The sequence below is a fragment of the Polyodon spathula genome, chromosome 1 (genome assembly GCF_017654505.1).
Source record: "Polyodon spathula isolate WHYD16114869_AA chromosome 1, ASM1765450v1, whole genome shotgun sequence".
In the NCBI taxonomy this organism is placed as follows: Eukaryota; Metazoa; Chordata; class Actinopteri; order Acipenseriformes; family Polyodontidae; genus Polyodon; species Polyodon spathula.
The window spans coordinates 70,487,034-70,631,212 of NC_054534.1; the positions used below are offsets into that span (position 1 = coordinate 70,487,034).

Genomic DNA, 144,179 nt, shown 5'->3' on the forward strand with positions numbered 1-144,179 from the left:
GAAACAGAGACTAACAGAAGTAGATTGGAGTAAAATAGAGAAAACACCCACAGAAGAAGGATGGTTGTTCTTCAAAAATGTAGTACTAGAGGCGCAAAACAATTACATCCCTAAAGTAGACAAATCTAAATGTAAAACTAAATTGCCAAAATAGTTTAATAGATCAATTAAAAAAAATATTCAGCGAAAAAAGGCACTTTACAGAGCATTAAAAAAGGACCAAAAAGAAAGTACGCAGAAAGAGCACACAGAACTGCAAACGCAAGTCAAAAAGGAAGTTAGAAAGGCCAAGAGAGAAATAGAAATAAACATTGCTAAGGGAGCTAAAACCAATTCCAAAATGTTTTTCCAATATTACACAGCAAGAGAACATTCAAAGAGGAGATTAAATGTTTAAGAGATACAAATGGCAAAATCATAGAGGAAGAAAAAAAATAGCAAATATGTTAAATGGTTACTTTTCACAAGTTTTTACAAAGGAAGATACTGACAACATGCCCCACATGTCATCCAGTTCCTATCCAGTTTTAAATAACTTTAGCATAACTGAGGCAGAAGTGTTAAAGGGACTAGGAGCTCTTAAAATAAACAAATCCCCTGGGCCGGATGAGATCCTCCCAGTAGTAATCAAAGAAATGAAAGAAGTAATTTACAAACCGCTAACCAAGATCATGCAGCAGTCTCTTGACACAGGGGTGGTACCGACAGACTGGAAAATTGCAAACGTAATACCGATCCACAAAAAGGGAAACAAAACTGAACCAGGTAACTACAGACCAGTAAGCCTGACTTCTATTATATGCAAACTTATGGAAACTATAATAAGATCCAAAATGGAAAATTACCTATATGGTAACAGGGTACTGGGAGACAGTCAACATGGTTTTAGGAAAGGGAGATCGTGCCTAACTAACTTGCTTGATTTTTTTGAGGATGCAACATCCATAATGGATAATTGCAAAGCATATGACATGGTTTATTTAGATTTCCAGAAAGCTTTTGACAAAGTCCCGCACAAAAGATTAATTCTCAAACTGAACGCAGTTGGGATTCAAGGAAACACATGTACATGGATTAGGGAGTGGTTAACATGTAGAAAACAGAAAGTACTGATTAGAGGAAAAACCTCAGAATGGAGTGTGGTAACCAGCGGTGTACCACAGGGATCAGTATTAGGTCCTCTGCTATTCCTAATCTACATTAATGATTTAGATTCTGGTATAGTAAGCAAACTTGTTAAATTTGCAGACGACACAAAAGTAGGAGGAGTGGCAAACACTGTTGCAGCAGCAAAGGTCATTCAAAATGATCTAGACAAGATTCAGAACTGGGCAGACACATGGCAAATGACATTTAATAGAGAAAAGTGTAAGGTACTGCACGCAGGAAATAAAAATGTACATTATAAATATCATATGGGAGATACTGAAATTGGAGAAGGAATCTATGAAAAAGACCTAGGAGTTTTTGTTGACTCAGAAATGTCTTCATCTAGACAATGTGGGGAAGCTATAAAAAAGGCTAACAAGATGCTCGGATACATTGTGAAAAGTGTTGAATTTAAATCAAGGGAAGTAATGTTAAAACTGTACAATGCACTAGTAAGACCTCATCTTGAATATTGTGTTCAGTTCTGGTCACCTCGCTATAAAAAAGATATTGCTGCTCTAGAAAGAGTGCAAAGAAGAGCGACCAGAATTATTCCGGGCTTAAAAGGCATGTCATATGCAGACAGGCTAAAAGAATTGAATCTGTTCAGTCTTGAACAAAGAACACTACGTGGCGACCTAATTCAAGCATTCAAAATTCTAAAAGGTATTGACAGTGTCGACCCAAGGGACTTTTTCAGCCTGAAAAAAGAAACAAGGACCAGGGGTCACAAATGGAGTTTAGAAAAAGGGGCATTCAGAACAGAAAATAGGAGACACTTTTTTACACAGAGAATTGTGAGGGTCTGGAATCAACTCCCCAGTAATGTTGTTGAAGCTGACACCCTGGGATCTATCAAGAAGCTGCTTGATGAGATTTTGGGATCAATAAGCTACTAACAACCAAACGAGCAAGATGGGCTGAATGGTCTCCTCTCGTTTGTAAACTTTCTTATGTTCTTATGTTCTTATTTACCTATTGTATTTACTCACGGTGATAGCAATGGCAGGCTGCATGGATAGTTTTGAGACCTTCAACACACACACACACGCACACACACACATATATCCTTTATTATACCTTCTTCTTATCTAGTGCCAATAAAATAGACTATTGTCTAACATTGCAAATAGATAGCAATAAAAGTTAATATGCCCTTCATATAACTGGATTTAAAATTGGTTCTGTGGGAAAAATGTAGTCTCTGCTTGTGAAACAAAAACATCAATGGCTTTAAGTAAATACATTCACAGTGACAACTCAATTTAATGCTTCTCAATAATCTAGTAAAGTTACACATGAAGAATGATCCTGCATTTTGATCCACAACAGAAAGTGGGCTATGTATCCAATCATAGAATGAAAACCACAACGAAAGATCAAAGGGGGCATTTTATTTTTTTATTTTGGCTGACTTCCAAAACAAGGCCTATGAGTTCCAGATACTGTATTTAAAATAAAAATAACTGATTACTATAAGGTGTGTTTCTTTGACAGCTAAACATTTATATAATGAAAGGATGTGCACAACAGTGCCCAGCATATATGAGGAAACATTTTCAAGAAGCATGTAATCATTCCTGCTGAACGCTCCAAGAATGGAGTGTTGCTGCACTTATAATTGTAGAACCCTGGCGGTCTACTCCGGGAAACATGTTTCCTTTTTTCTGGAAACACAGAAACAACCAACGTTTCCTCAGGTATGCAAGGGTTCACACATCATGACCACCAGTTCTCATTCTGGACTACACTACACTTACTGTACCTGAATATCATTTGTTTAAACAACAAAGCACATGAACAGCTTGGGCGTGTGTGTGTTTATTGAGCACTAAACATACAATGAATGAGAAGGACCCGGCAAAAATACACAGCAGCCAGATTATTTCTTGCAAATCTATTAGAGTTCCTTGATGTGATAGCAAAGAAGGATTACAAAACATGCTGCATTTCAGTTCTGTGTGACCTCTGAACTGTCAAGGTCAATAAGAGCAAGAGTACAGCATGGGCATAGGATTACAATAAGGTCTAGTGGTATACAGGAAGGGAATAAGATCCAGGATGTCCTCCTGTGTTTAATTTCTACAGCTCAGCCAGCACAGCACTGTGACCTGTGAACGTCAATCGAGTCACACTCAGTTAAATGCAAAACAAGGTTCCTGGATATTAAGTAACCAGATATGCAAAACTCTACAATGTGACAAACTTACGTATATGTTTGAATGCCTATACTAAATCTTTGTTGCTGGGGTTGCCTGGAGAGTATATATATATACAGTTACTATATATATACAGTACTGTGCAAAAGTTTTAGGCAGGTGTGACAAAATGCTGTAAAGTAAGAATGCTTTCAAAAATAGACATGTTAATAGTTTATATTTATAAATTAACTAAATGCAAAGTGAGTGAACAGAAGAAAAATCTACTCAAATCCATATTTGGTGTGACCACCCTTTGCCTTCAAAATGGCATCAATTTTTTTAGGTACACTTGCACAAAGTCCGGGATTTTGTAGGCATATAGTCAGGTGTATGATTAAACAATTATACCAAACAGTTGTTAATAATCATCAATTCAATATGTAGGTTGAAACACAATCATTAACTGAAACAGAAACAGCTGTACAGGAGGAATAAAACTGGGTGAGGAACAGCCAAACTCAGCTAACAAGTTGAAGTTGCTGAAGACAGTTTACTGTCAGAAGTCATACACAATGGCAAGACTGAGCACAGCAACAAGACACAAGTTAGTTATACTGCATCAGCAAGGTCTTTCCCAGGCAGAAATTTCAAGGCAGACAGGGGTTTCCAGATGTGTTGTCCAAGCTCTTTTGAAGAAGTACAAAGACACGGGCAACGTTGATGACCGTAGACGCAGTGGTCAGCCAAGGAAACTTACTGCAGCAGATGAAAGACACATCATGCTTACTTCCCTTCGCAGTCGTAAGATGTCCAGCAATGCCATCAGTCCAGAATTGGCAGAAAACAGTGGGACCCTGGTACACCCATCTACTGTCCGGAGAAGTCTGGTCAGAAGTGGCCTTCGTGGAAAACTTGCGGCTAAAAAGCCATACCTCCGACATGGAAACAAGGCCAAGCGATTCAACTATGCACGAGAACACAGAAACTGGGGTGCAGAAAAATGGCAGCAGGTGCTCTGGACTGATGAGTCAAAATTTGAAATATTTAGCTGTAGCAGAAGGCAGTTTGTTCACCGAAGGGCTGGAGAGCGGTACACAGATGAGTGTCTGCAGGCAACAGTGAAGCATGGTGGAGGTTCCTTGCAAGTTTGGGGCTGCATTTCTGCAAATGGAGTTGGGGATTTGGTCAGAATTAATGGTCTCCTCAATGCTGAGAAGTACAGGCAGATACTTATCCATCATGTAATACCATCAGAGAGGCATCTGATTGGCCCCAAATTTATTCTGCAGCATGACAATGACCCCAAAGATACAGCGAAAGTCATTAAGAACTATCTTCAGCGTAAAGAAGAACAAGGAGTCCTGGAATTGTTAGTATGGCCCCCACAGAGCCCTGATCTCAACATCATTGAGTCTGTCTGGGATTACATGAAGAGAGAGAAGCAACTGAGGCTGCCTAAAACCACAGAAGAACTGTGATTAGTTCTCCAAGATGTCTGGGCCAACGTATCTGCCGTGTTTCTTCAAAAACTGTGTGCAAGTGAACCTAGAAGAATTGATTTTGTTTTGAAGGCAAAGGGTGGTCACATCAAATATTGATTTGATATAGATTTTTCTTCTGTTCACGCATGTCTATTTTTGAAAGCATTCTTACTTTACAGCATTTTTTCACATCTGCCTAAAACATTTGCACAGTACTGTATATATATATATATATATATATATATATATATATATATATATATATATATATATATATAGGCACCTCCAAAATAATAAACACAGGTAATAAGCTATATTTTATGCTCAAAAATATGGGAAAACTATGTTATTTTATACTAATACAATTACTCAGAGAAACCATTTATTTTTTACAAGTAATATTTTTTTTTTCTCAAAAAGATAGGTGTCAAAATTATTGACACACCTAAAGAGTCTTATAAATAATATCAAACAAATTTAAATTTGCATTAACATTCTACTTCTTAGGTAAAAAGGAAATGTATTGTGTCTTTCCATGGCTTCCTGTTTCACTGGGATATAAAAATGAGGTAACACGCATGTAAAATTCATTTCTCATCCATTACCATGGGGAAAGGCAAAGAACTCACAAATGAAAAGAGACAAATGGTTGTTAACCTTCATAAATCAGGCAATGGGTACAAAAAAATAGCTAAAAACCTAAATACACCACTTACCACTATGAGGGCAATAATTAAGAAGTTCAAAACCAGTGGAACAGTAGTAAATCTGCATGGTAGAGGACGCAAGTGCATCTTGCCCCCACGCACAGTGAGGAAGATGGTTAGGGAGGCAAAGAAGAATCCAAGGGCCACAGTTGGAGAATTATAGAACTTGGTTGCATCCTGGGGTCACCAAGTCTCCAAATCTACCATTAGATGTCACCTCCATGACAAAAGCCTATTTGGAAGGGTTGCCAGAAAAAAAAAAGCCTTTATTGAGAGCAACCAACAAATGTAAGTGCCTGGAGTTTGCTAAACGGCACTGGCACTTGGATTGGAATCCTGTGTTATGGTCAGATGAGATGAAAATAGAGCTCTTTGGCCACGCACACCAGCAGTGGGTTTTGCAACGAAAGAAGGATGCATATGCAGAAAACCTCATACCTACTGTAAAATATGGTGGTGGATCTTTGATGTTATGGGGCTGTTTTGCTTCCACTGGTTCTGGGGCCCTTGTTAAGGTCAATGGCATCATGAACTCTACCAAGTACCAGGACATTTTAGCCAAAAACCTGGTTGCCTCTGCCAGGAGGCTGAAACCTGGCCGCAAGTGGATCTTCCAGCAAGACAACGACCCCAAGCACACATCAAATTCTAAAATGAAATGGTTAATTGACCACAAAATCAACATTTTGCAGTGGCCATATCACTCTCCGGACTTGAATCCCATTGAAAACCTGGTTTGAATTGAAGCGGGCAGTCCATAAGTACAGACTGAAGGATGTCAAGGATCTGGAAAGATTTTGTATGGAGGAATGGTCTAAGATCCCTTCCAATGTGTTCTCCGATCTCATAAAAAATTATAGAAAAGGGCTCAGTGCCGTTATCCTTACAAGGGGAGGGTGCACATATTACTGAAAACAGGGTGCCAATAATTGTGACACTTAATTTTTTTGGAAATAAATTTATAGTTTGAAAAATGAGTAATTTTGGTTGATTCCCTTGAATCACACCGTGTAACAATTTTTAATTTTTTTTTTGGTTCCTGGGTAGTAAGTGTTATTTCCTAATTGCTTATGCCTCAAAAGTATAGAAAATGGCTATTATTCCCAACAAACTGTTTTTGTGACCAGGACAGTGATATTTTGAAATTTACCTATTTTCCAGAACATTCCAGATAGATTCAGTGCTGAGTAAACTTGGAGCAACGTCTAGAACTTTCTAGAACTTTCCAGTAATATAAACAGTAATATAAATACAGGTGCCTTATGCCCACCAGTTCAGTTTAGTTCCAGCTGCCTAAGTGGATACATATCTGCATTTTTCTGAGATGGCATCAAGAGGCTGCAAGCATCCGGCAGACACATTTTGCTATGTCTGCGGCCAATTTATCAAGACAAGAGCGAAAAAGTACTCCGTTGAAGCATCTGCTAAGATGTGTGAGGCCTACAAGGCATATTTCGGCATGCCTGTTGGGGATCAAGACAAACCCTGAGCACCTCATTTCACCTGCGAGCACTGCAAAAAATCTCTGGAAGGTAAGATGGACAATTGTTGCTAGGAATTTTATGTTACAAAATTTGTTAAAATTTTTAAAATTGTAAAAGTTTTTAATTTTAAAATGTTTTACAATTTTCAATGTTACTGAAAAAATATATCATATATGAAAAATGTTGCGAGAATCTCTTACACATTAGTCATGGGTGAAATAAATGTATTTTTGTAGGATGGTACAGAGGGGAAAAGAGAGCTATGAAGTTCGCTTTCCCAAGAATTTGACGGGAACCCACTGACCACTCAAGCAACTGTTACTTCTGCATGGTGGACCCTTCCAAATTTCGGACTGGCAAGAATGCACCTGCTATCACATATCCGGACCTTCCTTCATCCATCGCCCCGGTGCCACACTGCCATGAGCTCCCCGTACCCACTCCTCCAGAGAGAGAGCAGCTGTCTTTAGAAGAGAGCAGCAAGTCAGAGAGCGAGGAAGACGTTGTAGATCCAGATGACAATTTCAGAGGTGGAGCTGAGGAGAGAAACCCATACTACCCCAACCAAAAAGACCTCAACGACTTGATTAGAGATCTTGGTCTCACCAAGTCCAATGCCAAGCTTTTGACGTCTAGGCTCAAGCAGTGGAACTTGTTGGATGAAAGTGTGCAAATTGCAGATCAGAGGAAGCGTCACCAACCTTTTTCCAGCTTCTTCACCCATCAAGATGGGCTCTGCTTCTTCCACAATGTGACCAGTCTGTTCGAGGCAATCGGAATCGCTTGTAACCAGACAGCTCATCAAGAAGCCTCAAAGCCGTGCTGCTCCATAATGGTAACAAGTACCCGTCTCTTCCCCTGGCTCACTCGGCACCTCAAAGAGGATTACAACAGCATCAAGACCTTGCTGGACATCTTGAAGTATGATGAGTACCGCTGGGAGGTCATAGGAGACTTCAAAATGGTGGCATTCCTGATGGGTCTCCAAGGCGGTTTTACCAAGTTTCCCTGCTATCTTTGCCTTTGGGACAGCAGGGACACCAAGGCGCACTACCACAGGCGGGACTGGCCACAGCGGACCGAGTTCTCTGTGGGGAGGAACAACTTCAAGTGGGAGCCACTGGTGGACCCCCGGAAGGTGCTGATGCCACCACTGCACATCAAATTGGGCCTTATCAAACAATTTGTCAGAGCTCTAGATAAGGAGTCGGCAGCCTTCAAGTACCTTCAAGACTTCTTCCCTAAGCTGTCTGAGGCAAAGGTCAAAGCCGGTGTCTTCGTCGGACCACAGATAAAGAAGATCCTGGAGTGCAATGAATTCCCCAAGAAGCTCACTAGTAAGGAGAAAGCGGCTTGGAACAGCTTTGTCGCAGTGGTTCGGGGCTTCCTGGGCAATCACAAGGCCGAAAACTATGTGGAGCTGGTTGAGACTCTGGTGAAGAACTACGGCACAATGGGCTGTAGGATGTCCCTCAAAGTCCATATCCTTGATGCTCATCTTGATAAATTCAAGGAGAACATGGGAGCATACTCGGAGGAGCAAGGCGAGTGCTTCCACCAGGATATACTGGACTTTCAACGCCGCTACCAAAGACAGTATAACGAGAACATGATGGGAGACTACATTTGGGGGCTGACTCGTGAAAGTGATTTACAGTATTATCGTAAATCTCGAAAAAACTACTCACTTCTAAATCTTTTGTAGTCATTTTTGTATTACTTTAGTATAAATACATGTTAATTTGGATTCATATGTTGTTTTTTTCTGACTTTATGTGAACGAAAATACACAAATTTGCCCGTTTTCTCATTGGAAATAGGTAAATTTCAAAATATCACTGTCCTGGTCACAAAAGCAATGTTTGTGGGGAATAATAGCCATTTTCTATACTTTTGAGGCATAAGCAATTAGGAAATAACACTTACTACCCAGGAACAAAAATTGTGTTACATAGTGTCATTAATAAAGTACAATATACTCCACATGTTGGAAAATTACAATATCGCTCATTACCTGTGTTGTTTATTTTATACAGTCTTTTTTGCTCATCTTTAGCAAGGGTGCCAATAATTTTGGAGGTGCCTGTATATATAAAATATTTGTCTCATCTAAGAGATATTTAAAAATGAGAACAAACTACAAAGTATTTTTTTTACCAATAAACCTGACTAAATATTATTATTAGTGAAAACAGTTTAACTTTACTGACAGACTACTCTAGGATAACTAACTCAATACTTTCTAGTGGGGCTACCTTTTCCTACAGTACACTACTAGAGATTTCTACAGTTTTGAGAGGAGTTATCTTTACTTTACCTGTATACAGGTATGCTCTGTGAATAATAGCACCACCAGTTGGTGAAATATTTCAATTTCAATGTTTTTCAAATTTTGATAAATCAGATTAACTCCATGTACATGTAAATACACTAAAAAGAAACCCCTCACTTTTGATGTTAAGGAGGAAACTTTATCTAATGTACTATATCTGATCTGATAACACATTTCACATTTACAACAAAGAAAGACTAGTTGTCGTACAAAAACTCTGTCGAGGTACCTTTCAAAATCTCCCAACAGGTGATGAAGATTAGTTTCAGAACTCTGTTCAATAAACTTAATTTTGGGACTCGTGCAAGATGTATTTTCATAGAAATGTTATTTGAAATAAAAAGTGAAAAAAAGAAAAAAACTTGGCTTTTAAATTTCTCAAATATGTAGATTTAAATATTTAAACTGAAATTGACTTTGACAAAAAAAAAAAACTATAACACACCTAAAAATTCGAAACAGCGACCTTGGTTGTATTACAAAGTCTTGTACACTATAAAAAGAAATATATACAAAAATAAATAAATAAATAAATCAACATGACAAGAACATAATTTTTAATATCCCCCTAATTTTGGTGCAAAATAAAAATAATTTTATTCACTTTGTAAATTGTGCACTGGACATTTTATTAACACTTGTCATAAGACGTGATAGTGACAATCTGTAGGATATTTTACAGCATACTTATATACGGCCAGAAAGTGGTATATTGTCATGTGGTAAACACCAACATATCAAGACACGTGTGAGGTCAGAACATGGTACAATCAAAAAGTGGTACGTTTGTATTTCAACCACTTAATGCATGTAGCAGTTCTTTTTTTTTTTTTTTTTTTTTTTTTTTTTTTTGTTAAACATACACCCTTTGCTCTGGCTTTTCTGTTCCTTACCGCATCGTGGATTGTATATTACGGGTACCTGTTTGACATGCTGGCCAATAATCCTTACACTATCAGTGCAGTAGAGCGGATATTTTGAAAAAAAGCTTCGAAACAGACTTTAAAGATATACGTGTAAAAAGTTGTGAGGATGTTAACAATGAAAAGAAAAAAAAAAACTATACAGGCACATTATTTAACAGCTGTAGCAACACTTTGGGAAACGTTATATTTTTCAGAACTCAGCTACAGCTACTTACTCTTTAATATTGCCTTTAAACAATATGCAGATTTGAGCTTGTGTAATCTACATTATGTTCAAATGTTTACATGTGATTAGTCCCTAATTTAAACAGATGGATAGAATATATAATAATTGTATTAAATTAGGTGTATATGCATGCAGCCTGTGTGTACTGTATACTGTAAAGTTTGGAGACACAAAATAGGGTGTGCAGTATACCTATTTACTCTATTTAGGAATAGTACCTACCAAGTAAATGTAAGCAACGTTGATATGGGCAACTGACCCTGGCTCTAATGGTATACGAATGTTATTTAGTGCGACGAAGTGCCATGCGTTTTCATCAGGCAAGTCTGTTTAAACAAGGGAGACTGGAGTTGCGAAAGTAAAAAAGATATTTTCTTTTTTCTTATAAAACAAAAAAAAACAAAAACTATAAAAAACAAAATACAAAAAAAATATATATATATATATATATATATATATATATATATATATATATATATATATATATAAATATAACACGAATATATAGTTTTTCAAATATAGAGAGGAACCTAACCACAGGAATAATCTCTTATCTCTCCAAACCTAACCAGCTTAATTAGTTTCATGGTTATCAAACTCCCCCTTTCAAACTTAACGACTGAACTTGGTCATGCTCAAACTCGAGAGTAATGCTAATATTGATGTATGAAATGCGTAACAAAAAAGGGACACTACACAGAATATTAAAACGTCTGCACAACTACAGTATATTGTAGTGCATCTCTACTCTAAACAAAAACAAACAAATAAATTAGTTCTGTAAAAAACAATAAGGTAAACAGAATTTGTGGACTCCACTTGGGGAATTGCTGGGAACTACGCTATATGTGCAGTCTAAATAGGTTTAGGTGGTCACCTTATCGGAATAAAAACATAATGCCACACACACACACACACACACACATATATAAATAAGTACAAAAATAGTAATATTTTCGGCAGAAGTGTGTTTTTCTTTTCCCCAAGATTTGACTTTTGTTTAAACAACTTTCGTTTCAATACACTCAACAGAACAAGTAAAACAAATTTGCAATCAAAATAAACATCTTTGTGGACACCATGCAGAGAAGAAATAGTCTAGAAAATTGCATGAAAAACATTTATTAATTAGCTCTGTAAGCGAAAAGCACAAACTGACAAAAATACAGCTCAGTTATCGTTGTGATCTTAGTATAGCCAGTACGTTAAAATCCAATTGCACCTAAAATACACATCTCTTACGATAATAATTAAAAAAGCTATATTGACAGTTTTTAAAATGAGAGCTCCAGCCAAGGCTGTAAATAAAGGATACATTGATTCGGAAGTGCTGTGACGACTGTACAACTAGGAATCAGACAAACTGTACAATTCACCCACAAAACCGTATATACATGTTTATAATTTTAGATAACCCAATGTGTTAGTCATCAGTTAAAGTCCCATACATTTTACGAATTGTGATGGGGGGGGGGGGGGGGGGATATAAAAATAACTTTAAGAGCCAAACTGGAAGTACATCATACCACTTTCAAACGATCGTTTCCTTGTTTCTGAGCTAAATCATTTGCGCATGCCCGGGCAAGCCATAGTACACTGCAGGGAATTACACTGGTATTAACAATACCTAAAATGTATTTTTAGTATAAAGTGATTCACACTGCACTGTGAAGTAAGGAGCATTTCATTCTTAACCTTTAACACACAGACAGCTCACTTCAATATCCCTTCTGTATGTATTAGTTCAAACTCATGACAAGATGAAGCCTCTACGCCCCTGGAAATGTCAGCCATTTTATTTTGGCAGAAGTTGTCAAATGTCTACCATGTTCTACGTTGTACTACTATGAAAACTTCATTTCTAGGTCAGCAGTTAGATGGCGGTGTTGGATAGGGAGTTCAAAGAGGGAACAACATCTCCGAAGAGAAAATATATCTAGGGGTGCAGACTATATTTTGTCTGTACTTCAGAAGTTATGCGTATAATGCGTTTGCTTCTGAACTCCTGTTTCAGGTTTTCGACAACTTACGTGGGTTCACAGAAAAGCCTAAAAACCGGGTGCAGTTCGCAAATATTGTCATTTCACCAAAGAAAAATGGTGCATTACCAAATGGAAGAAAGGGGGAAACCGAACACTCTTGACTACAGGATATATTTTAGTAAGTTTGGGCTCCGAGAGGGTTGTAAAATACTGCATTGGATTGCTGGAAAAATGCATTTTCATTGCCACGTGTAGTCTCAAATTTTTCAGTAATTAAATGCATACGGCTGAAGCGAGGGCAGGAAAAAAAAAAAAAAAAACTTGGCTGTGCTTTCACAGTTGACCAGTTTAAACCTGAATCAAATTATATTGATAATCGCCGATTACGTGTCTCCAGTTGCAGATTGCTTAGTTGCCGTAAATTAGATAGCCGTGATTTGCCTAGGCAGTTGCTGTAGAACTGGTGTAATGTCTTGTTTACATTTCGAGATAATATTACCGTTTTTACAAACCCTTTGTGCTTTCGGATGTTTGTATATGGAATTATGAAACAGTTAAGCATATTTTTTTATTACCGGTATATTACAGTCGTGAGTTGGCCTTTAAAAATAATGAAAATAAATGGAAGAAGGCAAAAAATAATATAAATCATATTTTGCTTTATGTTAACATTGTTGTTGAAACTAGCAGCTAGACCATGAGGCAGTATTACTGTAGAGAGTGTGTATTATTGTGAATTTCTCATATATGAGTGCCTCAGTTTAATCAATATTTGAGTTGTGAAAAGTTGGTGTTTTGAATATTAGTGACCCCAGGAAAGAGAACATTTCTAAATGATATCAAAACAAACATGCCAGTCCAAATCCCAGAGGGAATCCATCATTATGGCAATGCTATTGCCCAGCCCAGGCAGTGGCTCCTCTGAGAAGGCTTCTGTTCAGTTTACAGGCAACAAACTACCATTATTTGGTGTATTTTGTTGTCGTTTGAAATAAGGCTTCCAGCTAAGCAGTTTGAAAATGGGAAAAATTATTACAAATAAAATGTGAAATGCTATATGCCTTTGATATGGTAGTCCAGCACACGTGGTTATAAAGTCACTTGAGCAGTGCATGACTATGGCATGGGAAGTAGTAGGTACAGCATGCCGCCCTAGAGCTGTGGAACCTGACAAGTACCCTGGCAGCAGTGGACCACATGGATGAGCATAGCATGGCTTAACACTTAACATTTCTCAAGGTCTTTACTCCAAAATGCAATTTTCACAGCGTTCTGCAATGTTAACCATTTTGTTTCTGTCACAAAAAATAGAACACATTGGACTTAATATATATTTTGCACTCCTATCACAAGGTGTGCTTTTCATGTTGTCGGCGAGGTGAATTTTCCCACGGTGGAATGCAAGTGTAGGCCTAACTAATATCTGTGGACTTTGTACATACACATGTGGAGAAACTCCTAGAACCGTAAGTTGCAAGTGGTCAAATCAGCTGTCATGACACATTATAAAATATCACATTACAGAATGTCATGTTACAGATAAGAGAAGTTATAAAGTACAGTAAAATAAGTAGAAAATAAGAGCAAATTCAGATAGGCGCAACATAAAGAATACAGTAGGTAATTACATTTAAGAGCGGGTTCGACTAGGAGCAGTTAACTTATGGTAAAAAATATTTGCTTATACAAGTAAATGGATTAGAACGATTTCAAATAAGAGCAATTACAAACATTTTGAATACGGATACCTGTAAGAGTAAAATCAAGTACAAGATACAGAAAATAGTTGTAATTAAGAACAGTGGTTAGAACACGGCAGGGTATGGAGCAGTTCAGTGCAAGTATAAGCTGATGCAAGTACTGGTACATTGAATTGATAGGCCGGTGCTTTTGTACTGCTCAAATTAAATGAGAATTATCTCAAAAGCAATGACTTTATGAGCCATTCTTGGGAACAGATTTTTCACACCAGTCTTCACTGCCCATAAAATAACATATTCCCAGCAAATGTCTTTAAACTAGAGAGCTAAACATTTTTAACCTATTTTTTCTAATACAAAGGTTAACCTTCAACACCCCTCTTTCTGTATAATCTGTTTTGTAATTAACCTGAGTGGATACCAGGCAGTCATGTGATGTGAGCAGCTCCAGTGACACAAAATTAGGAAATGCAAGGAAGACTTTATCATTGGGATTAGGGTTGCATGGCTGTGATGATTGTTGAGAAAATGTCTAATATGAAGCAGAAATGTGATGAGATTTGTTAATGTTGTATCTTGCAGAAACTTCAGATGGCAAATACATTTCACCATTCCATGATATTCCACTCTTTGCAGGAGAAGATCAGGTAAATTGCTGATTTCAGCATAGTAATTTAAATGTAATAGTTGCATTTTTCTTTTCTTGAGCCTGTAAGTATATGACATAGTCATTTCAAGCAGACACATTTACACTTGCTCTAAAAACCATTTTAAAGGCACTTCTTAAAAAGAGGAATACAAGAATTGTAATGGTATAAAACTATCAAGAAACTACCCAGAACAATAATTTAACTTATCCTTCCTGCAGAGAACAGTTTTTGCTAGTTGTATACTTGTGAAATGTTTTCATTCTTCTCAGAATGGAATTGTCAGTAAGGTATTTTTCTTGGCCCACTGCTGACTTCAGATATTTATGTCAAATGATCATTGACAATATGCTCTTCATGTACAATGATCATTGATCGACTATATACATACAGATGTTTCCACAGAGGATCTTACGTTAAATTTAGCTAGGCGACCTAATTTTAACATCAATTGCTTGCATTGAGATTTTGAAGATGTCCACAAATTATGTGTGTTTGTGTTGTTGTTGCCTAGTCCTCTTTTATCAGACATCAACACTTAAAAAAAAAAAAAAAAAAACAATTGTGTTATTCAAGGAAGATGTAGAAGTAGTGCTAGTCAGGTTGCCTACCAAGTTTCAAGTACAGTGCTGCAGGCAAGCATGAAATTATTGTTTTCTGCAAAGGACATGTTATCAAGTTTTAAGATAGCTGTGGATTTATTTACACTTATCTTTAGCTGCTTGTTCAGTGCCACTTGCTGTAAAAGAGTGCCCACCGTTTTTAGCCTATTATATGCTTGAATATAAGTACTCTAGTACTGGCGGTATAAATAACTCATGCAGTACGTACGTGAATGTATAGTTCTTGTAGTGCAGAATATGATCTGTTTTGTAAGCCCAGAGAAGATTAACCTAACATTGAGTGCTGTTTCTAATTTTACATTTAAGTATTGTAAATATATTATGTACATTTTCAGGAGTTCCATGGTTATGGCAACTGGTGCTTAAGGAAACAGAGATCCTGCAGTTTAGAAACACAGATGCAGTATAGACAAAATAAATGTGGAATAGTTCCATTTTAGTAAGGTTAACATACTGTATCTTGTTATACATCTTAGACCTGAGTGAAATACAGAAAAGTGTAGTCTCTTAATTGTTTATGCAAAAGCTGTAAGCAATACACTTTTAGGAATAAACCAGGCTGGTATTGCTTTGTTAACTCATATGTGTTAGCAGTAGTCATTTGGTTCTATTTGAATGATTTGAATACCACCAGTCATAAACCATTCCAAATCGGATTCTGATACAGAATAAACTCTTAAGAAGAATCATGGTCCAACAGGACACTTGCCAATTAATCAGTCATATATAAATTGCCTACAGAAAGTCTACAACCCCTTGAACTTTCACATTTAGTTGTGTCAGTGTCGCAGAGTTGCATGCATTTAAATGAGGATTTTTTTTCCACTTATCTAAACACCATACTTCACACTGTTAAGGGGAAAAAAGTTATATATTAAAAATACAAAACTGAAAGATCATAATTGGATAAGTCTCCACCCCCCTGAGTTAATACTTGGTGGAAGCACCTTTGGCAGCAATTACAACTGTGAGTATGTTGGGATAGGTCTGTACCAACTTTGCACACCTAGATTTGGCGATATTTGACCTTTCTTCTTTACAGAACTGTTCAAGCTCTGGCATGTTGCTTGCTTCAAGTCATGCCACAAATTTTCGATTGGATTTAGGTCGGGGCTCTGACTGGGCCACTCAAGGACATTTACCTTTTAGTTCCTTAGCCACTCCAGTGTAGCTTTGGCTGTGTGCTTTGGGTCGTTATCATGCTGAAACGTGAATTTCCATCCCAGTTTCTTGCAGAGGGCATCAGGTTTTCCTCAAGGATTTCTCTGTACTTTGCTCTTTTTATTTTCCCTTTTATCCTGACAAGTGCTACAGTCCCTCCCGATGAGAAACATCCCCATAACATGATGCTGCCACCACCATGCTTCACAGTGGGGATGGTGTTCTTTGGGTGATGTGCTGTGTTGGGTTTGCGCCAAACATAACTCTTTGCATTTTGGCCAGAAAGTTCCATTTTAGTTTTGTCAGACCACAAAACTTTTTGCCACATGGCTACAGAATCTCCTGAGTGTTTTTTTGCATACTTCAAACGTGATTCAAGGTGGGCTTCTTGCACCCTTCTATAGAGACCAGATTTGTGGAGTGCTTGGGATGTTGTTGTCACATGCACACTTTGACCAGTCTTGGCCATAAAAGCCTGTAGAGCACTTGCAATGTTGCCATTGGCCTCATGGTAGCTTCTCTGATCAGAGTCCTTCTTGCGCGGTCATCCAGTTTGGGGTGACGGCCTGATCTTGGCATGGTCTTGGTGGTGCCATACACCTTCCACTTCTTAATAATTGCCTCGACCGTGCTGCAAGGGATATTCAAGGCCTTTGATACTTTTTTTATACCAATCCCCTGATCTGTGCCTTTCAACAACTTTGTCCCGGAGTTCTTTTAAAAGCGCCTTGGTGCTTATGATTGAGTCTTTGCTTTGAAATGCAGCGTAACACAGATGGAGGCCACTTAACTTGGTGTGTAATTTTGAAGGCGATTAGTTACACCTGAGCTAATTTTGGATTACTATTACAAGGGGGGTGGACACTTATCCAACCAAGCTATTTCAGTTTTTATTTTTAATTAATTTTCTACAAATTTTATAGAATTTTTTTTTCCCTTGGAAGTTGTGGGGTAGGATGTGTAAATAAATGAAAAAAAAAAAAAAATCATGCATTTTTATTCCAACAAAAGGTGAAAATTTTGAAAGGGGGTTAACGGGAAATTTTGGCGATGAATTTATTTTGGCTTTATTGGCGGTTTTTGATTGGATCGCCAATAATTCTTCCACCAATCAGAGTGTAGCATATAGTGAGTGATCCTGGCCTCTGACAGACTGGTATGCAGCACAGGTTAAAGAAGCGCTGGGCAAGGGAAAGAATGTGTCGGATGTCAAAGTGAATATGAGAATGGCAGTGTGATGAATCCAGTTTGCTTGAAAAAATTAAAAGCAGACTGAACATTTCCATCAATGGACTTCGAAAATCTGGAATTTATGATGCGATCAGGAAGTCAGAGGCAGTGTAAACTGCTCCTGCTGCTGTGGTACCTGTACGACTGTTCTCTTTTATGTTAAGCAGTTTTGTGTTATGTTTTTTTTTTTACAAGGGGTTAATTAAGTACTGCAACAGCCAAATAGTTTATTCCAGACTTGTTAGAAAGTCTGTAACAAAAACTAATTTGCTTTGGATTGTTATTGTCAGTTCGTTGTGGATACTACTGTTGAGACGCCCACCGTATCACAACATCCCTATACAATATGTTAAAATAAATTATTTCTTCACCATATAAAAATGAGTTGATTTTGCCAGTGCTTGCTAGTCTATTGATTAGTTTTGAATGTAAAGCATTTTTGTTTCTGCTTTATTGTTAAAAGTTTTCACACTTGACAATACTGTCCTACAATTACTAAATGATATTGTGAACTTTCCACTGTTATGTCAATGAACCAGAGCTCCATTTTAAAACTGAGACAAATGCCTACCGTTAAAATGTACTGCAGCTACTAATCCTTTCCAATTACCTGTATCTTAAAATCAAGGACTATATAATGATAAATATTGTAACTTATTTTTAGAAAGCCTTCTTTGTTCTCCAAGCTGCCGCAGTGACATTGTAGATGCTATAGCGGGTTACTATAAATGATATACTGTTTTAGAAGACAGATTTCATTAAGTATTTGAATGTTTTTGAAATTAAAAGAAACACAAAACTGTGGCATTTTTCTTTGTGAATGAGCCAAGTGAAAAACGGCAATTCAACAACTGTCAAAATCTACCAAGATAGCAAATCCACCGAATTTAATACCAGCCAAAAATTCCTGTTATACTGTGTGTGTGTGTGTGTCTATATATATATAGACACACACACAGTATAACAGGATTTTTGGCTGGTATTAAATTAGACATGTTGCATTTTTCTACTCTGATGCATTATGGGCATCAACAAATTACTCAAAGCCTCCACTGGTGTTTTCTACTATTATAACAAGCTTGACTAATTGTTATAATACATGACAAGCCATTTTTAGTATGGTACATTTTATTCTGATCACTATTCCAAACAAAACAAACCCAACTGGCTAGGATTAGGGAGAGTTTACTGTGGACTATTTAATACAACCTGGAAATTATTAAAATGTAGTCTTTATAAAAGGGTAATGTAAAAAAAAACCTAGTGAGATTTACCTTTTTTATAGTGTTATTTAGTTAAAGTAGTGTAGGAAAATTACAAACATTAAACAGATATTGTGTATTATGCTAATGGAGGTAACCATGGAAAGGAAAAAAAAAAACATGTATGTTGTCTTTGGAAATTTAAAGGATGCAACCCATACTTGATGTCTGTTTTCATGTAAGCTCTGCACAAGATAAATACAAATATACAGTTAGGCACAGAGTTGCATTGATTTCTAAGCTCACAAACACACAAAGTCAATTGGAATGGATCATGTGATCCGACAAGGGAAAAAAAAAAAAAAACACCTTAAGTGAACAGAATGAAAGGTTAAGTGTTTCTGTAGAGATGATGTCAATACTAATCTGGCCTAGATAGAAATGTAGCTGTCTTTACTCAGAAGGCTGCAGACCATTTGCTTGGATAAGCAGAAGAAATAATTAGATTGTGCTAAAGCTTTTATTTGTCTCGAAAAAAATATTGAATAGTGCTGTACATTATCTGACCTTCAGTGCACATAAAAAAGGTCTGAAAAGGTTATTTAATATAATCACTGACTGAAGAGAGATATATGTTATTACTGGTTTAGCCTATGTTTTAATGTCTCTAGTAATAGCACAATACTAAAGACATTTAGAGTTCACAATTCTGTGTATTCAGGCTGGCCTTCACAAGACTGATTAACAAACAAATTGAATTATTGTATATAAAAGCTGCATCTCCTTGTTGCAAGACAGTTTCAGTGATAAAAGGTAGGGGCCTGAAAGATACTAATGGAGAGCTCATGGTAGGTACTTGGTTCACTGTTACTGCATCAAAAAAAAAAAAAAAAAAAATCCTGATTTGCCAGGAGCATTACTAGTAATTTCTCCTTCAAGTTTGTCTAAGACTGATATTGTAATTTTACCATGTTAAGCAGACAAGTAATTCTTAACTGATTTTCTCATGTCCATGATATATGAGGAAAGTATGCACTTATCATTGTATCATTTGTAGACCTGTCTTTTTCTGCACAGGAAAATGATGTCCCAACAAAGAAAAAGCAAAGAAAATGGAAATGAGGTACTGAGGTATATATATATATATATATATATATATATATATATATATATATATATATATATATATATATATATATATAAAGACTATGTATTGATGAATTAAACCCTTATATCTCGGCACAACCATGGTTTTAAACAACTGTGCTGCCGACTTCAACTATTGTACAACTGTCAATGTGGATTATGCTTTCAGTGTTTGTTTTTTGGTCCTTTTGTCGGGTGCAGAGGCAAAGTTTCAAAAAAATAAAATAATGTTTAGCTGTATTCTAATTTAAAAATGTCATGTCGAAAAGCCCTGAATGCGGAAAAATACAACCACAGCTTTTTATACTTTTATTTAATATCTGTTTATATTATTGCTCACAGCGGTTGTTAATTTTCAGTTTTCTTTTTATTACAGAACATCATAGTCTCATAATAAAAAATACCCCTTTGAACATGCTGATTCTTGTAATATGCCAGAGACATTGTTATCTTTCTTTCTTTTTTACCTTTCCTGTAGCTATTTTTCTTTAGTTCTTTCGCTTCATTATTAACATTTTAATTGTCTCAAACTAGCTTTCAGAAAAAAAATCAAATTGCATGTTGTCTTCAACTATGTTGGATCTACGTACTCTATTACTGTTAATTACATTTAGCTGAAAGCTAGTTGGACAGTATTGAGTAAATGTTTAAACTCTGAGATGAAAGCTAGTAATTTGTTATTTTTTTAAAAAAAATTGAAATTTACTGTGTCTTGTGTTCTGATTATAGATTTATTTTAGTTTACTGTTATAGGTATTTATCTAACAAGTAAAAGGCAATTATACCCACTGAATCCTCAAAATGCTTATCTATACTGAGTGTGTTCCATTTTACTGATAGAAACTGTGATGATACCTTTTTTAGACAGTGTTTAACATGGTTGTGGAAATACCTCGCTGGACAAATGCCAAAATGGAGGCAAGTTTTAATTTACTTACTTTTTAGTTTCCTAAACTAACGAACTGGACAGTTAAGCTGTTTACCAGTTTCAAAACATAACATAAATGCAAATAGTGATTTCCTCCTCCTGTTTATTATTTCCATTCAATATAAATTAGTCTCAAATATTTTGTATAAGCATGCAGTCCCAGTTTGTTGGTTCATTTTAAAGAAACAAGGAGGTAGTGGAAGAAAGCGATTAACTTCTCTCTTGAGGAACCAGTTTGGAGCCTGTAAATTATAACCAATGAAAAGTCGCTTCAGCACTGCATGCTTTTAACAGCGTTTATTTTTGTCCATTCTGCCAGTGGTTCTAGTGAAGGAGGCAGACACATATATCTTGGGTGATCTAAAGCCCCTTTTACTGCCACTTTACTGAAGAAAAGGAAGAAATTGTATAATGCAGTGGGAAGTTTTTCAAACAAATTACATTTAAAGCTGCAATGCCCACAGTCACAATGGACAGTGTACAGTATTAATATATACTGAGCATCAAAAGAAACTTTTCACTTTTATTTGAGCATCAAACGAAACTTGCTACTTATGTTTGAGCATCTAAAGTAAGTTTATATTTAGATAAAATTCACTAGATGTGATCAAAAAAGTTTAGTTGTTTCAGAACAGGTGTAGTGACTTTGTGCTCATTAACAGTTGACATCACAAAGGTGCTGCAAAATGATCTGTAGATCTTGGGCAGGTGTTGTGACTCTTGACCTCCCAGTTCGTGGCCTGTCATTGACAGAGTGTGTCTGATACCGTCTCGCCAGGTTTGAGATTGCTGGCTGTGAGCGCCCAAGACGAGGAGCCACAGTACACTGCCCTAGTCCAGCCTTCAACATGCCGATTACACGAAGGCGCTGCTCTCTTGACAGAAGTGGCATATTGTTTTTTTTTTTCTGTGATTTTCATTATTGCTTTTATTTAAGCTTGCAATTCAACAGCCGAAATCACCCCATATCCAGTGTCAAATCAATTGTCTGACTAATTAGGTGATTTAAGTGCATAGTCATAGTCACTCAAGCGTGTCATGGTCAAGGATGAATGATTGAGTGATTAAAAAGAAACCAAAAACATTTAGTCAATGTCCATCATTTATATACCTTATTTTTATTCGAAAATAAATGTGTTATAGTAGTGGTACGTTTCTTTTGATGCTCGTTTATATGATGGCTTTGCTATTATTGCGTGTGCTAACAGTCATTGTTGTCTATCCAGTTAGTCTGCATCCCATAATGGTGGCTTCATTTTTAGGCACACCTTGAACTTGCTCTGAACTAGACACTTTTTTCCTGCTATTATCTGTTGTATATGTGATCCACAAGAGCTACTGTTGCTTAGGGAAGAAAAATAATTATGTAACCAAAAGGATAGGGCGTTAGATCACGCAGAGTTTTGCAGAAGCGTGCAGTGAAGATGCAAGTCTACTAATCACTTCTGTATTGTTATAGTTTTTTTTTTTTTTATATATAAGAAACACTTTGACTTGTATTACAGAAATAAATGGAAAAAAACATTTAGCAGTGCATTTGTCTATATTTTCTTTATTTTTCATACAATATACTTGTAGTATTTTTAGTAAAATTACTCTGAGAACCACACATGTAAAGCCACAGCAGGAAACCAAGTTTTAAAACAAATTTCTTTCTTTGTGTGTGTTATGGCTTGAATGATTGTTTTTATTTTCTGTCTAGATTGCAACTAAAGACCCACTGAACCCCATTAGACAGGATGTAAAAAAGGGCAAGCTTCGATATGTAGCAAATGTCTTCCCTCACAAGGGTTACATTTGGAACTATGGAGCCCTTCCACAGGTAAGACTGAAAACCAACAACATGATATCACCCAAGTAAAACTGTTAATACAGAAAGGGTACACTTTTCACAGAAAGTAAGGATAGGGATTAATGTGTTACTGCAGAATGTCACTGAAAGAGTACGAACAATGTTAAATTTATCTAAATATACTAAAGAGACTCATGTATAACAAGAGTTGTTGGGTGTGCATGTTTGTTACCGATCGCTGAGGTTGAAAAGGGGGAATAGTGTTAAGGGCAGCATTGTGTAATGTACTTCCATTGAGGATCTGACCCCTGTCTGTGAGAGAAGGTTAAAAACTATACTAATAATGGCTCTTTAGGTTCATATTTAAGACACTTGCTTGTGTGCCGTGCCAGTCTTCGCCCTTTTAATCATCCAGTGTTAAACAGTATTGTTTGTGTTCAGACCTTGGTTGGGGCGATCAGTGCAATTATAGGTTGGCCCTTGGAAGCATGACTGCTGGAGGTCCATACAGGATTTCAAACCTGCCTTTCCTAGCAGCTGTTGGTCTTTAGGCTTATAGAGCAATTGGCTTTTATATATATATATATATATATATATATATATATATATATATATATATAATCAAGTCATGCCACAAATTTCCGATTGGATTTAGATCAGGGCTCTGACTGGGCCACTCAACGACATTTACGTTTTTGTTCCTTAGCCACTCCAGTGTAGCTTTGGCTGTGTGCTCTGGGTCGTTGTTATGGTGAAAGGTGAACTTCCGTCCCAGTTTCAGCTTTCTTGCAGAGGGCAGCAGGTTTTCCTCAAGGACTTCTCTATGCTTTGCTCCATTCATTTTCCCTTCTATCCTGACAAGTGCCCCAGTCCCTGCAGATGAGAAACATCGCCATAACATGATGCTGCCACCACCGTGCTTCACAGTAGGGATGGTATTCTTTGGGTAATGCACTGTGTTGGGTTTGCGCCAAACGTAACGCTTTGCATTTAGGCCAAAATGTTCTATTTTACTTTTGTCAGACCACAAAACTTTTTTGCCACATGGCTACAGAATCTCCTGTGTGTTTTTTTGCGTACTTCAAACGGGATTGAAGGTGAGCTTTCTTGAGTAATGGCTTCCTTCTTTCCACCCTACCATACAGGCCAGATTTGTGCCTCTTGGTAGCCTCTCTGATCAGTCTCCTTCTTGCTTGGTCATCCAGTTTGGAGGGACGGCCTGATCTCAGCATGGTCTTGGTGGTGCCATACACCTTCCACTTCCTAATAATTGTCTTGACCGTGCTCCAAGGGATATGCAAGGCATTTGATATTTTTTTAAACCCATCCCCTGATCTGTGCCTTTCAACAACTTTATCCCAGAGTTCTTTTAAAAGCGCCTTGGTGCTTATGGTCGAGTCTTTGCTTTGAAATGCACTACTCAGCAGAGGGAACCTACAGGAACTGCTGAATTTATCCTGAAATCATGTGAATCACTGCAGTGTAACACAGGTGAAGGCCACTTAACTTGGGGTGTGATTTTGAAGGTGATTCGTTGAGCAAATTTAGTATTGCTGTTACAAGGGGGGTGGACAGTTATCCCACCAAGCTATTTCAGTTTTTATTTTAAATTAATTTTCCACAAATTTCTAGAATGTTCTTTTTTGCTTGAAAGTTGTAGGGTAGGATGTGTAGATAAAAAAAAAAAAGATGCAATGAAAAAAATGTAATGCATATTTTATATATTTATATATATATATATATATATATATATATATATATATATGTGTGTGTGTGTGTGTGTGTGTGTGTGTGTGTATATATATATATATATATTCATTCAACAGACCTGGGAGGACCCAAGCCACGAGGATAATGACACAAAGGGCTGTGGCGACAATGACCCAATTGATGTGTGCGACATTGGTTCAAAGGTTGGTGGAGCAACTAAGAAGATAGAGAATCCATAATAGCCTACAAGTCACTCAAGATCAACGGGGAATTGCACGACTCTTGATGTCAATTCATTCTTTTGTTGAAATGCCCTTGAAGCATACTTTAAAATGATACTTACATGGAGAAAAAGTAGGTCAAAGGTTGTCAAAAAGTTATCAAAATGGGCATTCACATACGTCACAGGGCATAAGTTAAACATCTGTAACCCTTCACCATTATATGTGATTTATGCTTTATCAACCACAAATGGCCTCCTCTGAACTTGGTTCACTTGAAACGGCATGACCCCAGTTGCTATAAGATAAGGTTGGAAACAAGTTATCGGATTCTTGCAGCAAGTTGCAGACATAATCTCTCTTTCTTAACCCATAATGGGTTTTTTCCCTCATCTATCAAAGTGAAAAACAGTGTACGGTTCTCCATGAGTACTGTTTAAGGTTGGTGGGTGTTTTGGGGCAAGGGTTTGTTAAAATAATCTACAGCTGTGCCTGTTTTGTCTACCCCCCCCCCCCCCACCATTATGAATTCTTAACCACATTTTTCAACTCATCCAAAAAGACATTCACAAGATAAAAGAATTGCACATTTTCATGGAACTTGACAAACAAAAAATATAAAAGTGGTATAAGCTTTTGCACATGATAAAAGTGTAAGTATGTTTTTAACTGGGTCTTACTTGACCTGCATATCCTAGGTGTGTTCTCCAGGAGAGGTAATTCAAGTAAAAGTCTTGGGGATACTGGCAATGATTGATGAAGGAGAGACCGATTGGAAGATAATTGCTATCAATGTTGAAGACAAAGATGCTGCAAACATTAACAGTAGGTTCTTAATCCATATATGACTCTCCTGCATGCATTAACACAAACAAGATTAATCGCATTGTCTTCCTGTATACAACATGCCTTTTATAGTCATATTTAATAAAGGATGCGTTTTATGTCAAGTAAACCAAATCTGGTGAAACTGCAGGTTGTGTTTGCAGTTCCAACTGTAATATGCAATATATAGAAATGGGAAAATATGTTTTCTCAGCATATTAGGTACAACAGTGATAATTTGCTTTAGGATCTACAATGCTTTTGGAATGTACCTGTCATAGCCATACTGTTATAGGTATCTCTTATACAAAGGGACCAACCCCTGTTAGTTGATACAGTACTGCATTCAGTTTAATTAGTACATTGGTGAAGGCTCTAAATAAAATATTTGTCTCCTTTACTTGTAAAGTTGTTATCTTATGATCTCTGATCTTTAGGGCTGCACAAACCAATTATTCAAATTGAGTTATCTACATAAATTAAGTGTTGAGAATCGGGTGAGGGTCATTGGTGTTGACTGGGCTAATTTTTACCATTCAAATCGTAACAAGTGAGGAACCAGCTGCTTAGATTTGTGTGGATTGCTATTCTCCACAGAGTCCAAGAAAAGCAGCAATCATCACAAATCCAAGCCTCTATTTCAACACCAGTAACCCTCACCTGATTGTCAGCACATGGTTTATATGGATAGCTAAATCTGATTAATCGAATAATTGGTTTGTGCAGCACAACTGATTATAAAATGACAATTCACAATGACAGAAAAATAATTAGTTATGGTGAAAGAAATACCACATTATTTTGTTTGATTTATGTTATACATTGAAAATCACTTTTTTTTTTTTTTGCAGTAAAATGCTCATATTTTAATGTTTAAGAAAACTGGTGAGCAGCAAAGTTGCAAGGACTTCTATAAAGACACAAATGTTGCCTGTGTATTGTTGGTAGGACTTGCAAGACTTCAACACATACCAGTATCTATGGAAAGTATATCCAGTACTATACTATAACATTACATCACATTGCACCCTCTCTAATGTATTATACTTTTGTATCTCTTTTTTTTTCTGTTTCTGTTCATAATGTTAATGCACAGCAATAGATGATGTTCGAAAGCTCAAACCCGGGTATCTGGAGTCTACAGTTGATTGGTTCAAAAAGTATAAGGTCCCTGATGGAAAACCCGAAAACCAGTTTGCCTTTAATGGAGAATTCAAAGACAAGGTATGTCTGTGTCTGGTTTTCAGAAAAACATACCTGTATTTTCCCCAATTAGATTGTGTGGAAAATACCTCTTAATTTAAGTTAATTATCCCAGTCTAGTGACTGAAATGTGACTAAATTAAACAATTCACCATTACCATTAGAGCAGAGTAGAAAATAGGTACTATGAAACTAAAGTCCAAAATTAATATGATATAGTAGATAACGTCCTGGTTGTTTCTAGTTTTTATAGTGGTTCATTCCAGCTCAATAGGACCCAGTTTTGTGGTTGAGTATCCATCGTTTGTCCACTTGAGCTGACCAACGTCTGTTCCCAATATTGCAACACAAAAAAAAAAAAATGTACACATATCACTGTAGACGTGTTAATGTGGGGGAAAGAAGTAACCAGCTGAGCTTTATTATGCTCCACTGTTTTCTTACATACATTTAAAGTACATATAATAAGGAAAATACAGTATGTTGTAATAATATATACATACCCTATGTTTAGAAATTTGAGAAAGCTGTTAGAAATAACAGCTATATAGATATTATGTACCATAAAAATAGTTTTGTGGGTCACACTGATATAAAAGTCGCTCCCCCCTTTTTGAGACTTCAATTTTAGGAAAACACCTTTTTTGTATTTAAAATCCTTTTTTTACAATTGATTTGTCTCCTACATGCTCAACACTGATAATAACCCTTGTTTGCAACATTTTATTCCATTTAATGTTTTCAGTGTTTTTTTTTTTTAGTTAAATTGCTGATTTCAAAATTCTAAAATTTTAAAAATAATAATTAACAGAGCATAAAATCAAGTTATACATCCCACATCAGACCTGTACTAACCAGTTTTATTTTAGCTTATCAAGTACCCAAACAAGTTCAAGAAAATATGTTCTTTACTTTACTGAAAAGTTTATTTCCAAAACCAACAATAGTTCCCACTGCATTGGCTTTTACACATTTTGTTGTATTAAATCAAATTTAAAAGAAAAGTATTTTAAACAGTGCTGCTTGCATCAATTAAAAAAACAAAACAAAAAACAATAAACTAATAACCAGTAAACAAAACATTTTTGCGTTGCACACGGTGCAGTACAATTCAATATCCAACTGTACAAATACATTTGTTTTGTTAATCATAACCATAATCATACACATAGTTTACAAGTGTGCCACTGCATTGCACTGACATGTAGAACAAGTTACAATATGTATTAAAGTCATTCAAAGTAAAAAAAAATAAAAAAAAAAAAAAAAAAAAAAAAAAGTTTAATACATTGGACCATAAACACTTTCCTCCTATCAGCTTGTTTTTCTTTCACCATTTTAAGTTTGTCTTTTACAATATTGACATGTAGCCCTATTAAGTAAGATCATTAAAATCAGCAAATACTTCAGATGCATTCATGAAGGCTGCCTGCACACAACCTTATAGAAACAACATAAGTAAATTACCACATTCAAGCAACATCATTAAAGGTTGTGTCTGTGGGTAATAACAGTTTGTATTGTAATAATAATAAAAACAGTAAAATCCACTAGACAGCCCAGTAAATATCGGAACACAAGCATGTATTAAGGTAGTGTTGCAGCACAATAATAAAAAAAAAACAAAAAAAAAACATGGTTTTAAAATTAATAAAAGCAACAAGTATCATCTTTATTAACATGTTATATTTGTTGTTCACTCTCAAAACGTGTACATTGGTAAGCATGGACAATCAATGAAAAATTAACCAGCAACGAATCCTCATTGCAAAACTAACACATGCAATATTGTGTTAATGTGAAAAATAAGTTTATACTGTTGGCCCACAACACACTCAAAAATACTTGAAACTGTTTAAAAATTAACAATAAAATCAATACAAGTACCAGTGTTATCACAAAATCAAAGCAAAAGTGAGTAATTTGTTTTTATAACGTGTACATTGATAAATAAGAATGCTGGAAAAGGAGCAAAATATGAATATTCATTGCAAGACTCAAATGCGCAAGAAATACTGTTAATACAAAAACAAAACACACACAAGTACAAATACACTAAAAGACAACCCTGTTAATATCAGAAAACAAGTTTGCATTTTACTTACTTTCAGCACGCTCAAAAAAGCTTCACAACTGGTTTTAAAATGAATAATGTCACAAAAAAAAACTTTGTGTACCTTAAAATAAGTTAAATTCAGTTTTCTTGTCATTCATCCTGAGCCTCAGGGTCTCTTCATCGCTGTTGAAAAACAAATTGGTAAGCTCGCTGTACAGCCATGTGTGTGTATTAGCTGGAACATTCAGTATGACTATTATATTATTAGCATTATATGTTCATAACCTGGTGTTTAAAAGAGACCTGGCGTCTATTTACCATATTTCCAGGAAGCCCCAGCGCTTATTAGAGACCCAGCGAGTATTGGAGCCTGGCGATTATTTGAAGTTTTACGGTACCGAAGAACTTTACATCCTTACGTGGTACACCACACCCAAGTGCAATATGTCTGTGCCGTCTCTGGCAGAATTCTTATCTTTAGTAGAAAAGTTACAATAAATTGCAAAAAAAACTGTTGTTAGCTGACACCTAATTATTTTGATCTCATGACTTCCTTAAGTATACATAAAGGAAAATTAACAATGAAGCTAGTCTGAGTGCAGCAGTCTTCATCTTGGAGCAACAACCATAGAAGGAGCACATGCTTGTTATGTATTGCTGCATGCTGTACTGTTAAGCATTTGAGTAAACTATTGCTTGCACCTACACTTCAGTAAATGGTCACAGCTAAAAGAAATCCACTGACATTCAGTATAACATGGTCATTTATGTAACAGAATTTGTGTGGTGTGTTGTCCTGATCAATCCTGATTTTAAGTTTAAAAGACAATTCCTAGTCGTTGGCATTCATGTTTTATTATTTTTCTGGTGAAGCCTGTTTGTCCTTCCTTAACATTAAGTTCACTTCCTGTGTTGCAAGTAATAGGACCCACCTGACGCCACATTTCCTGTGGGTATATTATTACCTGTAACAAAGAAAGTTAACACAGTGTTGTAGCAAGACAAATTGGTATGCATAGAATCACAACCCTAAAAACTTGAATAGGTCGATGAGGTTTTTAAACTTCAATAAGTGATTCCTACTATTATCACAACGGTGGTTCTGTGGAGTGGGAAACGTTTATTACTATTGTCGGTACGTTTACTGTATTGCAGAATTACCAGTAACTGATGTTTCTTGCTGCCCCTAGGATTTTGCAATAGAGGTCATTAAATCTACACACCAGTTCTGGAAGGCACTGACACTGAAACAGACTGATGGAGGTGCAATAAACTGGTAAGTCAAATCACATTCTTGCACTATAGTTCTCTTAACAGTATTTTGGAAAATCAGTAGTTTAGCTCTTTTGAATTTACTGTTACTAGTTTATAAAATATATTATTAGCTTTCATTGGCAGTGCATAGTTTGTAATCATTAGTCCAAAATAATGTTTTGGAAAAAGAAGTGGGTCTAGATGTACTGGGGGCAATATTCCCAAATCATACATTTATTATTATTATTATTATTATTATTATTATTATTATTTAGTAATTTAGCAGTTTAAACTGAAAGACCATATGGCTTGGTTTGGTTTAGTTGATGTACAATGCTTTATCCACTTCAAGTAAACACTTTACTCTCCTGTTTTGTATGTGTTTTTTTTTTTTAATAAACCAAATCAGGGGCTTGGTTCTATATAAAAGAAAATGCAATTCCATTTGAATTACTTGAATTAATCATATTACTTACATTTGAAGAATTTAGACCACTTGCCTTATATTTTAATTTACTTACCCAAGGTTAACTAATTCAGTGGTTTCAATGTCTTTAAATAAAAAAAAAAAAAAAAAAAAAAAAAAAAAAAAGCAGAAATACATTTATTAGGGTTGTCACTAAAAAGTTTGATCGGTTAATTTATGGGCATTAGTTGATTAATCAGTAGATTGTGCACAGATTACATTTTTAAGAAAGGGAACAAGCAGCTGCCCTGCATAGTAATACTTAAAAAATTAATAATCTAAAAAAAAAAGAAAGAAAGAAGCCCAGTGGGAATTTGGTCTGTTTGTAAAAACTTTTTTATTTATGTTTTTATTTTAGTAAATGTAACAAATGTTACTTTTGCGTCCTATTACCCTAATAAAACAGATTTAGGGACCCAATATTAATTCAGTCACACAAGCTCCAAAGGAGCAGTTATGTGTACTGTTCAACTACTCTGGGGTAACCTCTAAACAGCAAAATTATTAGCAATGCACAAACATGGAAACAAAAAACACTCAGGTTTATAGCTAAATCAACAGTTTATTATGTTGGTCAGGATAAATGCGCCACGCTGGAGTTTACCACAGCTGGTTACAATGCACACGAGTAACTTTGCAGGCACATGTTTGGCAATCATTTAAATCAACGTAGATAAACATTCCAGTTCCAAATACGCATGTGCATCTGTAGCACAGCCACACTATCAGCAATCCTTGTACAAAACAAGACAAGAGTTATGATTTTTACACAGCTTTAACACCTTTTCATATGAGCTTGTAACCAGTGTCCTACCACTTCTGGGGAGAGAGAGCGCTTCAAATCAGCACTTCCCTAAATATCAGCACACATTTCTCTGTCTACCTAGAATGCAGTTTGAATGCACGATTAAACTGTAAAAGACCATTAAACTAATTTCATTTCAACTGCATTTGAACAAGGTCTCCAGACTTTATAAAGTTAATGTTAAAGATTGGTAGGACAGGTGGAACAGGAAGGTGTTAAATGACATATATTTTGTTTAGTTATTTGTATTCCAAAGCATTCTTTAACTGTTACCTCTCAAACGGTGCTCACTCAGACTGTTTTGAAATGGACACCCCATCACTTGCAGCTCAGCTGAAGTTGAATTACCAAAGCTTTTTATTTTCTCACAATACCATAATTATAGCAAGCACTGGTCTTCTAACTTTTTTTTTTTTTTTTTTTTTTTTTTATAACAGTAAAAATGTGTCGGTGTGTAACAGCCCTTTTCAATGCAGCAAGGAGGACGCCTGCTCAATAGTCCAGTCTGTAAGTTGCAGTGTGTTTGTTGCAATTATTATTTTATATATTTGCTGTAGTGTTTCTGTTTTGGCCTTTGGTTGTTTGCAGCTGTCCCCCATATGCTAATTGTTTTCTATAGTGATGGGTATAGTGTATGTAGGTAGGACACTTTTAGATTTTTGGTTTAGCTTAAGGGGCCTTGCCCAGTTGTGATTAAACTTCATATGGACATTCAGCCTTCTCATTTCCAGCCAGCGGCCAAATTGCCATCTACTAGTTTTTGCAGTGCTTGCATGTTCCAATGAATAGTATTCAAAATGTCTATTTCCAGTAAAATAGCGTAAATTTGCACAATTCATTACGTATGTAAGTCGAGTAAAATATTTCTTCTGAGGGCATTTTGTTATCGAACTTATGTTTCCATGGACTCCGTGAATCACGATGGACCATTACGTTTTGAGCTTACAAGCGATGTTGGTGATGAAGGCCGAACGATGAAGCGGTTATCATGTCAATCACTGATTTTTTTGTTGAGAACCAGTTTGCTGTTTTGATTATAAACGAAGCGCTGTTTCCTTGTAGTATTTCTGTATATACCAGTCAACTTTTACCCTTTTTACCCTACAAAAACATTAATGTGATTTCTACAAGAAGTACATTTTTTACATTGGTTGAACTATATATCTATATCTATCTATCTATCTATCTATCTATCTATCTATCTATCTATATATATATATATATATATATATATATATATATATATATATATATATATATATGTATAAAGTGTGTGTGTGTGTGTGTGTGTGTGTGTGTGTGTGTGTGTGTGTATATATATATATATATATATATATATATATATATATATTGATAATATTAACGTAATTTAAATTTTTATTAAACAAGTCATGTTAAAATTTAAGAGAATATTTGTGTATATTTGGACATTTGTATAGAAACCCCTATTAGATGATCCATTAGTTTAGCGTGATGTATGTCCATGACATCACTGCTTGACTCAGTGGGAAAGAAGGAGTCTATGGAGCAGCACAGTTTTTGACTGTGTAAACTCTATTTCTTTGTATTGTTTTTATTTTTCAAGTAAACAGTCAAGCAAGAACCTTCTGGATATGTTTTTATTCGTGTCAGACTCATTGCTTTACACAGACAACTGTGGGTGCATTTTTTAAGAAAGCTGCGCCACTACAATTTTCATTGCAGCCGTAGAGCCTGCCAACCACAGCTTGCGTTCTTTCTCAGAAAGAGGAAACCTGGAGTCATCATTCAAGAGAAAGAGGTAGGGTCCTGTGGGAAGTGCCTACCAATAAGAGAGGCAAAGGTGTCAGCTACCTTTCCCCACCTGTCCGAACAGTCCCACGGCACATGTATCAAGGTTCAGGGTATCCCCAGGTGTGACAGAAATATGAGCTGATCTGTGAGGGCACTAAGTAGCGAAAGGGGAAGTCTTTGGACGGGCTGGCCTGACAGTTCATTTCCTGGGTCAGGAAGTCGATCAGCCTGGAAGAAGGTGAGACTCCGTTGCAGGAACGTATTGACCCAGAAGGTAAACGAGGTAGTAGCTGCAGGCAATAGAGACAGTTGCAATTGTTTACCAAGAATAAAAAGAATATTTCTGAGTGTTTTGTTTGTTTGTTTTGTCTGTTAGTAACTGTCTGTGTTTGTAAACCACCAGACATCTAACACGTAACCGGAGCTGTCGCCTTGTGCGAGCACAGGCTGGATCAGCACTGCGCTACAGTCACCAAATAACCTGTTCATCACCCACCACGAGCACGGCTGCATGCAACCAGGATTGGTGACCATGTCCAGTATTATTGTGGGGCAGATAATTTGTATTTGTTTGGGCTGTAACCCTTGTCTCCTCTGTGCATTACATATCATTGTGTATTGCCAGGCTCTATTATTTGGTCAGCAGACCTGGATTAAAAATTATAAAACCACTTTCCAAACCGGATTACAGTGGGATTATTATAGTCTGGGATTATTCCTGCACTGCATCACCTCTGCACCTGTTTACAATCAGCAGCCGCTTTGCCACACCAGCTTACACAGATCGTTATGTCTCTTGCGAGGCGTCTTATAGGTTCTTTGACAGATTTTGTAGTGTATAAACTGATGGGTAAGGTTCTTTGACACTCCAAAAATATTTTCCCACACTGCTTCCCAATCTATAGTTCCAGCCCATTGTTTCTCCCATAGCTTTGGATGCGTATACATGTGGGAGACCATGCCCTAATCCACTACCGGATGACAAATTAAGTTAGGACCCCAAGGAACCCCATATGTTTTCAATGCGGATCTTAGTCTAAAATAAAAGAACACAGTAGTATTGGGAATGTTAAAACAAGAAAGAAGGTCCTGGAACTCTAGGATAGCCTCCTGACCTGTGACATCATCTAATACTAGTAAGCGGCTCCAGCCCCATGAGTTAAGGGTAAAGGGTCGTCTACCACCAGATAAAAGATTAGAATTATTCCAAATGGGTGAGTATCTGTGGCATTTAACCTTCACAACCAAGAATTTTTCCGCTACAACAAATGTTTACAAAGTATATGCGATTATGGGAGCACTTTCTGTGAGACCAGAGAAAAATAAATCTTGTAGTCTAATGGGTGATGTTAATTCCTTCTCTTTTTCTTTCCATGAAGAATGCACAGTTGAGTTCATCGAATGCCCGTAATTGAAAAGACAAGCCCAATCGCTTGTGGCTTGTTATGTTGTAATACAGACCATTTAATATGAGGGCGTTTCCCATTCCAGACAAACTTTCTCAATAAAGAGTCATGTTTTAACCAATAGTTCCCCGGAGAAGGCAGTGGGAGCATTGAGCTAATATGCAGGAGGATATTCATTTTAATTGAGGCAATGTGGGCAGGACCTGATGATGGTAGTAACGTCCATCTGCTTGAGTCACTGTCAATCTTTTTTAGTACATTCGTATAATTTATTTTTGGCAATTGCAGAAATAGAGGGATATATCTCAATGTCCAGGTCACTTGGGGCGTGATCAGAATGATGGGAGGGACATTAATTCTGCCTGCCTCAGCATCAAGTAACATTTTCCAACCCAATATTACACCAAAATCTTCAAAAAATTTTAAGTACATCCAGAAGAGAGGATTGCAAATCAGACACATGTAAAAGCGATGAATAAAATGTAAAATTGAGTGGCAGGAGGATCCCATTTTTATTGGGGAGATTAAAGTACTCTGACGATTAAATTGGGCGTAGGGTTCTACTGACAAGTCAAATAGCAAATGGAAGAGAGAGCACCCTTGTGTGGAGCCATGAAAAATGCCAAATAACTTTGTAAAGAGTCCACCAGTAGACTCTCGCAGAAAGATTAGAATATGTGATTTGAGTCACTGTCATAAAATTTGGACCAAAAGCGAATCTCTTCAAAACGCACCACAAAAACTGCTATTCCAAACGATCAAGTTTTATCAGCAACAAGAAGTAACAGTCCACTGTGTGATTTCATTTTCCCAGCTTCAGTACAAAGGTGCAGTAAGCGAAGAATATTATCAAAAGCTAATCAACCCTTAATAAACCAGTTTGATCAGGGTTAATTATGTCATTAATAACCTTCTCCAAACGAAGTGCAATTACTCGGTACATTTTTATATCTGCGTTTTATTTAGGAAATTAGATGATAGCGCATACATTCATGAAGGTCCTTGCCAGGTTTAGGGAGCAATGTAATTAACGCAGTATTACAATCTCGATGGATGCAGCATTTTGAAAGGGCAGAATTTTTGGTGGCTAGCCATATAGGGCCCAGTATATCCCACAATGTTAAATACAGCTCAAGAAAGCTTGACATGAGTCAGGAGAGAACCATTTTAGAGTTAGAGCAAGTAGGCGGCTCGGTCGACTGCCATCAGAATAATACTTAAGTTTAGTGCTATGCATAAGAAACTCAACTCGCTGCCTTACAGGATTGTTCAATTCTGCCTTTTTGGCCTTTAGTTTAAGTTCGACATCTCTACTGTAATTAGATTTCAGAGCCTGTTACAGTTTACTGCATCTCAGCTCTAACTGGGAGATCAAATGCAGAGAGGAGAACTAAATCGTATTGTCACGCACAAAACCTTTGACCGCGGTCCAAACCAGCGCTGGATCCAACACCAAATCTTGTTCATATTAATAAATTCTGTCAGTTTTGGTTTAAGCTGTGAGAGAAATTTGTGGTTCTGGAGAAGCATAGTATTGAACCTCTACCTGGATGGCTTGCCCTGGGTAGTAGAGAAGTTAAATACAGTTAAAACTGCATATTGATCTGAAAGACAGCAAGGGAGAAACTACATTCCCTGCAGAAGAGTTTAGCTCAGGGGAGGAAAGGATATAATCAATCCTTGAAAATGTTTTATGGTGTGGTGAAAAATATGTATAGTCCCTTGCAACTTGACCTTCATACCCCCCTCCCTGCCTTCTACTTAGGATTTCTACCCTCCTACTTTAAATGAAAATGAAGAAACAGAACATTCCACAATACATCTTGAGGTTCTGCAAATCTTGTTCATAATGATCTTTTTGTGCATGTGTTCTGGCTTATAATTATATACAGCTAACAAACTGAATTTTGAATTTACAGCTGGGCCAAAAGTTTAGCATCACATAGAAATGTAGGATTGAGACATAATAAAAAAAGAAACTATATGGACATGGTTTTTGATCTTTTATTTAACATCACGTAATCAAAGAAACTACTAAATGATATCGCAAAAGCTACCGGAAGCCGTAATAGTAGTACAGTGTTTCATTAAGTATATGGAAAACTACAAAGCATTATATAATTGAATATGTTAATGTAACATTATTCAGCAGGTTTCATTTGACTTAATGAACTAAATTCTATAAAGTGATGCAAAACGTTTGTCCATAGCTGTAGATTATAATAAGTGGTTCCAAAATATGTTTCAATTTACTGTTGAAGACCAATGCCTTGTGATGGCCCTGAAAGTGTTTATTTATTTGCACTGTTGGTAGAAAATAAGATAATATTGGACTAGAGCGCAGTGAGAATATAGTTCTGTATAAATTTCAGTTTTGTTTTTTCCTCCTAGGCCCCAGCATTTGGGATCTCAAATGCATTGCCTGAGGAAGGTAAGATATCTGTCTTGCATTACATTACAGCACAAATCCAACACTTTTAGGTATGTAAGCCACTTAAATAATTTTGGCTGATGGGAGTTTAGTTTATTTGTTTCAAGTAATAAATTTTTCAAAATACATTATAAATATATATATATATATATATATATATATATATATATATATATATATATATATATATATATATATTTTGTCTCCAGTTTTCAAATCAATTTTCTTACCTTTTTAATTACTATTATCACTCATCTCACTTGCATTATGATAATCATTGTTTAATGTCTTCTTGCTTTATTAGCTGTTTACTGTTTATTTAGGATATGCAAATAATTTCACATAGGTCGCTATAGAGTAATTGCTGTATCCTGCTACCTTTGCTGTTAGTCAAATTGTCTGATTGCAGCTAGAATATTTGTAAAGTTAATTTAAATAATGAAATCCAATTTTATGTTTCAGTGAACAAGTGGCATTTTCTTCCAAATGATTCTTGACCAAATATGGGGACTTCCTTGGAAACTGTGTTCAAAAGTTAAACAACCTTTCTAAAAATTAAATTGTATAGTAGACAAGCACTTAATACACAAACAGCTGCCAAGTCTAAACTGTGTCACAGAATAAAAACAGAATTATTTGAAAATGTGTTCTCTTGCTTTATTGATTAATGATAAGCCCTGAAAGTGTTTTTTTTGTTTGTTTTTTGTAAATGAGTTGATGTAATAGTTTGAAATGAAAGGTTAGTTTCGCGTCTTGTTGTAATTAAGCCTGTCAAATCAGCATCTGTCTTGGAGTTTGAATCAGCTTTGCATTTGATTCATATGAGAAGCAAGAAGTATTGGTGTGCATGGTACGTTTTAGTAAAGGCATCAAAAGAGATTTTGTTTTTGTTCAAAAGTATCAGGTTAAGAGACACAGGAAATCATGTCTACTGTAATCTGTAACAGCTTTGACTGCACACATTGTATATATGAATGGTAAGACTGTTCAAAAGTTTGGAATTGGCAAAAGAAATTCATGACTTGAACAACATTTATCTTATATAAATTGCTTTATTGTTATCTCAAGAATATCCACTTGCATACTGAGAGTTTAATATCCAAAATAAATACAGCCTTATATCCTGTTCTTGCTTTTATCAAAATAAACCCTTTTGGACCTATCTGACAGGCACAAAAAATACCTTGCGTAAATCTCACAGCCTGTAACATTATCTTGCTTCTGGATATGTTGCTAGGGCTGGTCCACACATTTTGGAAGTCTTGGTCTCACATTCCTCTACAGCGGTACGATAGCCTGATTGGTGGGTGGTGCATCATTGTTTCTGCCCAGCACAGTTAGTGGTTAGTGTTATGGTGTGGGATGCGTTGGTATTAATATTCATAGTGTTGTTCCACACTACTGGACTGGACACATTTAACACTTCTTTTCAGGCCTCAGAATGTTTCATGGGTAGTGTGCCTTGAATCAAGTGCATTTTTAAAACCATCAACTGTCAGATACCTTGAAAAATATTAAATATTTCAAATTCAACAAATAATTAGATCAGTTATTTTAATTGAGAGTTTATGTTGGAATAAAAACCAGAAGACCCTGCGGCCCTCGAGGACTGGAGTGTGGCACCCCTGGTCAATATGTTTTTTTCAATATGTTTTTTTCAAGAACATGACATTCAACAAAGTGTAGACCAAATTGATGTATGTGGTCTTGCATTTCTTTGCCTAGTCCACACTTGTGAAAAATACAGCATTAGATATTGATAATTAAAAAAAAAACAAAATGTTTAAAATTATATTAACATTTAATTATCACTAAGTGAATTTGTCTTGAATACACATGGAGATTCTTGTTGTTTTTGTGTGTAAACGTGTTGTCTTTAAAAGAAACCAATTGTTACTGCTCATAGACTGTAATGTCTATTTATTGTTTCTGCAATTTAGTTGTATCCCTTGGTTGAACTTCTTAAAAAAGAATGCTCTGAAGTACATTTATGTTTAGAAAACAAAGTATTTTGTTTTGAATAGAAAGTTCTATTATCCTTGTGGAAAGTCCTGCATGTCTCCCAGTAAGCCTGATGCTGTTGAACTGTTTGAAATGTAACTGAAAGCTTTATTTCTTGACTGTAATTACTGGAAACTGATGGTGTTATGGAAAAATATGGACATATTAAAGGCAGCCATTGGTTACACAGTGAGTGTAATGTGGCTTTTGAACAATATTACCCTTGATAAAACCAAAAGATAATCAATTAATTTCAAGTTTGTTTTAGTTGTGGTTAAAAATAATAATAATAATAATAATAATAATAATAATAATAATAATAATAATAGACAAATTACAGTAAAAACAAAACAGTTTAAGCATGTCAAGTCTTTTCACAGCCAAAAAAAACTTTTATGAAGAAATGACCTCATTATATGATTCCTGTCTGCCTTGATCTAACTTCTTCTAATGTAGTGTCATTTCTAATGTGTAATTTTCTTTTTTGTTCACTGTGGACCAATGATTTATTGTAGATTCGCCCTTTATGAAGTCATGTATGTGGGCTGCCAGCATGATGGTTATTATTGCACACTTGGTTTCCCAGGCTGTATCGCTCAAATTAAAAAGAAAACGTTTGTGTGGGTGTGTAAACTTTGTCTGTGTAACCCCACTGCTATAACCACTCATCATTGCTTCCAAACGTATTCAATTTCCTTTTCCATTGCCCTGTTGTTAATCATACCAATGACAAAAAAAAAAAAATATTATCAAATGTGGAAAGAATTTTTTTTTTTTTTTTTTTTTTTAGGCTATTAATAGGAGGAAGTCTTTTAAATTGAAATTAATTTCAATGGACCATGATACTGTAATATAAAATATAGTGCTTCCACACTCTTTAAATTTGAAACATATTTTGTTTTCGAGCATTAATTTGTATCATGTGTAATCGGTGTAAACCATCAGTACTTGGTACGCTGTCATACAGTTTATCTGCACATATTGGTATCATTTTACACAAAAGAAAATCTATAGCTAAAACCTCATTAATTTCAAAAGGACATCTTGGAGCAGTGCAAATAAATTACCAAAATGTGTCCACACTGGTTAATTCAATTATGACTAGTCAAGGCTTTTATTGTTGTCTCCAAGTAAACTTGATGCACCATCTAGTTAAAACTTAATATGACAAGTGCATCAGTCCTTTCTTTAATGTCTAGAAAAAAAAATAAGTGATGTGCCAACGCTGCCTGACTTTAAACTGAGTATCGCAAATATATGAATTTGGAATCCTGAAGATAAAGGCAGAGAGGTGCAAACAACATATGGTATTCATATTTCAGAAGACACATGTACTGTACATTTAATATATTAGCTGACCCCTGTAGCTACCAGATGGCATAGTTGGTTACCATAACAGCTCCATACTACCTGTTTCTGTGGATGTCTGAAAGATCAACTAAAACATGAATTCTACAAAACGGTAAGATTATTTTCCATAAATTGCAATAAAATGTATTTTTAGTTGATGTAGAATTTTTGTTTTACTTCTGTAGAACTCAAAAATCTCACTTCCTGATAGAAACAGCATTGCCAGTGACGCTGTCCTGTCATAGCATGGCAAAAAAGGAAGCGCTAACTAGTGTAATAACAGTTTCCAGTACAGCATTTGGAGTGAACACTACAAACAGCCGGAAAATGGTCACAGACAAAAGCAACACACTGAAATTGTTCAGCCGCAGTTGGTGTTTTACTACAACACGTATAAAGGAACTGATCACATGGATCAGAATATTGCCAGCTGTCGAATTAGCATCAGAAGTGGCGGTGGGCTTTTTTTACTTTGTAATGTGTTCTTGAGTATTTCTTATCCTGGTAGCTTTTATGTAAAGTACAAAATGTTGTTGACTATGCCTTCATTGTCTTAAGGTCACACTGGTGTGCTATTTCAGTTGTGTAAAGTGAACAAGATTTTGTAAAACAGTGTTAGAGCTTTAAATAAATATACATTTTATTAAACACCCACATCTCAGCAATATCAGGAATGATACAACAAACAGCTTTCAAATAAACTGCATTCAGAACATTACAATACTTATTTATAACCATCCTCAGTTTTTAACATACCAAACATCATGGAAATGAGGAAAGCAAAGTAAAAAAATATAGGATGAAAGCAGTAAAACAACACACAGAGTTTCATTAGTGTCAAACTGCTAAATACCAACACGTGAGTATACATTAACCTCTAGCTTAACAAGTGAACTGTACACAATTTGTGTCAATCAAGCTCAAAAATTAATTCAAGTAATGTTGACACCACTCAGAAGCATCTTCAAGTATGGCTATAATCACCCGATATATCCTGTACACTGTTTCATCCTAACACATCCTCTACCCAGGCTGGGTCCTGTACATCATAAGTTAGTTTATTAATTTACAAGTCCAAGTCTTTTACAATAATTCTTTCTAATAATCAAGCAGTGACAGAGTAGACAGCACAGTATGCCATTTAAGAAGGCAGTTACAGAGATGTGGTGGAAAACTGTTTCACATTTTGTGATATTCTAAAACATTTAGGTTTTTTTTTTTTTGTATAATAATCAATGGGCCAAAAAAAAAATAAATAAAAAATGCAGTAAGTTGTTGCTGTTGGCAATTAGAATGATTACATCATCCAAGAAAAAGGAATTAAAATAAGTAAAATCAAGTTTTAAACTTACATAAAGTATGTGTACATGTTTATATACATATGGCATTAATTATTTAAAATATTTTTTAAGTCTTAACAATTTTTTATCCCTGAATTTTTTGTTAAATCAAATTGTACGTTGTGTTAAAAAAAAGTAGGACTCACTGACAGCACGCTCTCTCCTATAATATGTAACTAATTGTAATTGAAAAAAAGGACATACATAATTGTTTAGTGGTTATAAATAAATCTGACACAGGCACAGAATGTGCATTTAATGCCATAACTGCCATATTTTCTCTTTCGCACAAGAAGCAAATACATTGCTGTTTACAAGGTCAGTGCCATGCTTTTCCCTTTATCAGCTCAGTGCATACTGTTCTTTCAAATAACTTCTTTGAAATCAAAAACAATCTACACAACTTAAGTACATTAAAACTACCATCATTTACAAAGGTAGTTTAGTTATTTAACATACAAGTAAAAATAAAATGGGGATTAAAAACAAAGATGTTAAATTCCAGAAGAAAATATTACAACAAAAAAAGAGAAACACAGGCGAAGTTGGCAGAAGGAGAATATGAGCTGAAATATCCCTGATTTTTTGTTTTAAAAAAAATCAAAGCTTGAATTTCAAGTTACAGATAAGAGATCAAGTATGCAAACTAAAGTATTTTTGTTTTTATTCTCTCGAAAGGTTTTTTTTGTTGTTGATGTAGGTAATCATGATGATGTGTGAAACTGTAAAAGCAACGCTTTTATTATCTTAACCCTATTGCCAAACTAGTGCTGAGGTATATGACAAGTAGGAACATCATGTAAAATCCTTCTCACCGCTCCCATAGAAACTCATTAAACATTAAACACCTGTTGCAAGTTGAATAGCACCGTTTTGAAATAAAATCAGCTCAAACCCCCAAAAAGTATTACATTTTTCTGTAGTACATTCTAAAGAGTAATCTAAAAAAAATATGTAATTAAATTACTGTACAACTTTTGTTTTATGTTTATTTTTATTTTATTTTTATTTTTTTTAGATTATAGATTACAATGCTTTAACCCCTCCCCCCACAGCAAACCAGTTGCCTTGGAAATCGTTGCAGTTACATACAGCTAACCCTGTTTCACCTCTCTTGCCCAGGTAACGGCTTCCTGTACCTTTTTGTACAAAGATGATGTTCATAATTACAGCAGTCATTGATGTAACTATGTTAGTAATTAATTAAAAAATTAACCTGTTTATTGTTAATATACAGTTCCAGAGCAGACAATCTGACCTATGATATTTGTTTTTGTGTAACATAAAACCCTGCTGGTAATTAATTTAGTTCCTATCATCTATCCAAAAAAATGCATCTTAAAATTGATCAGTATATATTTGAATTACAAAGATATGTTCTTTTCAGTGTAACTGTGGGATAAGCACCAGAAATGTTTGTGTAAAAATTATATTTTCATCCAGTAAGTCCCAACTGTACTGTAACTAATCATATAAAAAATGTGTACATAGCCCGTCAGCAATAGTATGGCTAAAATATATTATGATGCTTTTTTTTTTTTTTTTTTGCATCATAAATTTTACAGTAAAATCTTAAAATTTGAAGGTACCAGTTCACCCTTCAAACACTTTAAGCTTAAATCCACAAAGTGCTTTACAAACACCAGTATTTCATAAAATCCACCACATTTCATAGATGAAGACTTCAGTACACCCAGATGTCTTCAAAAGTTCTACATTTAAAATGTAGGCCATTTCAATTTAAAACAATTAGATCGCTAGTTGAGTTAAAAGGCCCCTTGCCTTGAAAGTAACATACAAACCAATATTTTATAGAATACAAAGGCATTTAAAAAGAAACTTTTATATTAAAGACCGTCTTCCTTCCTTTTTTTTTTTTTTTTTTTTTTTAGCACCATGACTTAAATAACCCTAAAAGTCAGTGTTACTATTTTCAAATTAAATGATACTGATAAATACAATTGTTTATATCTAGATATATATAAAAAAAAAACACCATATGAAATCTTTGATTCCAGTAGCAGTCCTGATCATTAGGACATTCAGCACCAGAGGGCAGTTATGTACTTTGTAAGTAAATACTGCCATGCTGTCACACCAGAGTTAGTAAAGCTCAGTAATTATAAAGGTCACAGGTCTGTTTACAGTAAAACTACAAAAGTACAGTTACAGTAGTTCTATAATATATAATTAAAACTTGCATAGGATCATCTTGTCTTATTACCCACTTACCATAGATGCTCTTTTATGATGAGCTTTAGATAGCGTGCGGTAGGAAAAACAGTGGTATGCTGAGGTTTTACATTTGTTAGCAACCATGATTGTAGACCTAGACATCTGCACAGCAAACCTGAATGCAAAGCTAAAAAAATCGGTTGTAAGGCCCTGTGACCCGTGTGAAGGCGTATGGAGATGTTGTCACCATGGAGTCTGTTGTCAGGGACATGGACTTTTGTGAGAGGGTTTGGATGAAGCGCTTGTACGGTGGTTCCGAGTGCTCGCTCGTTTCTGAATGCTCCCGCTTGACCTTTTTGCCACTGTGTTTGGTTGGCACGCTGTCTGAGCCCTGCTTTTCACTCTCCTCCTCTTTCTCTCTAGCCTTTTCTGCCACCTTGGCTTCCCACATTGCCAGGCCATGCTTGGCCTCGTTCATGCTCTTATGTTGGTAGAACACAAGCGAGATCCTGGTGGGATGGTTCCTGTTGGGATTCTTCAGCGGGGTTGTTGCATGGAGCTCTCTCTTTGCACATTCAATTAGAATTGAGCCGTGACTGGGTGCCACGGCAACACCACCGATTTCTGGATCTAGGAAGTTGTGCTCGCTGTCTGACCAAACCTCATTAACTTCTTTAGCATTCTGTGCAGTAGCAGCTGCGGGTTGTGCTGGGTTCCCCTGAATATTACCATTAGTTAGCCCATACCCAGGTTGGGAAGGATTAGGTTCATTTATCACTGATGGAAGCATCCTTGATATACCATTTGAGCCATGCAAGTTAATTTCATTTTTATTTTGCATATGAAAAGAATCAGGGGGTGCGTGGAACATTGCAAAATTTTGTCTCTGTACTAGGTATGGATTGGGATATCCAGGATACTGGCTGCCTTTGCTAACTGCTGGAAAGTCAAGACCTGAGTGAGAAGATGGTGTTCGAGGAATGGCCTCTAGAAAATGAGGATCAACCTGGTGGTTTGGGGCAAAAGAAGAGTAAGGACCCATGTGATGTACATTGGGTCTCATGTTGCAGTTACTGTAACCATTGACCTGTATGTTGTGATCACCATAACGAGGGGGATAACTTATTCCATAGCCCTGATGACTGCCATATGGCTGCTGAGAATAAAGTGATGGAACCTGTGACAAACCCAACTTGTTCAAAGCTTCTGAACCTTGATGCCGAATGGCATCCATATGTTGAGGATTTGAACCATAAGAGCCCATAAAATGGTGATAGTTGTCCATAAGCATGTTTCCATTGCATTGATAACCCGGATAATGGTTGATGGGGTTTAAGGAACCTGGATAAGGGTTTGTGGGATTTGACCCATTTAAGTATGAGTTTGTTACATGTAAAGAGCTTGAGTAAGGATTCCCAGGGGTTGACGAGATTGGATATGACCCCGCAGGTTGGGAAGTGCTTGGATATGGATTTGCTGGGTTAAGAAGTTGTGGGTAGTTTGATGGATGCAGAGAACCAGGATAATGGTTTGGAGGGTTCTTTTGCTGGTGATTGGAAAGAGAATGTTGTTGGACACCAGCCTGTGCAGCCCCAATGTGACATCGAGCTGCATGAGGACCTGTAAAACATGTGACAAAAAATAAACATAATCTTGTTCATGAAAATTCTTACATATTAACCGTACTTTTAGGTAAGTACTTGTTCTGCAGAGTCGTTCTGGGACCAAATTTTGGGGGTGGGTGCTTCTTCCATTTCTGGTAGATGGCACTTAAACCACTTATGATGGAATAATGTCTGTGTTGATACTTAATTTTCTATATCAATTTGTTTAAAAACACCTGATACATTTACAATATTAAAAATAATCAACAGCAGATATTTCATTTACATCCTTTTAAGTTCAGATTTTCATTTTGTTATTTCCAAACTTGCGTTTTTAACTTTCACTGTTATCCCGTTTTTGTCATGCACATTTAAAAAGTTACCAAACCGATCACATCGGCTGTTCTATCCAAAATCCAGTATATCCAAGAATCACAGATATTGGCATACCTGACGTTGGTGTGCTTTGGGCCGTGCTGTCGTAAGTGCTGTGCTTTATTCGCGCTTGGTTAGTCTTGTCTGCCTTGCTTGGTGTGTCCTGGTTCGAAGGCTTGGCTGCTGATGCCCTCTTTGCTTCCATCTTCTTCTGGCGACAGGTCTTGGCAGGCTCAGCAAGCATTCGGACTTTCCGACGGAAACCGTTCAGCACCTGGATAGCACCTGTTTTAACCTTCTCTTGCTGAGCTTCAAAGCTTCCAAACTCATCAGTCTGGGAAATTTTATATAAAGGCAGCACGTGGAGTTGTTCGTCTTCTGGTAATTTTCCAATTTCCCGATTGTCTTCTCTAGTTAGAGTACATACCTGTGTATGTTACAAAATATTCTTGGTCATTTTCATCATGGTTGTAATATTTATTTCAAATTTAGAACAATGTCCCAGCACTAAATTAATAAATAAAATGTATCCTAATCACCTGACATTATCTTTCTAGCTGGGAATTAGGCAAAATATAAATGGCTCAACATTTTTTTCTTAATATTGAATGAAATTGAGACCAAATAAAATAAAACAATACATTTTTACATAAAATCGACAAATTTTGTCAAAGTAAAATTGTTTACAGAGCACTTTGTAAGGCGTCAGGCTTATTTCAGTGTGGATCTTAAAGGACTCTCCTCAGACTACCTCTGATTGGTCAGGAAGTGGGAATCCATAAATCTTTAGAGTTATGGATTTTTAAGTGATTTATAAGGACTTTAACTTGAAAACGTGCTCATTACTACTCTGTACTCACCAAAGTACTGCCACTCGGCATGTTATGCAGGTCTCTGTGTGCATGAGCACAGAAATCCAGACAAGCAGTCACCCCTGAGAATGGACGGCCTTCTTTCAACCCCAGCCTGCAGTCTGGTGCTCTGTGTTCATGTTCAATCTGAAATAAAAAAAAGGTACTTCAGTAGGCTCATTCAAATACTAGTGTTTTGCATACACTGGAGGGCGGTGCTGTTTTATTTCCATGGCAGAGGAATACGTTTTATCATAGTTTATCCTTCTGTGCACTCAGTTTCTGTTTTTTCTGCAAAGGACATAGTGGTATGCTTCAACTTGGCGGTTCAGATAAGCTGTGTACCCGCCGTTTTTATGCATTAAAAAAAAAGAGAGAGAGAATTTAATGCGTAAAAATGTGCATAGCAATTTTGCTGCACAGCTGTCTAATGTTAAAATATAAGTAACGTAATTAATTTGCAGAGTCAGTGTGATACCTTGGAAAAAATACACTGAGCCGATAAAGAACCTTGTAGAGCACATGTCTGGCTGTACAGTAGTTCAAAGTAACATTGCAGTTCAAATGGAAGGCTCTTTTTTAATGCCTACCTCATTATCATTACAAATTTATCGAGATTACTCTTGACTTCAAGGTAATGTTGCATTTTACCCCCTGAAAATACAATGTTCATTCTGGCTTGGTACTTTGTTTTTATCAATGTCATGGCTGAAAATCCGGTTTCGCATACGTAGGTTGTACTGAATGGGCCCAACACTTTCAGTGCTGCAGAAGAAGCAGTGCTGTATTCATCAGAGCACTCGCACAGAAATGTCCCCAGCTGCATTTCACTGAACTTTATGGATCGCCATTTGTGCCAAAACTATCCAGCCATTAGTTTGTCAATTAATATGTCAATTCATGAATTGGTCCATTTGTCCAGCAATTCATCCATAAATTTGTCAATTCATACAGTAATTCATAAACTTATTTGTTAATTGATCTAATAATTAATTAATGTGTCAATTCATTAATACGAAAGGCTGTACAGACTTCAGTGGGAAGCATTTGCTCGGCGCTTGACCCGCAAATTTCCAATCAACCAGACAAACTTCCAACTGTCAATCTCGCACTGTGCCGAAAACACAGCAGCCTTTCTAGCCAATGGGAGCACACACTAATATCTTAACCAATGAAAATCCAGTCTCACTCAAAACTACTTCAGCCAATAATATTGCAGTTTATTAGTTGATTTGCAGTGGAGACTTCTGTCTCACTGGGTGCAAGCATTGTGGTATATACAGAGCTCGGCAAAAAATATTCTATGGAGAGTCAATGGAAGCGTAAGAAATTTGTTGGTTTTCGTCATGTTAAAAAAATGCATCAAACTTTTGAAGTAGTTTTCAAATTTTTGGCCTTTTGAAGAAAACAGCAACATTAGCAAATTATAACAATACGTAATTATTATGAAAAATGCTATTTTCTGAGCACTGTCCTGTTCTGCGGCGCATGCAGAGTAAATACAGTTACTGCTGATCGCACGCGTCATCGATGATAATATCTATTGACAGCTTTCGGAAGCGAGTAATGGGAAATTTAAAAGCTTTATCATATCAGATATATTTTATTACTATTTTTGTGTATGTTAATTATTTGTGCCATCATTCTATAACAAATATACGGATGAACATTACCTTTTTTTTTTTTTTTTTGCCTACTTTGTCCAAGTAACTACCGGTAGTTTGTTTACTGTACTGTCTGTGTCTTGATAGTATTTTATGTTGTAATGTTATGAATTTCCACAGTAACCAGTGTAAATGATTTAGAGCAATGTTTCTGCACATACGCCACCGAATGGTACAGTGCTCAGAAAATAGCATTTTTCATAATAATTACGTATTGTCATAATTTGCTAATGTTACTGTTTTCTTCAAAAGGGTAAATGTGAAGTCAACTTCAAAAGTTTGATGCATTTTTTTTTAACTTGGCAAAAACCAGCACAAACCAGCAAAATGACTCTCCATAGAAAAAATTCTGCCGAGCTCTCTATATACCAGAAAGCTTTGCGCGCAGTGAGACGGACGACTCCATTGAAAATAAGCAGAGTCGGGTATCTTTGTAAATAGAGTATGAAACGCCCTTTCTAATAAACTGCAATATTATTGGCTATGGCAGTTTTGAGTGAAGCTGGATTTTCATTGGTTAAAATATTAGTGTGTGCTCCCATTGGCAAGAAAGGTTTTTGGCACAGTGTGAGATTGACAGTTGGAAGTTTGTCTGTTTGTTGGGAAGTTTGAAGGGAAATTCGTCTGTTTGATTGGAAATTTGCAGGACAAGCGCCGAGCAAACAATTCACGCTAAAGTCCGTACAGCCTTTCGTATTAATGAATTGACAAATTAATTAATTATTAGATGAATTACTGTATGAATTTCTGGACGAATTGACCAATTCATGAATTGACAAGCGAATTGACAAATTAATTGCTGGATAGTTTTGGCACAAATGGTGCTCAGTAGAACTTGGTTCTGAGGGAGCTGTCTGGTGAAATGTCAATGAGTTCTTCTAACGGCTTTGATGGTACAGAGGGTGGCAGTTTAGCTTCAGTGTTCTCACTGTTCCGTCGTGAGTTCAGGAAAGTAAATATTACATTTGTTGAGTAGACCAGACAGATGCACTGTTTCAATGTTTCATTCTTGAATGAAAGAATGTAAGAGCAGCAATAGATCAGTAGTTTCCTTTTGAATGCATAAATTATTTCACGCTGTGCAATAAAATGAGCACACAGTTTTATTCATGTTATTCATTTCACTGAATATGTCTGCGAGGTAACCCAGTTTTGCCAGCCACGTCTTTCAGCACTTGGGCAAGTTCTAGTTTCTTATTTTCTAAAGTCACTCTGCTGAAGTCATAAAATCATCTAACAAATATCATCTGACATTGTTGTTGTATTGAGCTTCTTGCAAAACAAAAAGTCTTCCTTTATTCCCTTATTTCACACATAACATAGGCGAGTACATACATGGGACATTTTAGAAATGTATGTGGATTCGTCGAGTTGTGTAGCAAAATCTTTGTCACGCAGCCGATCAGTGCACTGCAAAACTATGTCTTCTGACAGAAAAGCGATCTGTCGTTTTGACAGTGTCAGTTGACATTAGTATTTTTGCCAGTTCTTTGGCCTTAAGCTCTCCAAACATGTCCTTTACAATTTCATTGGCACACAGCATTATTAATTCCTCAGCAATCGTATGTGATTTTTTTATCTTTAGCAATTTTCTGCGCAACTATGTTCAATGACACTACAACCTTTTTATCCGCGGTAGCTGTGGATTTCATTACGGCTTTAGTACCAAGCAGTTCCTTAGCCTTTCACTCAAAAAATGAATGTTGCTTGTTTGTATATATTTCATGCTTGGTAATTAAGTGTCGCTGTAATTTGGAGAGTTTCAAACATTCATTGGACAGTACTTGTGCACAAATTACACACTGCGGTGAGGTATATCTCCACTACCAGTACAAATAAAAACTAAAATTCAAGTATCTGTCTTCGTATTTCCTTAATTTGCAGGGTTAATAAACGCTTTATGTTTTTTTTTTACTTGCAGTACCAAATCCTCACTGTTCTCAGCCCTTACGGTTGAAAGGAAGTTCTGTATCATCATTCTATGGATTTTGTTGTTTTGATGCTGATAGTTGAATTAAAAATGTATCCATATCTGGTATTTATTGTGTGTGTTTCCAATGATGTTTCCTCTGTTTTGTAATCTGTCGTGCTCCTGCTGAAATAGCTCTATTACAGCATATGTAACCTGTGAACGTGTTACTTAACCTGAGAGCACGTTAATTACTGTGCTTGCTTATGACATGCGGAAGCTAATAGGTTTCAGTGTATCATAAGCATGCAGGGAAAATAATACATTCTTTGGTTATGTGGACCCCTTGAAACCTCCTCAAGGCCCCCTAGGGTGCCGCGGACCCCCGTTGAGAACCCCTGATATAGAGCACTAGGCAAATTAACTGCACACTACTTTCCTCATTTACCAGCTTATTTATAGTACCATGCTGCTAGTTTCAGAATGAAGGCTGACCAAGGATAACATGACTAAGAATGTAAAACCCTGTAGAGACGACTTGATCATCAATATTTCAAACTTGAATTCCATCTCGTACAGTGCATATTTGAAAGACATTAAATTGGAATACTTACACATTAAAGATCAACCCTAGGATCACAGGCACAATATAACAATTTCTATACAGTTTCAAGCACATGATCAGCCACTTACATCCCTTATACATGTCTAGGATATACACCTAGGGTAAAAGTATATTACACGGTATATGATTATCCCCATATAAACACTATGTGACTGCAGGAAGTGCTGGCAGTGCAGTGCTTTAATTCGCTCCAGTAAGGGAGCCCGGCTCTTACAAAGCAGTGGTAGAGTGCTTGCCTATTGAGCCATGCGGTTGCCGATTTGCATCTCAGTCACGACCACCTAATAAATACATAAATAGGAAAATGTGGTAAAATACTGGGATCGTTACAGGTCAGGCAGTTATGTGTAGCCAAAGCAAGGTAAGCCATGGTAAAGTTAGGAGAAGCATGGCAACTATGGGAAGTAATGGGATAAGCATGATAAACCACAGGGAACATGGTAAAAGCATGGCAAAGCAGCTTGTGGTAAACTGTGAAGCAACATATTTACCACAATTAACTTTCATTTGTCATTTTATTTGTATCCCTTTTTTTTATTTAGAAGTCGGCAATTAAATTTACCCCATTTTTCTCCCAATTTGAAATGCCCAATTGTATTTAACCTCAGCTCACCGCTACATCCCCTGCACTGACTCAGGAGCGGCGAAGACTAACACATGCTGTCCTCCGAAGCGCGTGCCGTCAGCCGACCGCTTCTTTTCACTCTACAGTGTTGGAGGACAACGGAGCTGTGGGCAGCTTGCAGGCAAGCCCACAGGTGCCCGGACAGTCTACAGTGGTCGCTGGGGCGCGGTGAGCCAAGGACACCCTGGCCGACCTAAGCCCTCAACCCCTGGGCGGCACTCGGCCAATTGTGCACTGGCTCCTGGGAGCTCCTGTCTACGGTCGGCAGTGGAATAGCCTGGTCTCAAACTGGCAATGTCCAGGCTATAGGGTGCATCCTGCACTCCATGCGAAGCGCCTTTACTGGATGCGACACTCGGGAGCCCTCCTTGTATCCCTCTTCATGTTTTTTAAGACTCCTGGCAACCTAAGATAGCCAGGTAAATGCAGCCCAGAAATAGCTGCGATTCTCATTTTTATGATCAATGTGACGTTTAAAAAGTTTAATGGAAGACTTTCTGTAAATATTATTTGTGAAATATTATATTATACATAAGTAGTACCTTACCTGGTTGCCATACGATTCAGGAGCCATTTGTTTGTAAACTGGTGCCATCAAAGTTGCCAGATTCTGCAGATTCTGTTCTAGTCTTTCTTCCTGAATAGTAATAAAAAAAAAAATTGGAATAGACAGGTAGTGGACAAAAGAATGGAAACACCTGGATAAATGAGGGACACCAAGTATATTGAAAGCAAGGGGTTCCACACAGGTGTGGCTCATGCGTTAATTAAGCAAATAACATCCCAGCATGCTTAGGGTCATGTATAAAAATGCTGGACAGGCCTGGTTGCCTATAATTATGGCTAGCATGGCTGCAAGAGGAGATCTCAGTGACTTTGAAAGAGGGGTGATTGTTGGGGCATGTTTGGCAGGAGCTTCAGTGACCAAGACAGCTCAACTTGTTAATTTTTCACAACCAACAGTGTCTAAGGTGATGTCGGCATTGAACTCCGAGGGAAAGACATCATCAGCAAAGGGCAACAGTGGGCGGAAGCGCATACTCCAGGAGCATGATATCTGTGCTTTAATTGGAAGTTCAAGGCAAAATAGGCAAGCAACTGCAGATTAATTGACTGCAAATTTCAACCTGGGGCGCGACCAGCCAGTTTCATCAAAAACAGTCTGTCGAGAACTCCACAGAGCGGGATACCATAGTCGGGTTGTAGGGCACAAACCATTCATCACACCTGGCAATGCACATTTGTGAGTCCAGTGGTGCACATGCAATGGACTACTGAGCAGTGGAGAAATGTGATATGGTCAGATGAATCATCCTTCACCATGTTCTCGAGTGCACGTGTGGTGCTAACCTAAAGAACTCTACAGCCCTGAGTGCTTGATTCCAACAGTGAAGGGTTCCAGTGGTTCTGTAATGTTGTGGGGCGCATTTGCCTGGCATGGTTTGGGTGCACTCATTCCCTTAGAAGGAAAGGCCAGTGGTAATCGCTACTTAATGGTACTGAGTGATCATCTTCACCCCATGTTGCAGCATTTTTTTCCTGCAAGGGGGGGGGGGGTGTGTCTTCCAGGATGACAATGCCCCCATCCACAGATCACGTGTGGTCGCCCAATGGTTTGATGAGCATGACACTGATGTTATCCATGTGTCATGGCCTTCTCATGTGTCATGGCCCCCCCCCATGAATGTATAATCCTTAATAGAGATCCATTCTTGTTTTACATTTTTTTACTCATAACCACTCATACAGTAATAACTGTAAACTGAGAATTACTGTATTTAACAGAAGTATTTAATTTAAATAACAGGTTAATTCCCTAGAATTGTGCTGACCTCTTTGGGGTCATCCCCTAGTAGCTTGAACTTTCTGGGTACTTTGCTTCTGGCAAATTTACAGCCGTTGTAGTACATACTCCAGGAGCAGCCAAAGGAGAAAGAAGCTCCACATGCCTCTGAGTCCAGACCTTGACAAGCACACGTTCTCCTGGAGTAAAGAAATAAAAGAAATCCAATGAATGAAGACATTTTATATATATATACACACACACACACACACACACACACACACACATACACTTTTTTTTCTCTCTTTAGTTTTTTTACCTTAGCTTACCCTGGTTTACCTTGATATGCTTTACCATACCCCACGAGTGCTTACCCATGCTTTATCTTGCTTTCACCTATATTTATTAAAGGTGCTCAAATGCTTTTGGCAGATGTCGTGCTAACTGACTTATTTCTGCCACGGTGAATGCTATAACAGTCAATGTTATGAAGCCTATCCTTACTCTTCGTTTATTGCACATCTCCGGTTCGTGAGAGCACCATGTTTCCGCAAGGTTTCACTCAGCTCCGTGTACAGCGAGTCAGCAAGAGTAGTAGAGATGCCATCCCACAATAGGATCAGGATAACTATGGTTGCAGTTTCGCATCTGTGGCCAGCCCGCTCTCGCACCAGGACAAGCACCTTCTCCTCCGCACTACTCCTGCGTATCACCTGCAGTGTACATGCAAACCAGGCATTAGTTAAGGTAAACACTTTCTGGCACAGGACTGAGCAGACAGAAGAGGTATTGTCAAACGTTATTGTTCATGCTATAATTGCTGTATACTATTTATTTGCAGTTGCTATAACTGGCAGTAGATTAATGGGGGAAGCAATTTATCCTTGTTATCTGGGTCATGATGACTGGGGCCAGTGAATTAGGTTTGGTGTCAATGTGTAAATCTATTAATTAATTCAAAATAATCTAAACAATCATTATTCAATTATCAATTATTGTTAAATAAGGAACACTCAATGACAAAAATATATTTTTTGATAACTAGGGTCTTATGTTCCAGTTAATTTCTTAGCTGTTTGAATATTAACTATAAAAATAAATACATGTTTAAACGTTCACCTATTATGACTGTTTGTAATCATAAAGCCCACCATGAGTAGCCCTCCAATAAGTGCACTCTTAGTACAACATTTGTATGAGACTACACCTGTGCAACATTTATGTGTCCATAGAAGACTTTGAATAGATGCTGAATTGAATACTAACCCAATGAATTAATTCATAATAAAAATAAACATCTCTTACCCATTTAGCAATGGGGCACCCTTGTGTGCTCTTTCCCTCCTTCCCTGTATAGACAACTTTCTCAATCCTGATAGCTTTTCCTGATTTGCCAAACCTTAGCACAAAAAAAAAAAAAAAAAAAAAAAAAAAGTTAAAAATGTTAAAAACTGTTCTATGGGCCATTTGTGTATATTATTGTGAATATTCTGGTATAGAAAGAAGAGGTGTTTATTGGGGGGGGGGGATTGTCAAGCATTGTCACCCCATTTTTACCTGGTTTCCATGATTTCCCTCATAGCTGCTACATTTGGTGCAGCTCCAAGATGGGTATAGTAGGGACCTTCGTCTTTCTCACTGAGTTGTTCTGCAAACAAATAAAATAAATAAATAAAATGTACATATAGTATGAATCTGTTTAAACATACAGCACCTAATTCCAAAGCAACAATTATCCCAGTATTTTTGACAATATTGTACTTCCTGGTGGTGTACAACTGTAACATTATTAAAATAAATCTCAAATGGATATACATAGAATACATTTAAAAGTAAACAGTAATAAGATAAACGGTTTAATTTATTTTAATTGTTTTAAGTATTACTTAAAATAGTATAATGTCCTTATGTATGATTTAACATTTCTAAGTTTATTTTCTGATTAGGTAAGATGATCTAGTTCTATCTACTGTAACTTCCATGTATATCATTATAAGAAACCCTGTAAATATATTAGGTAGATTCATTCTGAAAAAAAAATAAAAAATACTGCTTCTACTAAAATTAACCACTGGGTGGCATAGTTTTGGAGCTATTGCTATGAGCTCTTGTGTAGTATTATTGTAATTCAGTATACTATATATGTTGAAAATCTCAAGGTATCCTTACCAACACAGTGACAGGATGGGAAATCATACTGAGTTTTAATTGGTGTATCCAGTAGGTTTTTGATAGGAGTATCCATGAGTTTTAGAGGAGACTGTATAAAATTGCTAAGGTTGTGGTCTGTAGTTCTGTTGGTTGGTGTAAAATCGGAGGACATCTTTTTGTCCTCCCCTCCCAGGTCGACGTTGGTCGACAGAATGGTTACAGCACCTGACGTTTCAACTTTGACCTGCTTGGGCGACTTTATAATCATATCTTTTCTTTCAAACAAGGGGGAGAGCTGGTATTGTTTGAGCTGCTGCTCCATCGTGGCAATGATGCTCTTCTGCTCACAGTTCGACGGCAGAAATTCTTGTTTAATCATGTTTCCCATTTCTCTGGCTTGCAGAGGGACAGAAGACTTAGACTGAGGATTGTGTTCACTTTTGATGGACTTCAGTATCGTTTTAAACTCCTCCAAGTTTTGATGGTAAGCTTGTTCCTGCTTTTGCAACAGGTGCCACCGAAGTGCAGCATGCTTGTGAACTTCCCTGTGATTATAATTTGGGAGCTGTTCTGGTTTAGTTTTAGCACACGGTTCATGTGATTCTGATTTTGTATATATCTGTGAGTGAATATGGCCCATGACTTGTTGGTTGAAAGAACTTTGCCCTTCTTGCTGTGGTGGTGGAGGGACACCTATGTGATTCAATTGATGTCCGGGCTCTTGGATTTGTTGCTGTTGCAAGTATTGCTTTGGGGTTCTAGGACTTGGAAAGTACTTTGCTTGCTGCATATCTTGCATTTTGTTGAACTTATATTGCTCCTGAGGAATGCTGCCATTGGCTTTGCCATATGAAAACTGTAGAGTGTTCTTTTGGGGAGGCTGTATGTTTGGTAGCGTGGATTCCAAGTATGGATCTACAGAAGGTTCCTTATTGGAAGCATTTGCTAACGTTTCTGGCTGCATTTGGTGGGATTTGTAGTTTGATGTTTTAAGTTGCCTTTCTAACCTGATGTACTCCTCCAACTTCATCCTATTCAAGAGCTGGCGATCAAATGGCCAATGAATAGGATCTTGTGGCGGACCCATTTTTACATCCTTAGTGTCTTGAGAAGAGTGTTGCTGCAAGACATGTTGTACCTGTTGCTGTTCAGACTGAGGTTGATGTGGTTGCTGCTCCTGTAAAAACTCTGGTGACATAATTTGCTGTGTATCTTGCGTATTATCACATAAGTGCTCTTGTTGTAGCTGAGGCGGAAACTGATTTGGTACTTGCTGTTGGGACAGATCGCACTGCTGGTTTCCATGACGCAGCATGTTTGGCTGCATGTGAGTCTCTGCTTGTACCACTGAAGAGGTTTTTGAATTTTTTTGTTGCCATTCAGCAGCCTGCTGGGTTTGATCCTGTGCTAAAACAGGTTTGTACATTTGGGACATCTGCTGCTCCTGCTGCTGCAAAGTTGATTGTTGGAAACTCTGCATTTGAAGACCTTGCACCTCCCCTGAATTCTGCGTTTGTGTTTCCCCCTGACTCTGCATCTGCTTTTGTTGCTGTGACAATGCATTTAAATCCTTCCATGTTTGAGACATGACTCCTTGCTGCGAAGGCTGGAAAGAATTCAGATCTATCCAATTCATCTGAGGATAGGGGTGCATCTGCTGTAATAGTTCACCAGCTTCCCCATTACAGGGCGTTTCATTTTCCATCTCACTGCCTTGCTTTTGCTGGGTAGTTAGGTACTGAAGAGCTTTCTGCCCCTGCTGATAAGGAGGCTGGGGTTTCAGATCATTTGCTGAGAACGGTGGATCTCGAATCAGCTGTGGTGGAGGTAGCTGGTTCGGTAACGCAGGTGAGATAGATGAGCCGAGAATGCCACCGGTTTCAGCTGCATTATAGTCCCGTAGCTGTTGCTGTGTAGCGTATAGCACCCTGTGTTGAAGGTTCTGAGACTGTGAAGGGGGACTGGAAGCCTGTGACCGGTGTCCAGTTTTAGATTCCTCATTTCTGATTATCCTTTCCAGATCTTTTTCATTAATGTTTTCAAAAGGGATGAATTTGTCTACTTCCCCAGCATAAGGCTCTACACTTAGGCCTGCATTTGGTTTATGGAACATAGCTGACATCTCAGATTCATTGGAAAAACACTCTATGTTGGTTTTACCTTGTAAACTACTCCCAGGTCTCGCAGGTTGGACTTTGTCGGGCACCTGCCCCTTGTGACATTGTTGAGTTGTCACCGGAATGTTCTGCAGGTTGTAAGATTGCTGCTGTTTAGGCTGCTGGGTCTCTCCTTGAAACTCATTTAGGAAGCTGTCCGTGCTCACTGGTTTATTATAGGTATTGGGGGTGTGGACTTTTGGGGAGACTTTATCTGGCACTTGAGGATGTGTAGAAGCAGAGATCTGGGGTGAAATTGCCAAACCTGGGGTATGGGGTGAATGTGTTGCCTCGATGGTCAAGTCATTTGCAACAGTGCTATTGACAACATGTTCCTGAGATGCATTGTTCTGCAATGCAATGGAAACATGGTCTGGGTAATACTGAGACAATGTTTCTTCCAGAAGGTCACCGTCCATGTTTTCCATGGAGGAAGGAGAAACTGTAGCACCATTGGAGATTGGCACTTGCTTGTTCCTGGATAGAGAGAAAATGTCCCTGTTGTAATAGTTACAGTTTTTCCTGTCCTGATTGTGTTTCTGAAGTTTAGGGCATTCAGGACCATCACTTTCACACTCTAAAGGCTTTTTCAGTTCTGGAAAACTATTTTCTGTCCTTGCTATTCCCAGAGCTTCTTTTTTACTACACGCATTGATCACATTGTTTTCTGCTACTTTACTTTCTTGGCCATTTACCTCCAAATCTAACCGGACTTCTTTGGACTCATGAAGCTGCAGTAACGACGATTCACTAAAAGCGTGCTTTATCCCATTTTGAACATAGGGGTTATTTTCAATTAAGTCTTGCATTACTGCAGGGCTTGAACAGTTTTCTTGTTGCCTCTTCATGTGGTTGACTCCCAAGTTACTTTTAAAAGGGTTCCAGTTGTTATCCCCATTGATTTGGTGTTGGAGTGCTTCCGGTAATTGGTTTCCATTCTGCAATTTTGTGATCAGATTTTCAGTCTGATGAACATTAGTTGAATTCAGTCTCTTGTCTGCCACATGACTGGCCCTATCCGATTCCATCTGGTCTGCTCTGGGTCCATCCACAAGGCTGCCCTCTGAACGTACCTGAAAATCACAAAGAAAATAAAAGGCTTTATGCTTGCTGTTTTTTACATGGCACAAAGTCCTGTGAACCTGAAATGTAACACACTTGTGAAATCTAAATTTCTGTCAGTAGTAGATTAAAAAACAGAGGGCCCTAAAACCTTAAACCCTCATCACTGGATTAACTGGTTCAAAAGACATGTCGGCATATGAATTCTCTGGAAATTGTGTTGTGTTTATAATAATAAAACCGAAAATTACTCTTCTGATTTGCTACATGCAAAAAAGACCTATTTAGTCCATTCAAACTTTTGAACAATAGGGGGGCTTGCCTGACTTAATTCTATCCCCTCTAATTGCTTTGAAATCAATACCCCCCAAGCTGAAGCTTACTGCACAGCACACCTTCATGCGAGTACCAAGTTATGCTTAACTATATAGGTTAATGCTAGGTTACAGCAGTAATAGTAATAGTAAATAATGTAGAAAAACATCAACGAGTTAACAAGCTTCTGTTTTAACTTTAAAAATTGCTTGCGTGCCAGCATTCTTTGTCTGGGGGATTACTGTCAGGAGTTGAAATAAAGTAAAACTGTCTTAATCGCCATTGTTTTAGACAGCATTCATTATTCCGCAGTCCCTAATCTTGAAAGATCTTATGTCAAATTAATAAGTAACAAAAACACAGTTTAGAAAATGAGTTACTCATTTGACAACTTAGCTGAACCATATATAGTTAATGAATTATATTTTTGGTTTAAATTGCCCAGAAAAATTGCCCTCAAGCTGTTTAAAAACACATTCAAGCATTTGTTAATTACTTTATAAACTTTATTTTCAGCTGTGCACCAGAAACCAACGAGCTCAGTCCATAATATTTATTACAAAAGAGTAAATTCTCTGCAGAAGCCAACTATATATATATATTTTTAGATGGCTTCAGTACTCCAGATAGCTGTGTAAAGGGTGTTTTATGCATAGAAAAAAAAAAATATTACATATTATTAAATTTAGTGTATAACAAATATGCATTGCAATTTTCCTGCAAAGCTTAATTTCACATGTTATTAAACTTCTTTTATTGATTCCCAGTGTTTCAATGGTCAATCTAATATACAGCATGCGGTATCTAGAAAAATGACGGGACAGCTTGTAGCCTGCCTGGGAACTGCTAAAAACATGTGTCCAGAATGAGTGTGGTGGGCTTTCAATAAAAAACAAACAAACAAACAAAAAATAAATCCACGTGGTAGAATCCACTCATTTGCAGGCAGTGTATGTTTGAGACTGGTGAAAAAGCGATTGCTTTCTTGATTTTCGATTCTGGATTTCTCGATGCCTCAGTCCAGCCTACCAATTTACCTATCTGTCAACCACATTTATATATAGGTAAATCTATATAATAAATACAATATTCTGTGTTTGGAGAGAGTTGGAATGCTTTATATTGCAATAGCCATGGAATCAATCAGGAATACAATATTAGCGTTTCTTTAGAAATATATACTATGCGCTTGCAGTTATATGTATTCTGCAACGTTGGAATACAAAAAAATCAGTTTCTGTGTTTATTTGCTTCACAGCGATATTGTTTATGGTTAATAAAGACCATAAGAATAATTGTTGATTTGGTTTTTATTGTAAAACTACGTTTTCTACAGTAAAAGCAACATTACAGTTAAAATGTAAGTTTGTAGTTAACGCATACCCCACAAGTTAGCATTAAAGCATGTACAGTATTGTACATATTGTAGTACTGGATGGCTGTATTGAAGATTCTTAATCTTGGTAAATGTTGACAAAGTCAGTGTCTAGATTAGATTCTAAGTACATGTGCTGGTGACTACTGCACTGATACAAAAGACAAAATAAAACTAGGGAAAACACATGTGACATCTTACCTGTTGCTTTGAGTAATCATAAAGCAGGTATTCAAAAACAAACCATATTGTACTGGCAAGCATACAGTACAACACAGTTTTAGTTACTGTCTGTTTTACAGCCTTTTTTAGTATAATAACTTAATTATCGAGTTTAAAACTATGAACCTCATTATATTCATTGTATTTTTGGTGGATGCACTAGGCATTAATAGCATATAAAACATTAAACATGTGATTAGGATCAGGTCCAGATAAGTGTATGCATTCTAAAGCCTGTTGAGGAGTCATTGGAGCAGGAGATATTATTTGTAATAATACCTGGTAAACATACGCTTTTCTGTTCGCACAAGTTTTACAAATCAACGTTTGCCTGCAAGCCAGAAAACATACCAGTTATTCCAGAATACTTCTAATTTTAGTTTGAGTTATTTCTTCATACTGCCAAGCCCTAACTTATAACTAGGGCTTCTAGTTTTCAGATTTTATTTTTGATCACGTGATGTCCCTTTAAACATATTCTGAGTTGACGCTTTCTTAATCAAACACTAATTACCAAAAGAAGTTGTTTCTTTTTACCCACATATCTTGATTGAGTTAACAAACTACGTGCACTAATCCCACCTGATTCTATTTGAACCTGCAGTTCGTTCTGGCTCTAATCGCCGAATTTGGCTTAGTATCCACTGCGTTAGTTTCTAGTAGTGCGCCGCTAATTTAAACAATCTTGTATTCACTTGACAACTATTAATTAAGGTTTAAAGGGGGGGAGAGACATGGAAAATAAAAAAACGAAAACTAGAAGCCCTACTTATAGTTACTGCTTTTCCAAAAGTATTTTACATTAACCCTATTTACATTAACAATATTATCATTAACCCAACATTTCCAGTTAGGTGCAACTCTTTAAAACCTTTTTAATATCATCATTGTAGGCACAGAAGAAAGCAGTGATTGCTTTAGCATCCTTAGAAGGTCATTGCATAGACAACAGGTGAGTGTTACAATGTCTATAGAGTAGAATGCTTTAAGGCAGGACAACTCTGGCAGAGTTCCATTTTTGATTTGACCCTCAACAAGATGCTGTGAGAGCCTGGTGGACTGCAAACAACTACCTGACCTGGCCACAAGCATGTCATAGAGAGGTTGAAATTAACCAACTGATTTATGGTTGAGGTAAATGAGTTACCTTCTTTATCAAAACTGTTTAGTCTTTTGTTGATGGTTACTAGTTGATGGTTGCTACTTGTGGGTGTACTTGAGAGTTAACTGTCTTAAACTGTGCAATACTTTACATTCGCCAAGTAATATCAGTTATATTTTTATTTAAACAGGGTACTGTTGCTTCCCCTAAAACACAGAGGATAATTTACAGCAGGGCCCGTGGTGCACAAATTTAACAACAGTTATTTCCACTTGGATGGACTTACCAAAACCACACTGCATACTATAACATGCTGCTATTCATCTCTTACATCATTATTAAAGGCAGGAGAAGAATGAGATTTCTGCAACACATCCCTCAGTGTCTGTGAACTACAGGGTAGTCCATTGCAGTGATATAAGAATCAACCTCATATAGTGATCAAAACCACTGGGACCAAATCATTCCTATACTAACCAATGTAAAATAATCTGCTTATGAGAATCATACGGTATTTGATCAAGTACGTGTACATCCAATAAAAGCTGTTTTTGAATTTTAATTTGATCACATCTTGCGTGATTAAATATGTACGCAGTGTGGATAGTGCAATGACACAGAAAACACTGATTTGTAATAAAACGTGGCTGCGCCACTGCATTGTGCAGGTATGTTTTCTTTGTTTATGTTCTCTGTTAGTGAAAATGTGTTTCAGTAAAGTCAATACACATTCACTGAATACATACTGAGTACAGCAGTGTTATTGTGTGATATACATGTAGAGGAAGTGGGATTGAGGCTCGGCACTGTGAGGAGGAGGAGCGGGGGAGGTGGGGGTGATTGCAGAGCTTCGCTTATTGAGATTTGCATCGCAACAGAAAATAAGTAAGCCATAGATGCTTAAATGCAGTGATAGTCCTGACAATAAAATACTATACTGTGATGTCATTTTAATTCAAAGGCCATTACACGTAACACCACACAGCTGTTAAACTAGGCACCCTCATGAGACGATTGCTTCTCAAGTATAATGTAGTAAAATAGAATTCTGCAGCCTTGAGTAAACATAACCGTGATCATATAACATGCTGCTTAACCACGAGGACTTGTTTTGATGTATTGTCCTCAGTGATTGAGCACCATTGACATGTGTATACTGTATTTAAACTGCTGATGGCATGCTTTTGCTAATTGTAATGCGAGAGAGTGGCCGCGGACAGTGTAAATTATCAGGCTGGAGTCTTGATTTACAGTTTTAAACCAGTGTTGGTTTTATTTTTCTTACACTGTGGTGGCGAAACAACCGCTAATAAAACAAAAAAAATAAACCTCGCTCTCAGCCGGAACACTAACTAACAGTACTTTGTGTGGAACAAACACTAGCTCTCTTATTCGAGTTTAGGTTTCTTTTTGTTACTTCTGCTTCCTTACGCCTCTATACCCCCATCACAAAGCTATCGGCTAAGCCATTTCTATCGAGGTGTCATTAACTTTAACAAGCAGTTAACCAATTGACTATTATCCATAATTCATTTAGGAAAGCAGCTGTGGATTTTTCGTGGGTGTGCATACATGCGGGAACTCGTGACATCTAGTGGTCAGCCCTTTACAATGCAGCCAGGGAACAAGCTTGTATCATTCTCATACTAAGTTTAATTCTGCACCACAGTAATCACATTGGTCCGCTTTTAAGATTCAACTGCTTATAAGAATCAATTGCTTATAAGAATCTAAACACCCAGGATGGATGTGATTCTTATAAGTGGGCTGCACTGTATATTCAAACTCTTTAATTCAATTTCAAATTTACCAATAGCTATACCAATGTGCACTAATTTGTATAAACAAAGGTCATGACTCTTATTTTATGTCATTTGCCCCACTCTCTTTGCAAGTACTGTAAGAGGTATATTACTCAAAACACAATAACCTGTAGTAGGTTCTGTACATATGCAGTGCCCTCGTCACTTTATTGTCTACACCCTACATTATCAGGATGCCTTTCCATCAAGCAAATATTGAGAAAAAAAGAAATGGGCCTCTCTTGAAATGCTCTTGAGGACTGAAGTCTTCAGTCAGCAGAGACACATAAATGTCAATCACAGTTACTTAATGGTGTGACCTGCTTTTGCTCCACAGCCATGGAACACATTATATGTTTTTTAAGCAATTTATGCTTGTGGTATTTAATGTGACTGCTGAAGATTCCTTTGAGCACAGCTTTTCTGAGAGAGAGCAAAACATACAAACCTTGTTCTTAGCTATACATTTTCTAATATTAGGGTTCATTAGGGGAAACCAACCAGTAAGTCAATAGCTGTCAAGCTACGTGTGAAACATTTGAAAGTGTACTAGACCACTCTCTGAATATTCATTTATTGGTAACGTTTTATTTTATGTGGCATAAATTAATATTAACTAGATATGCCATTGCATATTAAATTAATGTTAAATTAATATTTAATAGATCCGCAGTTGATATTAAATTTACGTTCAATTATTCCTTGTTACTTTCCATTAACATTTAAGTTAGATTAACTGTATTTTCAATTAAAAACATGTAAACAATGGAAAATTATTACATATTTTCAAGGGTAACAAAGCGTAATATACATCAACATTTGGTTAACATTTAGCAAGAAACCAGCTATTGCATATTTATTAAATATTCATTTAATATGCAATTGCATATCTATTTAATATTAATTTAAGCGACGCAATATAAAGTGTCACCCATTTATTTGTATTACTGTAGATTACTAATGTATTCGTACCTGAAGATAAACACATTTTTAAGGCAAATGTGTTTACTTTCTGATTTGTGTTATGTTTGAACTATAAGAAAATATTACAAAAATAATACATAATCTATATAAAGAAATTGGGCCTTAAATATAATGTTTTATAGTTTAGAGGCAAAACAGTGGCAGACCAAAAATCAAACATCCAGTAGTGAATATGAGTGTGTTTAGTTCCTTTCTGCCTATAAAAAACATACATAATGCAAGAGAGGGTCCTATATTGGCTCCTATGAGACCGAATAACCCCATTCAATTTCCTTCAAAAGCACACATATGCTCAGCTGTTTTCGGTACATTCACTCAAAGCAAACTATAGATTGCACCCCATGCATGGATTTTGTCTGCTTCACATAATTATTAATGCATGACACATCAGCAGCATCTGCAAAATAATTGCTGCACTCAGTCTAAACTCCACAGTCTAATCCATCATAATTATGACCTGCCTTTTTGCAGATGCTACAAAGACTGGTTTAAAAATAGCAGATTGCTGTGAAATACAATGGCATATCACTTCAGTAGCAAGCAAAGTCAGTTCCATTGACTTGCAAAGCAGCTAAGGTTTTACATCAGCATGATTATCTTACTAAGGCAGTGACGTTTATTATCCTGTCATATTTTTATTCACTCTGGAGAGAAACAAAAAACATCAAGTTACTTTCTCAAGTTTAAGACCTCATATACATTTTTTTCAAAGTTAATTTGCGATACGGACATTTTCACTATAGATAAAATTGCTGCCTCATGTTACCGTTAATGTAGATCGCATGGTGTGATAGCAATAACATTATTGGAGTGAGATTGAACTACAACACATGAAGTGATTCGATACTTTAGAGCAGCATCAACATTTCTTCTATAGCGTTGTCTTTGAAATATCTGTGTAAAGTGAAAAATACAAACCAAAAAAATGAAGAAAAATTGGTGGACCCATGATAATGTTGCTAGTCTTAAAGTGGATTTTAAAACCTTTGGTTCGTACTTGTTTCCAACTTTATTGCTAAATAAACTCGTTGTTATATATATATGTGTGTCTTGTGAGTCTTTTTGACTTTGCGGCTACATTACCCTCCAAACACAGTATTAACACCCTTATATTGTACTAATTCAAAATGCTATCATTCATATTGATATGTTTAGAAGTTCTTTGTATGTGTTATGAAAATAATTATCAGTACTTGTATGCTAAGAACATTTGTGTAAAATGATAATTAGAAAAAATGTTCAAAAATTATTTCAAACAACTTTTGAATAAAATTGTTATGAGCTATGTCCTTTAATTTCTTGCTTAATTGTATTGCTTAGAACTGTAAAACCTTAATAAAATACATTGTGTTTTACTTTGGTAAAAATCTTAAATTGAATTAAAGCATTTTGCATTGAAAAGATGCATAGTGCGTCCTGTGTTGTAGTTTTATGTGCTTCTAAATTGCTAGGAAATATATATTCTCATTAGAAGGCCAGTGACCCCATTTGACTCCCACACCTCCCCCATCAGGTTGAGTGATCCAATAAATGATTTATCACATTGTGGAATGGCTGCTGTATTTAAGCTGCTCAAAGAGCTGCTTGGAATGAAGAAATGGATGGCTACACAGAAAGCTGGATGTGCCTTTTTAAAAAGGGCAAGTGCCCTGAATCAGAAATCCCACTGAAGGATTAGTAAGTACAGTTATTCCTCTATGACACCACACTAAAAGACTTCATTTGTGGAACTTCAATTTCAATATTATAAAATTCATAATATATATTACAGGCTCACTAAATATCTTTGAATACCTATAGAAGTTTTACATTCTTATGTTTTTTATACAATGTATATATTAGATTTAAATGATCCTTTTAATAATAGCAATATATAACTTCTTATTTCAGGAAGCATGTATGTATAATTAAGTTTTCAATAGAATCATTTTTTCATTTTAAATTGATTCAGGATATAAATAAACCGATGCATAGCAGTTAAAAATTCACCATTGAAGAGATAACATCACTTTCAAAAAATGTTCTCCATGTAGGAATAAAATTAAAATTAACTTCATTTGCAATTTTGGGAAAGCGATTCCACACTGTACTATATTCTACATCAAAAGTCAACATTGAATCTATCCCACGCCACATTGCAGCTTGTTCCAGAACATTTATTTTAAAAGGAGATCAAACAAGTATTTAGGGCTGTTTCTAATGAAGCGACTCTATAGTGTCTTCATGTAATTCGTTATGTAAGCCATCATTAGTCTATTTAAATGATCTAAATCGCAGCAGAAGGAACTACTACTGCACATTAACTCTGTATTTATCTTACTGGTGTTTTCCCTCATTGACCCACATATTAACACTACAACATACAATACAAATACAGTGAAATTAGGTCCCCAGAAAATAAGGCTTTACTCCCTTTCATTTCATTGCTTCTCAACACCTCTCTGCTTTCTGCCTGTTTCCCCTTTGCCTTCAAACATGCCTGCATCACCCCATCTTAAAAAACCCTTCCTTGATCCTTCATCCCTCCAGAACTACCACCCTGTCTCCCTTCTCCCATTCCGCTCTAAAACTCTCAAGTGAGCCGTACATCACCAGCTCTCTGCTTTCCTGTCAACACACTATCTGCTCGACACCCTCAAATCTGGTTTTTGCACAGCACACTTCACTGAAACTGCTCTTCTCTCCATCCTTAACTCTACTCCCTGCCTATGCCGCCTCCCACTCCTCCCTTCTAATTCTCCTCAACCTCTCTGCTGCCTTTGACGCAGTCAACCACTCTATTCTCCTGTCCTCCCTCACTGACCTGGGACTCTCCGGCACTGCTCTTGCCTGGTTCTCCTCCTATCTCGCTGATCGCACGTACCAGGTGTCCTGGCATGGCTCAGCCTCTGCCTCTTGCTCTCTTTCGACAGGCTCAGTCCTGGGACCCATCCAGTTTTCTCTCCTCACCCACTCCCTGGGTCCTCTCATCTCCTCCTATAGCTTCTTGTGTAATTTATATGCTGATGATGCCCAGATCTTCCTCTCCTTTCCCCTCTCTGATTCCAATATCTCTATCTGCCTCTTGGCCATCTCCTCCTGTATGCACTCGCATCATCTTAAACTCAACCTCTCCATATCAGACCTCCTTTTCTTTCCCCTTCCTCCCTCCCTCATCTCTCTGTCTCTATTCCTCTTGAATCAACTATGCTCGCTCCTTCCTCATCCACCAAGAACCTTGGTGTCACCCTCGACTCTTCCCTCTCCTATTCTCACCACATCTCTACTCTGGCACGCTCCTATCGCTTCTTACTTAGCAACATCTGCAGAATTCGCCCCTTCCTCACCAACTACTTCACACTGTTCCTAGTTCAGGCCCTGGTACTGTCCCGTCTTGACTACTGCAACTCCCTCCTGGCCAGCCTCCCTGCCTCTGCTATCCGTCAACTCCAGCTCATCCAAAACTCTGCTACTCGCCTTGTCTTTTCCCTTCCGCTCTCTGCACTGGCTCTTGTACTCATCTATCGCTGTCTTGACCTCTGCTGTCCAGAATATCATTTCTCCCTACACCCTGTCTCACCCCCTCTGCTCCTCCACTACCGGCAGATTAGTTGTAAAAATTGTAAGTCGTCTTGGATAAGGGTGTTTGCTAATAAATAAATAAAGATAAGAATACCCATACATTTTAGGATGGCAATATTAAGATCTCCCACTGTTTAGAGCCCAAGTTAAAAATAGAACAAACCAAAAGGTTTTTAAGAATTGGATGGAAAATCTGGTTATGTTTAGAATTATACATCAAAATATGAGAAAAAGGCAGGGTTTGGGTGTAGTGAGCGCACTAAAATCAATGTTTTATAGCAATATCAAGTTAGCCTTAAAAGCCTTGCATGTTACATTAAATGTAAAAAGCAGAACCTCCAGTGCTTCTATCACTATTGAAACCAGACTCAGAATGCCCATGAAAAGATCCTCATCACTGCAATCTATGAATGGAACAGTGCTCTTTATAAACTGCAGTAATGCAGGGCGCAGAGATTGTATGTTTCATTTGGAATGCTCTTTACCAGTCAGTGAAACAGATTTTCACATCTGCATCACATCACTGTTGCTTGTGATCATATAAGAAAGAGCTGTCAGGCTTCAAACTATATCTGTCCAGCTCGTCTTGGTTTCATATCATCTGTAACTGCTTTAAGAATGCTGTATGAAAAATGTACATAAAAACCAGAGCCTATTTTGGGCAATGGCCCATGAGAACTTATTAGTATGACTTATGGATTGGGCTATAATGACCCTCAAAAATGAAACACATGGAAACAGACAGCACCATATATGGTACAGTTTATGCATAAATGAATGGCTGGCTTAAAAAATAGGACTGTGGCAACGCTAATAGGTATCAGCTACAATAACACATATGCAATGTATTCCATCTGTCATCTAGGAAAAAGAAAAAAAGGGCAAGATTGCATGCTTTCGCAAACTCTCTACTTGAACACCTGGCTGACATACATTCATATTCACTTTTTTTTTTATACTGAACAAATGTAGCAATCTCATATATTTTAGATAGTGTGTGGGGTTCTGATATTTGTCGAAATAGTCTATTTAAAAAAAAAAAAAATGGTTCAATTTTTCAGTCATAGTCAGACAGGTCGTGACAGCACTCTCAATTCTCGTATATCCTCATTAGGCCACGTTACATGAGAGTTTGCTTTTCTCAAGACATCTGTTTCTCGTGAAATAAATTTGGACATGGTGCCTTTTTGTGTTTACATGTAAAGCCTCTCATTTCCCTTTGGAATGCCTACTTTTCCCTGAATGCTATGCAAATGAAGGAGAGGGGGAGGGGGTTCAGATTTAAATTAGCCACACTGACGGCCCACTTAGATTCTCATGCTGTTAACCGTGAAAGTCCCCAAAATACTGTTTACATGAGCAGAGAAAAGTTTCATGAGAAATAATCCATGTGTCATCATGTTTGATGTAAATGATTATTAAAGATATGATTTGCTGATGGATAGTGCCTGCTTTTTTAATACTATCTATGTTTTAGTGTTGTCGCCCACACTGCTTTTCACACATCATGTGTTTGTGTGTAACCTGACGGTGTACTTTTAATTATATCACATTTTTGTTTCATTAGCTTGATTTGTATCTCTTTTTACCAAATACAGCATCCTCATTTGGTAAATTTACTTGTATGACTGCTTCTGTTTAATAAAGAATTGGAATATTGAGTAGTATTGTTGATTCCCAAGAAATAAGTTGGGAAAATTCCACACCACACTTTATTTTGAGAGTGGGTTTGTGTTGTGCATTGTAGCAAGCTGCCTCCTCATATCCTCTTCCCTTATGGATATGAGGAGGCAGCTTGCTACAATACACATTATAAGATGTAAGGATGGACATGGGTTTTGCTCAGATATAAGTAACTAGGAGAAATTGCACTGGAGTATACTTATACACATTTAAACATAGTACTTTGTTTGGAAAGCTTTGCAAGTGTATTCTGAACTGTAGCTGTAACCACCTGAATTCAGAAGCCCATGATGCAGTATATCAAACATTTTTAGACATAATTTTAAACAGAAACTTAATAAATACAATCTATATGATACTTTACAAATACATTTAGATCTGTGCATGATTAGCATTATGTAACGTTCTAGGGAAGACGAAGAAAAAAGTGGGGTTATCTCAACATCAATCTGATAAAGGAAATACTACAAACAAAACATTCATTTCCATGCTGCCATCTTTGGACCATGGTAACTTATGTACTACCATGTGACTTTTATAGGAGCTTTAGGAAAGGACTTGAATGAGCTAATTAACATTTTTACGAGAAACTCACGTTTACATGTGTAAGAGGGCGTTGATTTCACAAGCATTTCCTGGAATCTCACAAGAAATTGAGACTTTTATGGTAAAATACTGAGACCGTTTTTTTGGGACACTTACACGAGCTTTCCCTGCCAAGATTCACATGTATTGTCGATTCACGTGAAATACCCACACATGTAAACTGGCCTATTTTCACCCAAATTAAAAATGATCTTATTTTTTTTCAAAATTCACACACACTCATAGACAATAACAGTTATTAATGACAAAAATTATAGTTTAATTACAAAAAAATGTATCATTTAACATCTTCTCAACATGGGCCACACACTTACCCTGGGTAAAACCATAGCAACAAGCCACTGATTGGCTAGAGAGATGAGAGAGTAGAAGATCTGCCAATCACATACAAGCAAAAGAGAACGACAGTAGGACGTTTCCTTTTCTGTTTGTTTATCAGTAATATTTTGCTTTTTTGAAAATAACGATAAATAGAGTCACTCTAGTCACATTAAAAATTACCATGGTTTGATTTCATGGGGTGTTCTAATAATTCTGTGTGTGTGTGTGTGTGTGTGTGTGTGTGTATGTATATATATATATATATAATATATATATATATATATATATATATATATATATATATATATATATATAACCAATACATTCAATTTTTGAGCAATGAAATGTTTTAAAGCTGCAATTCTAATTGTTCATTTCAAGCAGAATGTATACAATACTGTAATCTAGTTATACCAGTGTCTTAAATTCTGCTAATCCACTGTGAAACATGTATCAAGTAAACACAATTCTTCAGCCTCTGCATCATTTTATATCATAATAATAATATAATAATAATAATAATAATAATAATAATAATAATAATAATAACACTTAAAAGTGAACGCATTGTATTGCTGTATTAGTTCTAAAAGTCTGATGTGAAAGATTAAAATAGAATTATTGCAGCCTAAGAGCCAGCCACTGAATATTACCTTCTATGTAGTTAGCATATATACTGGTTTTAATCTCAACATAGCCGGTCTCGGTCTTGGTCTTGGTCTCAAAACTTTGGTCTTGACTACATCACTGATATATAGCTTGTTTGAATATTTTCTTATTTTTGATTGTGAAAATGATAGTGTAGCATGTAATAAATAGCTGTGATAACCACTGAGAGTGCAATTTAAAACTCCCTTAGTTTTTACTTATATGCCCCTGAAGAATGTTTAGGCCTACTATTGAAGATGACTTTACCCTCATACTAATGTGGAAACATTTAAGCTGTGCTTGTGCTAATAATTACGAAAATCATCATGATCAACTTTCCCTATTACAAAGGAAATCTAAATTTAGTTTATTTGAAGAAACAAAATCCTTGAATACAGCTGTAAACCTTTGTGTCTATATATCCAGTTTTCATGTAAAATGCCTCTTTTGTTTGCAGATCCCTAGGATGTGTGAGAATAATGTTATGAAATTAATTATACATCTTCGTTTTATGCTACAAATAAACAAATAAATCCCTTGCAACTTGTCTAGGACGTAACAGAGTGGTTTCATATATCCTGATAAACACTAATCTTGAACTACCGATCCTTACCTTACTGTAAGATTAGTGTTAATCGGTGTCTTTGAAACCGGCCAAACATGTCTGTAGTCAGATTATACTCATAGCCTATGTGAACTGGGGCATTTTCTCTTCCATACACATGCAAACATGTGCTTTGGCTAATGCCTTAATAAGTGTGTGCCACTATTGTGTTCTATACATTTAAAAGTAGTTTATGAATTTAACTGGATTCTCATACCACCAAATATATTTTTAATTTATATAGATCATAGAGCACAAAAAAGCAGTTTGAACCAAATATCACCCAAATAAAGATTTACATAATGATTGCAAATTTAAACAGTTGCAGTTTATATCCAATAATGTTACCAAGCCTGTATAGCTGTCTTTAAAAAAAAAAAAAACTATATTCCCACAGATTCTTGACAGCTTGCCACAAGCAATTTATTAAAATAGAACCCTCGCCAACCGCTTGCAACCCCTGGAATTAGCTTTCAAATCCAACTCCAATACCCCTGTAGAGCCAAACCAGAGTTTACTGAACACCAAGCTACTTGTCACAGTTGGATACACCCACATAAAAAAGAGAATATAAGATAACAAAGCCATAGATCCCAACTGAGAGCTGCATGCAAAAAATGCTAATACTGACTGGGCTTCTTTGAAACTATAACAATATTGGTAGCACTCTGCACAGTGTGTGCGTGAAGATTTTTTTCTACAAAAAAAAAAGTTAACTTCAATATATATATATATATATATATAATATATATATATATATTATATATAATATATATATGATATATATATATATATATATATTTTGTTTTGTTATAATGCAACGTTGCAACTGGCAAAGATTTTGAAAGTGTTAGCACATTAAATCAACAATCATCTTCTACATAGATTCTTCATGTTCATATTAAGTTACAAGCCAATTTAAATAACACAAGTAAATACAATTTAAATGAATTATAAATAATGCCATGTTTTGTTGACTTTAAAGTGCACTTTAAAATTAAAAAAATATATATTTTTATGTTTAGGAAATAGTCTCAGCTACTGTGAGAAATGAAAGCCGCTTCACTGTCCTCAAAGGACTAGGCTGGCAAGACTTCACTGCTTCTGTTTACTGATAATGACATCCGCTCTGAACCATGCTTCTCAAGTTCAAACAGGGACATGGGAGTTTGCCCCTGCCGCGTCGGTGTTGTAGCAGTCGTAGCACTTCTGCTGTGGCACTATCAAGATATCCATAAATCAGCTGGGTGGCAGCACCCTTTTTCTAGTGACTAAAAATAACTTATTATCACAAGTGTCCGTTTCCCTTCAGGACTAAATAACACTATTAATCTTTTCCTCTCTTAAATCAAAGCAAATAGTCTTTTCTTCCACTATCCTGGCTGCAAATGTATGTAAACTAAATCATATTTATTACTCAAGCTAATAAATCTGTTTAAAAAAAAGCAAAACAAACGTAACAATTCAATCACTGAATCAGGTTCAACATTGAAAGAAACTAAATAAATAGTGTTTTCCATGTAACAATTATTTTGAATGATGTACGCCGGGTACAGTTTCTACTTGGATTTAAACTTGGAAAGAGTGTTTGAATCATTAATGCATCTGGTGAATACGTGTAAAAAAACAAACAAAAAAACCCAATGTCATCTTGAGTACTCTGTATGGGAGTAAGTTATCCAGTATTGGAGAGTGGTTACGGCAATATGGGTTAACTAGGTCACTAAATTAGGCTGCAATGAGACTGTTTTCTTTTTTTTTTGTTTTTTTTTTGTTAGTTTTTTTTTTTTTTTTTTTTTTTAAATCAGAAGCTTAAGTTAACAACCAGCCAATGCAGCAGACTCTTTTGTTCAACTCCTGGAAGGTCCATTTTGAAAAAACGGTTGCTGTTGTTTTTAAAATTGTAGCCATCAGGGCACATACATACTAATCTCAAGAAACTGTTCTCTAAAAAAGTTACTTAAATGCATAAACTGACATTTCATGTGTTAATGTAGAAACTGAATTCTTGTATCTAGTCAAAACGAGAATGTGTTAATCCCTTTACAGGGACAATTTGGCAAGTACATTCAATGATGACCTCATTTGTTAAATTAAAACAACTCATAATAGTTCTGCCTCATATTGTACCAATGATAGTTATTAAAAACCTACTGTCCCTTGGATTTATTTATTTTTGCTGAATGAATGTTGACCTCAGTCAGTGTAATGTTTTTCAAACCCCTTATCAAATACTCCTATCTGAATCATCAAGGCAACAAATAATTTTCTACCCAGGTTGCATCATCCCCTAGTGAAAAGAGAAGGATGACATTTATATACAGCGCAAACTATCGATTTCAGTATAATCATGTCAAAATTGTAGTCAAATGCTGATTAGTCTTTCCCATTTATAAGGTTTCTATCCAATTTCATAGTTGAAGAACCAAGGCACGAGGAGCTCAAGTGACTTGCCCAGGACAGTGAAACATATTTCCTGGTTGTTCCTCCATGAACAACAACATAATTAGAGATTATATATTTATAATATATATATATATATATATATATATATATATATATATATATAATATATATATATATAATACATCTTTTGTAGCAGTCTTTTGTAGCAAATGTTTTACTTTTGTGGATGAAGAAAAAGTTCCAAGAAATAGATGTCAACAATTATTTATTTCAGCAATCTCTTTTTTTGCAAACTCCAAAAATGCTAATTCAAAAGTATTCATACCTTGACAAAGAAAATGAATTTAATAGCTAGTTGAGGCACCTTTAGCAACAATAACCTCTTTTAAACAATTAAGATAATTGTCAATGCGCTTTTGGCATGTTTTTTTAGTGATTTGTGACCATTCTTCAACACAAAATTGCTCAAGTTCATTTAAATTCCGAGGACTTCTCTTGTGCACAGCCTTCTTCAACTCATACCAAAGATTCTCAATCGGATTTAGATCGGGACTTTGACTAGACCATTCAGAACCTTGATTTTTTTCTTCTTCTGAAGTAGATTTTGATGTGTGCTTTGGATCGTTGTATTGGAATGTTCAGTTGTGCTTTAAACCAAGTTTTGTAGCGGAGGGTTTCAGATGATTGGCCAATATCTTTTGGTATGCTATGAAATCCATTTTGCTGTGTATTGGAACTAAATTTCCTGTGCCTTTAGAGAAAAACAGTCCCATAGAAAAATATTACCACCTCCAGGCTTAACAGTAGGTATAGTTTTCTTTTCTTTGTATGCCTCACCAGACTTCAACACTGCACAAAACCTTTGACCAGAAGTCATATCCATCATTCAAATGCCGTTTTGCAAACTTTAACAATTGTCCTTGTGACGTTTCCTAAGAGTGGCTTTTTCTTTGGCCTGCAACCATTGAGACCTTCACCATGCAATACTCGACCTATGATTGAAATGGAAACCCCAGTCCCACTTGCAGCCAATTTACTTTGAATATAATATATTAACCTTCCACACAATTATACTTGTTCTTTGGTGAAAGAACCTTCTTTCTGCCAGACCAAGGGAACGTTGTGACAGTAGACATTTGAAACATTTTCTGCCTATTGTCTTCAGATAGCTCTTTACTTTTTCCCATATTGACTTATTGGTGACGACAGCAATCATCCAATGCTTAACCCTTTTATAGCCTACTCTTTAAGAATGTTCACCTACAATCCAGCATTTTCTAGACTTTTCTAGAATTATGTTCTGCATTATCATATTGAAATTTCTAGCACTTTGTGTAACAATATGTAGCGTGAAAACATTTGGGAACCAGAATTTTATTAGAGTTGGACCACTTTGTCTCAAAACTGTCCCAATAGTTCCCTGACACCACACAGAAATATTATTTACAAAGGGTTTAAAAACAAGTTAAATTCATATTGAAATAAGATTTTCATTTTTGTCGGTTTAAAAGGAAACTATTATGCAACTGTTTAGATAAGTGGGTCATAATGATCAGCTAACAACATTATAAAGGGTTGGACTTTACCTGTACTGTTTTAGCCCTGCACACAACTGATTCTTGAACTGATATTGTAATTATAGGTATCTGTATGCAAAAGTCAGTGTAACATTCTCCTAACACCTCCAAGACTGTTATTATCCAATGTCACCCATCGCCCCTATGTTGTGTAGTGCTTAGTTACAAAATACATTCATTAGGGGCTGTTGATAGCTTCAGAATAATGAAAAGTGCTGGCACTGTACTATATGCATGTATTGCTACTGTGATTTTTATTGGTAAGACACATTTTCAAATAGCTTTTTTTATTTTTTTATAGTGTTGTAAGAAGGTTTTTGTCTACATTTGTATCACTAATATTGGTATACATTGTATACAATACAGTTTGTCAAGTGATTTTAACCTGTGACTGGGTTAGGTACCAGTAGTGCTCAGGTTAAAAGTAAGAGAAGTTAACACTATAGATATAAAATATGATTCTATAGTATTGCCAAGTGCATTGCAATATATTTGCACCAGGCTACCTGTTTTTAGAAAAAAAAAATACTATTCAACCCATGCTGGCTGTTTCCTGCTGTTTCCCCAGATGATAATTAATCACCAGATGGTGTTATAGCAAATGGAAGTACAATTCATTGGGTGAACACATTTTAGTCACATGATTGCTGCAAACATAAGATATATTTGGATATGGCTACCTTCACTGTAACTGTATTCAAACAGCATGCCAGTGAGTACTGCAGTCACACTTTACCTTAAAGCAAGTGTAATACATCACCTTTAAAAGCATTTCAGCATTTGTGTAGAACACATTTTGTGTACTTTTAGTGTAGCCTTTAAGCTTAATTTCAGAAATACAGCTATGCACACCGATAGATCATACAGTGCACACCGATAGGTTATCCGCATTTAGAGAATGCTAACACATAATGACTACATTTACACAGTGCATTATATTCTTTTATAAAAAAACCTTCACCTATAATAATTAATACAATTAAAATGGTTCATTTAAACACAATACACACCCTTTTTGTCTTCTTTCATTTAGAAGATAAAAACGTGTATCTACCTGTGGCAGGGTGACAAGCTGGCTGGCTGTTTTTCTTTGTAGTGAAGGGAGAAACAAGAAGTCCTTTTGACATCGCCCACACAAACTAGTTCAGCAGGAATGAGAAGGCACCAACAGCAGGGAAGTCTACAGCTGCTTTACCTCTCCTACTAAACTACAGGGAAGCTTACAGCTGCTTTACCTCTCCTACTAAACTACCAAAGGGTCCCCTGATAGGGAATAGGAACCTACAAAAGGAACTGAAAGAGATCTGCCATTTTAAAAAAAAAGGTGAGTCACAAAACTATTGTTTAAAAATATAAATAAGTATACTTTATAGATATCCGCTAACAACATTCTTAGTATCACCGACTATTTTCAATCAGAAAACAGACCCCGTCAACCACCAATTCTTTTTACATTCTTTCAAATCAGCGACTCCAGCTACATAGATGTAAATTTCTCTCCCCAAGAAACTTGCTTCCCACCGCATCACTGTGAACTACACAAGAAGGACCTGGCAGTTAGAGGTCTGCTTGGTTACAAAATATTGAAATAATAGGGGATTCTTACATTTTAGAAATACTGCACTTTGGCTAAACTGACCTCCCACTCTAATCTTGTACTCCAATCGAGTTTCTTTGTAAATCAGTATATTTGATTGGTTTAATACACAGCCTCAGTTATTGCACAGGGCAAAGCTAATTCCGTTCAAAGTGCACAGTATCCATGGTGACCACCTCCTTATTAGCGCACCAAAGCCATCTGCTCAAAACATTAACTTAACACCAACATAATGCTTGGGTTAACAATCCCACATGTGTTTTAAACATTGATTCCATGGGTTCAAAGGGCAACAGGGCTACATTTCTGCCAAACAAATGAACAGTAATTCCAATAACTGCAGTTGCCTAGTAAAAACATTTACATGGAATAGTTCAAACATAATAATACATGTATTCTGTCAAATATAATGAAATAACGTTACCTATTTAGTTAAACTGTATTAGCCAATTCAATAATGGTTAAAAATAATAAATAAATAAATAAATAACCATGAAATACCCACATCTTGTTAAACAGTTTGTAAAGCCATATACCTCCACTCTCAACCTAAGATATACAATTTATAAAACCCTTAGGTTACAAATCTGAATTGAATTAGTTATAATGTACTAAAAAATATTATATACCCTATTATCACATAAAACATTGAGAGACATTGATTCAATTGAGAATTAATAAAGTATAGCCTACTAAACAACAAGATTACAAAAACACAACAATGATTAAAATGGTAAAACACAATGTTCTACAGCTAGTCAACTGACAGGCATTAAAAGAATACATCATTATTCAGAAAACTTTTTTTTAAGTATCGTGGGGTTTTTTGCTTTTAAATACAAGGCACATTTTATAGTGTCCTATGATTTTTCAATTTCTGAAAGAGCTTTTAGCACCTTCTCCACCGAAGCCAATTCCTTTGTTTCACCATTTCCTTTGGTGACAGTTGAATTCATGACGTTTTAGTTTTTTTCTTTCAGCCAAGTCTTTAATTGGTATAATGTTTCCTCACAGTGTGATAAAAAATGTAATAGTAAGTAGCTTCAAATTACATTTATTTTTATTTTGTATTGCCCCTTACAGTACAGGTCCACAGTATATCATTGAGATATTTTCTGCATTAAGTTGCTTTGACCTGATTAAAGAATTGCTCTTCTTTTCTAGTATCCTGTGTACACACGGGACTATATTCTGAAGCTGTTTTAAGATATCTCTATTTCACAGAGGGGAGCTAGATTCATCTATTTTGGCAGCAAATACTACATTAAAACACACCATCCCGTAAAAGAGAAACGTCTTTCACTATTTGTGTGACTTTTAGATTTTCCTGCAGAATGCTTTGCAACTTGTGAGTCTGGGAACATGTCTAATACAGATTTGCTGAATTAGTCAACATGTAAAGGTCCCTGCATAACTTTCTTTGATTCTTTCTGTAACTTTCTTGATCTCCATTTTTCCTTTGGCAGCGAAAGATGTTATTGAAGCGTTGGTTTTCTGACCATCACTGGCTTTTTGGTGTTTTTGTAATCTCTTGTGCTTGCCACAAACATCATCCTTGCTCCCATGTCACACCCTTAAAATCAGTCCTGCATAGTTTACAGAAAGTGTGCATTTTTCTAATATTGCTAAGATTATGTGAGAATATGTTGTGGGCCAAGAGGCCTGAAATTTGCATCAATATTTGAGGGTTTTTTCACCGGGAGGGCTATGTACAGGAGTGGATTGCAGAGTCCATAGACCGTACATGACACAGTATCCACGATTTTAGTGCCTGAAATATTAGCGAGAAATTAAAGGTTTGCTGATCTAAAAGGGTTTCCAGTAGTTTTGAGCAAAATACAGGAGAGTGGGAGGAAATACGGGAGCTGTCTGGGAGAAGTGTCCAAAAAACGTACAGCAAATAAAGGACAGTTGACAGGTCTGCATGTTTCAAACCTACTGTGCCTGTCCCCTAAGACCGGCTTGGAAATTAAATACTGTAGATCTATCCTGAGGACAACACATTAAATAAATAAGTAGCAACATATATTTTAAAGGAAGTTTTCTGTATCGGATCACAGAGATCAATTTTCTTGTTCTTGTTTTCTTTTTAGCCAGTACCACTTTTTGAGATCTTGTTTGAAAGGTAGCAATTATGTTATTGTTTTCACCAAATACAGTACTGCTTAGCAATGTAAATTCCATGTCATGAGTGAAATATTAATACCAGTTGCTGGTTTGGAAACGTGTTAGAGTGTGGTAACCCGATATTGGCTTTCAATCTACAAGATTAGGTTATGATGTCATCCAAACCCCTTGGTTGAGTTACATTCCTGTTTCTATATATAATGCTAAAGAAAGTGAGACTTGACCTTTTGGATGAATAGAAACAAACTATTTTGTTTATTTAACATTAAAGTGTAAATTATTACATTTTAAAACAAAAATAAATGAAGGGTCTATTATGGTATTATTTATAGTATCTAACATTCAAAATTATTTCTATATATGGAAACCTTCTTGGCAAAACAAACCATTCCAATGTTTGAAAGGAATACAGAGAATTTCTGTTTACGTATTTTTATTCTTTATGATGACAACATTGTTTTTTGGGCGTATCTGATAGTGACATTAACCAAATAAAGTACAAAGACAAGACATTTCTATTTTAATTATATATCAATAAAGACTAGTCAATGTTACAATAAATTCCAAAATGGCATTCTCAATTTGGAAGGTCAGAATATCACTGGTTAGTTTTAGTCTGTGGATCGGTCCAGTAGCTGAAGAGATTCATCAGCTTGTTAGCTTTGCTTAGACAATCTCAGGAATGTGAGATTTTGTTTGTAAACACTGAAGCTATGCACACAGGCCTGACCTCAGATTCCTACCACAGATTGATCTCTTTGCTTCAGTAAACTATATTTAAAAATGTTCTATTTTGCAACGAAATTTATCATAGGGTATATTTGTGTAAATTTTGGCCCTAAGACACATATCCCTTGATATATTTCACTATTAAGATAAACAAAATAGGCCCCTACATAGCCCCACCCCACTCTCTCTCTCTCTCTCTCTCTCTCTCTCTCTCTCTCTCTCTCTCTCTCTCTCTCTCTCTCTCTCTCTCTCTCTCTCTCTCGCTCCCTCTAACAAAACAAATAAAATCTGCAGACATCTGCATTATTAATTAACACAATATCCATAAAATTTTCCAAAATCCCTTAAAAGACAAAACAGTACTGCTGAAACACATTTCCGCAAAACAGAAACACTTTCAGTAACATGTTGCTAAGCAGTTTGCCAGATTTATGCTAAAGGCTTCTATTTTAGGGTTACGCACTTTATTTCCTGTATCACCCTTTCCACCAGGATAAAAGACATCAACACAGCAAACAAGGAAAAATAATCTCTCCTCTTAGTCTGTTATGGTTTGTAAAGTGCAACTTCGACCATAGACAGTGCATTGCCGTTGCCGCCAGTGGCAGGAGCAGCCATATTCAAATATCTAGATCACGTGAAAGCTTGAGAGATGTTGCTCTCTTTGGCTGTCATGTAAGAGCCCTCAGGAATGCTGGGATTGTGTTTGTAAACAGTGTGGCCATGTGCGCGCTCTCACGAGGAGAGGCTTTCAGGCTGGCCTGAAAATCTTACCCCAGAATTAACCCTTGGCATCAATACAAGCAAACTGGCCAATTTTTTGTATTGTTGTAGCTGTCTGGCATTTTCCAAATGGCACACATTAAAATACCTATTTTGAGAGTGATGAATGGCCTCATTATGTTGTCGTTGAATGAAGAAAAAGAAATCGAGACAAATTACAAGCAAAAATCTCACATTAGAGGTACCTAAACTGCAAAACTATGTGGCAAATAGTCACAACATAGATACAGTTCATCTCATTTTATTAAAAAGTTGGGAATGTACGTACAGTTGCAGTTCAATTTACTTATCAAATGTTATAGCTACCATGAAATATGCAATTGTTCAAGAGCTGAAAACAAGTAAAATGGTCTAATTAAGCAAATTCTCTGTTCAATTAAGGGTCTAGTTAAGTAATTGAGAGTTCGGTTGGAACGAAAACCAGCAGCCACTGGGGGTCCCCAGGACCGAGTTTGAGAAGCCCTGCTTTTGACACTGTCATTATTCTTATTGCAAACATACTTGCAAGATTACTGTGGTATACTGTAAAGGCATAGCAAAATGTATTTTTAAAAGGTTAATCAGATTTACAATGGTCAATTTAGTATATTGGTTCTGATTTTACAATTTTACAGTTTGAACTTGTTGATCAAAACATATTAGGTAACATACATTGGTAGCAAGCAAAACCTGATTGATGTTACTGCAATAACAGATACATTGGTGGCTGTTAAACAAGCCAGTCAACATGTGTGCTTTGGATTGGGGTGTGTCATTGACACCTGTGAAGAAAAACAGGTAGTTGATGTTGTAAGCAGGTTTACACTGACTCTACTGCTACATTTACAAGAACCGCATGAGTAGGGCTGGGACTGGTCAAAACTTGGGGCCTCATTCACCACGTGTTGGGGGGAAGCCAACATGCGGCATTATGCATGCGGTTTACACACACTTTATTATAGCATATATATGCACTCGAAAGAAAAGGTAAGTATGGTTTCATTGTGTCATTGTGACGGGGAGGACAGAGCGAGGAATCTAAAGTTTACAGACCCGGAGCTAAATGTATTTGCAGAAGAAGTGGTGGGGAATTATGAAAGGCATAATGCCCGTGAGACAGTCAAAGCAGAAAAAAGTAATTGTTAATGAAACATTTAATAGATTTTAAAAAGTGTTTAAGGAAAGGTCACTTTTTTTAACATTAGATGGTGTTTGATTGCTTGTATTTATGACTGCACCTCAACTCGCACTCTGTTTACATTCATTTGAGCATTTACAGTTTATTTTGTATTTTTTAGAGCTATTGTAAGCATAGCCCACTTAAATATCACAAGTACATGGTGAATATATAAATATATTAACATAGCCAGAAGTGTTGCATATACACCTGCCTCATAATCTTTATATATCTTGGACTGTCTGAGGATGTACAAGTAGCCTCCATTGTAACATTGGAATGCGAGTCCTATAGAAACAATCTTTAAAAATGAAACAAACTGGAAAAAAGAGTCATTTAAAATGGTCTGTGTTGGCTGCAACAAAAAAGTAACAAGCAGCCAAAATAGATTTTTTTAAAAACAACCTTGAATGACATATTCGGCAACAATTTTTGAGTTTTGTAGGCTAAACCTTAAAAACGTATGTTGACACATTAATTACAATGACCGTGTAATTCTCATAGACTATTTTGCTGCCTTTAATCCCAAAATATTAAACACAGGAGAAATGTTAACTGCAAACATGAAATTACAAAACCACAGCTTTTGTGCTTTCCTTTATAAAAGACACTTTAGGGAGATGCTGTGGTCACTGTTAGGCACAGCTCCACAGTTAGGGATTTTCTTGTCATTAAAAAAGACTGCACAAAGGCTTCCACTAATTCAGATGTGTTGACAGTGTGTCTCCACTTTCTGTGCTCTTTTTAAACAATCCTGTGATTGTGACCTGCTTGTTCGGTAATTGTTTAGTGTGAACTTCAAGTTTTGATTTTCTTGCATGCAATATCCCCTTTTCTTAGCTCTGAATGCAATCTGCTGTTGAAATGAATTCAGCTTTTTTTATTTGACAGCTGTCTGCATTTGCATACACTGCAAGCTAATAAATCAACACTATTCAAACAACCGTTTTAAACTTCCCGCCTCTGATTCCCATGTTACGTCATTGTACAGTATGAGGAATTCACCAATCATGAAGCCAGTATTTCTTTGACCCCGGTGCCATAGTAACCAAATGAAGGGCATTGACGCCAGACAATGTACAGCAACTGTAGCACTACTTCTACTTGATAAAAGTATGAAATGAACAGGGGAGGTGAAGAGTAATGTAAAATACTGTATGGAAAATAAAATGCATATTTTTCATGGTAGGTAGGCATATTTTTCTTTGAAATTCGTGATATCGGGAGTTTTCCAGGGCCCTACATATAAGGCTAGTATGATCTGTGCTCAATCTTTATCTAGTTATACCTCCTCCTCACACAACCCTAGTAACGTCTGCCTGTTCCGAAATATTCTCTCCCTAACTCTTCTTCTCGCGCTCCTGTGCAGCTCTTCTGCTGGTTCTGTGACACCGCCTGGTTTCAATAAGCAGTACTTTTAACACACACTGAGACACATAGTAAAGTTATCGCCCTTAAGTGAATATGGTTTGCATATCAAATAACTCCCTTGCTGTATTTTGTGACGTGATTTTCATACATTTCCATACATTAACATTATTCATTATATTTAAATGACTCGAACGCTGTACTTTTTCCACGCGCTAGGTTGCTTGCCACTGGTAAGTGAATACAGCAGGCGTGCAAAGCATGCAGTAATGGGGCTTACTGCGTGCAAGACACATTACCACTGTTTAGTGAATGAGGACCTTGGATGGGAATCATCCAAGGACAACAGATCCCATGAGAAGTGCTTTAGTGGCTAAAGGGAATGACTTTTCCCTCTAAACCATCAAGGCCCTGTCAACTTTGTGAATGAAAAAAAAAAATCCAGTGACACAATTTCCCAGCACTAACTAATTTATTTGGGGGAATAAAGTCTTCCTGGATTCAACCTTCTTATAAGGGAACAATATTCCTATTATTTTAATTTCAAATTCCAAACATTTAAATGGGAATCTTTATTTTCCCACTGATGCCTCCCCACACTGACTACTGGCAGACAACCTTATTAGCAAATAGGAAATTAGGCATGTTTTTTGTTCTATTCAAGGGTAAACCTTTATATTTGTGGTTATACAAGTTTAATACAAGCTTTCTGAGAGACTATATTCACCAGTGTTTGGTGGTGACATTGAATGGGTTTGTTGTGTCTCACATCTTTAGACAATAGTTTACTCCCTTTTATCAACTGTGGGTAGGTATTAAAGATAATATAAGACTCTAAACAAGTCAATATTATTGCTGAAAATAGTACAAAGGCTAACAGTTCAGCTGAACCCAAGAAGAATATTAAGCTTAGCAAGCTGAATGTGAAACATTGGATTGGAAATAATAGAGATTTGCAGGCCTTTACCTTGATAGATAGATAGATAGATAGATAGATAGATAGATAGATAGATAGATAGATAGATAGATAGATAGATAGATAGATAGATAGATTAGGGTTAGTATTAGGGTCAGGAAAATAGTATTTAAAATGTCAAGATTTGAATATAATTTCTTAATGATATATAAATTACAATAGGGAAACATGACTACAGGAATATTAAAAACATAATGGTGTAACTTTATCAAGGATTATGCATATCATTACTCCTGCTTCAGACAACTGCAAAATAACACAAATGCATCCTTATATAAAAAGTACTTTTAGTCTTCGCTGGAGTATGAAAATAAAATAAAAAAATAGTAGAAGCACTAGCCCTCAACCAATTAATTGTGTGTGCTTATGAAAGCAAAACTGTTCTACATCACATCAGTGCACTAGTTTTCCTGTGTAGTGCCAGTTGAAGGTCCTGCACATTTGTCCGTCAAAACAAGCTCTGAGGCATACTTTCACTATTCCCTGAACAATGTTGACACCGTATAGTCAATGACCATGTGCGCCATATCAAAACAATACCATTTCATTGGCTCGTGGCCAGGAACCAAAACCTAACTAAGGTTGATCTCAGGAGTCCCTGCGGCTGGCAATGAGCCTGTTTGCACAGTGGGTATGGAGTCACTAATGTGAGTTATATATATATAATATATTTAATTAATCAGCTGACAAAACAAAACACTCAGAAGCCTATTTTGAACGCAAAAGCACTTTTTAAATCATTGCAATGAAGTAAAAACACTAAAAAAATACTCAGAACAATAACTGTTCCTAACTATAGTAAAGTAAATTCTTGCTTCATATTGCTTCAGCCTTCAGCCGGGATTGCAGTCTTAGTATGTACTTTCCTTTCCAGAGTCCGATGGGTTTTTTTTTTTTTTTTTTTTTTTAATTAAATTTACATGTGTAGCCCCTCCCTCTCTAGGATGTTTATTCACACTATTCTCATTAGCAGAAGCAGATTCCTTTACAAACATGCCTCGTTTTGCATATCACACAAACAACTACCACTCTGATCCACCATGAAAGTGCATAGCCCTGGTGAATACACAAACAAAATATACAAAGGAGCTAGGACTTTTATCTCCAATATTCTAGGCTGTAATTCTAATGCTAATCCTAATGGCCTGGTGAGCAAATTCAGCGGGATCAAAAACACACAATTCTTCTGTTAACAGATGAGGAAATGGCCAATAAAAACAAATTGCTGCAGCCAATATCCATTTGCTGTTAAAGTGTTTGTGTGATACAGTAGGTATAACCCTAATTAGCCAAGGGTTTAAAAACATGCACTATAGATGGTCATTTTTCATTTGAATACATTTTTTTTTGGGGGGGGGGTTCTTTGTAATGCTAAACACACTTTAGTCAATGGGTTTGAATAAAATCTATAGTTTGACATTCAAATAGATGTATTGATGATAATGGATGAGGCAATATTTTACCTTTTACAGTAAACTACCCGCATTACATATGTGGGGATTTAGTTGATGGAAATAGATAACTGATTACTGAAAATGTAAAGTTAAAATTAAACAGTAATACTTTGATTATCTCCTATGAATGTAAACATTTATTTAACTAGAATGTTAGCATGTGGGTGACAATCATTTGCTTTCCCTTTGACCTTACACCCAACACTGATAGGAGAATGTCAATTATATACAAACTATTACTTAAATTATCAGCACAATGCACAAAATGCCTTGTCAGGACATTTTGTGTAGCCCATCCCAATGAATGACAACCTCTATCAGAATGCCAGGTCAGTTTAGCAGTTTATTTTATCTCTAGCAAACACTAGTGAACCATTAAAGAGTTGCATACAGACTTATTGTATGGCTACATTTTAGCACAAAACTTGTGAGAAAACCTTGATGGGAAACCTGTTTCAGATCCCCACTCTTTTTTTCTCCACTAATGGTGCAGTGGGATTGGATTTCACTTCCTTTGGAGCCCCTGACCTTGCAGTTCTCAAGCTCCACAATCCTTTTTTTCTTCGACTGCATGCCTTTGTGTCTGCTTGTCACTCACCGGCGAACTAAATGAAAGCTGCTTCACGGGATGCACAAAGCCAGAACAGGCACTATCTTACACACACTTCGGTTCAGGGAGCATACCTCAAGCCAAGATAGACCTCAACACTACTACACAGCATGCTTTTTAGTTTACGCTCATCTATATATTCTCTTGCTGTAATTATAGCACAATAAAACCATATAAACATGTGATAGAAAGAGCTGGTAAGAAATGACACAGAACTTCAATAAAAGAATCCACCAACAAAATAAAAAAACAATTACATTTTTTGGGGGGGAAATAAAAATAAAAAACAGTACCTTTTCTACAATAATTACTATCCTTTTAACAAGTTTTCAACAACAAAAAATCCACACTTAAAAAGAAAAGAAATGTGTAGGTAGTAAAAACTACTGTAATTTATTAACATGTATTAGTATTTTGATTTAACTACTTAAGAAGACTGCATTTCAGCTTCCCAAATGTCATTCTACCATTTAAGAAAACTACAACATTAGCTGAAAAATAACACAGTTAAACTAATGTTTCTATTAAATTAAAAAAAATTGTCAGCCATGTTGGAGAAGCTTTAGCTAATATCCCCTCCTTATTTTTATAACTCAGATCCCACTGATAATATTTAAAAGGCAAATCCTGCCAACAACATTCAGTCACAATGAGAAGGGGAGGGGAAGAAGAGTTTTATAAAAACAGAAAACCACTCTGACCTCTTTTTGCTTCCCTCCACCTTGCAGAATTCCAGCAGAAACACTCTGGGTCTCCTTTTTAACAAATCCTAAAGGGCAGCCATCTTGCTTTCTTCTGTTCGTCTACGAAAGCAGACTATCCTCCACATCAATATTCATGGGGCAGTCTGACGTCTGTCCTCATCACCAGAAGAAGAAGACCGGTGTCGCTGTGGGCCCCTCTCAGGTACAGATCTGACTAGCATAGGCTGCGACACAGAGTGGCGTGTTGTGTGAGTCAGGGAGCTAGCTTTACTGGTAGGCTCAGGCAGCAGTTGCAAATCACTTCCCTACTGAGGCCTTCCCACACAAAGAGCCTACAATTTTTTTTCTTTCTGACACACAATAGTGAACACTAGGGTGGTTGCCCTGAAGCACTGGAATGGACTTTACAGAACATGGCTCCATTCCAGCCTCTACACACAGTTCCTCTATTCAGCTGTTTGTCTTGCAAACTTCCTTATCCCCTGCTGCAGCTGTCCACACCCACAAGGCAAGAAGAAAATGAAAGACAATGTTGCAAGAAGAGAGTTAGCAACCTTCTTATTTCAGTTCCTTGTTGTCACGCTTATAGAAATGCTCCTACAATCTAACTGCAGTTTCTCACCACTTCCTCACTACCGTTCAACACTTAATACACTCGGCTCCTGACAGAAACCAAGCCCTCCCTTCATTTCCGTAGCCAGAAATTGTTTTGGCACCCACTGGCTGACAGCACACATTTAGTGCTAGGGGTAAAACTACACTCTAACCTTTGAAAGCCCCTGCAAGAGTCAGCTTGTTTTTCTTTTCACTTACGCCAAGGCCCACCTACTGTTTACACAGCCCACGTGGGCTTTGGGGTATTTAAATGACACACATTTCATGGTGCACCAGGTAGACTTTTTTTAAGGAAATATATAGTAGTAGGCTGCTGTGAATTTGTGATTGATTGCATATTTTTAACAGAAAGCCTATTAAGAAATTCATTGACCTAGTTACCTGACATAAGAATATATATATATATATATATATATATTATATATATGATATATATATATATATATATATAGATATATATATATATATATATATCACCATCAATGTGGTGAATTACACCACTGAACATAAACTGTCTGACAGAGGGAAAAATCAACAGACAAGTGGAAACATACACAGTATAATGGTTTATTCTAAAAAAAAATAATTAAAAAAATGAAACTGTCCCCTTTCCACAGTCCATTTAAAATGCATAAAGATATGTTTTTGCTAAGGGGACACATTTTTAAGCAAATAGAATAGCAAGAAAGGAAGAAAAATGAAAAATTCAGTTGTAGATTTCAGAAGCTTAGTGTAGTTAAATTGGGGACTGCTAAAAAAAAAAAGTATGGTAATTTCTGTGGAGATAAAACTAAAATAAACTTTTGTCTTTGTCTCTTTTAACCTCTCTTTTTTTGTCTAGTTCTAATGTAACAGGTGTTTTTTGTCTGGAAATAATCTGCCTGTGGCACCAGGCCAGTTTAAACTAAGTCCACCCCTTTCCCATCAACCCTCCTGCTCCTCAGCAGTCAAGGCATTTGTTGACTCTAAAGGTAAGGCCCTACCCCCACAGTCCCAGTGTAAATGGCTCTATAGTCTCGAGCCTGAAACAGATAGGGGATTTCATTTTACAAAACGTGGAGGGAAGGCGAAAATAGTAATCACTTCACTGCAAAAATTTTTTGCCTGTTCCATGCAAGAAAGAAAGCTGTTCTCCACACTCTGAAACTTGCATTAAGGTGGGTCTGAAAAGTATTGAACCTTTTCTGGAACATGTAATCAGTTGCTTTGGAAACCATATGATTTTGATCAACTGCTCACGCCAAATTCCCCCTCCCCTAAGCTGAAAAACTTGTAATTCTATACCAGAAGCATATCTGTACCAAAGCGGAACGTTATTACACAGTGCCAAGCTGTTGCACATTTTAAACAATTATATGTTTGTCCATTAACATCACAGTTAATATGTTCGACAGGCAAATTCCTATCTAGTAAAAGTATAATGAACAATTCACACACACATACACAAAAAAAAAAAATCACTTGTGTTGAGTTGCTATGACATTAAAAATGTATTCTAAGGGTTAACATGTGCAGCTGTTAAAACAGAAGGCACTTCCAAATGCGAATACATACAGTACTAGTTGCTACAGAAGACCCGGGAACGGCTTCATTTCCATGAGTATGAACAACTGTGTACAATTATAAAACAGGAATGTCAGGCTGGAAAAAGCACCCAGTGGCTTGTTGCTATGTTCTTCATTTAGTTTCTAAGTAAATGTTTTTACTTGGCATTGCAACATTACATTGACGATCCAGAGTGTAAAAGGAGGAACCAAACTATTATTGAGCAATTTCTGTTGTGTTTCCTTAAAAAAATTGCAACATAGCCATTGTGGCATTGCTGGAAATGGGTCAGCTAATGAGGTACACTGGTATTCTAATAGTATTCTTATGTTTCTGTTTTTAAACTTACTGTAAATGGAATATTGTGTTTTTCATCCTCACTGTTCCCTTTAACCCATTATGAGGGGTAATTGCTTCATCCTGAAGTGACCACCACTTGCAAAAGGTTACACTAGATAACCCATTGGTTCCTCAAGAACAAGAGCCTGTTAATGATTCTCCAGATAAGCAGGGGGATGTAACATTAAATAACAATTCATTATGGCCATTTCCAGTTTCCCCTCTTCCAGGCTAACTACTCACTTCACTCTGCTGAAGAAAGTGACCCCACTGTCAAAAGCAATCACGATGCAGACACACTTGTCACTATAGTGAAATCCCACCTCAACTTGACTCCAAGTGTGGTGGAATTGAAACTAACACCTTCTAATGCTAATGGATGAACATGTTAAAAACCTCCAATCTCACTGCTTTGAACACACTTGTTTAGAAAACAAAGTTAGTAATGAGGAAACCATCACTGAATCATTTAGATGGTATTAGTGAAGATGACCAGTCTATTCCTGGAGACAAAGGAGTGTGTTTATGTTAATAGTAGTTAACCGGAACTACTGTACTGAGCATCCCTGCTCAAAATGCTACTGAAGTGCTGAAAATGAAAATGACCAGAAGCCACCGAGAATAGTTGTAACCAAACTGGGGCATGAAATTACCACAAAATCCGAGATCAAGTAATCAACCATTTTTTAATTTTTTTTTTAAGGTCAGTGGTTTGTATTGTACTAAGACTTTGGTGTTATACAAATAGTAGACCATGCTAGCCAGTCCTTTTAGATTGACAATTAATGAGATCAGTGATACAAACAGTTTTTAAATGACTTACATTCTCAACAGTTAATCTAAATGGTAAATTTATAAAACGTAAATATTAAATGTATATGTCTAACTGTATATACATTATTTAATTATGGCTTATTGTTAAATTCTCAAGCTTTTGACTCCAAATCATTATTAGATTTGCTCTTCATAATGAATGAATGTCAAGAGAACAGACCTCATTTCATTAGCCATCTATAGACCAACAATTCATGATCCAACAAAGGCTGTCGAGGCTAATTTAGATGCATATTAAGACAATGGCTAGTCTTGGATCCCCTTGGCAACCTGGTTTAAAGAGTATTCTGAGAAGTTTATGCATTTTAAAGCCCAATTCACTAATTAACTCCATTCCCAACACCCCAAACCTTACTCCTACCAACCTTAGAGCTGTCAATTGTCACAGATTTTTAGCAAACATCACACCTAGTGTTTTCCTAAACCCATGTATACATTATAAATTAAGTGCTAAATGGAACACGTTTCACATTAAGTAAGTGTTAAAATCCACATCTCTGCTTTTCATCCACTGAAGAAACTGCTAACTGCTTTCTCCACAATTATCCTTGAGACAATAAACAGACAGAGCTGTCATTATTTATTGTACTTTCCATGCCATAATTACTCAGCCAGTGGGGAGGGAACCGGTTTTAATAACTGCCTGGGATAGTGCCTGAATAAATCACTAAAAACAATAAGCAGTTCACAACATTAAACACTATAAAGTACTGTACTACTTGTTATGCAGATATACATACAAAAACAGTTACATGCATAAATAAAACGCTAGACAAAATCAGGGCGACCACGGCAGGTACTGCGGTTCGCACACCGAGCATGAGCAATTGACGCATGGCTCTGGTCTCGCCGTGTTATAAATGCCGTATCGATGTCAGAAAGTCGAAGCAGGGTAATAATGCAAAGAGTCGTAAGTGCCATGTGTCATAAATTGAAGCTTCGTAAGTCGAGGATCGTCTGTATTATGATTTATTTCTTAGCAGACACCCTTAACCAGGATGACTTACAGTTGTATACAAAAAAATACATATCAAGAATTACAGTGCAATTAAGAGCAAGATACAAAATACAATGACGTCAGTCCTAATGAATACAAAACACAATACTATCAGGGCAGTTCAAGAGCAGATAACAATGTTGATAGTTATATCAGAGTTAGGTACGAGTGCAGGTGAAATACAAAATACTACAGGGAACAGATAAGTGCAAGTTAAAGTGCATTAAAGGCTGAGTGCTGTATAGACCAGAAGGGAAGAGTTGAGTTTTACAGGTGTGTCTGAAAAGGTGTGTCTTGAGGAGGCGCCGAAAGGTGGTCAGGGACTTGGCAGTTTTGACATCCGTAGGAAGGTCATTTTACCACTGCGGGGCGAGGGTGGAGAAGAAGCGGGCTCTGGAGGCAGGGGAGCGTAGAGGCGGTACAACCATTCCTCTAGTTCAGGCGTGTGTAGAGGTCGGGTGGAGGTGTAGGGATAGATGATGGTCTGGAGGTAGCTGGGTGCAGTCTGGTCAAGGCATCGGTAGGTGAGTACAAGAGTCTTGAACTGGATGCGAGCGGTGATTGTGAGCCAGTGGAGTGAGCAAAGCAGTAGAGTAACATTGGAGAAGTGAGGCAGAGAGAACACCAGGCGAGCAGGGAAGTTCTGGGTGAGCTGGAGCGGATGGGTGGCAGATGCAGGGAGTCCAGCCAGGAGGGAGTTGCAGTAGTCTAGGCGGGAGAGTACCAGGGCCTGGACGAGGAGTTGCGTGGAGTAGTTGGTGAGGAAGTGTCAGATTCTTATTCTGTTGCTCAGGAAAAGTTGACAGGTGCGTGCTAGAGATGTGCTGGGAGTACGAGAGGCAGGGGTCCAGGGTTACTCCAAGGTTCTTGACTGAGGAGGAGGGATGGAGGGATGGAGGAATGGAGATGGAGATCAGGGGAGGGGTCAGATTTAGAGAGGTTGAGTTTGAGGTGATGCGAGTGCATCCAGGAGGAGATAGCAGACAGATAGGTAGAGATAAAGGAGGGGATTGTGGGGTCAGGGGGGCAGGAGAGGAAGATCTGAGCATCATCAGCATAGAAATAGAATGAGAAACCGTAGGATGTGATGAGTTAGCCCAGGGAGCAGGCTTAGAGAGAGAACATGAGAGCTCCCAAGACTGATCCTTGTGGGACTCCTGTTGAGGGAGGGTGAGGTGTTGAGGTTGAACCATGCCAGGTTACCTGGTAGGCGCGGTCGTAGAGGTAGGAGGAGAACCAGGCCAGAGCAGTGCCAGAGATTCCCAGGTCAGCAAAAGAGGATAGGAGAATAGAGTGATCAGCAGTGTCAAAGGCAGCAGAGAAATCAAGGAGAATTAGGCCAGAGGAGAGAGAGGTAGCATGGGCAGCGTTTAGTGAGTTAGTGACAGACATGAGAGCAGTTTCAGTGGAGTGAACAGAGTAAAAACCAGATTGGAGAGGGTCGAGCAGAGAGTGGTTAGACGGGAAAGCAGAGAGCTGGCAGTGTGCTGCCCGCTCGAGGGTTTTAGAGAGGAAGGGTAAGAGGGAGATATATAGATATAAAAATAGGTTGCTTATAATTTATTGTGGGTGAAGTTAATCTGTGAACACAAATAACCATTGTTACTATTGTTGTGTGCTGGCTGATGTATGTTATTTAATGCAAGAGGTGAAGGTTGGACATTTTGTAAGCAGTAAATTGGCCTGCGGTAGTCTGAGAGCACCAGGGAAAGAAATGGCTCTTATCAAGGTTTTCTTCCCCAGCCCACCATCTTTCACCTCCTAGCATGGGGAACTATGGTGTGGTGGTTGATTTATTTATTTCACTAGAGTGGTGCTTTGGTTATTATAGCGTTTTTCTTTTTGGTGTTAGTCACTTGTGTTAGATTAACTTTACGTTGTCACGTTTGATTTGTTTACATTTTCTTTGTTTACTAGTTCTGCCTGCGCTGTGGGCAGGAGGAGGGGGTTTTGTTCACTAGTTCTGCCTGCGCTGTGGGCAGGAGGAGGGGGTTTTGTTCACTAGTTCTGCCTGCGCTGTGGGCTGGAGGAGGGGGCGTTGTTCACTAGTTCTGCCTGCGCTGTGGGCTGGAGGAGGGGGCGTTGTTCACTAGTTCTGCCTGCGCTGTGGGCTGGAGGAGGGGGCGTTGTTCACTAGTTCTGCCTGCGCTGTGGGCTGGAGGAGGGGGCGTTGTTCACTAGTTCTGCCTGCGCTGTGGGCTGGAGGAGGGGGCGTTGTTCACTAGTTCTGCCTGCGCTGTGGGCTGGAGGAGGGGGCGTTGTTCACTAGTTCTGCCTGCTCTGTGGGCTGGAGGAGGGGGCGTTGTTCACTAGTTCTGCCTGCGCTGTGGGCTGGAGGAGGGGGCGTTGTTCACTAGTTCTGCCTGCGCTGTGGGCAGGAGGAGTGGGTGTTCCTGGATTTCACCATACTTGTTTTCTCTTTCTACCCAGCTCTTTGTGCATTTTGCAAAGTCACACCATCTCTCTCTTGTTTAGTATGAACAGTCCTACAAATCCAGGTCACTGTATTTTACACCAAAAAGCTAAAATATTGTCTTTGTTTTATGTCTATGGGTTCCCTTGGAAGCCCCATGTGTGTGACTTCTGTGTAAATAAGTTTTTGTTTATTTCTCATATACTCCTGCATTATTGTTAATTGAGGGGAACTGCAATTTGGGGAACTTAACTTTGGTGTTTAGATTTATATAGTGTTTGTAGGGGCCCTCTGCCCTACGCAAACCTCCAGAGGGTGGCATAGTCAATAGAGCTGTCCCCCACTCCAGTGAAGGAAGCGTTGCCTAGAGATGCATTTTCATATTAGCTCCCTCCGTCTCAGTCCCTGTCTGCCTAACTGCTGTTGTCTGAGTCGCCTAATAATGTATTAATGTCTCTACAGGCTCTGCGTTCAGACATGTCTAATCAGCTTGCCCTTTGGACAGGGTTCACGAGAGTTGAGTTGATGTCGGGGACGATGACTGTTATGTTTGTCTGCCTGTTTTTAATACTTCCTGGCTTCAGTAAATCTAGGATATATTTCTTTACAACCTCCTCTAACAACAATTCACCCAGGAAGATGCAGTTTTATTAGGTGCAATTTTTTAACGAAGGGTTTGTATCCATGTTGTTTCCTGTGGTGTGGTCCAGCTCATCCTTAAGTTTACAATCTCTTGAACTAACACTGAATTGGTGTATCTCATTATTAAAGGGTCCTATTTACAAAGCTTTAACCCATGAGGTACTAAAGACAAAACTCATGAAAATGTTTCATACTGTCGTTAAAGGAACCACCTCTCTATATATATTAAACTGTATTTAGAAAAAAAGTCTAATATTTTCACACTTTTTAAATAGTCTCCTTACATATATGTAGTAAATTGTAACTTTCACCCGAGTTCAAACAAAATAGGTAACATTATATTTCATTATTTTACATACCGGTACTGTGCACAACTGTGGCATATTGTGTGTGGTAACAACACTTGTAACCACACACCCTGCTGGTGAGAAGGGGTAATATGTAAGATATTCTCTGAGGATTATTCATTGCGCTAAGTGTTTGGTTAAAATGCTTGCTTGGGTACTGTCTTCTGTGGAGCGGCTTCTTTCAGTTACACACTTAAAAATAGGAGGCTTTATGTGTTATTTCAGTTTGACTACACAACAGCATGTAATATGCAAGAGACTTCAACAAGTGGGTCAAGGGTTTCCTTCCTGCCACAGGAAAAGAAACCTAAAAAATATCAGAGGATATAAGAAAAGAGCACGAGGAGAGTTGGTTTTATTGGTCTGAAATATATGCAAATGTAAGCATGCGAAACAGTATGCAGCTTTCAGGCAACTTGTGTTGATTGTGGCATTTTAAAGCTATTTTCACGTTGTTACTTCAATTCTTTACATGGAAAGAAAAAATGCGCTATAATGTCCCCTGCAAAATCGTGCCAGAAAAGGTTGCATGAAAGGTTTTTTTTTTTAATTTAATTTATTTTTTTTTATAACCTAGTTTATGAAACAAATCAACTATAAAGCATTCGCAACGTAACAGTTAAATGGCAATAATTTGAAAATGAATAAATGGTGTCTTATAAAAAAAACAAAAAAACAAACTGTATTATCTTTTCCTATTTGGTCAAAAAAAGCTTGCCAGGACAACTTCCAGCAGATCTCCATTGTGAATAAAGAATTCGGAGTTTCTAATCTGCATGGAAACCCAGCCAATGTCAGGTTGTTTGATGATGAGCTCACAACCCCACAGCGACAGTGATGTATGGTGGTGGATTTGTGAAGTTTGGGTTGTTATCTCTATTTGATGATCGGTGAAAAGTGATAATACTTCGAAAGCTGTCCGAAAGAAACCAAATATCTATGATAAAATATCCCTAGTTCAACAAGAGTTCCATCAAGATGGGGCAAATGCTGTAAAAACTACTTATATGGTAAAAGTAAAACTATTTGGATTGGGTGTGACCAGCTAGAATGTTTGTAATTTTTTCCAGTTCAGTGTCTCAATGTTTGTAATTTTTTCCAGTTCAGTGTCTCAATGTTTGTAATTTTTTCTAGTTCAGTGTCTCAATGTTTGTAATTTTTTCCAGTTCAGTGTCTCAGACAGGTTTTTTAATTCATTGGCTATATGAATTAAGAATGTTTAAATTACATTTAATAAATGGTATTATTGCATATGGCAGTGGCATTTTGATTTCCATTAGGGGGATAAATTCTTTCGAAATAAATATGAAGGTGATCACATGTAGTCTCTGACATTATTGTACACATTTAAATTATTGCTCACAGTAAATTTAGTGGGCGCACTATGGCATGTAAATGAACCAAATAGTGTGCACATAAATAAAATCTCCGTTAGTAAATGTGGCAGTGAATTTAGATTTATACTGCATGTTAGGTTCACTACTTCACATGCGCATTAACTCTAAATATAGGGCCCTTTAGTAAATGAGGCCCTTAATGTTTAATTATTTTTATTTTGAAAAACTTTAGTCATCCCATCCCATCTGGAAAGTTATGCATACAATGACACATAACTATCCAGTCCTTGAGGTTATAGGGGTTCCTTTATCTTGTACTGTTTCTTATACTCATTTTGGGTGCTTATTTCAATAAGAGCTACATACAGGGATTACATTCACACTCAACTGAGATGCCAGTTACCTTTACATACAGAGGAACTAAGAACAATGTAAGATTCCTTAGCTACTGGCAGTAAGACAGAATGCTTCCTACTCTTATGGTAACCATATTGACTTGTCTCACTTGGCATATATGCACCTTCTAGTGGTGGTCTCTCAAAGACTGCACATACAATTGGAACAATGGGAAGAAATGTACTCCCTATAAAGCGCAGGCAGAACTTTATTTGATCTTTATTGTTGCACTTATTTTTAAATCCAGCATTTAAAAAAAAAAAAGAAAATACTGTTAATAGTAAGTGCATAGCAATTAAAGAGAAAAAAGATCAGTCATGGTATCATCTAATAAATAAATATTTTACATTTTTTATGTCACAGCAAAGAACATGAAGGAATGCAAAGAAGCACTAGTTTGATAGTAGGCAAATACATGTTGGAAATTGTGTGTTTTTTTTGTCCCCATTACTTTATTATTGGAAAATGTATTTCAAGTCATTATATTCTCTGGTTCAGTTGTATTTACAGGACAAATATTTAATTTTACATGATACATTTTTTTTTTTTACATTACTTATTTATTCTTCAATCATACTGTCACAGATAGGCTTGGTGGTGATATCAGACCAGAAAGAGACCATCACCAGTACTACAGGTTTGATAAAAGGTTTCAACACAAAACAAACACACAAGGGCCAAAACAAATATACAAACACAGCAATAATGTGCTCGTTTAAAGCCAGCACAAGTAGCAATTGTTGTTGACATCTTTCATTTATGTTCCTCCTCCGAACAAAACCTGCCCTAGGCTGATGGTTCCTGCCTCTTTTGCAGCTGTGCCTGAACTCGATTGCTTGTTAATCGGGTTAAGGCACATTCTAGACGTGAACTGATTTGGCAGGGAAGACAATTAACCCTTCCCTGCCAACCTAAAACAACAGTGTCCAAATACATTTAAATAAAAATAACACAATAAATATAAAATACGCACAGGGGCAAGGTGTATCGCACCACACACACATACACACCCCTTCATCATTACAGTTCTGATAGCTGTTAATCACTATTATTATTAAATGTCTGGAATATTGTAATTATTAACATTGGTGAACATTTCAAATTGTAACATTATTCTCAGCTACTGACAAAGAGGACTGGTACTGGTCTATTAACTTAAGCATGATTTCCATTACATGAGAGTAGATGTTAAAACTTCATACAGATTTGAACTTGGCTCTCACCAAGATAAGTACCAACTAAGACAGTTGAACTTTACAGTAAACTAATGTGATCCATCTGCATCTTCATCCATTTGCATTTCTTTCCATATGATGATGTATATATCCTTCTGCCTGGTGTTGATGGCTGAAGTGTAATGCTGGCTCCAGGGATCAGTTTATTTTTCCTCCCCAGCGTATCAGCACGCACAACAGCAGCGATGCTGGCTCCGGGGACCAACCACAGTGAGGTCTTCCCAGCACATCAGCATGACAACCGTCTGGATTGAGCTAAGCAGTAAACATCAACAGCAGAATGCGATGTAAATTACTAAGAAAGTAATAACTTATATCATCACAAATTGCAACAGCAAGTTCACAGGACAGGAGCAAGGGCTATGTGAGTTGAAATGGGAAGAAAGTGCTTGTTATGTCGAAAAGAGGACAGGGTTTTCCCTTGGTCTTCCCAGTTTTCAAGAGTCACCTTTGCTCAGGGAGGTCGGCGTGGCCACACTTCCAAGGCGTGTTACGAGCTTCACTTCCCTCACGGGGGGAGACTGGAATGCTGGAAACATAAAAAAGAAAGAACCATGCAGAGGGGGTCAGGGGTCTTCCCTGGCTCTCAGAGAGTTGCCTGCAAGGAGTCGAGGCCACATGCCTGGAGTGCAAGGCTGGGAATAAGATTTACTCTCCAGAGGGGAAGACTGCCACTGGTGAAAGAAGATAAGAGTGAGCAGTGAAAAAAGAAAATTAAAGGATAAGAAACAGAATACAGTTTTGAAATAAAAAAAACTAAAAAAAAACTCACTGCCTAGTTGAAAGGACCCCCCTATGGGAGTTAACCTCTGGTGGTTCCAAATGAGTTAAACAACCAGCATATGAACCAGGGAGCCTTCAATAATGTTAATAATATTACACCATAGCAGTGGAGAGAGAGAGAGTGCCAGCAAAGCAGGAAGCAAAGCTGTAAGCAGCAACAGGGTGAAGATTAGCAGTTAGGTGGGGGGGGGGTTGCACAGGAATTCCAGGGGGGGGGTGGGGGGGGGAACTTTACCTAATTAAATGCCAAAACTGAGAAACAAATCTACATAATACTTTTAACATCTTTTGGTCTTACTGTTTATGAAATCCAAATGAGTATACAAATCTAAAACATAACAATTAAATTTTTGTTACCAGTGGCACAATGCAAGGGTACTAATTTAAATGGGAAAGTATTTGGGCCTTAAATATTTTATACTTTGCCCAAAATACTGATTTGTTCCTTTCCTTCAACCTCCTTGTGTAGGTGCTTTGTAAGCTTTTGAATGCCTCTGTTGGAACATAAATGTCTAGTAGGTCCCAGCAATGGTCACTGAAGTCTAGAGGGGCTTTCACACATTCATTTGTAACATATTGTAGTATAACAGCTTTTCAGGAACAGTGTAGAGTTCGAAAAGATCAGACAGGAGACTAGCTTTAGCAAGTTTCTCCTTAAATAACCCAAAGCCCTGCCAACAAAAATGCAACATTGTACAATAATTTCCCGCCCTGTGCCCCTGTGCCTTTTCTTTATCCAGGTGCGTCCCCTAAATCCTTTGAATCCCTTGCCAACGGATCACAGCTGGGGCAACGACACACCAAGGTTAGTCTATGGGGCCTTTCTGTGGCAGGTTCTGTCTCCCATGCTCTGTGCCCGCATAGCTGGAGTCTGGTATTTCTGTAATCAAAGCAGCCTCAATATCCAACTAGATGCACATTATAATATATAGGATTTGGGGTTTTAGGTTTTAACCAATAAACAGCATTAACCCCACCAAATCAACAAGAAAATTGTGTTAATTCTATGAATACCAAAATAATACAGGGGACTATTACTTATTTTCTGTTCACTTAGAAGTACAGAACACACTGTGATTCCCACCTATGCTGTTATTTGATTTGTGCAGTTCTCAGGCTGCCCCAGCATATCAATACTCTGAAAGAGTATTTTGGGGGCAATATTAGATAAGAACCAATCAATTCACTTTTTGGACAGTATAAAAAATAAAAGCCCCCAATAAATATAGACTTTTAGAAATCTACAAAAAGTCAGAAAAATATAAAAAAATAAACACTGAAAAAGGGAATACGCACCAAAATACAGAAGCCCTAATTGAATATTATATGCATAAGATTTCTACAAGTCATATTTATCTAGTATGCTGAGTTTTCTTAAACAGGGTGATCACATAGCAAAAACAGTTATCTAAATCAGGGCTTCTCAAACTTGGTCCTGGGGACCCACTGTGTTTTCATTCCATTGTGTTTTCATTCTAACTGAGCTCTCAATTACTTAACTAGACCCTTAATTGAACGGATAATTTGCTTAATTAGACCTTTTTACTTGTTTTCAGCTCTTAAACAGTTGCAGAGTTCAAGTTATTTATAACATTTTTAAGTAACTTGAACTGCAACTGTTTAAAGCTGGAAGCAAGTAAAGAGGTTTAATGAAGCAAATGATTAGTTCAATTAAGGGTATTGATCGAGAGCTCCGTCGGAACGAAAACCAGCAGACACGGGGAGTCCCCAGGACTGGGTTTGAGAAGCCCTGATCTAAATTAGTAGCTTGTATCCACAAATAATTCTGATGTATTCATTATGGTTAGTGCAGTTTGTTTACTCATTTCCATGCCTGAATAGCCACTGAAATGAAAGGTATACTGTGGCAGGGCAGAGTCCTGTTTGTAAATAATGTTTTGTTTGCCTGTCAAAAACGTGAGTGTGGCTAGAGCCTTTATTGAATAATTGATGATTAATTAGGCTCCAGCCACATGGAATATAAGGGGAGAACATCCTTTGATTGAGCAGTTGATCTGATTGAGATCAGTCGATTGAATGGGATGTTATCAATCAAAAATCAGCCCATATGACTGGGCCAGCTGGTACCCTCTAACCTACTAACCCCTACACCTAAACCTAATGTCTACAACTAACCTAATCTCTACACCTAACACTAATCTCAACCCCTAAACCTAATTAAAAATTAAAGTCATTTTTACTATTATATCAACACTGCTTTTTAGCGTCCTCTAGCAGCTACTACATCCAACGTCCATTAAAGCGCTTGATCTGGACCTACTCCACCTGTTGGGAGGCTAATAGGTACCTACTGGCCCATTCATATGACATGATATTTGCTTAATAATGTCCCATTGAATCGACTGATCTCAATCAGACCGGGTGGTTTGAGAGTGTTGGGAAAGGAGTCAAGTTTTTTTTTTTTCAAGGTTGTCCTTACTGTCTTAAAGATTTGACTACTAGCTTGTAAGATTCCACAGAAAAACCACTATCCCTTTAACATCCTAAAAAGAGATAAGATAAATAAGACACAATTCAACATCTTAGCAAATTGTTAGTTATGATGGTCAACTTGAACGTGTTGTGTTAAACTTTTTTCTTTGAGTAACGTCCACTGTCTAGCCTCTTGTAAAGACCTGTCTACCCAATTGGCATTACCCTGGTGTGCGGCATGTTCTGCTGGTATACTCTGGGTCTCATGAATACTCTTAAAGGCTGAACAAATGCTGTAGTTTACTTTAACATCATTGTGAATCAAGTCTATCCAACAATGCTGCAACTGTACTCTGCGATGGCTGTTTTCAGTGATAATGCACCCATATACTGTGCCAAACAAGTACTAATGGCTTGAGGTGCATGACCCTCAATCCAATTGAGAATATTTGGGATGAACTTACAATGCATTCATCACGATCCTCTGCTCATCTGCACCAATTGTGTAAAACAAATAATGATTGAACGGATTAGTACCCCATCCATATATTGTCAAAATATAGCACAGGGTGGTTGTTCCTGTACAGTTAGTACAAATTACAAAGAGGATTAGCACTAGACTAAATATGTACACATGACCGCTAGTGGCATTCTATAAAGTAGTCATATTTGTAGATAAGATGTCTGGTTGAAGATATGATCAGAATGTAGATGTAATGGTATTTGCAGTTTTATAAAAACATTAGCACCAAAATAAAATGTGTCTGCCGGTATGGTTTTCTGTAACAGGATGTGTCTTCATTGTGTTTCATCAGCAAAACAGACACCAGTGGTAATTTCTGGAAACTGTTTGCATCTTTCATATGTCGGTTTGTATTTCTGTTGTGAAATGGGGGAGTGCAATAGTGACGCACCCATGGGGCAAAAGGTCGATGTTATTCAGTTGTCAAAAATGCGTTGATTGTCTACTTTTACAACAACTCTACTAAGCCAAAATTGTGATGTCATACTATCACAGTATTTTATTTTTTGCATTTTTGGAAATGCATATGTGGCAGAGCAAAGCTCTGCTCTTTAGAAATTGGCAGGGATGGGGTTAACTTCCCCTACCTGCCTGGGTTTATTATGTTCAGGTGGCTGGGGTTGATTAGTTGATTAGGTTGATTAACAATCAATCAGCGCCCAGCCACCTGATATAAAAGGAGGCCTCTGCTTCTCATTTGGGAGAGGGAGCTGAGGAAGCAGGTTGGTGTTTGTTTTGTGGTTTTTTGAATTTTCTAAATCCAGTGAAGGCATTGCCCAGCCTGGAAACTTTATTTTTGTGAGTTTTATTTTTGCTTTATTTGTGTTTGAGTATCTGTTATTTTGCCCTTGTGCACTTTATTTTTGTTTATTTATAATAAAACAGTTATTTTTTTGAACTGCAGTCTGTCTCTGGGCCTCTATCCACTCGCCAGCCTGCCACAGCATATAAAAAGATATTGCCAGCATCTCACTGTGAGAAAAAACCACTTCATCATAGGTCACTTTAACTCAACTTCCCCAGTGACAAAAATTATAAATCACATAGGAGTATGAGAAATCACTATTAAGGGTTTGTCAAAACTCCAGTAGTCATCCTGTGTACAGAAAATACGGCACAATTCTAAAGTTAAAAGCAATAATGCTTTTTTATGTTTAATAGTAGTTCCTGAGTAAAATACCTGTTTTTGTGATTTATTATAAGTTAATACATATGTCATGTTTAGGCTGTATCTTATTTCAAGAGACATCATTTCACAGTTTGCACAGCTCGTCCAAACTACATGAGATGGATGGCACTCAAATCTGTTGTAAACCCAAGTTGTGGTAAAAAGTAAACCAGGTTAAATAAACAATTCATTTTCACTCTAGGACCCTGGAATGCCTACGATATTCATTTCATGGGGGTGGGCTGGGTATGTAAGGATAGGGCAGAGGTAGCAGAAAGCAATTTGTAAGGCAGGACCTGAAGTAGAGAGAAAGCATGCCGATTAGTATGGGACTTGATCACTGGAAGTGTATAGCGGTCACAACTTGAAGGGAGGAATTGCTAGAACAGAGCCTCACTAGATGAGATAAGATAAGAACATGAGCTGCGATAGGATAGAGTGTGGCCGGGGGTCCGCTCTGACTCACAGCAGTGAGAATCCCCCCCTATTAGAAGGAAGGTAGGAGAATGCCTGGACCTGAGGACGGGGAAGTGAGAATCACTTGCCCCCCAAAGGATGGACCCCCGGCTCTCCGTGAAACGCCTGCACTGTGAGACAAAACAAAGAACAAATGCTGACGTATAACATACGCCCCTCCCCTGCTCCCCACTCAGCACCCACTCCCACAGAGCTAGCACAATTTACCGTTCCATTAGAAGATCTGGTCCTGGACCTCCATCAGGTACGTTCAAAATTTTAAAGACTTATCCAGCCCATTGCAAACTCTATTCAACCACTGGCAGCTTGTGACTTTGACGGGTCTCATAACATACTCCAACAACACTGCTGTACTGCAACTCTTCCACTGGTGCCTCACAGACCATGGTCCCCACAGCAACACCCTCATTGAGTGTCAACGGGGAGTAGTAAGTTGCCATGGTGACCAGGCAGCTTCATCAGGCTATGCAAGCCTGTCTCTCAGTACTGCAATCTACTGGCTCCTGCTGCTGTGCTTTTGCAACATGAGAGGGAGTCCAACTCACTGAATTGTGTCATCTAAGTACTGCACTTAACTTATTTATATACATCACTAACTGTTCTAAAACATGTCTTGAAATATTTATTCAAAACTAAAAAGATTGAGCAAATGTTTTTTATACATAGACAAGGATTTTAATCACAATAACCAATTATTTTCTACCAGATACAGAAATCATGTCCTATGATTATCAACGTTTATGTCAAAGCGTCCTCCTATCCCACAATGGACAATACACTCATATACTGCTCCTGATCAAATCAATAGGTTTTGCAGCAGCCTCAGATCTATGCATTCTTCATCTCTGCCCAAAGGCAGCTCCATCTACGGCACCTAAAACCACCTTAATTCTCAAAGACCAATATTCACTGCATTAAGCAGTTTTCTGCTCTCTATAGCAAGCCACTGTACACTACTGACAGCATTCCATTGTTTACTTCATCAGATCTCTACTGTTAATCACTCCTCACTTCAGCAAATCCCGGCTCCCTCTTCAGATCTGCTCACTATTGCAGCATGCAAAAGTTGCTTTAGTTTACTGTATAAATTTGCAATTGCCCGCCTCCAGAGTTTCCAACACTCCAGCTTTCTTCCAATACTCACATGTGTATAAAGTACAACATCAAATGACAACATGAAAACTAGAGCAATGTCATTGTGGGTGTGTGTGTGTGTATATATATATATATATATATATATATATATATATATATATATATATATATATATATATAACTTTAGACGCACCAGTTTCACCAGCTGCTATTCGACTGAATCCTACTCTCGGTAACTTCCTTCAAGCTGCTCAGCAGCCCTCGCTCCTTCAAGAGCTTCCTATTCTACAACCTGGTCAGCTTTCTTCAACTTCCCGCACCCAACTTCTAGTTTCCCCAGGTTTTCCCCCTAATCAGCCTCAGGGGTTTATTTTCTTCTCAATGAGCAACAGGTATTCACATAGTCACACCTGCTAATAGTTCTTAACCTCCTCTATTTGCAATTGCAAATTTATACAGTAAACTAAAGCAACTTTTGCATGCTGCAATAGTGAGCAGATCTGAAGAGGGAGCCGGGATTTGCTGAAGTGAGGAGTGAGTTGGACTCCCTCTCATGTTGCAAAAGCACAGCAGCAGGAGCCAGTAAATTGCAATACTGAGAGACAGGCTTGCATAGCCTGATGAAGCTGCCTGGTCACCATGGCAACTTACTACTCCCCGTTGACACTCAATGAGGGCGTTGCTGTGGGGACCATGGTCTGTGAGGCACCAGTGGAAGAGTTGCAGTACAGCAGTGTTGTTGGAGTATGTTATGAGACCCGTCAAAGTCACAAGCTGCCAGTGGTTGAATAGAGTTTGCAATGGGCTGGATAAGTCTTTAAAATGTTGAATGTACCTGATGGAGGTCCAGGACCAGATCTTCTAATGGAACGGTAAATTGCGCTAGCTCTGTGGGAGTGGGTGCTGAGTGGGGAACAGGGGAGGGGCATCTGATTGCAGGCGAAGAGTAAAGAGAGATTCAGCAGACAAAGCTTCATAGGAAATTAAATAGAGCTAAGGCAAGGCAATCACTAAACGAAGGAATATCGATGTCTTGCCAGCAGAGCTTTGAAAGTTTAGCTTTGAAAGACTAATGCTGGAGCTCCTGCAGCCAAATAGAGAAGCTGAATGATAAGAAGAATCAACGGAGCAGGTAGGAAAATAACTGATGATATCTTGGCAGCACTGTGCAGAGAAGTGACCTGCAGTGAAAGGAGCGAGGGAACGAAGTTTAAACCGCTAGACAGTGGGAGTGCAGGTGATCAGGGCTTAAATAGGGAATTAGAGATTAGAGATCCTCAGCTACACGCCCCCCGAACTGCACTGCGCTATATTTATTTCTTCTAGGTCTTGATTACATTGTATATTGCTAACAAACACTTTAATTTTGAAATCAGAAAATCGAAATGATTATACATTTTAACCCTATAGTCTCTTTCCTTTGTGTTTGTTTGTGTAGTAGGCTGTGCTCAATTTTAAAATAAGTCAATATAATAAATAATCTGCCAGTGTTAAAAAATATTTCCATTAACAAATAATTATTCCGATATAGTCTGTTTCTGGACCTTGGTAATATGTATTGGTGCCTTATGTACTTGATAAAAAACTGCAATATATACAGATTGAAGGTATATTCTTTCATAAGCAAATTGCTTTTTGGCTACACATCCATCAATTATCATTAACTGCTTAATCTTTTACAGGGTTGCGGTGAGCCAGAGCCTAACCCAGCAGACACAGGACTACACCGAGGATGGGGACACCAGCCCACACACACAGGGTAACCTGACCAGCATGTCTGGTCTGTGGGAGGAAACCAGAGCACCCAGAGAAAACCTATACAGACACAGGGAGAACATGCAAACTCCATACAGATAGACCCTTAGGCCAGAATCGAGCCCAGGACCCTGGCGCTGAGAGGCAGCAGCACTAACCACCACGCCACCATGCCACCCATAGCTGCACAATTATTCATATACTGCTTTTCAATGTAACAGTTTTCAATATATTACACTATATTAGCCAAGTCAACAAGTAACAAGCTTTCCAGCTCATCACCATTACAATTGATTGAAGATATTATATTTGAGAAAGCACTATAGTATGGAGTCTCCTAATAACACGCATTTATGAAAAAATATTAGAAAGCACTATTATTATTATTATTATTATTATTGTTGTTGTGACATACAGCAAAACATACTGAAAACACTGCAGTACATTGTCTAAATATGGAGAATTAAAATTAAGTGCAAGACTTAATTATTAGTATATTACAGTCCCTCACCACTAGAGGGCAGCGTTTGCATAAACACAGTCTTTTGTGCGTTGACTAGTCTTGGTTAATGGTACCATGAAGCCACAGTATTGTGTACAGTAGCTGCATAAACAGTGATAAAGTTCAAATAACTTTTCTTTTTGTATTTTCAGAAATATAAATATGTCACCTTGAATGGAACTAGTTGCGCCTCATTTCAAGTGTGTAGCAGTAGTAGTAGTGATAGAAGTGGTCGTAGCAGTAGTACTTTTTTTTTGCCCGTTCTTATTATTACATTGATGTAATACTAATGCTGTATATATTAACATTGTATATCATAATCTTGTATATAATAATGCTGCATATAATAATCTTGTATATTATAATATTGTATATTATAATAGTGTATAATAATGCTGTATACAATAATATTGTATATGGTAATGCTGTATATAATCATCTTGTATATTATAATATTGTATATGATAATGCTGTATATAATCATCTTGTATATTATAACAGTGTGTATAATAATGCTGTATACAATAATTTTGTATATTATAATATTGTATATGATAATGCTGTATACAATAATCTTGTATATTATAATATTGTATATAATAATCTTGTATCTAATGCTGTATATTATTTTCTGTTTCAGGCATCACATCCTGGTGACTGTTTTAAAACTAGTTTTTCAAACAATGGCAGCATTAAAGGCACAGAGGGATGAAGATTGACGTTTGAAATTATTCTTTACAGGAGCTTTCTAAGAATATTTGTGTTTCCTCTGTAAAAATAAAAACAGGATCTTATTGTAGTTTTTATTTTTAGATCCATTACCTCTAGGATTTGAAAATACAGTAGCTCTTAGGTGCTCATGCATTTATTTAACCAGCGTCTTGAAATTAGATGCTTTGTCCAGAACAACAAAAACTGTTTAGTCATCTAATTTGCATAGTGATCATTTGAATATATTAGCTACCATCACCTTTAGGTCAAAATATTAGAAACATAACCATCATTACTGCCTCATATTGCTAGAACAGTCATTGCTTTTGAGACTGTTCTTTTTTCTCTCTCTCTTCTCAGTTGTGCACATATGTATGTATGTATGTATGTATGTATGTATGTATGTATGTATGTATGTATAAAGATCCCTCTAGAGGTCCTATTTTCAATAATCCACTATTGTTTTCTTGTAAAAGAAACAAGAATCCAAAAGAGCATTTAGTCCTAATAACATGCAACCCAGTTTTGACAATCTTTAAAGTCTAATTTCCATGCAACAGCTCAGGCTGTGCTACTTTAAATACATGTACATCGGAGAAACAAAACATCATGGAACATCTATGCAGTATAAGAATTAACACCTCTACATCTCCTGCTGCCAGACATTATAACACAATTTACCACACTGCAGAAGACATCACAATTTGTGGGATAAATCACCGCTATGGGACAAATGCAGCCAGGAAGCATAAACAATGCAAATTCATTTTCAAATGAGGCACTTTAGAACCTCTTGGAATGAACATTCTATTCTGAAGTCATCATGTCTTCATCCTCCAGAACTTTTATTTTGAAAGACAACTTGTTTATAAAAACAGTTTGTTTACAGCTCTGCTTTTTCCATCCAGCTGAAGAAGGATTTCTAGTCCGAAACATCCTGATATAATTGATTTTTCTTTATGATGTTGCACTTTTTCAAATCTATATATCAAATTTTATATATATATATATATCTCCAGACTGTATAGTACAGACTTGCATATTCCAAACATAGCTGGATTTAGCACTGCAGGTTGGTCATATTTTTATACAATACTTAGCAGGCTTGTTAGGCATATAGTATACTGTCCATAGGAAAAGCATCTTTTGAAAAGAGCAAGACATTCATCCACTGTAACATTTGGTCCTGGGCTGTAAAGCAAAGGCACATTTCTACCCATTTATCCAACTCTTGCCTAATAGCAGCTAATTTGTCTTTCACAACGGTTGGCTCTGGTATCACAATTATTAAAGCAAATTACTCTAGTGACATTGTGGCTGGAAATATAAACCTACCAGTGTCTATATTCCACAAACTAGCAGTTGGCTCAGGAACCATTTTGACAACATTGTAATTTGAAAGCCTATGTTGATTCATACGTGGAGATGCTGCTCATGCTATAAAAGTGAAAGCATTAAAAAAAAAAAAATCATGCCCACAAAGTTATAAAGATAAACACCTTTAGCCATACTGACATGAGACATCGTGTCTGTATTTAAAGGTCTCAAAGTTCTTATTTTCTGTTCATAAGTTTGTGACCACGACCTTGGATGTGTCATAAAATATTATGGGGGGAAAGAGAGAGTAAGATTTAAGGTCAATGGAAACCAGTCTGGTCAAATAGACCCGAAACATAATAGAGGGATTAACAGCATTGTGGTAGAGCTATACCTGTAAATAGTGTAGTGTTTTGTGGTGTTTTGGTGGTGGTTGGCTGGGATGGGGTTAATTCCTATCCCTGTCAAAAACATGTGAGAATGTGGCTGCTCCTTAATTGAATGATGAAGTGCTAATTGAGAGCAGCCACGTCATATAAATGGAGAGTCCAGCGCTACATCTGGGAAGAGGAGTGTGGCGAGTGTGCATTGTGTTTCTTATTGTGGTTTTGCACATTTTTTGTTTTTGTAAAGTAGTAAAGGTGAATGCCCAGCTGATGTTTTGTTTAAACCTTTATTTTGGCCTTTGAGCCCTTTTTGACTGTATTTGGTGTTATTTTGTTTTTTCATGTATACTTGGCGCTCAAACTGCAGCTTCCTGGCTTTTGAGTCTGTCTTGCTCCTATCTTGCATAAAACACTGCTAGACTATTTAGTTTCAGGACAGAGCAGTTGAATTATTCTAAGTTGTTTCTTGCTTTTTATATACTTTTACAATATTGTTTTAATACTCTTGGAAATGTGTACTTAAAAGTAAGTGATTTGATCTAATCTTTCTGGACTAGACCTAGAAGAGATCCTCTCCATACAGATGACACAGAAACTGACTGGAGTCTGATCACTTCTTTTTAATCAGTTTGGCTGTTTAAAGGGGTGCTAACAACAATTAAAATAAATGGTCTTACCTCTTATTAGCAATGGGGAATATTTTTACTGATGTTTTGGTACATTGCTTCTATTTTATACTTTGATTGAATACAAGGCCAAAATGTTAAATCTGTGTAATGCCCACCTCCAAAAAAAGCAAATAACCAAAATCTGGGCAACCAGTGATAATGCTGCTAATGCTAAGCAGCAAGAGAATAGATTTTAAAACCCTAGTTAGCATTCCTTTAAGTGACTACCGTATGCCTTCAAATTTAAGATGCACTTTAACAATTTCTCAAATAGCCTGGGTCTTTAAAGTCTGAGTACAGTATAATGATGCGTGTGTTAAAAATTGCAGACATAAGGTCTGGCTACCCAAGTGCACAAACTGCAACGTGACTGACTAACCAAAACGTTACTGCCCGATCTCAAATCATCCAAGACATACAGGCAGCTATTTTCAAAGAAGAGTCATTAGCTTCCTGAGGAATTCAAAGAAGCTTTTATAAGCTCAGCGTTTTTATATATTTAAAAAAAAAAAAAAGGTACCATTGGACAGATCAGAAATGCTGATCAGACCCCTATGTTTTTCAACATGTCAAGCACTACCACAGTTCACAAATTGGGAGAAAAACAGGTGTGAGTAATCTCCATATGCATATATGTTCTGTTTCTTGGTTTTGTATATACCGTTCTGACTGCTGTGTTTGCAATGCGATCACTGCTGTTGTGGTTGCTGGGTTACATGTTGCCTGAGTATTGTGGCATGCTTTCTGTTGCTGGGATGCGTGATACCATGAGTGAGTGAGGGGTGTATGTACAACAGTAATGCCATCTCAAGTACTATAGTATGCAGTACAATAAACACGCTCCGTGGTTAATCTACAACAGAGGTTCCCAAACTTATTAATGCGTACCCCCTTCCAGATCTACCAGCTGTCCACGTATCCCTACCAGTATACAGGACTTATGTTTTAACCACTTTAATGCCAAAGCATTGTACAAATTATAATACATATAAACACACATAATATATACATAGAGTTTCTGGTTTTCTGTTTTTTCTCCTCCTTTAAATTCAAGCAGTGTCTGTTAATTACAATAAAAAAATGTGTTATTTGTATATTTTGTTTACACTTGTTTGTTTTTTTTAACATTGCTAAATAATCCTTCAAACTGCTCCAGTTTTTTTGGTTTATCACCCGTGAAAACAATGTTGCGCTTCTTTTCAACCGCTGACTTATGTAATTTAAAATGACAGACCTTATTTATTGACACTCCACCCAGTTCCTAATCAAACAACTGTGGTCTAATTCCAATCACATTCAAATCATGTTTAAAAGAACAATACATAATAAGAATCACACCAGTTACTAAGTTAACTCATTTCACAATTTTAATGAAGAAGCCTAAAAGAGGAGTAGGGAAACACCACGAAAACACTGAAAACCAGAAGCCCTATGATATGACTATAATAATAATCATCATTTATGCTTTTAGTTTAAATGCATGCTTACTTTAGACCAATTTAAACAATGGCTTACTAGTACTACTCACCATTAATGTGATGGATGAGGTTGTTTGCTCAAGCATAGATGCTGATGATACTTTGATTTCATTCATAAGAACATAAGAAAGTTTACAAAACGAGAGGAGGCCATTCGGCCCATCTTGCTCGTTTGGTTGTTAGTAGCTTATTGATCCCAAAATCTCATCAAGCAGCTTCTTGAAGGATCCCAGGGTGTCAGCTTCAACAACATCACTGGGGAGTTGATTCCAGACCCTCACAATTCTCGGTGTAAAAAAGTGCCTCCTATTTTCTGTTCTGAATGCCCCTTTGTCTAAACTCCATTTGTGACCCCTGGTCCTTGTTTCTTTTTTCAGGCTGAAAAAGTCCCTTGGGTCGACACTGTCAATACCTTTTAGAATTTTGAATGCTTGAATTAGGTCACCACTTAGTCTTCTTTGTTCAAGACTGAACAGATTCAATTCTTTTAGCCTGTCTGCATATGACAGGCCTTTTAAGCCCGGAATAATTCTGGTCGGTCTTCTTTGCACTCTTTCTAGAGCAGCAATATCTTTTTTTATAGCGAGGTGACCAGAACTGCACACAGTATTCAAGATGAGGTCTTACTAGTGCATTGTACACTTTTAACATTACTTCCCTTGATTTAAATTCAACACTTTTCACAATGTATCCGAACATCTTGTTAGCCTTTTTTATAGCTTCCCCACATTGTCTAGATGAAGACATTTCTGAGTCAACAGAAACTCCTAGGTCTTTTTCATAGATTCCTTCTCCAATTTCAGTATCTCCCATATGATATTTATAATGTACATTTTTATTTCCTGCGTGCAGTACCTTACACTTTTCTCTATTAAATGTCATTTGCCATGTGTCTGCCCAGTTCTGAATCTTGTCTAGATCATTTTGAATGACCTTTGCTGCTGCAACAGTGTTTGCCACTCCTCCTATTTTTGTGTCATCTGCAAATTTAACAAGTTTGCTTACTATACCAGAATCTAAATCATTAATGTAGATTAGGAATAGCAGAGGACCTAATACTGATCCCTGTGGTACACCGCTGGTTACCACACTCCATTCTGAGGTTTTTCCTCTAATCAGTACTTTCTGTTTTCTACATGTTAACCACTCCCTAATCCATGTACATGTGTTTCCTTGAATCCCAACTGTGTTCAGTTTGAGAATTAATCTTTTGTGCGGGACTTTGTCAAAAGCTTTCTGGAAATCTAAATAAACCATGTCATATGCTTTGCAATTATCCATTATCGATGTTGCATCCTCAAAAAAATCAAGCAAGTTAGTTAGACACGATCTCCCTTTCCTAAAACCATGTTGACTGTCTCCCAGGACCCTGTTACCATATAGGTAATTTTCCATTTTGGATCTTATTATAGTTTCCATAAGTTTGCATATAATAGAAGTCAGGCTTACTGGTCTGTAGTTACCTGGTTCAGTTTTGTTTCCCTTTTTGTGGATCGGTATTACGTTTGCAATTTTCCAGTCTGTCGGTACCACCCCTGTGTCAAGAGACTGCTGCATGATCTTGGTTAGCGGTTTGTAAATTACTTCTTTCATTTCTTTGAGTACTACTGGGAGGATCTCATCCGGCCCAGGGGATTTGTTTATTTTAAGAGCTCCTAGTCCCTTTAACACATCTGCCTCAGTTATGCTAAAGTTATTTAAAACTGGATAGGAACTGGATGACATGTGGGGCATGTTGTCAGTATCTTCCTTTGTAAAAACTTGTGAAAAGTAATCATTTAATATATTTGTTATTTTTTTTTCTTCATCTACGATTTTGCTATTTGTATCTCTTAAACATTTAATCTCCTCTTTGAATGTTCGCTTGCTGTTGTAATATTGGAAAAACATTTTGGAATTGGTTTTAGCTCCCTTAGCAATGTTCATTTCTATTTCTCTCTTGGCCTTTCTAACTTCCTTTTTGACTTGTGTTTGCAGTTCCGTGTACTCTTTCTGCGTACTTTCTTTTTGTTCATTTTTTAATGCTCTGTAAAGTGCCTTTTTTCGCTGAATATTTTTTTTAATTGATCTATTAAACTATTTTGGCAATTTAGTTTTACATTTAGATTTGTCTACTTTAGGGATATAATTGTTTTGCGCCTCTAGTACTACATTTTTGAAGAACAACCATCCTTCTTCTGTGGGTGTTTTCTCTATTTTACTCCAATCTACTTCTGTTAGTCTCTGTTTCATGCCTTCATAGTTTGCTTTTCTAAAATTGTAAACCTTAGCTTTAGTCATTACTTTTGGGGATTTAAAAAACACTTCAAATGAGACCATGTTTTGGTCTGAGTTTGCCAGTGGTTCTCTGACCTCTGTTTTTGTTATTCTATTTTTGTTATTTGAAAAGACTCAATCAAGGCATGCCTCCCCTCTAGTGGGTGCCTTGATAAATTGTGTTAGGAAGCAGTCATTTGTCATTTCCACCATTTCTATTTCATCCTTCGCGCTACCCACCGGCTTTTCCCATTTTATCTGGGGGAAGTTGAAATCCCCCATTAGTATGGCTTCTCCTTTGCTACACGCATTTCTAATGTCATTGTATAACAGATTATTGTGCTCACCGTCTGAATCTAGCGGTCTATAGCATGCTCCTATTATTATGCCTTTTGAATTTTTGTCTGTTATTCTGACCCATATTGATTCGGTTTTATTTTCTTTGTCCAGGTTTAACACCTGGACTTCAAGACTGTTTCTTATGTATAGCGCTACCCCTCCTCCTCTTCTGTCCTGCCTGTCTTTCCTATACAGTGTATACGCACAAATATTATATTCGTCCCCATCACTCTCAGACAACCACGTTTCTGTAACACCTATCACATCATAGTTACCTGTTAGTGCAGTAGCTTCAAGTTCTAGAATTTTGTTTCTGATACTTCTAGCATTTAGATAAATACATTTAATGGTTGTCTTACCTGAGTTGTTGTTCTTGTTTTGATGTGGTCTCCCTTCTGTTTTTTTGTTGATTTCTCCCCCCTTCCTTTCTAGTTTAAATGCTTCTGAACCTGCTCGAGGATCTTTTCTCTTAGTAGACTAGTTCCCTTGTTATTTAAATGCAGTCCATCCTGTCATTCCAGTGAGTGATGCAAATTCACTCACATAGGTAAGTTGTAGCAAACGGTACCAAAATCTTGACAGTCCTTTCTGACAATTCAGGGAACTCTGCCCGCATCTTGACCCAAAACTCAGCCAGCTGCTTTTGTTGGAACTCAAATCTTGAGTCCACTGTTATTTGAGATGCCCAGGAAGTTCTCTTGTTCTTTTATTGCCACATGGGTACTGCAGAAAAATTTGTGAACAGGTAGCGGACCCAGCTGTTAGCGTTTCCCATTGAGGGAAAGTACTCAGGTAATTGCCTCCCCAGTTCAGTGAGATGCTGCTTGATGTCACCTTTAACCCTGTCCTTCAACTGTAGTTCATTTGTTGTCAGGAATTCATGCATGTTTGGGAACACTTCGGTGTTGTTTTCCTCCACAGAGGAAGCCCAGAATTCCAGTTTTTTTTTTTTTTTTTTAAATCGTTGACTCAGTTTTGTCCTAGACATTGAGGATGGTTGCACTCAGCCTTCCAAGTCCTAGATTTAGCTCATTCAGGTGAGAGAATATATCTGACAAGTAGCACCGCCGTGAGAGCCAGGCCATGTCATGTGGACAGAAAGAGTGGGAAGGGGTGGTCTGTAAATAATACCTTGACCTTGGGGTGAAGTTCTAAGAAACTTGCCAAGACCTTGCCCCTTGACAATCATCGAACCTCCGTGTGGAGCAACAGATTGACGTGCTTGCTTTCCATCTCATTACATAGAATGGAAAAGATTCTGGAATTCAACGGGTTTTTATAAAGTTTACCATCTTCACAGCATTGTCCTGCTCCTCCTTCAAGTTGGTAGGCATGCTGTTGGCAGCAAGTGCTTCCCTATGTATACTGCAATTAACCCACATAGCACTGGGAGTGACTGCTCTGATACACGTCACTACTCCACTGTGCCTGCCAGTCATTGACTTTGCTCCATTGGAACAGATGCCAATACATTGTGACAAGACGAAATCATGTTGATTTATGAAGCTGTCAAGCAACCGGAAAATCTCCTCAGATGTTGTTCTGGTAGGCAGCGACTGGCAAAACAAAATGTCCTCCTGCATTGCACCCTCGTAAATGTACCACACGTACGCTAGAAGGTGAGCTAAGCCTGTCACGTCTGTGGATTTGTCCAGCTGCAGAGCAAAGTACTGGCTGGTAATAACACAGTTCATTAATTGAGTTAGGACATCATTGGCCATGTCATCAATTCGATGTGACACTGCTTTTTGATAATGTTCCTAACTGAATTAATTTTTGGGCCTTCACTCCAAACATAGTGGTTACCATATCTGTTGCTGCAGGTACTATTAGTTCCTCTGCTATGGTGTGAGGGTTTCCTGACTTTGCAACTCTGTAACTCACAAAGCATGATGCTTCAAAGGCCTTAATATTGTCATCAGAAGCAGTACAGCACAAAACTTTCTTGCTTGCCATTAGCTGCTCCAGCTTGAAAAATTCTGGTGGTTTGTCCTTGTGTTGTTCATGTTTTGTTTTCAAGTGTCTGTGTAGAAGAGATGGTTTTAGGTTGTTATTCGACAGGACTTCACCACATAACTATCGCTGATACGCGTGTATTCTTAACATTACCTGTCTTTAGCCACCTGTCCATTTTTCAGTGTTACATCCCGGCAGATATAGTTATTATGCGACGTAGACAGCCAAAAAAAAAAATAAAATGACTTTCTTCTGAGCTGTTAGACTGGACAGTTGCTGGGTAACTGAAACCGCACTGTACGGTGATTGGTGGTGAGAATTCTGTACGTCATCGTCTCTGTTCTCATTGGTAAATTTTTAGGTCAATTAACTACTTTAAATAACAAGTTTTAAAGCTTCGTCTGTGTAGCCAATTATTAAATGCAATAAATAATTTTAAAAAATTAATAAATAAAATCCACCATTACACAATTTCTCATGCATACTGCAGTTTGGGAACTACAACAACACTGTTTCGGGCCAGTTTTACGATACAACAGCATAATTGATATTGTATCTTTGTAAATGCATATTTATTTGATGTTTTATTTTTTCCTCAAATTGTGGGTGGTAAATTTGGGCTGTGTCATAAATTTGAAGGAATACAGTTCAGTGCAGATGAATAATGTACCTGAGGCTAATCATGGTCTCATTGGACTCCTAATTGAAAATCTAGAGGAACATTCTCAATGGATTGTTAAATCTGTGATCAAAGAGGTTTGTGTGCTTTATGAGCTGCTGTGCATTTAGGGGCTTTCAAAACATTATCTAAATGGTTGGAAAGAAAAGCAGTTAAGTAGTGTTTTCAGTTTCTATACCTTAGTTGAAGTCAAGAGTACTGAGTAAACATACTGCAATTCATTATTAAAACCAGGCATAGTAACTATAGATTTTAATTGCATCATGCAGGCAGACTCAATTAGGTGTGATAATGAGATTCAGGATAAACTCAACTTCCAATTAAAAATCACCATGTTCTTGAGCTTACAGGATTTTTTTGAATTTAAAACAGAAATGTGACCTATATAAGTTAATAGGCACACACTCATAGCAGTTTTTCCAGTCTGGGTTGTGTTAGAACTGATTTCCCTTGTAAAATTTGAATGCAGTAAAATGTGGTAGAGGGAATGAAAACTGTTATAAAAAACACATTGCATGAAGGAAAACATTATCTTAAAGAAATACATAGAAAATGACTACTGTGCTGTAACACTGCTGCATTTATCTTGGAACGTTGGTATGCATTGTTGTTCCAGCAGGGGTCAGTGTTTTCAATGTATTACTGAGATTATCTCCATTCCATTATTGTGAATGCACATGGAGTGGCAATCATCAACATTATACTTTATAATTGTGTATTTTTTTTGATACTGTATGTTTATACTGTACAAATTATGTACCAACAATAAAACATTGTAGCAGCTGATACAAAAAATACACTTACTATTAATTGTTTAATTAGCAAAGCAACTCATGCCACCAATTAAAAACATAAACGAAATGTACACTTTGAATCAGACTTTAGATTGTAGAACTCTACTTTGACAACTTAATAGAATTCAACAAGATCCTGGTTTATGTCCTTGATAGAAGGGAATTGCCTGGTGCAATACCCATTGCTTTGTTCAAAGCCCTGGACTTGTTAATAAAGCAAAAACAAGGACAATAAATTAGTTGTAAAGCATTGATCAGCACTCTTTTACTGTCTGTGCAGGTCCAGCATTCATCAGAGATGGCGCACAAATGTTAAAACTGCAACCTCCCAGAGTGACATATTCTGACACAGGAGAGGAGAATGCCCTTCATTAGGCGACCTCAATAGGCACCCAGCAGATTTGTAACTAGAACTTATTGGAACTTATTGCAGAACTTACTGCTGATTTGCAGCTATATTCTCAAGTATCTGCATACTACAAATTTTATGAATGGGAAGGCAAGTGAGAACTATATTACAATAATCATGACATGATGATACAGGCTATAAAAGGGTATCAGGAGCCGCTTACATAGATGTTAGAAGGCATTTAGAATTTCTATTTAATGCCGCTCAGACGGCAAGATTTATTTCACACTTAATTACAAATGCTTCAGTTTTAATACAGTAGTGTGCGGTTGCTAGGATACCAACTCCAAGCATGGTTTACTTTTACACAGTTCAGTCTTAAAAAACATAAAATAAAACATAAGACAAAAGTTTGCCTTCACAGGCTGTATATGTTATCTAGCTAGCAAGGAGTACTGCATCATGAACACTACTCTTTCTAACTAACCCTATACGTTATGCTATATTGCTAATCCGAAAGACTGTACTTTCACATTACTAAGAATAAGATACAGTTGGTGATTCAGGGTCGCCCCAGCTGTCCACAACCTGCCAATGTTGCCTGCTGAACTCTTACCCTATGCCGTACAGGAATAAATATTAAAAAGTCACTCAGCTTCTCCCTGTTGACTCTATGAACACAGTCTGTTGCTTCATTTAGCAGTGCACAGCAGTTTGAACCAGGCAGGCTGTCAGCTGCTTCTGGGGGAAGCTGGGCCCTACTCCCCTAACTGTACTATCAGACCCCTTCTCGCTACAACCACTGACCCAGGTGGAAGGTAGCTGCTGTCGGGCATCATGCATGCAGGTGCCTCAGCTGGCCACAGTTCCAGCAGGAGTGGAAGTGGGGGCTGAATAGCTGATGGTCTCTGGTTGCTACAGCCCTGAGAAGGGCAATGACCTCCAGGAAAAGGAGTAGCAACGGCGTGCTGTTCCTTAGCTCGGCTCTCCATAGCCGGGCTTGGTGGACTGTCTGACGGCTCACTGCTGTCTCGTCCGTACTGCCCGAGTCTTACTCACAGTGCCTACTCTAGCTCCCCTCTCTTCCTCCAGCTCATATAAATGCTCCTGTAACCAGTTCTGGAAGATGTCTTCTCTCGGTTTCGATCTCTGGCCCGTTACAGTATTGTCTTTATTTTACTTAAATAGTAAATAGTATTTTTTTGATGGTAGTTTGGTATTTTCTATTGTATTGTATTATACTGTGTGATATGTTATACCCATTTATGTTGGAGATTGCTTGATTCCATGCATAATAAGATCCCTGTATAAACTGGCTGGTCAGTTGGCCAATTATCTAATTATTGATAACCCAGCTAGATAGCTGCTGCTTTTGCAGAAAACATCCTGATGGAGGTTCAATTCCAAGATCAACGATAACCAGATTAATGGAAATATTCCTTCAGACCAGAAGCATAGCAGATTGCAAGAGAATCACCACTGAAGAAGGTGCTGGGAACCACAGTTTTGAGCCCGAGATGGTCAATAACTAAAATCACAATTTTATCATCCGAGAAATATTGCAAAACTCAGACTCATCTCTGTACCTGATGCTGACTAATGCATGTCTTTGTGTCATCTAGGGTTGATTATTGCACTGCACTGTTTTCTGGTATTCCAAACTTTTTTTGTTTCACTTGCAGCTCATTCAGAATGCTGCTGCTAGAGTTCTGACTAGAACTAAGAAAAGTAAACACATCACCTCTGTGATGGCCTCCTTGCACTGGCTCCCTGTGCAGTCTTGTCAAGGTTCTGCTTTTAACTTACAAGGCCTTGAATGACTAGTGCCTATTTATTTACAGGAACTGCTGACCCCATACATTCCTAATCACAATTTTAGGTCACAGAATGTGGGATTGTTGGTTATTCCCAAGGTTAATAAAATGAAAACAGGAGGAAGGGCTTTTTGTTATAAAGCTCCAATTATGAAATGATTTGCCCATTTTTAGCAGAGAAGCTGTGACTAACTGTTTTTAAATGTAGATTAAAAACATGTTGATATTAAATTTCATTTCCCCAGGTGAATAAAATGAAAACAAAACAAAAGGAGGAAAGGAAAGCTTTTTTGGTTATAAAAAAGCTTCCAATTAAATAGAATGATTTTGCACATTTTTTAGTCAGAGAAGCTCATAAATGAGCTTTAACCTAAGTTTTTAAATATTTTTTCACTGCTGTTTTATTGTGTTATCTGTGTTAAAGTGCTTTGAGGTCATTTGAAAGGTGCTGTATACATAAATATTGTAAATATTGTAAACAAGAACAGGAGTACAGGAGGCTGGTACTAACAAGTCATCTGCATGGATGATTCTTCATAGTAGTAAATTTGTTCCAACTTTTGTGTTTCTGGCACGTGATGTTTCAGCATGATGGTGCTCCTGTGCGTCGTTATGTACATGTCTATTCTTGGTTAGAAGACAAATTGACAGGATGACAGATAGGAAGACAAGGTCCTGTTCCATGGCCTGCAAAGTCACTAGACCTTATGCCCCTAGATGTTTTTCTTAGGGGAAATTTGAAGTCACAGGTTTATTGCTGACAACCTATTAACATATGAGCTATCTAAATGAGAATGCTCTGACTGATGTTACTACATTGCACTGTCAAGAAGCACTGGTATCAACAAACTAATAAATGCATGACACAAAATGGTGGTAACTGTGAACTGTTATATGTAATTTAAATGTTTTACCAGCATTTTGTTGCTTGATATTATTTTATAAATTACCGAACAACGCTCTGTGGCCAAACGATGGGTCACAGAGTGTCTCCGTCAGATCATACACAATTTTCCTTTGCATATCATCCTCCACCTACCTGCCAGTTTTTGTGATGATCCAATGTTGCGCAAAAATGAATCGCATAAGACTATTTCATTTGTTGCGACTACAGTAGAGCACAAACCTGGCTCAACCCTAACCCATTCCAATCCAGGTCATTATTTCAATCAAGACCTAAACCCATTTATTTTTGTGGTATCAAAAATTCTACTCTTGGTCTAACTTTCTCTGGACTTGTTATCTTTCTCATAACTGGCTAAAAGTGCGGGCTGATTTATATACAATGTAAAATAACTATCGTTTAACTGCTGTAATTACTATGTTAATGGAGCCTCATTGTGTGGCCTCATTGGTTTATTTATTTTCCTCATCCAAAAGTATAAGAAAACTGGAACTGACTACACCATTCACTAACTATTGCTGTTTGGGGGTGAGTCCAATACAATTGAAAATACAAGTGATTGTAGGTAATAGAACTATTCCTTAAATGTTACATGCTATGCATATCCATTATCCTATGTTTTGGCAAACATGTGTTTCCATTTTTGAATGATATCTAGCAGTACACTAGGTTAATTTAATCTCTGTTTGCAATCCTTGCTTTCAGATTGTCTTGATTAAATGTTTAAGAAATTAAACATGATCTAACATCCATTAGTAATGGTCTTGTTAGATAATTAATGTCATGTTTTGTTTTCCATAAAAACTAACAAGCCCTCCATTGAGGTGCAGAAGCTGCATACATCCATGAATTTCCAACTAACAAGGAACTCTGACCCAGTTGAATTACCTTTAATAAAGGTGAGTTTTCAGAAATCAAAGCCTATTAGAGGGAAAAAAAAAAGTATAGCCCTTCAGGTAGGGATTTAAAACAGCCTCCCTTTTTTATTTACTCCATTCTGTTGAAGATAAGTCTGAAGCAATTTTTCTTGGAAGATTCAATGCATAATGGAAATAAGCAATATCGCCTAACCCTGGCTTTTTGGCTCTAATCTTATTAGTGACAAATAAAAGATAGACAGTTATAATTCAGCTTTAAAAGACAGATTGACTTCCTAAGTCTTATGTGGCTACATGGCATGTGTTATTTTTACATTTAGTTTCAGTGTTAGAACTAGAGAACCGTAACAATACTCAAATAAACTACAATCTTACTGGTTACTTTAAGTATTTCCATTATGTACTGTGGCTCTCAAAAGTATTCACCCCCCCCTGGACTTTTCCACATTTTATTGTGTTATCACATGGAATCAAAATGGATTTAATTAGGAGTTTTTGCCACTGATCAACACAAAAAGAGTCCATAATGTCAAAGTGAAAAATAAAATCTACATATTGTTCTAAATTAATTACAAATACAAAACATAAAATAATTGATTGCTTAAGTATTCACCCCCTTTGCTATGACACACCTAAATAAGCTCTGGTGCAACCAGTTGTCTTTAGAAGTCACATAATTAGTTGAATGGAGTCCACCTGTGTGCAATTAAAGTGTGTCACATGATTTCAGGTTAAATACACCTGTCTCCTAGAGGTCCCGCAGTTGGTTAGTACATTTCCTAACAAAAACTACATTATGAAGACAAAGGAACATTCAAAGCAAATCTGGAATAAGGTTCTCCAAAAGCACCAATCAGGGGTAGGATATAAGAACATTTCCAAGGCACTGAATATCCCTCGGAGCACAGCAAAGTCCATTATTAAGAAATGGAGAGAATACGGCACAACTGTGAATCTGTCTAGAACAGGGCGTCCTCAAAAACCGAGTATCCAAGCAAGAAGGGCAATAATCAGGGATGCCATCAAGAGGGCTATGGCAACTCTAAAGGAGTTACAGTCTTCCACAGCTGAGCTGGGAGACACTGTGCATACGGCAACAATAGCCCGGGTGCTTCACAAAACTGTCCTTTATGGGAGAGTGGCAAAAAGAAAGTCATTGTTGAAGAAAAAAAAAAAAAAAAAAAAAAAAAAAAAACACCTCACATCAAATCTCGGCTAGAGTTTTCCAGAAGGCATGTGGGAGACCTGAGACCAAGTAGAAGAAGATGTGAGTTTTTTTCAACAATGACTTTCTTTTTGTAGTTTTTGTTAGGAAATGTACCAACCAACTGTGGGACCTCCCAGAGACAGGTGTATTTAACCTGAAATCATGTGAAACACCTTAATTGCACACAGATGGACACCATTCAAAAAATTGTGACTTCTAAAGACAATTGGTTGCACTAGAGCTTATTTAGGTGTGTCCTGGCAAAGGGGGTGAATACTTATGCAATCAATTATTTTATGTTTTGTATTTGAAATTAATTTAGAACATTTTGTAGATTTTATTTTTCACTTTGACATTATGGACTTTTGTGTTGATCAGTAGCAAAAACTCCTAATTAACTTGATTTTGATTCCATGTTGTAACACAATAAAATGTTGAAAAGTCCAAGGGGGGTGAATACTTTTGAAAGCCACCGTATATTATATGATTGAATGCTTTATATGCATGGGGAAACATTAGAGAAAGACTTTGCCAACAATACTCTAACAGGCATGTAGCCATACAGTGTGTGTAGGGTAGAGATATTGGTTTACTACAAATTGGTTTGTAGTATAAAGCATACTTTATGACAATATTTGTCAACCTTTACTTCAAGACTTACTGCAGTATCCATTACAAAACAGCCCATAAAATGTGTTGTCTGTATTTGATACCTTTCCTATGAGCAGCTTATTTTTACTTTTTTTATGCACAACATCTTTACCATTTGGGCTCTGTTGTTCATACCACCACACAATACAGAAAACAGCAATTTACTTCCAATTAATATAAATTGTAATATACTCTTGAATACTGCAGTAAATTACCAAATAATACGTTATAACCATAGTTTAAATAAATACTATTCAAATTAGAGTTCACATATTATAAAATGTACAGTAGACACTATGTAGCATTGCATGTATTGTTTTATTCTGTCATATAAAAGTCCTGTTTCGATCTAAAGGATAATGCCATTTGTGTACTAGCAGAATGATCTAAATTGGGTTCCAGTCATGCCCATATGGAGTGGATACTTCAGACTACTACCTTTCAGTAATTGCACCCAGGATTGTTTGCTATTCCTACTGCAGAACTAATCAAGCTATCATTACAAACCGATTCAAACCCCTGGGCATGGAGCAGTGGAAAGGTTATTATATTACGTAAAGAAGGTCAATAAGCCATTGTGTGAACTTGTTAATGTAGAGGTTTTACACTATACTACTGAACCAAAAATGTTGCTAATAATTAAAGACTGATTCAGGTTCACATTTGCTGAAGTAACAAGTTTTATTTAGGGAGCAAATGGAGAGCAGACAAGTGTTAGGAAACATGGAGCACTCAGCAAAATGAAAACAAGAACAAGTCCTCCAGTAGCCCACGATCACCATTATTTCTACCCCAAATATGAAAAAGGTCAAAAGTGACAAATCACCTTGGAAACAGCTGATGCACTGCTAAATGCTGTACTTTAACATTGTATCAACCAAAGACTTACTTAAACAGATGTAATATTGTATTAGTGTTCTTAATTAGTGAAACATTTCAAATCCAAAATTAAAATTGCTTTAGTTTGCAATTGTATGACATGTTACTTTATATAGTAAGCAATGTCAGTCTTTTTTTACATGTTTTTAAATGTATACGGGTAGATAATTACCGTATTCTTATGTTGTTCATAGTCCGTTTCTTATATTGCATTTTCTACTTTAATGGTAGAAAAACATGAATTGTTGTTAGTATAGCTTTTAACACCTTGGTTGAGGTTTGTTATAAATATCTATGAAGAGAATGGAGATTTGAAATAATAACTGTAGTTATTCTTTGTGTACCGATGTTTCTTCTAGAAATTATCATGCATCTTCTGCATATGTCATTTATAAAAATTAGATAGTTGGTAAGTACTGACAATTGATTTGTGAATCGTAAGCTTAATGAAATTAAGCAACATTTTCAGCTTATACTGAATTTTACACAATTTATGTGCTTGTGAAGCCCGCATTAACCACTTAGGCTCACTCGTACATCTAACTAACTTAATCAAAACCTGATTTTGCTAGTCAATAAGCTTTTAGCCTTAGAGAGTCTGTTCACAATTTTTGCTTTGTGTTTCCTGAATAATTTTAGTCACATTTGTTCCAAAGACACATTAGGCCATAACAGCAGGCAAGAGGTGAAAACATACACTGAAGGAGTAATTTTCAAAGCTTTGTAACTGATGTTAAATAAAACTGTATTAAGTTGTGGAACTAAAATGTATAACACATTCTGTGCATAACTACTTAAACAGCATAACTTAACAGGGCAGAAATAAGTTATTGATTTTTTTTTAAAAGATACAACACATCAATATAATACAGTAGACTTGCGTTAACCGGTGTTTCAATAATTTGTTTCGATAATCCGTGCGTTTTAATACTGTACGTTATCAAAATGTATTTGTGCAAAAATCATCTGATCTATGCGGAAGCGCGCATTAGTGCGAAATCAGAGTATCTGTGCAGAACAGGGCGGTCTTAATGTAATTAAATTGAGAACAGTATAGTGCAAGCCAACTGACAGTACTGTATTGCAGTTACTGAAACCAGTGACAAGCGAGCAGAAAGCAGACTTAAGACTCTTAGCCTGGTAGACTGAATATGAAGAGCAGTTACGACAATTAGAGACAGAACTTTTTAAAACTCTTTTAAAACAGCTATTGAATGCACCTCAGCACTCTCTCCCTCTGAACAATGCTGATTATGTACAGTATATAGTTTGACCATTGTTGGGACATTATATTTTATTTGTATTACTGCATTTTTTGAGATTTCAATTAATAGCGCAAGGATTTCCCAAAAGGTAAACTAAATTTTGGCTGAAATCGGCCCCAATAACTAGCATCCAATTTGGAATTAAAACCAGAACTCACTGACATCTGTTTTCTAACTACACACTCCTATTTGATGTTTGCACATCAATTAACTGCCTGCTAATTAACCGGTAAAAAAAAAATAATAATAATCACTTAATGTGCTGTTGTCAGCCTGAGGTGGGGAACCTCGACTCTTCCATTCCATTGCAAGACTTTCAGATCTCCAGCGGGGTTAATTAATTAGGGAAGTGGTAGGGATAAAGTTCTGCAATTGAGTCGAGGTTGGCTGCTCCCTACTGCTATAAACAGCAGTGGAATGTTAAAAAGTAAAACTGTGAAAAGACTAACCTAACATGTTGCTTTAAGTTAAACCCACAATCAGCCATCTAATGCATTTATTGAGGAGATAGATATAGATATTTATATCTATCTATCTATCTCATATATATATATATCTACATCTCTTTCCCAATCGTTCCCTTTGATTCAGATCTCATTTAGGTTGAAACTAAAAACATAAATAGAAGGTAAACAAGCATATAATCTTTATTTAGGATTCCGTTATAAGTGGTTATATACATAATCTTGTAATATTATAACATTTGGCATAAAACATTACAGCAAAAAAAAAAAAAAAAAAAAAAAAAGGGAAAAGACTGTATATAACCACTCAACAAATACCTAAACAAAAGTGTAAGCTGTACATTCAAATTAGTTCAATAAAATGTAATGTGTACGTCATAAGATAAATAAACATTTTTATTTCATAAAAGATTTTTAAACCATATAAACCGTTACTAAAGAATAAACATTTGTAACTGAAATTAAGATTAAGAATCAATTTCATCTCTTTGTACCTTTATCCACTGAAGTGAAACCTATTAAGAAAACTTAAAATTCTTCAAATTCTATTTTGCGTTATTCAATTACCATTCCAAATAATGAAAATGTGACCTTGGAAAATACATTGTTTAATATGTACTGTGTATCTTTTTGTGACAATTTCAGCTTGCTAGGACATTCTGTTCTTTCAAACATGTATAACTTTTTCATTAGTCATTGCACAGAAACAAAGTGAAACTTAGTATACTGTAGCGATCTCAGTTAGCACAGGCAGGCACAACACACAGGGCGAGGCAATCCACGCCCAGGCGGAGGGCGGGTGCGAACCCAGGACCTCTCGCACTAAAGCATAACGCTGTTATCACTGTATAAAAGAGTGGGCAGGTGTCTGGCAATTCTGACTATTGAGTGCGCTATGTGTTGCTCATGAACTTTGCAATTTTCAATCCGCCGTATAATTGAATACTAATCAGTGAAGCACAATCTCTGTATTTTAGAAGTATAAATGCTCCAGTAAATAAAAAAAATAAAGGTTTTTTGCTTTATTTATAAGGCGCAGCTGCATTTCGTAACAGTGATAGAGGCTGGTTGAATTTGTTTTTGGTGTTTGATAGAGTTTTGTATATCCAGATTATCCTGTGTATCATTTCTTGTCAAAAATGTATACATTTCTTACTTGCAAAAGAAAAACAAAAAGTCTACCGAAAGTGCAAAGCAACAGAAAGATATACCAAGTCCCTTTGAATCATTTATAAGTTGGCTTTAATAAAAGGTCGTAACACATTATATAGTAAAAATATATTTGTTAATTAAATTTTGCCTTTTGTTGAAACTGTGGTACCATTCAGTACAGCAAAAATTGTAAGGGGGTACTTGAGCTGAACTATCCAGACAGAAGCGGTACAGTTTAAAAAAACAAAACAATGGTTGAAAACCACTGTACTACAGTATCAAAAGTAATGCTTTTTATAACCAAAGAAACACATGTTAAAGCCAGGTTGCATAGCCAAGTTTCAGTGACTTGCTCAGGATCACACAACGAGTCAGTGGCCGAGATAGGATTTGAACAAGGGACCTCTTGGTTCCAAGCCCATTTCTTTAACCACTGGACCACACTGCCTCCTATTGACTTGCATCCTTCATCAAAACAAACTCAATTTTGGTTGAGGAAACACAAAGGGACCTATTTTAATACATTACTTTTTGCTCGCCTAGCAGGACTGTTTGGGTTAGACAGGTCATTTGTGCAAGAGTTATTCTGAAACATGTAAATTTACATGCTCCTATAGTCACTTGTGCACTCTAGCGGTCTTTTTATTTTAACATATGCATGGCTGGTTTACTGACCCGAGACATTCCTTTGTGAGATTTACAAAGCATTTAGACACTTAAATTGCTCTTTTGAGGTGTTCCTGAGGTGCATCTGCTTGTAACTCAAAACTAGTAGAAGGTAAAGTTTAAAATTAAATCGCATAAAAACATTTTTGAATTTTTAAACGAAATTTTTCCACGAATAATTACAGGTAAAGTAACAATAATTTATTATTTTACAAAAATATAATGCATTATATATATATATATATATATATATATATATATATATATATATATATATATATATATATTATATCTATATATATATATGCGAATATTATATAATAGATATATATATATATATTATAATATATAGATATATATATATATAAACATATGGCATTATAATTACACACACCGTATATATGTGTGTGTGTGTGTATATAAGATTTGTACTTTAACAACTGAGTACTAACTTGTGCTAGAAATATTATCAATGTTCTCTCTATTGAAGTTTTTTTTTTGTTCTTTGATTACACCGTGTAACAATTTTTTTTTTTTTTTTGTTCCTGGGTAGTAAGTGTTATTTCCTAATTGCTTATGCCTCAAAAGTATAGAAAATGGCTATTATTCCCCACAAACTTTGCTTTTGTGACCAGGACAGTGATATTTTGAAATCTACCTATTTCCAATGAGAAATACAAAAATGACTACAAAAGATTTAGAAGCGAGTAGTTTTTCAATTTACGATTATACTGTATTTACAGTATAATCGTAAATCTCGAAACTCCTAAATCTTTTGTAGTCATTTTTGTATTATTTTAGTATACATACATGTTAATTTGGATTCATATGTTGCTTTTTTCTGACTTTCTGTGAACGAAAAGACACAGATTTGCCCCTTTTCCCATTGGAAATAGTGATATTTTGAAATATCACTGCCCTGGTCACAAAAGCAAAGTCTGTGGGGAATAATAGCCATGTCCTATACTTTTGAGGCATAAGCAATTAGGAAATAACACTTACTACCCAGGAACAAAAATTGTGTTACATAGTGTTAGTTTATGCTTTACTTTGTAATATACAAATTTAAAAAAAGTCTGTTAGGTATAAATTCAATGGACTAATAAGTGTTAATTACTCAACAAAAAATAATGCAGTCCCTCGGTTTCCTTGTTTGCACAATTACTGAGTTTCAATAACATCTCTGCAGTAGTGGCAATGGAGATTTTTGCAGATGGGTAATAATTTATAAAAATGTTTAAGTAAAAATGAACTAAACTCCAAACTTGAACTATGATGTTTCACTTCGCAATCACGTTTAGAAACATTACTAAGCAGGTAAAAACATACTAATTTTATAACCTTGGTCAAAAGCAGAGGATGTCTAGTAGCCTCCCCGACGTAGATTAGTTTTTAATCAACAAAAGTCAGTAAATGAAATGAAATGCAATGTTGTGGACAGAGAAGTCGCTTTTGCGCATGATATGTAAACAATGAACCGGATTTAAATAACTAATCTTGTTTTACCTTCTTTTCCAAATGCTACAATAACCATTTCGTGCTTTCAACTATATGCATTTTCATACATATCTGTCACAGGTCCAATAAATCATTAGCAGCAATAAGCAGATTCCACCGTAAGCCAGCTCCTGGCCCTGAGCCTGCGCAAGCATACACACGAGGAGAGGTGAATGAGACAATGAATAATGTATTTTCTTCAAACAGTATCACAATATTACTACTTGACCACGCCTTCTCACAACTAAGAATATTACGTACACAATATAAATAAGCAATATTCTTGTCTCCAAGTATTACATAAATTATATCATAATATCCCATCCCACATACAGTTACTTGGAGGTTACTATTATCAAGTGTAAAATTACATAAACTATATAAAACAATGCAGAAACACACGTAAGCAATATAAAGCTATCCACTACATAAATCCAGGTATATCCATCTATCTATCTATATATAGTATCGTGCATGGGGGAAGGCAACAGCAGGGCTGGTAGGTGACGTAATCAGTTACAAAGACATAAGCCCGATATACAGCCTGCTCTTTTGTACAGTCGTATCGGCGATATGCTTTAGCGCAAGAAGTCCTGGGTTTGCACCTGCCCTCCACCTGTGTCTGGAATGCCTCGCCCTGTGTGACACACCTGGCTGTGGGAACTGGGAACGCTACATTGGTGTCAGAGTGGACGCAGGTACCCCGGCATGCACTCGTCGGACTGTAGCCTGGTGAGCAAGTCCGGGGCAGACTTGAGGCTGGCAGGGGAGAATATCTATTATATATATATAGATATATATATATATATATATCTATATCTATATAGATATATATATATATATATTATATATCTATATATATATATATATATATATACGCAAAACACAGGAGTTGCAGTGAAACGCCGTAGCGTATGTTTATTATGTACTGTGGTTGGCAAAACAAAAATAAACAAACAAAAACCTACTCCAACAAAGAGAGCTAACTAACCACTATCTAAGACAGGACAGCTAAGCTGTTTCCCTGTACAGAAAACAATTGGTAATTTTACCAACAGCACAACTATTCCACACAGTAACAGTTCTTCTGGAGGACTTACCGAAATCTTTCAGAAACACCATCTCTTGCTCTACAACCTTCTCCCTGGTAGTGTCCCCTCTGAACTGGATTCGAGGCTGGCTTTATACAGCCAAGACCCCGCCCTAACAAAACACACATGCATCTTGTTACACAATTAACTTCAACGATTTTTACTATGGCTTTCTGGGAAACGTAGTACTTTAGTCAGCAGCCATTTTACCCCCACTACACACAATACCCATTATACAGACAGTTATTTGTTGTGAAAACAGGATTGTTTTCATTGTTACTTATTTATGCATTGTTACATACTTTACCATACATCCCACAACCCATATATACATATATATATATATATATATATATATATATATATATATATATATATATATATATATATATATATATATACATATACACATAAAAATACATACTAAAACTATAGACTAAAACATACCCAATCCCAATTCTCTCAGTCTCTATCCGATTCTGTTGGCTGTTAGTTTGATGGTTATAGCCGACTTCCTGCAGGCAACTGTACCACTGCTTCTGTTCTAAGCCAAAGATGGCTCCTCCTTTCCTTGCTCTTAACGCTGCACTGTTTCCGATGTCCTCAACCCACTCGTACTCTCCACTCCTACAACTAAAGGAAGTAAAACAAACAGAACACTAAGTGCGTCAACAATAATACTTTCGCCAGCTATTTATCATCCACGCATCACCCCTTTATTAGCCTATATCCCCAGAACGCACTGCCTTCAGGTCAAAACTGTTACTCATCTCTGTGGGGATGTGATTGTGCCGCGAGGTTACCGTGCTGCCGGTTGGCTTCTGGACTTCTTTCTTTCCATTCCGTCTTGATTATCTGTGTCTATATTTGTATCGACAACCACTTCTGTGTCTGTCTCTGTATCTGCTCTGCTGCTTTCTTCTCAGCCCTTTCCAGCCAGCTTTGTCTTCCAGGTTCTCTCTCTTTCTGTTCTGAATACAAGCTTTTTATAGCCCCACCTATCTGGTGGTGTGCATCCCCAATTAAACAACTCATGCATCCCATGTGCAACATTCTTAAAGTGGTACTCCCCGCAGTTACTTGGGTACCCCATCAATAATTTTAATATCGCTCTCCCCTCATGTCACATTACAGTCTGACTTGTGGCGTATCTTCAAATGCACCATTAAGCATTCATTTTTCTTAAGAGTTGCCAATTATGTTTTGTATTTTTGCCTGTCCTCAATTTGGTTATGCCCAATTGTTGTGTTTTTCTGAACTGTAGAATATCAGGACAGATCGTACCAATTTTAATATTACATTATGGTTTATTGCAAAGGCTGATATGGTCACTTCGCACAGGAGTAAAAAGATACAGGATGCCTGAGTTTGAAATTTAAGGTCCTGATGTCCTGTAAAATCATCAGAGGACCTCTGAGAATTACCTGGGATAAAAAGTAATGGCCAACTCACACAAGACTAAATTTCACCGATGTTGGAAAGAATTTTGAAACTACCTGTTTATGTGTAGATTACTGGTACACCTGGTGGTCCCTGCTGGAAACACTGGTATGTGACATGACAATTGTGACAACCTCTGGTTTAAAGGCAGTAGGACTTTTTTCCTTTTTCTGTAATGTGGTATTAGCTAAGGACATAATTTCTATGTTAATCTTCGATGTCTCTGGAACCTTGGCCACCCCATTGTATAGTGCACAGAGAAGCGTAGGACAGAGACCCGAGCTGACTGGCATAGCGGCAGTGGGGGGCACTGCGTAAGCAGCACTTTTGTATTGTTGTTTTATTACTGTGTTTTATTTTCCCTTTTTACTTCGTCTTTTGTTTTCATTATTCTTTTCAGCACCTGTGAGTGCGAAAGCATTGGACTGTATCGGTATTGGTAATACTGTGGACCTGGCTACCATTGTTGGTACTCAGGCCACAGACAACAGTGCCCTCTGTGGGCTTCAGAGAAAAATAAAGAAAATAATAAAACTGGGCACCAGTACGGTGTCGAAACGAAACCTTCTGTCTCCCGTGTGTGTCAGTGAATTGCCCACCACCCTTCCACAGAAGGCTTGTAAGTATACCTTGACTTAAGTGAAAACTAGGTACTCAAAAATGCATTGAGCACAACTGGCAACACACAAGAAAAAGCGGACTGGGAAATGCCAGCAACAATTGAAAGTTGCGACTGATTAAAACATGCTTTCAAAGGTTCTGAACAAATTGATGCAATTGTAAGTCCTGTAATTGTCTGCAGCTTTAGTACATCTCATTATAATATTTGTGAACCCTCATTTGCACTATGTCCGCCCCCTTTTTGCAAATTTATGCAGGAACGCCCATAATTAGATATTCATCAAAGGTTGAAATGTAAAGAAAAATTGCTGCTGCAAAGCATTCCCTAAAAATGAATGCAAAACCTTATACAAGTGAGCAAGGATAAAATAGGACTTTCTTCCACTTAGTGGTTTAAAAGAGGAGCAACTAAGAAGGTTATCATGAGTAGAATCCCAATTCCAGTCATTCAATACAACCTTTCAAGCACATTTTTACAAAGACTCAAGCTTCTTAGTATTGTATTGTATCTAGACAAAACAGTAGTACTCTAAAATAGGTCTATGACAGAGTAGGCTTGAGTGACGTGCCTGGTGTCATCAGAGCCAGAAAGCAGTACACTGCAGACAGAGGTACGGGGCTGAAACTGTTGCAGCAGTATATTTATTAAATAATAAATGAAACACTTTTACAGAAACTACACAAGAAAAGGACACATTGGCCAAAACTAAACAAACACAAACAATAACTGAACTTTACAAAAACAAGTAACTTTAAACCTAGCAGTCTCGTTAGCATTCTCTCTCTCTCTCTCTCTCTCTCTCTCTCTCTCAATATTACTTTCTTTCTCCTAAGTTCTCCATTCAATGAGCCCGGAGTGGGTCCTTTTCTATTCTGTTGCTGGAGCCTTAATTACCTATTAAATCAAACAATTACCTTATTAAGTCTCCAGCCACATTCCCACAAGGTTATAGAGATTGGGGATTTAACACCATCTACGCCAACTAAACATTATAAAGCCGGCTTTTCGGCAGTCTCAAATAACAAATAATAATGATGGACAATTTATGACCGCCCGCTATAGTAATAATGCAATGAAAATAATACTAATATATAAATACACTCAAGGGGCGGGCACCCCATCACACTCACCCCCCTTGTGCACAGCACACATGGCCCAATGGTCACCTCCCCTCTTAAAACTCCAAAAGTCCCCTTCAAAGTCCTGGGGTGGGAACAGAGGATTCCTCTGGCCCACCACTGACAACTCAGGCTGTGGCACACTGGCAACCCCGGCCAATGGCACATAGGTGACATCCCCTGGCTGTGATGAGCAGATGTCCCCAGGTGACAGCAAACAGATGACCCCAGGCGATAGCAGAGCTCGTGACCACAGGCGAAGCAGAGGACCCCAGGTGACGGCTGTCCCAAACCCCCAACCCGCAGCAGTTCTGGACTCTCCGACAGCGACCGCTCCGAGCCCTCTGGAGGTGAACTCGGGAGGGGAGACCCCGGCCAAGAAGGCAGCAGCGGGAGCTCAACTTCTCCCTCGTGCTCTGTAGCCAGCAGCTCCCTTTTCTGGGGCCTCAGAATTTCCAGCAGTGCAAGTGCTGCTGCTGAATTTAACACCATCCTGGGTGATGACAGGCAGGCATCCCTGGGCAGTGTTGTGCTGGCATCCCCATGCGGTGGCAAATTAGTACCCCCAGGAGATGGCGAAATAGCCTCCCCAGGCTGGGTAGAGCAGCAGGCCACCCCAGGCAATGCAGAGCAGCAGGTAACCCCAGGCGATGCAAAGCAGCAGGCAACCCCAGGCGATGCAGAGCAGCAGGCAACCCCAGGCAATACAGAGCAGCAGGCAACCCCAGGCGATGCAGAGCAGCAGGCAACCTTTGACGATGCAGACCAGAAGGCAACCCTTGACGATGCAGTCAGAAGGCATCCCCTGGCGATGGCGAACCAGCATCCCCAGGCGATGGCGAGCAGGCATCCCCAGGTGATGGTGAGAAGTCATCCCCAGGCGATGGCGAGCAGGCATCCCCAGGCGATGGCAAGCAGGCAGATGCAGGCTCGGTAGCCCTAGGTGTTGCAGGCTCGGCAACCCCAGGTGGTGTGGGACAGGCAACCCCAGGTGGTGATGGACAGGACAGGAGCGGTCCCTCCAAATGTGATGGCAGCAGCAGACCTTTTTTAGGTGACAGAAGGAGGGGAGCCCCCGGCCAATAAGACGACAGCGGGAGCTCCACTTCTCCTCATGGTGATGGAGTCAGTACCAGTCATGGTGCAGGGGTTGGCCACTCTGGCAGTGGCTGCAGTGGGGTTGGCCCTCTTTGCAACCGCTGTGGCCAGGCTGTTTTTCCCCATGCTTCCCTCAGCAGCCTATATTGTGGCTTCCAAGGAACACCAGCATCAAGTCCTGGTCCTTCCTCTTGTGTTAACGATGGGAGCTGCAGGCAGTCTCCCTCTTGTGCTGAAGGTGGCCAATGGCGGACATGTGTGCTGCGCACAAGGGTGAAGTGAATAGTTTTTTGAGATTTACGATTATACTGTATTTACAGTATAATCGTAAATCTCGAAAAGCTACTCACTTCTAAATCTTTTGTAGTCATTTTTGTATTACTTTAGTATAAATACATGTTAATTTGGATTCATATGTTGTTTTTTTCTGACTTTATCTGAATGAAAAGACACACATTTGTCCGTTTTCCCATTGGAAATAGTGATATTTTGAAATATCATTGTCCTGGTCACAAAAGCAAAGTCTGTGGGGAATAATAGCCATTTTCTATACTTTTGAGGCATAAGCAATTAGGAAATAACACTTACTACCCAGGAACAAAAATAAATAAATTGTTACACGGTGTTATCTCCTGCTTTGGCTTTTTTTTTTTTTTTGCCATGTGTTTGGAATGTGAGTAGAAAAACTAAAATTGTCTAACAATCTTACTAACAATTTAAAAATAACACATGATTTTCTCTTCCAAACGGCTTGAACCCATTGGAAAAGGACTGGATCCCAATGGAATTGAGATGTAGCTCTAAAGGGGTTTGCAAAAACAGTTAAGAATTAAACTCAAAGGGCCCTATTTAGTAACTAGTGCAAAGGCAAAAGCAATTCTTCAGAAAGAAAAATAAAACATTTTATTGGTATGGCATTAAACTAGCAAGAAACAACTTAGTCCCAGCTGAGAACAGGTGGTGTGTTTTGAACAATTCCTAGCTAGTTTTAGACTGTTCAAATGACTGTATTCCTTTCTTAATTTGTGTAGCTAAAATAAGGTCCAGGACATGCTACGGATTACTAACCTAGCAAGCTGTACACTCCAGATTGCAAAGTTATCTTTTCCAGCATAATAAATGCTAAATTGTTGTGACTAGAGAATAAAACAAATGAATTTAGATTAAAGTAAGGACTCCAATGTGTGTTGTGTTTGACTGCCTTTGTAACAAAATGATATTTAGTCACTGAGGCTTAGATGGATTCAAACATGTACAGGTACTGTATGGCCTGAGCTTGCTTGCTACATTTATCTGTTGCAATAACCAGTTCTATGGTTTTGGGTTGGTATCAGCAATGTTATTAATGAAATATGAACAGGAATAAGCATTCTTCAACAAACCTATCTAGTCCATGAATCTAAAATATAACTTTTTTTCCCAAAAATGAACCAGCATGTTTGGAGAACAAAAGGGAAAACCTTAAATGAAGAAAACCTTGTGCTTACAATTAAATATGGAGATGGTTCCATCATGATATAGGGGTGTTTAAGCAAAAGACTAGAGACATTAAATGAATTCAGCCATGTGTCAGAGCACTGTACAAAGTACAATGATACCATCTGCTCGCAGGCTGATTGGCAGTCAGCTTCTTCCAACACGATAACAATCCAAAGCATACAGCTAAGTCAATTTGGCATTCCTGAAGAAGACAAAAGATTAAAGTTTTGGAATGTCCTTTGAAAATCGCTTTAACCTGATCTGAAAAAAAAAAAAAAGCTGCAGCCAAGCATTGTGTATCCAATCTGCATGAGCTGAATGAACTATGCAAGACAGAATGGGCCCAGATTTCACCATCAAGATGTAAGATACTGGTTAAGAATGATCATAAGCACCTGAAAGCTGCAATAAAAAGCAAAAGGAGACTCAGAGACCAGAAACGCTACAGTTCCAGCCCGTGCATTTATTTACACTATACATCAGATAATACAAAAACAACAAACTGCCAAAACCAGCACAGTACCTTCACCATCTCTACTCTCCAAAAACACCCCTGACCACCCTAAAATATTAAAGCAGGTGTGCCAACACTAGTGTCATGAATGAATACCTAAATCAAATAAGGGCACTTGTTTTTTTTATGAATATTATTTGTTAAATGACTTATAGTTGTGCACTTTGGTTTTTGGTTAAAGTTTACTAAATGTGTGTCTTTAATTTGTTACCTTGAATTATGGTAAGCAGCAGGTGCCAATATTTTTGTCTGCGACTGTAACAGGCTGTAAAAGTACTATGTATACCTAATCTGCAGTCAGATATATGACGATTCACAGAAAACAGAAATTTTAAAACTGTTTTGCACTGTTAGCATTAGCATGTGGACTAGTATAACTAGGTGAACTCTCTAAATGAACACATATAATCCCATGGGAACAATAATTATATAGCCTATATTTTTTATATATAATATTTTTTAGCTTGCTTGATTGGCATAATTGTACTTTAAAACGCATACAATTTCACGAATATTTTTTTATGAAACATACAAAAGACTACCCACACCCTACAAAGACGACTAGTGCTTGGTTCTACTTAATTGTGACTGGCTTCTAACTGAAAAAAAATATTATATACACGACAGGAGAAGCATTTTATCTTAATCATCCACGCCTCAATTATAATTAATTTAACCTTTTTTATTTTTAACGAACCACAAAATCCCTATTAACCGACGAATCATTAAAATTACATGCCTCTCGAAATGTCCCGTCATTAGTCCAAGAAAAAAAAAAAGAAAGACAAGAAAAAAAAAAAAAAAAAAAAAGGTTAAGACGCGGCTTCCCATTCTATTTCCCAACAGAGAGCCCTGAGCCACCCCTCCTAAGCGCTGCTCATGTTTCTATAGTAATTTCCAGCCAATGATCAGTAGGTGTCCACATCTCTGCTTCCTCACCTCAGCACCAATCAGCCACACACAGCGACAGGAGAGACGGACCGAGCAAACACTCGGCAGCTACACAATACATCCCAGACCAGGAGGAAACACCTCACCTTCGACTTCCAGCGCTGAGCTACCCTGCCTGCCGTTTTTTATTCCCCTTCAATCCCACTTCTTTTCTTTTATTACTTTTCTTTATGTACAAACAATAAAAGGGGCTTTGCTTCGAAAGCTCTGTGTGTCTTCGCATATCTTGTATTCTATTTTCGCGTCGTCGTGCAGTAATGTGTTGCTCTGTGTTGGCAGACTGGTAGCGTCTGGATTCCCTTTTCGTCAGGAACCTGGTAGGTGATGCTCTTCCATTCCCCAGCCGCCGCCGCCGCCCCCCAAGCAAATCTGCATGTATTCTTCTAATGCGTTTTTTTTTTTTTTTTTTTTGTATTCTGTTGCTAAACTAATTCAAACACATGAAAAGCGTGTATTGGTTTAATTGCACTGTCCCGTCCCTCCTTGATCTGTCAGTGCATGACCTTTGATCTGAGTGTCTCCGGTAGACCATCCTTAGAGTAATTAAATAATGACATGTAGTGCAGCAGCAGTGCTGAGGTTCACGAAGGAATGCGCCTTTCTTTATGTATTAAGTGTGGCGTATTTTTGTTTCACTAAACTTTGTTTACAGGTTTAAAATCAATAACTTGATTGACTTTGGCTTTTCTAATGCCCAGGGGTGGGTTAATTAAGTAACATTGACTTGGAAGAGGGGTGTGGTTATGGCTTGTCATCACATTACATCTGCTAATAAGGCTATTAGTTTTAATGCTCACAGATGTTGATACAGTTTATTGGCTTACAGTGAAATTACTGTAATAATAATAATAATAATAATAATAATAATAATAATAATAATAATAATAATAATAATAATGACATCAATAAGAGCAAAATAATGCTTTTGCTAACATGTTAAGGACTAGTACTGGTTCTAGCCATTTCAAATTAAGGTAAACTTTAAATACAGCTACCAGGGCCTTTACAGTTCCAATCCATAGTCCAAACTGCATGTGGCTGGACTGTTAAGTTCACTATAAATATCCCTCTGGTAAGTAAAGACAATGTTATTGCTTTTCAAAGAAAGACTACAGTTTTTTTTTTTTTTTTTTATGCTTTACTGTTTTTGAAATTCACCTGGTTCTTTGAATTAAAAAAAAGGAAAAAAAAGGAAACCTAATAGGAGCAGCACATATGCCTAATTGGCTTTTATCTGTGGAAACAAAACCCAGACTGACTTGAGAGGAAATCAGGCAGCCTGAAGGCAGCTGACACTACAGTTGCTGGGTCTGTGGCTTGGTTGGGTTAAAATTCACCAGTGGCTATCTCACTGTCATTGAGTTAATGTAATAGAGATGGGGATGAATAGATGCCAGGTGCTCTTAAAAGGTTGGTCTGGGGTGCATTTACATTGAGTGGAAGCACTTATGGCATGAAGAGCACATCATTTGTTGAAACTCTTGTTCTTCCACTTTTGAAAGAGCCACACCACAAAGAAATGCATCTAATACTATAATTCCCTCTTAAGGCTAATTTCTAAGTTAGCTGTCTTTATCATAGTGGAATCTTCACTTTTTATATCTTTATGGCTTGTTTTAAAATACAAACTGGAAGGAATAGTAATTAGTAAAAATAATTATAAAAAATATATAATATATATATATATATATATATATATATATATATATATATATATATATATATATATTATTTCTGTAATTTTCAGGGTGTAGGCTTGTTGTATTTGTTTTCACAAATCCAATGTGCCTCTAAAGAGGCAGACAAAATGTTACAAATCTGACATATTACTGATGCTGTTCTACGATTCTGGCTTTGTAATGTTTGTTTCCTATTGACATGTGTTGATATGACATAGCTATAGGCATAGTTATAAGACAGGATCTCTATTTAGAAATAATTAAATCCAATTCATTAAAAGTCAACTGTTATGATACTTTAGAACTTTCTGGGTACAATGATTAGAGAGACTTGTTTTACAGTATTTTTTTTTTTTTTTCTTGTTTTAGTATCTGAGAAGATATATGATGAAGATGGTACATTATTGTTTGTAACCAGCATCAGATTGACAAAGGTGGAATAAAATCATATACTTTATTGTTACATCACCAAATAATTACAGCAATGTCTAATATAAACAATCCTCTTTGTGTTGAAAATGGACAAAGCGCTGAGCCTTCTATATTACAAAAGGATAATATACAGGGAAGTGGATTAAACCCAGTTTTGGATTATAATGCAGAAATGGAAAGGTACAGATCTTTTGCAAACTTTTACAAAACAAATGGGGCATTTCCACAGACTGCAAAGATTGCTCGTATAACAACACCAATTTTTCCCAGCGCCAGAATTGGTGTGTCCCCATGGAACTGTGATAACGCTATGCTCTGGGGAAGGAAATCAGCAGCAATAAACTCTAATAGGACCAGCATGCATAGAAGTGATTCCCAGAGGCCAGGGAAGCCTGGCGTGCCGCCAGAGACGTTGCAAATGGCAAATAATAATTTCCTCACTACCTTATCCCCTGAACACTGCAGACCTTTAGCAGGAGAATGCATGAACAAGCTGAAATGCGGCGCTGCTGAAGCAGAGATAATGAATCTCCCAGAACGCATTGGAACTTTTTCCGCTATTCCGGCTTTAGGGGGCATCTCATTACCTCCAGGGGTCATCGTCATGACAGCCCTTCACTCCCCCGCAGCCTCAGCAGCCGTTACAGACAGTGCGTTTCAAATTGCCAATCTGGCAGACTGCCCACAGAATAATTCCACGGGATCCAACGGAAACCCTGCAAAGAAGAAAAGGAAAAGGTGTGGGGTCTGTGCACCCTGCAGGAGGCTAATCAACTGTGGGGTTTGCAGTAGTTGTCGGAATCGCAAAACTGGCCACCAGATCTGCAAATTTAGGAAATGTGAAGAGTTGAAGAAAAAGCCTGGCACGTCACTGGAGGTGAGACAAGCTCTCTCTTACTGTTAACTCCACACTCTGAAGCATTAACCTTTTCACTTAGTCACGTTTAAGCCCTTGAAAATTGTTTCTATGCCCACCCATGCCTGAACATCCTCGGCTTCTCAAATCAGCATACCCGCCTAGCCTAATTGCCAGTAATTAGGGGTGTTTCCATGGAGCACAAGCTGAGCTTGGCTCAGACACCCCTAATTGCTGCCAGTCAGGCTGTGGCTGGAACACATCCAAACAACCCCAGGCTTGGCTGGACTCCAAGCTGAGCTGGGAAATGTTTTTCAACAGAGATATTTTCCCGTTATTTTGGTCACATTAACCATTGTGCAAACTCACATGAATATCAAATAATATCGATAGGTCCTTAATACAACCAGAAAAAAAAAAAAAAATATCCTCTTTTTTTATTATAAAGGATAACATTAGCTAATGCTCATCTCCTATTAAATTTGGTATTGTTTCATGAGGATACTTTATACAGGGATGGGGATACAACTGCCATTGCCTGATTTACTGTCACCCTAATTTAGACTCCCTGAACTTTTTATATCTATGGCTGCCTAATTAAGCTTACAGTAAAGCTTCGATGGGTGAACCTGCTATGCAATAGGAGTATTTGTTCCACCACTGTTATATAGGCTTTTTGTTTATGCTAATTATAATATAAATAATTGATTTGTGAAAATGTTAAGTATCTACAGTTACAACTCCAAAAGTTTGACAATAACAAACTGGTCCTTGTTGGACCTTGTAGGTTTGTTATCACGTAAAAGATTCTGAAATTGCTTTAAAGCTGCCCTTCGGCATGTACCCTGTAAAGAATGAAGGTATGAAGATCTTTGGAACGTTTCTGGCAGCTCTCCCACAATACACTTTATAGGCATTTCATACTGGTTAACAAGACAACTCACACACACACCCACACACACACACACACACACACACACACACACACACACACACACACACACACATACACACACAGGCAAGTATAATGGGTTCCCAACAGGTTTGACAGAGGACTCTAGCACACATCCTGTGCTCCAGGGTGATTTGTTTTGAGAATTTAGAGCCCACACACACACACACACACGCACGCACACACATACCTCATGGCTTGGAGAAATTGATAAGCCCCTGGCAGGGAGTCAGATTTGTCTGTCATTGTTCCCACGTGGGAATCACCCTGAACTAATTCTATCTTAAGTAGTGGTGGAAAATGCAAATCAGAATTTTACTCATAACCCTGAAATCGGAGTGTCAGTTTAATCTTACACGTGCAAATGTAAAGTCCCAGAGGACTGTACTGAGTCACACTTGGGTTGAGATTTGGGGTGGTCTTAGCCCAATTTGTAAGAGTAATCAGCAGTTTGTGTAGCATGGATTATACTCTTCCCTGTTATATTGTTACCCAGTTATTTGCAGCACCACCCTCATTAGCTCTTTCGCTTAGCTAGTAAAGAGAGATTCAGTTTCAAATCAGTCCCTGGTAATTGGAATAAGAGTGTTCTGCAACCAACATGTTTATTTGCGCCAATGAAATAAATATTAGGGCAGCTTTGCAGTTAACTTGCTGTGGCTTAAGGAACCCACAAAATACAACATGTGTGTGTCTCTCTCTCTCTCTCTCTCTCTCTCTCTCTCTCTCTCTCTCTCTCTCTCTCTCTCTCTCTCTCTCTCTCTCTCTCTATATTAGATATATATATCTATATTATAGATATATATATTAAGATATAATATATAAATCAAGATTTTTGCATTTAATTTAAATTTAAACCGTTAAGATTGCGTCCTACAAATCCTATTTAGAATCAAAGGTTGGAATGGATTCTATATTAATACATTAGAATAAACACTATGTAGGGTGGGTGAAACAGAAGCATAAGGCACAATGAAAGTTTATGGGACTGCCACACTTTATAATAGTTGTGGTCATGCTGTCATTTTCATTTAAGCCACCATGCCTGTAAGGTAAACAACAGAACCTCATTATTTTTTGTTAATGTTCTTCTTTGCTCTTATTTTATCTGTCTCGTAATCCAAACGTTTCTTTGCTATTATTTTTTGCTATAGCAAATCTAGTGCAAACAGGAGATCCTCACAAAAGTCACACTTGAGTTTTATGTAGCATAAAAAGAAATACAGTTGTGTAAGATGTACCAAAAACTTAAGACAAAGCTTAAATAAATTGAATAGGTTAGGTATTATTTATGAGAACAGATAAGGGTCAAAATGTGTCTCGCTTCCCTTCCCTCATCCCCCCACCACCACCAGATAGCTACAGAATGAACGTCCTGCTGGGCAATCTCGTCTGGGTAAGGAAAAAAAGATACCTGTGGGACAGACCCTTTAAATCTGTATATCCCTAACACACTGGGTTCATTCCAGACCTAACAACTGCAGATTAATTTGGCTGGTCTGTAAGAAAGAAAAAAAAAAAACTTCACAATATGGATAAACCTAAAAGGCAACCGTAAGCACCTGTCAAGACAGTGGGATTTTGCCATCACAGCTGCATGTCATCTGGTTAATTATACAATACATATCTCCTACCTCGAATGCTGTTGGCCATGTCGGTTCAATCTTCTGTCTGCTTTGATTATCTGTCTATCTATGTGTTTTTTTTTTTTAATCCCATGGTCTGCATAGTGCTGCATATTGGCTCAACAATTGGCATATATTTAATATTTTAATTATTTTGCTGTTATTTTGCAGAAATTAAAAATAATAATAATATAAAGATACCTAAGGTATTTTAGCCATGACTTTTATCTGGATTCAGTGTTTGTTATGACATCCTAAATGTCAAATGTGAAAAGGGATCATTATGACTTCTGTTTTTCGCTTTTTTTATTAATTAATTTTTTCTGTGCTTTTTTTTTATTTTACCTATTTTCGAGTTTTATGTAATTCAGGTTTTTTCGGTGCTTTTGCTTTTTATATACCGTAAAACTTCAAATAATCGCCGGTCTCCAATAATCGCCGGTCTCCAATAATCGCCAGGTCTCTAATAAGCGCTGGGGCTTCTGGGAAATATGATTAATAGAGGTCTCTTTGAAACGCCGGGTTATGAATAATAATATAATGCGCGTCATACTGAATGTTCCAGCCAATACACACACATGGCTGTACAGCGAGCTTACCAATTGAATGATAAGAAAACTGAATTTAATTTATTTTAAAAGGTACACGTAGTGCATTCAGTTTTCTTTTTTTATATGATGGTATTCATTTTAAAACCATTTGTGAAGCTTTTTTTGAGCATGCTGAAATTAAATAAAATACAAACTTGTTTTCTGATATTAACAGGGTTGCCTTTTAGTGTATTTGTACTTGTGTGTGTTTTGTTTTTGTATTAACAGTATTTCTTGCGCATTTGAGTCTTGCAATGAATATTCATATTTTGCTCCTTTTCCAGCGTTCTTATTTATCAATGTACACGTTATAAAAACAAATTACTCACTTTTGCTTTGCTTTTGTGATAACACTGGTACTTGTATTGATTTTATTGTTAATTTTTAAACAGTTTCAAATATTTTTGAGTGTGTTGTGGGCCAACAGTATAAACTTATTTTTCACATTAACACAGTATTTCATGTGTTAGTTTTGCAATGAGGATTCGTTGCAGGTTAATTTTTCGTTGATTGTCCATGCTTACCACATACACGTTTTGAGAGTGAACAACAAATATAACATGTGTTAATAAAGATGATACTTGTTGCTTTTATTAAT

General features: G+C 37.1%; 3 protein-coding genes and 2 long non-coding RNA genes across 10 annotated transcripts in view; 3 read left to right on the forward strand and 2 right to left on the reverse strand.

Annotated features, from left to right (window-relative positions):
- Nucleotides 1–12,271: 12,271 nt before the first annotated feature.
- LOC121321879 (inorganic pyrophosphatase-like) lies at nt 12,272–39,630 on the forward strand. 4 transcript variants are annotated; one of them, XM_041261223.1, is made up of 12 exons: nt 12,523–12,606; nt 14,711–14,775; nt 20,069–20,114; nt 21,002–21,055; nt 22,768–22,887; nt 24,684–24,770; nt 25,487–25,613; nt 26,710–26,837; nt 30,063–30,148; nt 31,835–31,904; nt 36,968–37,007; nt 37,470–39,630. In XM_041261223.1, exons 2-12 carry the CDS (start codon nt 14,720–14,722, stop codon nt 37,502–37,504), a joined length of 849 nt encoding a protein of 282 aa, XP_041117157.1. In that variant the 5' UTR covers nt 12,523–12,606; nt 14,711–14,719; the 3' UTR covers nt 37,505–39,630. The 4 variants fall into 4 exon arrangements, with proteins under 4 accessions (XP_041117149.1, XP_041117139.1, XP_041117129.1 ...); XM_041261195.1 differs by lacking the exons at nt 20,069–20,114; nt 21,002–21,055 and having other exon boundaries at nt 12,274–12,606; XM_041261215.1 differs by lacking the exons at nt 20,069–20,114; nt 21,002–21,055; nt 24,684–24,770 and having other exon boundaries at nt 12,272–12,606.
- Nucleotides 39,631–42,195: 2,565 nt separating this feature from the next.
- Nucleotides 42,196–88,070, reverse strand: LOC121321870 (methylcytosine dioxygenase TET2-like). The gene is made up of 10 exons (XM_041261182.1): nt 87,386–88,070; nt 55,479–58,689; nt 54,867–54,957; nt 54,615–54,708; nt 53,814–54,022; nt 53,359–53,509; nt 52,074–52,163; nt 46,713–46,850; nt 45,928–46,279; nt 42,196–45,493 (listed from the first exon to the last, which is right to left on the reverse strand). Exons 2-10 carry the CDS (start codon nt 58,642–58,644, stop codon nt 44,061–44,063), a joined length of 5,724 nt encoding a protein of 1,907 aa, XP_041117116.1. The 5' UTR covers nt 58,645–58,689; nt 87,386–88,070; the 3' UTR covers nt 42,196–44,060.
- A 10,145-nt stretch (nt 88,071–98,215) lies between these two features.
- On the reverse strand, nt 98,216–130,926 carry LOC121321896. 3 transcript variants are annotated; one of them, XR_005950982.1, is made up of 4 exons: nt 130,673–130,926; nt 130,235–130,337; nt 98,537–98,762; nt 98,216–98,343 (listed from the first exon to the last, which is right to left on the reverse strand). It is a non-coding gene; the product is annotated as an uncharacterized LOC121321896 (long non-coding RNA). The 3 variants fall into 3 exon arrangements; XR_005950981.1 differs by having other exon boundaries at nt 98,216–98,617; XR_005950980.1 differs by having other exon boundaries at nt 98,216–98,762.
- Nucleotides 105,282–108,421, forward strand: LOC121321893. The gene is made up of 3 exons (XR_005950979.1): nt 105,282–105,439; nt 106,250–106,326; nt 107,465–108,421. It is a non-coding gene; the product is annotated as an uncharacterized LOC121321893 (long non-coding RNA).
- Nucleotides 130,927–137,419: 6,493 nt separating the features above from the next.
- LOC121298534 (CXXC-type zinc finger protein 4-like) overlaps nt 137,420–144,179 on the forward strand; it is a 20,426-nt gene continuing 13,666 nt past the window's right edge. Inside the window, exons 1-2 of the mRNA XM_041225694.1 lie at nt 137,420–137,764; nt 139,496–140,435. Coding sequence (XP_041081628.1) covers nt 139,611–140,435 — 825 coding nt within the window. The 5' untranslated portion in view covers nt 137,420–137,764; nt 139,496–139,610. The remainder of the gene's footprint in view (nt 137,765–139,495; nt 140,436–144,179) is intronic.

Bases quoted from the DNA above. Each gene is read 5' to 3' on its own strand.
- LOC121321879 (XM_041261195.1), top strand. From the start codon at position 12,423: ATGCGTATAATGCGTTTGCTTCTGAACTCCTGTTTCAGGTTTTCGACA. The intron at 14,776-22,767 runs GTAAATTGCTGA...TTTTCTGTCTAG, and splicing joins TCTTTGCAGGAGAAGATCAG to ATTGCAACTAAAGACCCACT. The intron at 37,008-37,469 runs GTAAGATATCTG...TTTATGTTTCAG, and splicing joins AAATGCATTGCCTGAGGAAG to TGAACAAGTGGCATTTTCTT.
- LOC121321870 (XM_041261182.1), bottom strand. From the start codon at position 58,644: ATGGAATCGGATAGGGCCAGTCATGTGGCAGACAAGAGACTGAATTCA. The intron at 54,709-54,866 runs GTAAAAATGGGG...TTTTGTGCTAAG, and splicing joins AGGGAAATCATGGAAACCAG to GTTTGGCAAATCAGGAAAAG. The intron at 46,280-46,712 runs GTGAGTACAGAG...TAACATACACAG, and splicing joins TGCCGAGTGGCAGTACTTTG to GTATGTACTCTAACTAGAGA.